Source organism: Cucurbita moschata, unplaced genomic scaffold (assembly GCF_002738365.1).
Source record: "Cucurbita moschata cultivar Rifu unplaced genomic scaffold, Cmos_1.0 Cmo_Scf00009, whole genome shotgun sequence".
Classification (NCBI taxonomy): domain Eukaryota; kingdom Viridiplantae; phylum Streptophyta; class Magnoliopsida; order Cucurbitales; family Cucurbitaceae; genus Cucurbita; species Cucurbita moschata.
In genome coordinates, this window is record NW_019268525.1 from 1,359,847 (window position 1) to 1,477,627 (window position 117,781).

The following is a 117,781-nucleotide window of genomic DNA, read 5'->3' on the forward strand; positions in this document are numbered from 1 at the left end:
TTTTTTTTTTTTTTTTTTTTTTTTTTTAATTCGTGGTTTCCAATCTGAGAATTTTTTATTTTATTTTATTTTTTCCTCAGGGATTGTGGGAAACAAGTTTATTTAGGTAAAGAAAAAAACCATAAAAAAAGTCCAATTTCTGTAAATAATTAATTTTTTTAAATTTCTTTGTTTGACAATCAGTTTGGGTTTGAATTTTCCCAGGTGGGTTCGACACTGCCCATGCTGCAGCAAGGTTTGTTTTGTTTTTGTTTTTGTTTTTTTTTGAAGTAAATATCATATATTTTATATTAAAATTTATGGGTTTTGTTACAAGCAGGGCATATGATCGAGCAGCGATCAAATTTAGGGGAGTAAATGCAGATATAAACTTCAATATAAGCGACTACGATGAAGATATGAAGCAAGTGAGTGATTTACGAGCCAATCCAAAATAACACGATATATATATATATATTTTTTTTTTGGAAATTGAAGAATGACAAAATTTTACTTTGCAGCTGAAAAATCTAAGCAAAGAAGAATTTGTGCACGTTCTTCGTCGACAAAGCACTGGATTTTCTCGTGGAGGATCGAAGCTGAGAGGATTATCTCTTCAGAAATATGGAAGATGGGAAACTCAAACGAGTCCACTTATGACGAAGAAGTAAGCCTAAAAAAATGCTCCAAAAAAGTAAAAATTCAAAAGAAAGAACTAAATAACCGTTTTTTTTTTACCACAGTGAAATCGAGGAAAGGTCGACAATGGTAGATGCAAACAATGGAGGTAAAAAAAAAATTAAGAAACTAAAAGATTTTCACCTTCCTTATTTATTTATTAAAATAAATTTACTTTTAATTCAGGCAATGGGCATAATCTTGATCTAAGCATTGGAGGAATTTTCAACTACCATTTAAGAAATTCTTCCCAAAACCTCAACATTCAAACACCAAAGGTACCTCTCTATATATATATGGTAATTTTTTTTTTATTTTTTTCTTTAATTTAATATAATTTCACGTCGTGGGTATCTATCTCTTCGGAGCAAAACAAAATATATGTTAAAAAAAATCTCGAACGGAGCTCGTTCAAGAATGTCGGTACGAACAGTGATTAATTGTACTATAAATTTCGACGAACGTATATATATTTATGGATAAGAAGGAACAAACTTCGAGGATATTATAGTAATATGGATTGATTGATGTCGTTTTCTTATCTTTTGTGTGTGTGGGCAGAAAGAAAACAATGGTGGTGGTGGGTATGGTGTGGGTGGACAACAGCCGCATATTCCTCCTATGTGGTCTGGTTTTTGCTCCGGTTTTTTAGCAGATAATCAGGTAATTTTTCTCCTCCCATTCTTTTGGAGCTCGTACTTAGTTTTTGTCTTTGTCTTTACAAATATACCCTTTTAGATTTTACGTTAGAACGTCGAGAAATGTATCTATCTATTTGTTTTGTTGGTTTACTCGTAGGTAGGTATCGACGTAAATAAGTGGTTGATACTACGCATAGTAAATTTGAGTTCGGTTTCGAAATGAGTTTGATTTAGATATAGAACCGAAGTCGAGATTCCAAAATGAAATTATTTGGTTGTGAAAATGTTAGACATTTAGGATTTTTGGTTAGAATTAATTTTGATTCTTTTGATATTTGTTCCAGACGAATAAAAATCAAACCAGATGACTTTGTTTGGTACGGGCGTCGTTGACGTTGTTTTACGTAAACAATACCCACTTGAACGACACGAAAAAGAGAGAGGTTAAAAAGATTGTTTCTTTCTTATTTTTCGTGGTAGGAAAGAAGAGAGAGGAGAAGCTACCCGTCAAAGACCCTTACGAGCTCGGGATGGCCAATGGCAATGCCGATATCGATGCCGATGTCGGTTCAAGAAAATGGGAGTAATGGAATAAGAGCAAGAGAAGAAGCTCATGTTTCCAAGAGTGCAGCATCATCAGGATTCTCTTCCTCTTCTAATTTTGGTTCACCTTATCCCCAAAATACCCCTCCCCTCCACAATACTCTCTGCCTTCCAACACCTTCCCCCAACATTTCTTGACAATTATTTTGTGTTTTTTTTTTTTTTTTTTTTTTTTTTTTTTTTTTTTTTTTTTTTTTTTTTTTTTTTTTNCCCCATTGAACCTTAATTAGAGTTAATTAATTAAGTATTTTCCTTTTTTTTTTTCTAAGGGAAAAATTTGGAGTATTCCTATGTATATATAAGAAGAACATGTGTATGGCCCTTCCATTATTGGAGGCTCTTTTTATTTATTTATTTTTATTATTTATGTAATGATATTATTCGGAGCGATGCGGTGTGCGGTTGACTCTTTTGGAACTGTAATAAGTTCAATAGAATTTAAGATTTGTGGATTCCACGTGATTATGATTAATTGTATTTGTCGTATTCTGTAATGGTAATCAATTGTGGCCCTGTAATTCGATTAAGCTCGAAAGGGTACTTCACCCAATTTTCACTGATTATTACATGAAATTAACAACACGTTTTTTTTTGGGAACTAGAAGGAAAAAAAGAGGAAAGATTTATACTTAGAATCTGAAGACAACCGCTTCTTTCCTTGACATTCGTGCCGCTCGGTCTTCTACTGTCTTGTACTTGAACGATTGGAGTTTGTTTATGCTTATCCTCCCCCATCTTCGTATTTCAGTGTTTATCCTCATTTTTTAGAAGCATTCACGGAATAATGTAAAATGATCTGCTCGGAAGCGAACCTTAGGGTTCCTTCGTTTTGAGTAACATGTTTGGTTTCGTTCTAGGAGGACTAGTGGGGGACTAGTTGATATAGCTTATAATTATTATTATTTATTTATTTATTTTTATTGTTATGCAAAGAAAAATAAGCAATTAAAAGGCCAGTAAATCTTTTTTATATACAATAATTAGTATTGTTCATGAAATGGTAAAAATAAATTGGGCCCTGAAGCCCAATAAATGTTGCCAAACGGCCCAATAAAATTTGTTTGGCCCAGCCCAGAATTTGGAGCGTAAACACTTTGTATGGAGGAGATTTTCTGACAAATGTTACTTCTTTCCCTCTCGTCTTCTCTGAAACACAAATCAAGGAGATGTGGCGCACCATTGACGCTCATCTGAGGTCCGTACGCCTCCTTCCAAGTCTCTCTGTTCAATCTTCTTCTTCTTCTTCTTCTTCTTCTTCTTCTTCTTCATCCACTTTTCTCTTCAACTCCGGCCGTTCCTTTTTCGCTCGCTCGAGTTCGAGCCTCCTCTCGCCGGTACCGAAGCCTCATTTGATTACTCTATCCAAGCCTCTAGCCTCTCGTGCAGATGCTAATTGTTTGTCGAGTGTTTTGTGTTTTGGCCTTGAAAGTCTACGCCTCGGAGGATCGAGTTGCGGTTCGGTGGTGTTGGCGAGGTGCATTACTACTTCGGTGAACACGTTGGAGTGGAATGAACCGGTATCGTGTTCGGAGGTTGGAGAGGGTGCTTTTCGGAGTGCTCGGGATGGAGCTAGCGACGGTGAAGCGGATGAAGTGGCGGAGGATTCTAGACCGTCTATTCCTGTCAGAGCTTTTTTCATCTCGACTAGGTTGCAATTTCTTTCACTCTTGTTCTTTTATTACCTGGAATGTTCTAATTATATTTTTGAGAGAGTGTGACTTGTTTAATTTGGCATCCAGGGATTTAACTTCGCGTTTGTTCTGACTTTATTGTCAAATTTTGCATGTACATTGCTCCTCGTGTAGTTTTTGAAATCTGTAAAGTGTAAACTGAGATAATAGATAACATCATGTATACTTAGAGTTTCCATGAAGTTTGAAGTTTCACATGATGGATTAGGGAGATTGTAAACTTGTGTGTTTCTTATTCGAATTCCACATATTTTCTATGATTCAGTGTGGACTTGAGACGCTTGGTGGATCAGAACAAACACAACTTTATCCCACCATCTTCTCGGATGACAAATTATGTAGTTCTTAAGTTCGGGGATCTTTGTGATGTGAACGTAAGTTTGCTTTCTAGTGCACTGTCGTTCATGATTTGTTGGAGGAATACACTTAGAAGAGAATTTTCTGTCTCAGAGTTATGGCGCCAGCATAAGTGGAAGTGACTGCTGTTTCATGGTAGTTTTTCAGTATGGCTCCATTGTGCTATTTAATGTTCGTGAACATGAGGTTGATGGGTATTTGAAAATTGTAGAGAAACATGCATCGGGATTGCTGCCTGAAATGAGAAAAGATGGTAAGAACTTCAAATGTATTTTTATACAAATTTGTTTGTTTTGTTTTGTTTGTTTGTTTGTTTTTTTTGTAACAGATTTCTTATACAAATTTGTTTCTACCGGAGTTATACCACTCTTATTGTTGGCACTTCTAGTGATATAAGACACTAAGTTTTCATTTATCAGAAAGGGAGTAAGAAAAAGAGGAGGAAATAAGCCATTATCCCTTTCCTAGAACCATCTATAAGAAATGGCCCCTATCTAAGTTGATTAGAATGGTATTTATAAAAAAAAAATGTTGGTTTGAATGGTAGAGTAGTTTAAAAATACGAGTCACTTTGTCTAGATGCATAAGATTGTCTTGGATTATATCTACTTTGAAAAACAATAACATGCCTTTCGATCTCCGTTGACAAAAAGTAGCCTTGACAACGTCCCTTCATGAATTCTAGCTTTGGGTTTTTAGTATGTTTTTCTGTTTTACTGCTTCCAGTTCCTACAAGTTTGTTGTCCTGCAATTTTGATAGCGTATTACTTAAAAATTGTGACATCTAGAGTTTTAAGAAAATAAATAAAACAATTTTTCGAAATTAAAAAAAAAAAAAAAAAGAGAGAGAAGGAAGGAAAGCTGGATGGCACGCAAGCAAGTTGGAGAAGATGACCGTATGGTCAACGGTTAGTTTCTCAACCTGTATCCCTTTTTTTTTTAATGAATTTGAAGCTTCTTCAAGTCCATTCTTCGAGCCATTCTCATGAGTTTTATTATTTTGACTTAAATTAGGTCATATCAAGGAATTGGAGAATTTGAAATTCTTGAAGACCCGAATCAAGCTCGGGAAGTCGACAAACAAGTAAGTAACCACATGGAGTAAGTTTTAAGAAGTACGTGTAGGAGTTGACTAGACCATGAAAAAATGATTAGAAATCATGTTTAGAAGCCTATTTAAGCTAATTTGCTAAGCCTAGAAAACTTAATAGTTTACGGTTTAGCACGGTACTTAGTTTTACAGCTTCTACCGTGCATAATTGTGAACTCTTATAGGGTTAATATGTTTATAAGTTTTCCAGCATGCCTGGGTTGATTTACTACCCCTTGTTTGAGCATGTTGAGCATGCTATATGTTTATAAATATATGATTTAGGGTTTGGGAATCCCAAGAATCATAAAGGGTATACTACTGAGGTAGCTGCAGTTGTTCTAGTGGGGAGCCATGACCTTATACTGTTCTAACTTGGGAGGTTGTGCAAATAGGCAGATAACTACTGACTCGATACCAAATTGTTACGAGCCAAAGTCTGCGATCGAGTTATGAGTCTCTCATAAGTGGAGGTAGACGGAGTTATGAGTCTCTCATAAGTGAAGAAGTATAAATTTTTTTTTGACTTATTTTGAACAATTGTAAGGCTCAAATAAAAGGAACCTTAATACCTCTGAGCTAAAGTACTCAAGACTAAATTGAAAATTTTTAGGTACATCTTCATTGATAAAGGAAAGTGAGTCCTTACCACTATCGCTACATCAATGGAGAGGATCATTCTCCTGAACCAAGGGAAATAACTGAAAATAGAGATGAAGGTCGAGGACTCCTCCTTACAATACGTAAACTGAAAAAGAAAAAAAATTGCGTAATGAAAATTTCAACCAACGGGTTTCATATGTGACGGCTTCTTTTTTCCACGAGTGTAATGCGTGTACATTTGTAGTAGAAGTTTATAGAGTTGTATGCATAAGCCTTATAGCGCATGAATAGACTAGAGCCAAGTCAATGGCTTGGGATTATAGTTGACCACATAGCCTAAGTATATGTTATAAAGTAAGTATGACGAGAGTCTACAAGTAGGTTGCTTATTGAGTATTTTTATACTCATTCTATGTTTTATTTTTTTTGTTTCCAGATGAAGTGTAGACCACTGTTGATGGCAGGAGCGTGCGGAGCCGTGCAAAGGGGGTGCCCTTTAGATCGAGTCATCTTCCTTCTTATCATTTTATTATTATTTTTAAATACTACTTCTCCAAACTTAGGTCTTTTTGTTTTTTAACTCTTTTGACTTGACTTCATGGATATTACCTATCTCTCACTTTACAAAAAGAAAATCTTACCACCCTTTTTACCTTTGAGTGTATGTGGTGACCTGTGATTTGGGGCATAAAAAATTGGGTCGTTACAAAAATAATACTATAGTAGAAGCGTATGGATTACTGAATTTGAAGTTTTATGAGTTTGTAGAGTATGAGGTCAGGGAGATGCCTGCCTTAGATACGTGGATGGAAGGGGGATTGGACTACATAATGCTGCAGTACTTGAATATTGATGGGATACGTACCATAGGTAGTGTTCTTGGCCAGAGCATTGCTCTTGATTACTATGGGCGTCAGGTAGTTACTATATCTAACTAGACATTTTAATACTATTTTACATTGATGATATTTAACCTGATCGATCGTGCTCTTGACATTTGCTTCAAAGGTTGATGGGATGGTTGCTGAATTCACTGACATAAACCGTGAAATGGAAGCAACTGGGAAGTTTAAAATGAAGAGGAAGAAACTTTTCCAATTGGTGGGAAAGGCAAATTCAAATCTTGCTGATGTCATTCTCAAGCTTGGACTTTTTGAAAGGTAAGTCATTTCCTGCAGTAAATTATTAGTTTACATGTAAAATTTTATTATTTATCTGCACAACAAGAGACAATGTACTTCCAATGATCAACGAAGAAGAAAATTAGCTCTTCAAATGGTTAATTGGATGTTGTTTGCTTTCTTGCTTGTTTTGGACTTGTAGTACTCTCCATTTATCTTATTGTAATAACTTTATTTTGGGCTTCCTCGTGGGTCATCGTCATTTTGCACTGGGAAAGTGATCTTTATTTATATTCGCTAATAGTTATTCCCTCGGGCTGTTTCTTGTGGATCCAATACTATCTTAACAGCAAATTTATGATCGGCGCACTTGTTATTTGGTTCACTGATTCCTGTATGGAACCTAATTTTTCATTTCTTTTATACCTTTTTCAGATCAGACATTGCGTGGAAGAATGCAAAATATGCCCAAATATGGGAATATCTGAGAGATGAGTTTGAGCTAACCCAGAGATTCGCAAGTTTGGATTTCAAATTGAAGTTTGTGGAGGTAGCCATCATCTTCTTTAGATGAGAATTTGTTCTTCAGACAACATCTATAACTCCACCCACTGACTTTTTCATTCCTCCTTTTTTGTTGTCAGCATAATATTCGCTTCCTACAGGAGATTCTCCAAAACAGGAAATCAGATTTTTTGGAATGGCTGATCATTGCATTGATCGGTGCAGAAATTTTACTTTCACTTTATGACATTATCCATAGATCAGCCGCTAATCTTTAGCACTGCTTGCTTGCTTGCATGCATGCATGCTGATCCTTGAAGTTGTCGGAGGTTGGTAGTTTTGGCTTTCAGCCTCTCGTATATTCGCCACTACTACAATTTGTACAATGTACATATAGCTATGTAAATTTGGAACATTCTGCTATATACCGGACCCTGCTTTGTAAATTTTAAAGAGTTTTACCAATGTCGTTTGACTGAAATGGACCTTACCCTGTCGTTTGACTGATTAGCAAAAGAAAGGCCCACTAATCAATTTTTGTTGTTTCATCAAATTATATAAATATTTTGAGCTAAAATGGAAAAGAAATGTACCCCAGAAAATCAGTACTTAATTTTATTATAATTTTTTTTATGGGTTTAAGTTTTTTCTTAATTATTTTTTTAAATATTTCATATAACTGATAAATATTTTAAAAAGTGATAAAGATGGTGATGTTTAGATAAATTAAGCATCATAAACTCAGTTTAGTATTTACTTTAATAGTATTAATTTTGTTAATAATTTTTTAATTTCAACATTTTCGTCCATATACTTAAATTGTAAGAATTTTGTCGTTATCATACAAATTATTATTTAAATTTAATTAGATTACATCAATAAACTAATTACGAATCTAATATATTTATGAGTCAAAATCTAAATTAAATAACAAAAATTCATATTTAGTTTTGAAATTTTTTTGGAAGGTAAGAATTAAACTGTTACCTGCTCCATAAACTCTTACCAATTAAAAAAAATATAAAATTAGTTTAAACTTAACGTGTTAATTTATCATTACTTACGTCGGACTTAAAAGAAACATAAATATTTATAATAATGAATAATATTTAAAAAATATTCAAGTTATTAACGACGGACGAAACCAAGAAATAACCCTCACTTAAGAATAATAAATAATATTAAAATTATTAATGACGGGATGAAACCAAGAAATAACCCATTGTACGAAATTATAGAAGATCTCCTGATCAAACAATTCCATCGAATTGTATGTGTGATAACATCTAATATACTATACCAGAAATATAAATGAAACGGATTATTGAAATTGACCAATATACCCTTTGTTCGTTTAGCTTATAAAATCTATTTCTTAGTTTAAAATCCCTCTCACCAACAGAAAGAAGTATCTTTTTTTAGTTCAGTAGAATCTATTTTTTAGTTGAAGATCTCTCTTACTAACTGACATGAAAGAATTAGTAAATCTGTTGTGCAGAAAATGAGGATGAACTAGGGTTACGAACTTATAACCTATAATAAGATGAACTAGTCAATTCCATGATTATAAGTTCGTATCGGAACATCTTTAAATATGTAAAATTATATTTTTTTAAGAAAAAAACTCAAATATTTATTTTATATGCGGAATTGAAATAATAAAATGAAGAGAATAAAGTCATTAATTCGGGTAGGTTTAGGAAAAAAATGAAATTTGTATTCCAAAATTAGTAAAAAAAAAAAAAAATGAAGGAATAGACAAAAGGTTGTGTTAATGAGTGTGTTCTTCTCCAACGTCCGATCTTCGTTTTCTTTTAAAAACATATATTCCGCCAATCTCCATTCTTCATTTTCCACTTTCAGATCTTCATTCGCCATTTTCTTCATTCTCTCTCTCTCCCTCTGCGCGCCAAATACAAATTCTCTCATCTTTCCCTCTTCCCTCTGGATTCCAGGTACTCTCTTTCCATTACACACTTAGGGTTCCACCAATTCATTGTTGTTACTGTTTTTTTTTACTCTTCTGCTTGATTCAAGATCTCCCTCACATGGCGGACCCTCCTACTAGTCCTGCCGGCGGTAGCCATGAGAGCGGCGGTGAGCAGAGCCCCCACACTGGCGGCGTTCGCGAGCAGGACCGTTACCTTCCGATCGCTAACATCAGTCGGATCATGAAGAAGGCCTTGCCTGCTAATGGCAAGATCGCCAAGGACGCTAAGGATACCGTCCAAGAATGCGTCTCCGAATTCATTAGCTTTATCACTAGCGAGTGCGTTTCTGATCTGTTTCGCTTTCTGGATCGTGGGTCTTTTTTTTTTTTTTTTGGGTGGGGGGAATTGGATTGGATTGGATGTAATTCGTTTGGTTTTTGTATGTAGGGCGAGTGATAAGTGCCAGAAGGAGAAGAGGAAGACTATTAATGGCGATGATTTGCTTTGGGCCATGGCAACGTTGGGTTTCGAGGATTATATTGATCCGCTTAAGTCGTACCTTACTAGGTACCGTGAGGTAAAATTGTTTCTTATTTCTGGCTTTTACATGGCTTGTATTTACGTGTGCCTCGCGTGGAGACTTAATTGTACATGAACTGATGCGGATTGTTATAGACGTCCAGAGTAAAGGAATTAGACCTCTTCTCGCACTTTATATTACTTATCGTGATTGAGATTTGGGTGTGGTTAGAACTTTCATCAGCTGATCAGGAGAGGCTTTATGCCCCGACATTTTGAATTAAATTTGTTCGGTTGCTTTTTTAATGAGGTTATTTAATTTATTTGATCTCATCACTATGATGTGCTCACATTTGTTTTCTTTTTTCTTCCCTTTTTTGGTTTTTTGGTGGGGCTATGGTGTTGCTTCAGTTGGAGGTAATTGAAACCAGCTCTTAAACCTAGTATTCTACTGGTTTATTGTACCCCCACCCCCCCTCTAACCTGAGCAGTCCTTGGGAGAAATGTATATACTGAGCTTTTCTTGTTAAATGTAAACTTGTCCAGTGTGATGCGAAAGGATCTTCGAGGGGTGGTGAAGAATCTGCTAAAAGAGATGCAGTTGGAGCCTTGCCTGGTCAAAATTCCCAGGTTTACTTACTTTCCACAGAATCTTGTTTTTTCACAGAGAATTTTTATTTATTTTCATGGCAACATGAATTGAAAATTTCTTTCTTTACCATGTAATCATTTCTTAACATGTGGTGTAAATATCTGCAGCAGTACTTGCAGCCAGGAGCATTGACCTACATTAACACTCAAGTAATAATCTCTTCTCTCTCAACTTGTCAACACGCTATTTAGGAATATCCTCCTTTTCATTGCTAATAATTGGACTGAAATTCATGGTTATTATTAGCTTTTTACCGTTGCCAGTATTGTCTCTAATTGTTGAGTGTTGCTTAGGAGATAGACCAGTTTCTTCACTTCCCTTCATATATGTATCCTACCTTTTCTTCTCATATATCATTTGCTTGTCCAGAAGCTCGTAGGATTTCATCCTAGGTAGTTTATATACTTTTTTTCATATGCCTAGTTTCACCAGGGCAGCCAATGGCAGTTTATATTTAAATGATATGCATTTAATTTTGTAAGAAGATACATAATTAAATAAAAATTTGATTATTCTACCATTCAAATAACCCATATTCTGGAGGAATTTCTGGACATATCTTAATGTGTCGTACAGTTTGATTACTCAGGAAAGAAGATTTCATGGTCTTGAAAAATTGTCTGCATAAAGATACTATTCGCCTGGAACAATATCCTACACCTAGCACCAAATTTTCTGAGATGTAAATATTTATATAGCCCCTTTTTGTCCCTAGTAATTTTCCATATCCATTTCCTGCCCATTTGATTTTAAATGTTCCTAATTCAGAAGGAAGCTATAAATGAAGAATGGAACAGTGTTCTCACATCACTTGAATGTGATAGTTATTGGTTTCGCTTTTGTAACGAATGCTTGAATATTAATTCTTATCTTTCTTTCATGGTTCCACCTTCTTGGTTTTCTAGGATGAAAAGAAAATGAATTGCACTACTTCTCTATCTACTTGTCATAATAGGGACAGATGGGGAGGATATGCATATTTCCCTGTTATATTCATTCATTGCAGTCTGTAGGAGAATAAAATAACTTTAATTGTACCATTATCCGTGCTATTTGTCCTAGTATAGGAGGATATATCTGTTTACCTATCTCATAGATTTGTATTTGACATAAAATAATGATGCTAGATATTTTCCTCTGTAGTGGGTCATATTATAATTTCTTCTGTATGCAAGGATATTAAATCTCTTAACAAGGCCAAGAAAATTTTCGTGTCAAATGTATAGGAGCGGCTGACTCAGTATGGTTGTTACTTGTCCTCACATGATCATCAAATGCATGGTGAAGAAACATTTTTATAATCTCTCAACCATGCATCTAATGATCATGGGAGTGACAGATTGAACTCCTGTATACCTAGAGTCCTCCCATTCCCTAAAAAGCAAGGGCTCCCTTTAAGTCTTCCAAATCTCCACTCTTACAGTCTATATTTGGGCACAAGACTACAAAGGATTGGAAAAAAAAAAATTATACGCCAACCTAACTAACATTATTAATTGAAGAGCACTTTCCTTTCTATCAATTAATTTGTGACAGGTCTCAGATATCCAAATTGAGCTCTGCCTCTGGAACAACCAGCCTTAGGGAACTTTTCTTTCCTTACCCACTTTAATTTACTTTTTACCATAGAGTCAAAGAACTTGCTTGGCTAATTTGATCTCTCATTGATGCAGTGATTATGAATTTATGATGACATAATCTGCCTTTGCTAATTTTGAGCTTGGTAGTTCGAAGAACCAGGGTATCCTAAAGGTTATGAGTACAAATCTTCTCCATGGCGGCATACATGAACAAATGTCTTATGAGTACCCTTTTTTTTGGTATGAAAAACTATGGGGTCAGCACTACAGTCTCTTGATAAAATAGGTGGAAGTCTGTAGATGTATCAAAATGGGCTAGAATGAAAAGAAGTGTTAAAATATGGAAATTTATTGTGCTTTGATTCTCAACTTTTTAATGCCCATCTAATCTTTGACAAGTTCTTTGAAATTGAGTAATCATGTAGCATATTGTCAATTTTGTCTTTTATTTGATCTAATGATCTATATCTTAATCTTTCCTGATTTGCCTTTACACTAGTAGTTTATGACCATGAAATGTGTTTTGCTGGTTTTAATTACTTAGGCGAATTCTATCTGCATTCTGAGATGTTCATGTGGGGGTAGATCAAATGTTTATTTTTACTTGGCTGTTCGAATTTTTGCATTATTGATCCAGTACATTATGAGAAATAAACAGTGAACCTTTATTATCGGGTTAATCTCAAATTCACTTTTTTACCCCCCTCCTCCTATGCATACTTTGTCAGCACGGTTTTTGCCTTTAAAAAAATGTATGTAAAAAATTGCTTTGCGTCCTGCTCCGTATTGGATGGTCCTTCAACAGTGATTTATTCTTGAAAAATACGTTTTGGTTTTGGGAGAATTGAAATCATTATGGGAATGAGCGCAATTTTCTTGATTTCTTTGTGGAATAACTCTCAGTGCTACTGAGATATGTATGAGATTTTGCATGGAAATATGTAGCATCTTTATGTATTTGTTTCTCAAAAAAAATTATAATATAAGGTCGAGGTCTAAAGTGTTGTCTGATGAATAATCTCAATTTAAACAATGCTAGCATGTATATACGGTCAACAACTGTATTGTAGATGTTAAAGTGCGATTTCTGATGATATTTTCACTGACTCCGTTATTTTTTCAACATTCTATGTTCTGCAGGGACAGCATTTTGATCGCTCCTTCAATGCAGAATAATGAGTAGGAATCTCCTGCATTTCCACGATTGTCGAAACTCTTCTACATATATCTTTACAATCGATTTGGTTCTGGATTTGATTTTGGTTTGGGCTTTGAGGTGGGCTTCGATTTTCTTGATGCTCTCGTCAGCTAAAGTTATTGTAAATTTGGGACCTTCAATTTAGTATAGTTGCTTTGGTAGGCAACTGGAAATATATTATTCTCTTTCCCACTTCTGTTTCTTTTGGTTTTGAATGATTCAGAAAGTGATACGTGTACCTCCTCTCTCTCTCTACTCAAACAAATCTTAAAGAACAGATTCCATAATGCCTATTTATTCTGTTGGTTGATTTTTCATCGAAGTGCTTTACTAGAATCTGACTGTAGGCCAACTGTAAGTTTCTTTTGACTTGGCGGGAGAGACGGCGTTGTGGGCACTGCAATCTTCTTAACAACCATCTTGCTCGGTTCCCCTACACCAACAATTATCAAAGAGAGGAAAACAAACCGATCAAAGCAGCTCAGCTATCCTCCATCTTTAAAAGAACTTTGGTAAGATCATATTATGCTTCAATTCCTCTAACTAGTTGATGAGCTGTGTGATTCGATGCTTAAGCCTTTTTATATATACTTGTTTGTTTATGATTTTGACCATTTCTATCCGTATTGATTATGTTCTGAATGAGAGATTTTGGTCCAAGAAACTGTCCATTTAAAATAGGTTCAAAAGAAAATTTGAAGAACTATAGTTACTGTTGCCATATAACTCGACTGTATAGTACATGTAATTTTGACCGAGATATCTGAAGTTCGTATCTCGATGCCGAACATGCAGTGTAATTATACTTTTATGAACAATGATATTGTTGTTTCGAACTTTAGAGTATATGTTAGTTTGAGAATCTTGTAGAGAACATTTGATAAATGAAGGTGAATGATGATGTATTTCTGTGAGTCAATTGTGTAAGCATGGTGGTCATTATTCGTCCAAGGAGTAGGAGCACGTGGTGGATATACGCCCCACCATTGGCAAACTAGTAGAGGTCACGTTAGTAGCACGTGATATGTGATTACAAACAGAGTGGGCTTTGGTGAGGAAACATTTACAATGGTACAACACAACACCCTTCTCTTTCTCTCTCATTCTGTTATGTATGTTCTGACTTAAATGTGTTTTCCATTGAAAGAAAGCAGTGGAGGGAGGCCTCTCCCATCTGTCAATCCACTCACCTCACCCAATTGGGACAACAACGCATTCCACGGACCCTATTTGTTACGGAAATTCATGAATCCCACAGCTCTGTTTTGGTAACTCTTTCTAACACTTCATGCCTCTTTGATTTGACTTCATTAAAGCGTTTTTGCCCCTTCCCTCTCCCTCTCCCTTTCCTTGCCCATTCTTGTTTATTATCACATCAGTATGTGGCCAAACCAACCCGTAATCTCAACGACCCAATTGCAAGAGCGGAACTCTACCAATTAAGCTATATCCTCCCGAGCTAAATGGGGCCTGTATGAAGGAGTTACATGCTTCTTCTATTCTTTTATTCTTTTCCTTGATCAAATTCTATTGAGTCTGACTCATAGGGATCATTTATCAAAGAATGACTCTAGTTATCAAATGAATTGAATTCTTTCTGGTTTCTAGTTGGTCGAGAACAATTAGAAGAATCTCGAGAAATATGGGGTTCTACTTCTAGTGGCAAATAATCCAGGGGTTCTTTTCTTTTACAATAATTATTTAGGAGAATGAGGCATTTGGTGACATTTTGTTTTAATGATGTGAGATTTTTAAAGTTATATAGGTCGAATTTAGTCTAATTTCAATGTGTTGCTGTTTATTTGTTGCTTATAAATTTAAAAATGTCCTTTTGGATGAGATTTATGTTACTCGAATATTGGTATATATATAATGAATTGAATTTTCTAAAGGTTTATTGATGCTTAGATTATCGTTCCAAAAGAGAGATTGAAGTAACCTAGTTTTGTGGTAGTACTTCATGCAACATACTATACTATTCCATCAAATCTCAAGCTACCTTTAGTGTTCTTTTACAGCAAAATAATAATAATAATAATAATAATAAATAAATAAATAAATAAATAAAAGAGTAAGCATGCCAAATAGGTATTGATTTAAAAACTTAAAGTGAGTAAAAAAGAAATAATAATGATAAAACAGAAGCAAGAAAGAAGACCAAGCCAGCTCAGACCTTAATTCATTCAAATAAAGCATTTAGCCTTTTGGAAGTTTGCAAATACCCGAGACTGAGAGAGAGAAAAATGGGAATATATATATTAAAAAATTAAGGAAATGGCCAGCTCAGAGGAACATGACCCCTTGCTCAGGGCTCTGCTCACACATTTTCTAATATTTCTTTTTTATATTTTAAAAATCAATTTTAACTTTTTAATCTCTTTTTAATCCTTGGAATTAAAAAAGTATTTAGTTTGCACCCTCAAAAAAGCCATTTTAATCTACAATTTTTTTAAAAAATATTTATTACCTACCATTGATATATTCTAATACATATGTCACACCAATACACATCCTAAAAAACTAATGTCTAATATATTATTTTTTTTTCACGTTTAAAAATTGAGATTAAACTATTAATTTAAACATAATTCAATTAATTAAGTCACTATAAGATCGAAATTTTTACGATGGTTTCATATAAATTCTTTAAAAAAGAAAAATTATATAGTTTTCAACATTAAAATTATTTTTAAAAACACATAAAAAAAAAAAAGTAGAGTGAATTAAAATAAATTAGGGGTAGAATTGGTAAATATCAAATGTTTATGGAATGAAATGAGAGTTAAAATATGAAATTTAAAAATTTGAAGGACTAAAATAGAATTAAAAAGAAAAAAAAAATTGAGAGATATTGAAATGGAAAGAGAACGTGTAAGGCACTGGGGGCAATGGCTGGGCTCTCATGCATGGGATGGGATGAACTGCCCTTCAACGCCTTTAATTTACGTAAATACCCCTCCTGCTCTCTTACAGCTGGCCACGTTGCTCCTCATTCTAGAGAGAGAAAGCTGACTGTGTTTGTCACGTGGCGTTTCTCACGTGCATTGCTATGATTGAGTTGTAGAGACTAGAGAGAGAAACCGATTGAATGAATGAATTTTGAGTACAAGATTTCCACGCCCCCCCCCCTGCCCGTATCTCTGCACGGGCTGCCCTTTTTTGTTTTCCCCTTCCCCATCTCTATAATTTTCTAAAATTTTGTTAAAATTCATTTTTCCAACTCTCTCCTATTTATAATTTTAATTTTTTTTAAAAATATATTCTCTATGTTTTAAAATTCTTAATATATTAAACTTGCTTCTAAACTCAATATTTAAATAAGTCGCGTCCACAAAATAGCTTAATAAGAATTATTTAAATGATTTAAAATAAATAAATTCTTTGTAAATGAATTACTATTTCACCGTATTTTGGAGCAATATCAGTTGAAAATGGTAACTTTTAAGCTCATTGATACCACAATGGTTACTAACTCAACTGCAACTTAAAATTTTAAAATAATATTCTCAAATTAAAGAGTACGGTGAAACTTCCGTAAATCCAAACAAGTACGTTATCGTGCACCGTAAAATCACGTGATATGATTAAGACACCTTATTTTATACAAATCTCGTAAAATATACCTATAAAAAATTTATTGCATATGATTGATTCATGAATTTCAACCGGGGAAAGTTTGAGTTTATATATTATATAGAAATAAAAAAAATTATATTGTATTTAATTTACGAACATGCAAGTCAATATGAAATATTTTAAAGGGGTTATGTTGTTTATAAAAACGTTAATTTACGGTTACGAAACACACACGCTATTCTATTAAAAGCTTGAACTTTTATACTTTATTGTTGTCTACTCCGGTTATATGTTATCAAACTCGTTATTGTTGCGTAATATTTCTTTTAGCTTATAACATTGCTTTCTTTCAAATTATTTTCAACGTACTTTCTCGTTCACGATTTATAAAATATTTCTCTCAAACGTGACTTGATACTCGAGTAGACGTCGACATTGTCCATGAAGCCTAAATTTTTTACGACCGACTTGTTCGTTGGGTTAAAATAAATGTCGTACCATCATCGTCCTAGTGCCACAAGAGTGCGATTGTAGTAGAAGACGGATAATTGATGGTGAATTAATTAGGGTTGTTCGCAAGAAAAATTATTTGGAGGCTTCCCGTTTGTACACTCAATATATGGAAATTAATTGAGATGTGTGGTTTTGATAAGTTAAGATTATTACTTTTTTAATAATTGTAATTTATAGGTAAATACATTAATTATTCTATTTCCTATAAAAAGAATTTCCCAGAAAATAAAAATAAAAATAAATAAAAAAAGAAAATAAATTGTGTGTGTGCTCACGTTGATGATAGCCTTCAGCAATTTGCCTATCTGTCCGCCTCTCTGTCTCTCTCTGTCTTCTTCCATTTCTTTATTTCCAGACCACTCTGTTCTTCTTCTTCTTCTTCTTCTTCTTCCTTTCCGCCTCCTTATATAATCCCTTCCTCCTCTTCCCCACCACCATTTTTGCTTTCTTTCCAAGCTTTTTTCGTTTCTACTGTTTTCATTTCGCCGGAATCGCGACTGGAGCGACGATGATGAGCAACAATAATGCAGGTCTGTTCGGCGACACTACGCTGACGAAGGTCTTCGTCGGAGGTTTGGCTTGGGAGACTCCCAAGGAAGCGATGAGAGATCACTTCGAGAAGTTCGGTGAGATCCTGGAGGCGGTTATCATCTCCGATAAACTCACGGGCAGATCCAAGGGCTATGGATTTGTAAGTCTGGAATTCATTCATTGAATCGCAATGTGAATCGATTGGATTTCATTTTTGTTGATTTCTGTTTTTTTATTTTAAAATTAGGTTACATTCAAGGACGCGGAATCGGCGAAGAAGGCTTGTGAGGATTCGGCTCCGATCATCAATGGCCGCCGAGCTAACTGTAATCTGGCTTCGCTTGGAGCTCGACGTGGCTCGAGGTCGGCTTCGGCTACTCCTCCACAAGCTCCTCAGCATCCTGGTAAACGATTCCTCTCTTCCTCTCTCTGTGCATGATGAAACTAGTCAATTCGTTACTCGACAATGGCGTTTTCGTAGTTTCTCTTAGAAATTTCGGACGGTGGAGATCTCACGTTGGTTTTGTGATGCCATTGAAGGATCGAACGGCGGTGGACCGAGGACGACGTCAGCACCATCGGGAAACCATGTGCAGTGGTACTACCCGGCGGGGACTTACCCGACGTCGTTTCGTCATCAGCCTCATCAAGCCGTCCCTTTCTACGGGTACACCTTAAAGATCCTACACCTCTTTCGTATTCTAACATTACCCATCTTTATACAGTTAATTTCCTTTTTTTTTCCCTTTTTAAATTAACGTAAATTTATAATTATATTTAGATATTCCCCAAGCCCCACTTATATCGCTACCGATATCAGTTACAACCACGTAAGCATTTTTATTCCATGTTAAATTATAATTTAAATTAATAAGAATTGCTGGAAATATATAAACGGCGACGTTTCATGGTGAATTACAGAAAGTGGGGTACATGAACGGGCATTACAGGCAGATATATCCGGGGCAGGCTATGGTAGGGGCGAACACATTGATGCCAATGTACCCGCTGTATCATTACCATCAATCACACGCGATGGGGATGCCGGCCCACATATACCCTCCCAGTCCCACGGCGGCGGTCCCACCTTCCTCCATTATGTCCAAACCGGCCTCCGTCGCTCCCACCCCAGGTCCCTTCTTACTTCTCTTCGCTTCCCCCATTTTTTGTTTAAATTCTTCAAATTAAACGCTGAATTAGAGAGAGATTTGATGAAAACAGAATTTAAATCCATAAATAAAGAGAGAGGAATCAGAGTCGTTCACGTGAAAGGGTGATTTTAGTGAAGGGTCTCCTCCCCCACTGCCAACTGGCGTCTCTGGGTCCCACGTGGCCAGCTTGATCTGCCGGTCGTGGGGTGGTCTCTTGCTGTCCCTTTCCAGATGTTAATATTCCCTAATGTTGAGGACTCTTGTGCAAAATCAACTTTCTTTTCTTTCTTTTTCTGGATTTGTAAATAAAGTGTTGGTGAAGATACCAAAAATATATAATAATTTGTTTAAAACTTCAGTGTGGGTATGATAATGAAACTGATATTAGAAAGAACAGTTTGCTTGGTTGTGGAATAATAGGTAAAGTCGGAGGAGAATGCATGCAATGGAAAGAAGAAGAAGAAGATGATGATGATAATGATGGTAAAAGAAGAGCACAGAAGAATTGAATAGACGAAGGTGGGGGGTGGGGGGCTGCTCAGAACTACATTATTTTAGCCTGATGATCTGTTGTAGCTCTTTATTTCTTTGTTTCCTTCTTTTAATTAAATTATAAACTAATTTCATTGTTATTAATTTCAATTTTTTTTGCCCCTTCTCTCTCTCTCTAATTCAGTCTTGTCAGTTCCTTTATCTCTCTCTCTCTCTCTCTCTCTAACATTGAAAAACAGAAGTTGCAGAACAGAACAGAGAGGCTGCTTTTTAATGAATGGGCAGCTTGCTTGCTTGCTTGCTTGCTTTACCCCAACTTTAATGTCTTTCTTCTTCTGTAATGCATAAACCCTTCCATTAATTGGGTGTATATAAAGGAACAGTCGAACGTGGCATAGTCATGGGCGGATGGATCTCTATTGATGTCTTTACCTTTGGAACTCCATTATTCTATAAACTTCTTGATGACTTTGGGGATTCTAATGCTTTTGATGATGTGAGATCCTACCTCTCCCGTTCTTGAAGAGGGGGACGACACATTTTTTTTATAAGAATGTAAAAAACATTTTATTAACATACATATTTTAAAACTTTAGTGGATTAAAATAAACATTATTTACTAACGGTGAGTTTGAATTGTTACAAATGATATTAAAGCTAAATACGGAGGCAGTGTGGCCCTACGAGATGGATTGTGAGATCTCGTTTCTTTATATTAAATAGATCCGTGTTCAAAATATATGAATTAAATTTGATAGTGTTTGTTAAATCTTATAACATTAATTACGAGAAAAATAGATTTGGGTTTATTTAATATTTTAATAAAAAAGTAATGTTATTAATTTATTTTCAAACATTCAAATAATATTCTGAATGAAACAATAGACATCTTAAGTTTAAAACGCAATTTAATTAAATTGGAAGTTTAGGACTAAATTTATCACTAAAATAAAAACAAATGTCATATTTATAAATAAATTTCAGTATTTAATTTATAATTTATCAGCTGGAAAATGAAATTTAATTAAACAAGGGAAAAGGCTAAAGCATATTTATATTTATATTTATATTTATATTTATATTTAGTATTTAATTATTATTTTTATTAATTTTTTTTCCCCGGCTGTTTCGAGTTTCCAAAGCTTCGTTCCGAAATAAAATTCGGGATCTCTCTTTGTCTCTCTCTAAACCCCCAAACCCTTTCTCTCTCCTTCCCAAACAAACTCAATTCTTTTGAGAAGATCCACTAAGGTACACTCATTTTCTTTCTCTGCTACTTGAATTTTCTGTTTATCTATAATTTCAACGTGTTTCTGTTTCTAAATTATGATTTTTCATTCTCATCGGTTCTTAGATCCCGATTGGTTTGCTTAATTAGGGCTTCTGCTGTTCTCCGAGCAATTTTGTTTTTTTGCACCCTTTGTTCGACAAATTACTCGTATTCTGTTTTTCATGGATGAACCGGATGAGAGAGATGGTTCTCTTGGTGTTTTAGAGTCAACTGTTACTGATGGGGAGCATGTAGTGGATGATTCTAGTGTTAGTATTAATAAGGAACGGGTTCAGAGTTCGTTGTCTGAGGAGATGGGGAGGGTGGAGGGGGGTGATGCGGCTTGTAATGGTGGTGGTGAGGATATTATGGTGGAAGTTTTGGGTTCTGATGTTTATTTTGATGGTGTATGTACTGATAGGGCTGCTGGGAATTTGGATGAGGTTGGTTCTGGTGGTTCAACGGGGGAGGAGTCTCCTCGTGGAGATACCGGGGCCTTCAACGAGTCTGGTGTAGGGGTCTCTGGTGGTGTGGAAAGTGAGGGAGTATCAGGGGTTGGGGAATCAGTTAAAGAATCATCTCAAGAAGGTGTGGAGGGTGATGAAAGTGTCGTTGAGGCTATGGATGTAGATACTCCGGTAGTTCATACTAGTCCAGATGATAAAGTTTTGAACAATGAAGAGCCTCGTAAAGTGGAGGCTCATTCTGAGGAATCGAAGAATTCTCCCACAGACAATGGGTTTGGAGATGACTCAGTGCATGCAGGTGGGGGAATCGAACTTGTAACAGAGGAAGCCCCAATAAGTGATGGGGGAGAAAGTCTGGAAAAAGGAGCAGGTCAAAAGAGTGTGGAAGGAAGTGAGCAAATTGTTGATACACCAGTTGACCAGCAGGGTGCAGAACTTGGAGTTTCCGATGTGGATGCACGGAATCCTGGAATCAAGACTTCGACTTCTTCTGCAGATGGTAGTGAAAATTCAACTTCACTGGGCCATGATGGTACTGAAAATGCTCCCGACACACGCATTGAAAAAGCTTTGAATCCTGAAGTTATTTCTCATAATGATGTTGCAGGGAAAGACCTTTCTAAATTGGACAGGGAGGAGAGTTGTATAGTTGAGACGGAGGATGAAGATGTCGGAAAAAGTGATCCTGTAGATGCTCAGAACCCAGTTGATGGAGGAGGGGAACTTCCTAATAGCATTTTGACTTATGGGAAGAAGTGTGCAGGGCTAAAGTCAGTTCAAGTCCCAGATATAGCTGCACGAGCACTTGAGAGTGAAAATTTGGATTCAAGTATAACAGTTCCTGAAAAGGTGGTGAATTCAGATCCAGCTGTAGCTGTGGATTCGATATCGTTGAGTCAACCGAACCAGGATGATGAGGTAACTGTTGCAGCTAAAAATGATGGGAAAATTTTGGCTCCAAGTATTGAGGTTTCTGCTGAAAATGAGCAAAATTTGAATGTGCAGATAGAATGCAGGAGTATGGAGTCAGATCCTCAATCCAATGGACAAGGCGGGGGCATTGGCATGAATGTCGAGGGAATTGCTGTTATTGATAGTAATCTGGCTGATTTTGAGAATGTGGAAGGAATGCAAGATGATCAAAGTTTCAATGTTGACCAGGTGGGATTACATGGCGAGGAAGAAATGGAAGACATGTCGGGTATTGATAACGATGGCGATCAAATTGATGAATGTGCAGAAGAGAATCCTGAAAGTTCAGTACAATTGCATCAATCTCATTACGAATTGCCATTGGAGAATGAAGGTGATTTTTCTGTTTCTGATTTAGTGTGGGGTAAAGTGAGGAGCCATCCTTGGTGGCCAGGCCAGATATTTGATCCATCTGATTCTTCTGATAAGGCAATGAAATATTATAAAAAGGACTTCTTTTTGGTTGCATATTTTGGGGACTGTTCATTTGCGTGGAATGAAGTGTCTCACTTAAAACCTTTTCGGACACATTTCTCCCAAGAAGAGATGCAAAGCCATTCAGAAGCTTTCCAGAATGCTGTTGAGTGCGCTCTAGAAGAAGTCTCTCGACGATATGAATTGGGGCTAGCGTGTTCGTGTATACCAAGAGAAGCATATGACATGATTAAATGTCAGGTTATTGAAAATGCTGGTATTAGAGAAGAATCATCTAGAAGGTACGGTGTAGACAAATCTGCTAGTGCTACATCATTTGAGCCAGCTAAATTCATTGAATACATCAGGGACTTGGCAAAGTTTCCAGCTGATGGCGGCGACCGTTTGGACCTAGTGATTGCTAAGGCCCAGCTGACCGCATTTTATCGTCTAAAGGGCCATTGTGGCTTGCCTCAATTCCAATCCGGCCTGGAGGACAGTGAGTTAGACAGTTTATGCATTGAAACGCAGTCAGGTGATTACGCTCAGCATGCAGATCCTTGCCAGGATGATGCACAGACATCCGCATATAAGGAGAGTTTGGAAGGACGGAGTAGTTCTTATCATAAACGCAAACATAACTTGAAGGATGGTATGTTTCCAAAGACGAAAGAAAAGAGTTTGTATGAACTTATGGAGGACGTAGATAATCTAGATGGAGAGAATTGGTCTGATGCAAGGACGACTACTGCATTGGTGTCACCTTCTACTAAGAGACGGAAGACAGAACATCCTATTGATGATTCTGGTACGTCGGATGGAAGGAAAACTATATCCTTGGCAAAGGTTTCTGGAACTGCACCTCTTAAACAGTCCTTCAAAATTGGTGATTGTATTCGTAGGGTTGCTAGTCAGTTGACTGGTACACCACCAATTGTCAAGTCTATTAGTGAGAGATTCCAAAGGCCAGATGGCAGCTTTGATGGGCATGCGGTCCCTGAATCTGACGTTTTCCTTCAGAACTTTGATGATGCCCAAAGAGGTAGGGTAAATTTTCCTACAGAGTACTCCTCTTTGGATGAATTGCTTGGCCAACTTCAACTAGTGGCAAGCGATCCAATGAAGGAATACAGCTTCTTGAACGTAATAGTCTGTTTTTTCACCGATTTTCGAGATTCTTTAATTTTGAGGCAGCAGCCTGGAAGTGAAGAGGCCATGGACAGAATCAGTAGTAAGAGGAGAGTACAACTTACTTCTACTTCTGCTTCACCACAAACTTTTGAATTCGAGGATATGAGTGACACTTATTGGACGGACAGGGTTATCCAAAATGGAACTGAAGTTCAGCCCCCTCGTAAAACCAGAAAACGTGATTACCAACTTGCAGTTGCAGAGTCGGAAAAGGCTCTTCAAGGGAGTCGGAGGCCGTACAAGAAGCGACATTCTGCTGGAAATCATGCTATGTCAGCTGAGAAGTTTACTGGCTCTGTAGATCAGCCATCTCCTGCTGAACTTGTAATGAACTTTTCTGAGGTGGATTCTGTGCCATCAGAAAAGACCCTGAATAACATGTTTAGGCGGTTCGGACCCTTAAGAGAATATGAGACTGAAGTCGACAGGGAGGGTGGTCGTGCAAGAGTCGTTTTCAAAAAGTCTTCTGATGCAGAAATTGCTTATGGCGCTGCTGGAAGGTTTAGCATCTTTGGACCAAGACTTGTAAATTACCAGCTCAGCTATGTTCTTTCTACCCTTTTCAAAACTTCTCAAATTCCCAGACTTCAGGATCAGGAAATGCATCTCGATCTTAGCACGTCTCAATTCCAGGAAATGCAACTTGATCTATCCTCTTTCCACGACCATGAAATGCAGCTTGATTTATCTTCAATTCATGACCAGGACATGCAACTTGATCTTTCCTCGATTGGCTACCAGGAAATGGAATCTGTCCTTGGTCCGAACCATGACCAGGAGAGTAAACCTAATTACACTGCTCATCTTGGGGAGATGCAGGCTGGTTTTTCAACAATCCAATATGAGAGGCAATCTGATCTTTCCTCAATGCACGATCAAGAATTGCAAACTGTTTTCGCTTCAAACCAGGAGACACAATCAGATATTGTCACTGCTCAAGACCACGAGTTGTGTCATAACTACACCTCAACTCAGCTTGGGGAGATGCAAGGTGATCATACTCTGACTCCTCATCATGATGAGCTACCCGTTTCTGCCTCAGCCCAGGAGCAGAATATGCAACCAGTTTTTGCTACAATCAAGGAGGAGAAGACACAGCCAGCTATCACTACACTCCAAGAGGAGTCACAGTCAGTTCTTGGCACCATCCAGGAGCAAGAGACGCATGCTATTCTTGACACTGCCCAACTTGGTAGGATGCAAGCTGTTCCTTCCACACCCCAGGAGCACGCTATGCAACCGGTCCTGGCCGCCACAGTTCAGGAGAATTCGATGTTGCCAGTTCTTACCTCTGCTCAGGATCATGAGAGGGAACCTCTGGCCACATCAGAGGAGGCGTTGGGGGAACCTGTTCCTGCCATGACAGAAGGGCAAGAAACACAACATTCTCTTGGCACAAAAGAGCAGGCAATTCAATCTGTTACCATTGCAACTCTTGAACAAGGAGACAGACAGCCAGTTGTTTTAATGGTGGAGGCTCAAGGAGAAGCTCCGATGACTCCTGCCTTTACAGAGGGGCAGAAAACACAAGTTATTGACTCTGCGAAGGAACACGAGTCTGAACTTGATCTTGGCGCAAAAGAGCAGGCCAGTCAATCTGTTACTGTAACAGATGGACAAGACGACACACATCTACTTGTTTTAACTGGTGAGCAGTCTCAAGAGGAGACTCAGCCTATTTCTGCCTCAATGCAGGAGCTGAGGACTGTACCAGATGTTCCCTCAGTCCAGGAGTTGGATCATGATGAGGATGCTGTGCAAGGACAGGAGTTGCAACCTGATCCCGTGACAACTGAGGAGCATGAGGCTGTGCCAGACTCTTCTACATCCCAGGTGCAGGATGTGCAGTCTAATCATGCTACAGAACTTGAGCAGGATCTGCTTCCTGATAATGCTACAAATGAAGTGCCAGAGGTGGATTGTGATGATGGCACACATCAGGTGCTGGAGGCACAGCATAGTACTAACAGAAATCAGGAGCTGGAGATGGATATTGCGACAGATCAGGAGCAGGGGAAACAATGTCATGATGCAACAAGTCAGGAGCAGGAGATGAAATGTGACAATGCCACGAGTCACGAGCAGGAACTGCAATGTGCCAATGCCACTAGTCAGGAGCAGGAGTTACGATGTGACAATGCCACAAATCAACGGGAGATGGAATGTGATAATGATGCCGATAAGAAGAAGCCTGTAGCGAAATCTGGTGAGTCTGCATCCAATAAGCAGGATGCACAATCTGATAGTGAGCAACAATTGCAAGCTGATCATGCCACTAACCAGGAGGCAGAATCCAATCTTGCCGCACAAGAGCAGGACATAAAATCTGATGGTGTGGAAAAACATCCTACTCAGGATCAGGCGACGGAATCTGATCTTGCTGCAATCCCAGACTCTGAGACACATCCTGATCCTGTCCCCACGAAGGATCAGGAGATGCAACATAGCCCTTCATCTTTGGAAAAGAACACAGATTAATTTTCAGGTATGCATATTTTATTTGGCCACCAGTTTCTGATGCTCTATAAAAGCTTGTTTTTGCGTTCTAGGATAGAAAGTTCATATCGAATGTCCAAATCTCTTTTTGTTCCCCACCCGAAAACACATAAGGATGCTGTTTCCTTTGACCTTGGTAATATTTAATTTTTTCCAGGGTTGTTGAAAGAACACTAATGGCTTTTTCCATCGCTATGCAGCCTCGCACATTAATTTGATGGTCAAATTATTTACATATGTGTTATATATATTTTTGGGAATGGGATGAAGTGCTTTCAACGTCAAAGAGAACCAACATCATGTAAAACACCGTTCCACTTAATATACACTTATTTATGGACTTGTATTTCTTGTCTACGCAATCCTACCAACATCCTATTTGGGTATGATATGATTATTTCACAATTTCAGGTCATACGGAAATGCAATAGCCAACTGAAGACCACAGTGCCACTAACGAGAGAACGACACGACGTGTGCCAAAAGGTGATCAGACCATCGTTCAAAGTTGCATCTGGTAATCAGTTTCATTCGGGGTTACTTGAGGCTCTCCCCCTTCGTTTCATTCTCAAATATTGACAGGTTTTAATGTTTTAAGCTTAGTTCCTCCCCGACAGTACTAGTTGAATGTAAATTAATGTTAGCCCAAGCTTTTCCTCCCACTTTCTGTTGATTTGTTGGCGGAGGCTGGCTTTTGAATCTGATACATCTTGCACTCTACACTACGTTTTCCAATCACAGCCATCGAAGTGAAGCATGGAGGAGCTTATTTGGAAGCCAAATGGTTTTGAAACTTCATGCTTTCTTTTTTTGGATAGCTGTTGCTCCAATGTATAGCAATCTTGGGGATTGGACCCAACCCCATCTCAGCCGTTCATTTTCATTTGATAAAAATTTTGCTCCGTCGGCGTTTTTTGTTGGAATGACAAAATTTGGCTCTGAAAATAACGTAATAGGATTGAAATGCTTCAGGTCAAATTGCACGATTCAGATTATTTTGGATTGGACATCTCTGTACTGTTAAAATCGGAAGCAAAATAAGATTCAAATATTCAATTTTTAATGTGAAACTTCACAACTTGCTCAGTTTTTGCTAAAAACAAAAATTCCGGCCCATTGCCAACAAGTTTTATTGTTAGCATACAAGGAAAGTGTCTCCGACTCTCCATAGATTTTATCGTAGATTCTATTTATCATATCTATGATAATATCGCAGCTCTGCCAAAAAAAAAAAAAAAAACCGAAGAAGTATATTGGCTCTACCAAAGAAGACAGTATGTTGGGATCCTGGTTGACTTACAAAGAAGAAGAAAGGTGCAAACTTCGGTTCGGTGTTGATCGTGTTGGACCGTCTTACAAAGGAGAAGAGAGGTGCAAGTTTCTTGCAACGAGACTATTCCAGAGACTACTCTTATACTTAAGATCTCTAACGACTAATAATCGTATCTAGACAATAAACTACTGTGGATTCCTGTTATCCCGATATCGGGTTGGGTTCAGGGCCAAAGCGCCAAGTAGAGATCCCGTCTTGTGCAGAATCAACTACGATCAAGGAAGAGAAAGCGGGAGTTGCAAGCAGATGCAGGAGGGACAAACCTCATTTTTCTTTCATCATTGCTACCAATGGAGCACATACAAATGAAGGTTCAATGAAAGGTTAGATGAAGGAACCACGAAAAGAAGGGCACCACAATCGATAATATCCACAAATCATACCTCATCAAAGTTTAAAAAAAAGATCTCTTTACCCCCAAAAATTATCTTTCTGTGGCCTTCCAGAAAGGACAAGACTCTTTGATAGTACAGAAACACTAGAATCAGTGGATAACTGTTCTGTCAAATTTAGTTTTAGAAACTAAACTGAAAACATGTTCATATTATATCCAAAATTTAAATTAATTTTAAGAACTAACCAAGCACATCTTCCTGAATCATCCAAGGGAACTAACAATTTTCATACCAATTTTAAGATATTTTGAACGTTACTTCCATTTAGAACAGAGAGCGATGCCTAACACCAAAACCCAGATGAAGCAACAACCCTTGATTAGATCAGTACTTGCCAATAAATGATAATATATCTATTCAGTGTTCTACAACAACATAGATCCAAGAGCCATAAACACACAAACTTTCTACAAACCAAAATAAAAAAGAGGCATTCATTAAAACTAGGCTTTCAAATTTCTTCCTTTTCTAACCAACCAGCACATATATTGCATATATAATTCCAGGGATATATCCCAATATGGTCAGCAACAAACAAATCCAAAACTCTACCTGCACTTGCAAATCAAAAACAAGAACACAATCAGAAAAACAACTTGAAAGAAAAGACAGAGAAATGTTGTAAAATGAAAACAGAATTTGGAGAGAAGAATTGAGACATCACCCCACAGCCATAGCGAAGGAAAACTCCAAGTGGTGGAAGAAGAATTGCTAATATGATTTCTACAAAAGTTTCAGAACCCATAATTCTTTCTCTGTTTCTGTCTCAATGACAAAAAAATGAGGTTTTAAAGCTGAAGAAAGCTGCACCTTGAAGAAGAAAGAGAACCCAAAACTAGTTGTGGGGAGGTGGCAATAGTCTAAGGTTTTGGGAATGACACGTGGGAGAAGAGACTAACACGTGTGGCACTTTTGCTATTTGGTGTTTTGTGAATAAAATTTGAAGTTCTTACAAGTTTTTCTCTAACATTACTCTACACAAAGTTCAAGGATACAAAATTTATTTTACATACCAACTAAATTCATTAATTTTTAATTTATTTTTAACAGAGATTTGTTAGCATAAAACTACAAGATTTAGGAAATTGTAACCGAAACAAATTTGATAATGTTTTGAATTAGATAGAGGGTGGTTTCAAGCAAGAATCATGGCCGTCCATGGCAGCAGCACAATCAAATTATAGAGAGCATTCAGTTAAGAAACTTGATGAACTATAACAAGGAAATGATGCAAAAACAAAATGAAGATAGTCTGAAAGTTCACCAAATTTGCAGCTGACTTGCCATTACTCATTCTATCTCAAATGGGTAAACAAATAGCATAGAGCAGGACGAGAGAAGAAAGACTTGCCTTCAGCTCAACAAATAGTGTGAAGAAAAACCCACTGAGGATTTTCATCGAACACCTTGTGGGTATGCCCACAGATTCGAAATCTCAGTCCCATAATTCCATATACAGTTCAAAATTTTCAGTCTGTTTCATAAGGAGAAGGAGGAAGAAGAAGGCGCTGATTCGTGAGAGCTTTTGGAAATGATAGAACGAGTTTTGATTTTGATGAATTTGGAAATGGTCAATATGCTGGAAGAGAGGAGCGAAGAACTTTAACCTTTCCGGGTATAATTCCTTGCCCACTATTTGTATATATTCGGTAACAAATTTAAAAATATTAAATTAATAAAAATAATTATTACTTATTTTAATAATATCCTTAAACTAAAAAAATACTTTTTTTAATTTTAAAATTTTTAAAAAATTATAAAAATACCTTTATTATCAACGTTATATTAAAAAAATATTATAAAACTAAAATATTTATCATTTTAAAAAAATTCTTATCGTTAATATATAAAAAAATAAAAAATGAACCTTCACGTTATCTTTAGAAGTTCATGAATATTTTTGAAATATGAGAAGGCTTAAAAATATTTTTAAAATTTTAATTTTCTTTTAAAAGTATTAATAAATTATTTTCGAAATTTATAGTTATTTTTTAAATAAAAAAAAAGTAACCCTTCTTCTCTTTCTTCTTCTCCTTAGGGGCTGGATTTCGAGATTCTTAATGCTAAAACCCTAGGCGCCATTGTTGGGGAGGCCATGGAAACTCCTTCAATCTCAAACCAGCGACCATCGGAACTGATTCAAACCATCACAACGATTCTCACTTCCACCAAAGCGCCTCTCACAGCACTCGCTCCTTACGCCGCTCACCTTTCCCCTTCCCTCGTCTCCTCCATTTTATCCTCTAAAGCTCTGAGTTCTCATCCCACTATTCTCCTCTCTCTCTTCAAGTGGGCTCAGAAGCATGTTCCTTCCTTCTCTTCTCCGCCAAATAATTCTCTTTCTTCTCTCTTCACCATCTTGCCATCTCTGTTCAGTCACAACAAGTTCTCTGATGCCAAATCCCTTCTTGTCTCCTTCATTGCCAATGATCGCCAGCATGAACTTCATAAGTTGATTCTTCATCCAACTCGTGATCTTCCCAGGCCGTCCAAGGCTCTTATGGATACCTCCATTGGCGCCTATGTGCAAATGGGCAAGCCCCATCTGGCTGCTCAGATTTTCAAGAAGATGAAGCGGCTTAATTACCGGCCGAATTTGCTCACGTGCAACACATTGCTGAATTCTTTGGTACGATATCCTTCTTTGAATTCGATTCTGTTGTCTAGAGAGGTATTCAAGGATTCTGTTAAACTGGGTGTGGTGCTGAATACTAATAGCTTCAATATTTTGATATATGGGTATTGCTTGGAGAGTAAATTTAAGGATGCTTTGGATTTGGTGAATAAAATGGGTGAGTTTGGCTGTGTACCGGATAATGTGAGTTATAATACGATATTGGATGCATTGTGCAAGAAGGGGCAGTTACATGAGGCGCGAGACTTGCTGTTGGACATGAAGAATAAAGGACTGTTGCCTAATAAGAATACGTATAATATTTTGGTTTCTGGGTACTGCAAATTGGGGTGGTTGAAGGAGGCAACAAAGGTGATCGAACTAATGACGCAGAATAATTTGTTGCCTGATGTTTGGACTTATAATATGTTGATTAGTGGGTTTTGTAATGATGGTAAGATTGATGAAGCTTTTAGGTTGAGAGATGAGATGGAGAAGATGAAAATGTTGCCTGATGTGGTTACCTATAACACGTTGATTGATGGGTGTTTTGAGTGGCGGGGTAGTTCGGAGGCATACTGTTTGATTGAAGAAATGGATAAGAAAGGACTAAAGTGTAATGCAATTACTTACAATATAATGTTGAAATGGATGTGCAAGGAAGGTAATATGAATGAAGCAACTAACACTGTCCAGAAAATGGAAGAAAATGGATTCTCCCCTGATTGTGTTACGTACAATACTCTTATAAATGCTTATTGTAAATCTGGAAAAATGGGAGAAGCGTTTAAAATGATGGACGAAATGACCAGGAAAGGTTTGAAAATTGATACTTGTACCCTGAATACTATTCTCCATTCTCTCAGTGGGGAGAAAAAGCTTGATGAGGCATATAAGTTACTGTGCAGTGCTAGTAAGCGGGGCTATATTATCGATGAGGTTAGCTATGGTACTCTGATCATGGGTTACTTCAAAGATGAAAAGGCAAACAGAGCCTTAAGTCTTTGGGATGAAATGAAGGAGAGACAGATTCTTCCAAGTATTGTCACCTATAATTCTGTGATTGGAGGACTATGTCAGTCGGGGAAAACGGATCAAGCTATAGATAAGCTGAATGAGCTTCTTGAGAGTGGATTAGTCCCTGATGAAACTACTTACAACATAATTATTAATGGCTATTGTTCGGAAGGGAATGTGCAAAAAGCATTCCAATTCCATAACAAAATGGTTGAGAATTTTTTCAAGCCAGATGTCTTTACCTGTAATATTCTTCTTTGTGGGTTATGTAGAGAGGGTATGCTAGAGAAGGCTCTTAAGCTGTTCAATACTTGGGTTTCGAAAGCCAAAGACATTGATGTAGTTACATATAATACCTTAATATCTAGCCTGTGCAAAGAAGGGAAATTTGAGAATGCTTATGATCTTCTCACAGACATGGAAGAGAAAAAATTAGAACCTGATAATTATACATACAATGCAATTCTTGGTGCACTAACAGATGCTGGGAGGATTAATGAGGCTGAGAAGTTTATGTTGAAAATGGTTGAATCAGGAAAATTGCATGACCAGAATTTAAAATTTGACAAAGGGCGGAGTGTGGCAACCTCTGAACTTCCAGAACACATCGATTCCAAGTCTATGGCGTACTCGGATCAGATAAATGAACTGTGTAATCAGCATAAGTATAAGGATGCAATGCATCTTTTTGATGAAGTTACAAAGAAAGGTGTTGTTTTAAACAGATATACTTATCTAAGTTTGATGGAAGGGCTGATTAAGAGGCGAAAAAGCACATCAAAGGCCAGCCGATCATAATGTAATCTTCATGACGTTATGAATGTCAAATGGGCTCAACCTTTCTGCAGGTTCTAATTGAATCTTGAGGGGTTTCTACTCAAGGATGTAGGTATGTTCTTTTCAACTTAGAGTTGAGACATGGGTTACTTTACTAGACATTGGTGTACAGTGTACTTTGGTGATTTCATTTATTTATCGTTTTCTTTTGTTTGATTGACCTCATTGGCTCTTGCTTTGTCTTTCTTCTGTTTCCTGTTTTCATATAGCTGTCTATGATATGGTCTGATGTTAAATTGAGCTGTACTTAACTCATAAGGTTATAGGAAGAATGATCTATTCAGATGTACAAACCTTTGCAATTGATAAAATACAATCCATTCATGTGGTTTCAAAAAGTTGATAAATCATCATACTAAGAAATTTCATGGGAATGACTTTAGTTTGTAATTCAAGCTGTTTCCTAATTTTTATGAGTTTAACCCCACATGAAAATGGGTTGCAGGTCTCTCTATTTTTTACGCACAAAAAGATCTCTACAGTTAGTCATTGTTGCCTGGCTTAGTGGGTGATGAAATTTCGTTTCTGTGATGAAGATCAGGTGTTTATTCTTTTGCATATGGAGTGAAATTTGCCCAGCTGTTACAATGGTGAGTGCATTTAATGAAAGAAAATCTTCTAAGAAGACATCATGTGTACAAATTCTTTGCTAATTAAATGGTCTCTCTTGCCACAGATTCATTCCATACAATGGTGCCGCGTAGATGTGATGGATCGTTTTGATTCATTCCATACTTTGATTGACGTTTATTGCCTAGTGAAATGAAAGTAGTTTCAGGAGAGAAGAATCAGATAGGTGATTTAGTTTTAAGAACTTTCTGGTTTTGAAAACATTCTAACCCACCCTTCACCAATAGACTAGCGGGAGTAATGATTGAAGCTTCCGAACAAAAAGATGTGATTCTGAATGCAGAAATGTCCTGCAAATTATCATAGGAAACAGTTGGGATGGCTGGATGTGGTTGGTTTCCCGGGATCATTAGAACGGTACTCAACTTATAATCAGTATAAATCTCAAAGTACAAGGTGATCTAAACCTTGATATTATATTGTCTCCTTCAAATCTTATGCCAATAGGTTATCATTTACTAAACCATCATTCCGAAGAAACTTTGTATTAGGAATGTAATATTACTCAACTTTCTATTACAGAGACTCCTCTTCTCTTCTTTCTTTACTACCGAATGATAGTAAAACCATGCAGGTATTTGCTTTTTTAAGCATAGGGAAGAAAGCTCGGCGGAGACCAGTCCAGCTGCATATCTCATTCTCAATATATGAATGCCTGCTGTCTCGACATGTGGCAGCCGCCTCATGCAGAAGGGTTCATGGGAGAAAGTTCCAACATCGCAGCGGTTTCAAGTTTGTTCTTTTCCCTTCTGATTCTCTCTTCCCTGCAAACCCCATCTCCCATGTGCTCTACTTCTGAATTCATTCCTAGCTTCCTATTATATTACATTATGTGCTTAGAGGTTAGTTTCGCATGATGTTGATAGGATTTTTTTTGTATACATCACTATATCAATAAAATGGTCTCTGTTTCCTATTTAAGAAAAAAAAAAAAAACAAGTCGGATGGAGTAGCATCTTAGATATTTCTGTATGCAATAAAAGAAAATATCTCTAGTTTATCTATTGAACTTCTTGTAGCTTTTTTCTTTGATTTTGGAAATAGTTTTCAGAACGTGATTGATTAACTTATCTAGAAATCTATGATTTAGGAAGCCTTTTTAGTTCTAAAGCAGTTCTGAGCAACTTGGATCGAGTTTTTGTTCTTAAAATATATATATATATATATATTTATTGTTGATGCATCTTTAGGACTGCTTGCGACTTTTGGTATTTGACAGTATATATCAACTGTTGAAAGAAAATTTCATAGTTCATGAGGGAGGAGGATTAGAAACATTAAGTTCAACATTTTGAAGTACTATGGGTTTATTTGTTTTAAACTTCAAAAGATCTTATTTTAATTTTGAATTATTGAAAACCGAACTTCCATTGAGGCAAATTAAAGCATGCAAATGGACAATATAGGAGAGCCTGCAACAAAAGAAGCATGAATAAAGCATAAAAACTATCTAAAACTGAACCTTCTAATCACCAGTGGGAAGTGAATTCAGTTTCTACCCTTGGCATAAACTTGAGTAATCAAAGCTCTAACAAATTCCAAGTAAGCTCCCCTTGTTCTTGTTGTTAATAATTAAAAACAAGAGATTATTACAAAATTTTAAGATCATAGCTCCTTGAAAGCCTCCTGATTCTTATCCTACTTCTGAATCTAAGATCGTAGCTAAAAAGGTACAGTACACCAAAGAACCTCTCCCTTATCTTGAAACAAAGAGTAGAAAAGGACCTCCTCTATCATCAAATTGTACTATTTGTTTGAAGCCAACTCCACATTAAAAGTGTACAAAATGATGTCCACATAAAATGCGCATACGAACATTTTAATTTCACAAAAATTTGGTCCGAAGTCTCAGACAAAATGTGGTACATACCCTACTGTAGCCCCAAAGAATGCCTTTGAGTATGATATTAGGTTGACACTTTCCATAATAAGCAAAAGAAGCTCAACTTTTGTAAGGGGATCTTAGTGTTTATCTCTTATCTTTTCATTCCGTACTATCGTATGTGACTGTATCTATGCTTATTATTCTTGGTTCATATATTTTTCTACTCTGGGAATAAGGTCTAAAACCTTTTTTACTTTTCATATGAATTAATAATAAAAAGCTTCAAGTTCTAAATTCTATTTTAGTCTTTATACTTTCATTTTTATTTTCTTTTGGTTTCTAAACTATGAAATGCTATTTTGATAGTGAATTTCACAATCCTGCCATTGACTTTCCATTGATAATTTAACAGAAACTTGGATTCTTTTAAGAAATGGACACTTGATTTAACCAATATAGCTTCAAACCCTCGTCTGAGTAGAAATTCATGTATTTTACTTTATAAAGAACCAATGTCAATGATTCAATAGTTGTTTATACAAAACACTTGGAAAGCTTATGGACAAAAGAGAAATAAACGTTGAAGTTTGGGACTTTAAACTTGTTTAAACTCCTCCTTGGTTTTGAACTTCATGTTTTGTTTCATTCTGCATTGTTTTGTTTAGTTCCTCAATTTTTTTAAATATTCTTATGTAGTTGCTAAAGTTTGCATAAAAAGCACTATTGTGAACTTAAATTCATTTAGAAACTCTGACTCAACTAATTAGATGTGATTTCACACACTTATCTATAAAGATACATGTTAGGTTTAATGGTGTTTGGAATGTCTGAAATCTTAGAAATCTAAATACAATAAAGCAAGAAATCTATGGGATTAAATCAGTAAATCTTGAATTCTCTCCATTGTTGAACTAAAAAGAATCTTGAATCCTCTCAAATTTTAGTTGGTAAAAAGAAATGGAAACCTCATAAAATGCAGAGATTTTTGCATTATTTTGATTCTGTTTGTAATATGATCAAGAAGTCAAAAAGGATAGGAGACATCTACTGACTGAAAGGATAGGGAGACATCTACTGACTGACCTACTCCCACTCTCCATCAACCAACATGATATCTGCCTCCCCCTCCTCTCTCCCTTACTTCACTTCAAAATCTTAGTTTTCCATTATCTTCCCCCACTTAGCATCCTTATCCTTTCTCATTGTTTTAATATATAGTTTTAGTCTTTAAGCTAAAGAAGTCACTGATTCTTCCTGTTGTTTCCATTTGCTCATATCAGACATGAAGTCACTGATTCATTCATCATGTTGAAAATAACTGTATTGATTATTTTGATGAGAATGTTAGATTATGGTAGCTTAAATATATTCTCAACACTCTTCTTCACTTGCAAGTTTATATGAAATGGATAGATTTGAACAAAAAATCGTGGACGGGCGGGCAAATAGTTTAGAGTGAAATACTTGATTCCCCCCGCCCTCGTCCTCGTCCTCGCCCTCGCTCTACTTTTCCTTTCAATTTAGTCTTTATATATTAGACTAATCCTTAATCTGCTGTCTCTTATGCTTAACTTTTGAAAGATATGTTATATTGTAGCAAGAAATGGAAGATTGTTATGGAAGTAGAGGTAGGGGAGGAGTCATTAACCCCATTAAGGGGGAGAAAGAATAGAATAATGTGATTTGAAGTGAGTGAATGAAGTCCTAACTAACAGGTAGACTTATTATTATGGTGGGCGTTCTTTGGTGGGTTTTCTTGTTGCAAAACCAGAACGCACTCTGTAACCTTTCTTCTAGTTTGAAAGCCGCTTTTGATTGGTTAGAAAAATGAGATAAGATGGTGTAGCCTTAGAAGAAGATGGGTTTTGACCCAACTTTTTGAGAATTGTACACACAGAAGAAAGCCTTCTTCTTCTTCTGGTGCCTTCCAACTCTTATAGAATAATATAATCAAATACATCATTCTACAGTGTCTTGCACTCACACCTCTGACTCACCAAACAGCACACACAGCCTCACAATCTTCATTCAACTTGCACCAAAAGTTGGGTGCCTTTCATTCTAATCTCTTATCAGTGGGATTCAGATTGATTGGATTGTTTTAAACTAACCAAGCTTAGAACATCTTTTTCTTTGATTCTTTTCTTTGTAGTTGTTTGGCAGGAATCATGATTTCAATACCTTATCTTATACCGTCTTTGTTTGCTTTTAGCTGACATGATTTCGTATGGTAATGTAATCTTTTGTGGTTGTCGTTTGTTATGCTTTTGTAGCGTCGAAGAAAGTACTTGTTGTACCTTGAGATGAGTTGGAACGACTCCTCGTAGGCACGGAAAATGCAGGGCTAAAGATAAAAGCTTGGAAATATTGAGGTATATTTTAAGCAAAATTGTGATTAGCAACATAGTTTTAGGGACAAAACATAGCATAGGATACTGAATCGAAATGAAATAAAATGAATTAGAATTTTTTTTATTTTTTAATGAAGTATAATATTTGAAAACTAAGTCCAAATAAGCAATGACGCGTGGACTTTTTTCCACTTATCTTTATCCCACAATTATTTATTGGAATCCAGTTTAGAAATTACTAAAATAACCAAAATTCCATTTCGACCAAACCCTATTTCCCTCTTTTCCACGTGTCACTATAATATTTGGGCCAAAATTACCTGAATTACCCTTTATATATAGAGGTAAATTACATTTTTAGTCCTCTGAGTATGAATTTTTTATTTGGTCAATAAGTTCAATTCTCAAATAAGTAATGTAATGCTAACGTACAAATTTGAGACGTTTTCAAGAATCGTAGAAACCATTTGAGGACTAAATTATCAGTTTTCTAAATTTTAGGACCAAATAGAACATTTACTCTTCCTCGAACTCGGGTTCGGGTTGAAAAATATGTGTATATATGTTTGGGGGTTGGAATTTTTGTTTATCTGCCTTGAATTTTTCAAGTGTTCAGTGAGGTTGACACTAATTTGACAAATGGTATGTCTAAATAAAAACTTTACATTTGTCTTATTTTCATGGGTTTTCCATTCAATTTATTTATATTATAACTTCCATTGCCTAACACCATAAAGTTTAAATTATATTTTTTTATACAAAAAAAAAAATATTGATTATTGGTTACTTGTACTGTCCAAAGAGGAAGTTTGGTAGTTATGAAACAAAAGAGATCGATATTTACTCATTTATTTATCAAAATATTTCGTAATAAAAAAGTAAAGTAGAGTGTGAGAAGGCAGTCTTCTCAAATAATTTTTAAATGGGTCGGGTTAGATTCTAATGTCTCCTCTCTCTCAATTTTAATCTAACTTCGAGTAGAGTCTGAAAATTCAAAAAAATTTACTTCTCAACTTTAATCTAAAATAAAAGGGAGTTATTTGAATGCAAAATTATTTGATTTAATTATAATTATGAGAAGTCTTGTAAAGATCGAAGACAAAAAGGTGTTTGAAAGGAAAGATTCGAAAGGTTGGAAGTATAGGGACCCCTAAATAAAAGCTCCTCTTTAATTTGATGACATTTTACTTCAAAATCATTTCATAATTTCCCTTTTTTTTTTTTTTTTTTTTTTTTTTTAATAATTTGATTTGAACTATTCAAAACTTTTAGTCAATATTATCGTATAAACCCTAATAATTTTCACATTCAATTGTCTTTTCCTTTGATTAGAATAGACAAATCCACAACCAAATTTAAATAGAAAGTTGACCGAAGGTAATTTAGATGTACTAATGGATTACTTAAACCACATTTTTTACTATAAGTGCATCTACTATTAAAGTCTTGTCATGACCAATGAGTCCCACATTCTTTTCTAGACAAAATTAGATGTGAATTTACTTCATTATACACGACCAAGGTACATGCATATGAACCCACTAGATGAGTATCAATCCAATCTAGGCCTGACTACGGGCATGTGCACGCTCATACATATTGAAACTAATGAAAAAAAAGGGGATGCAAAATAAAGTAGCGCAATTGTATATCGTACACAATGCATGATTGAAGGAGTAGTCCATGAAATGAATATATAACATGCATGAGGTTCCATGATATAAGAGAAAATAATTGTTCAATGATATGGTGCAACGTAACACGTGCTCATACATAAACATGACTCGTAACTCACAACTCAGGTGACTGATATACACTCATCTTTCATTTATTCGCATATGCCTATCATTCTCTAAAGTTCATGAATAATCACTGTATATCAATAATTCATGATTATCATTGTAATAACACATGCTAAACGTACGAGATACAATTTTTTTTAATGTTAAATTATTAATAGGAGAAATAATTTGTTAGCTTAAAAATGATTACTTTTGCTTACTACTTTAATAGAATAAAGCAAGTAATCAAGTAAAATGGAAGCAATGGTTTTTCTTTTATTTTTTATTAATAATTTAATTTTTAACCCTTTTTTCTTTTTAAAGAAAGGTAATAAATTATGAACTCTTTATTAAAGGAAAAGGGTTCACAAAAAAAAAAAAAAAAAAAGTGATTTAATTAATGGCTAATCAAATAATTAAGGAATCAATTAGAAATAAATAAAAGTATATATTATTTCATATAGTTTGAATTAAAATTGTTTTATTAATATTTACTTATGCTCTTTAATATCTTGAATTTTCTATTTTAATTTATAATTAAATTTTATATTAAATACTATTTAAATATTTTTCATAAACATCTTATATTTATTGGAGATGTTAATTAATAATTTAAAATTGATGAGGTAAGAAATAGGGTTGATGACGTAAGCGGAGAAAGTGATCCCCTCCCATTCTCTATATATATCAGCTCCTCAGGCTCTTCCATTTCCAAACACACATTTCTCTCTCCTCTCCCATTTTCTCTCTCTAGCAGAAAATTAAAAAAAAAACATAAACAAATGGCTTACGTGGCCAAATGTACGAGCTCTCCACCAACGCCGACCACTCTTCCTAACCCCCCCTTATCTTCCTCCGCCGCCGCCGCCACCACCAACTTCGTGTCGCCTCCCACTTCTCAACAGTCGTCGACGCCGGTCGCGGTGGTTCTCAGCCCCTGCGCCGCCTGCAAGATCCTCCGGCGCCGCTGCATCGAGAAGTGCGTTTTGGCTCCTTATTTTCCTCCGACGGAGCCCCTCAAATTCACCATTGCTCATAGAGTGTTTGGAGCTAGCAATATCATCAAGTTCTTGCAAGTACGCCCAGCCCACAAAATTTAATTCTTAAATTCATTCTCTCCCCCTCTTGCTCGAACCCATGCCCTTCACTTCAAACCACAATTAAATTTAGCTCATTCCATCGTGCCACAATGCCACATCCTTCATTACGTTGATACCAATTTGAGTCATTAAATTGTTAGATGAACACGAGAGAGCGCGTGCGACTTTTATCATCCAACAACAATTAGATATCAGAGTATTTTTTATTAACAAGTGGTATCAGAGCATTAAATTACGACTCATTTAAGGTTGTAAATTATGCAGGAGCTGCCGGAATGCCAAAGAACAGATGCAGTGAGCAGCATGGTGTATGAAGCAAATGCAAGGGTGCGAGATCCGGTGTACGGCAGCGCGGGCGCAATTTGCCAGCTGCAAACGCAAGTGAGCGAGTTGCAGGCACAGCTAGCCAAGGCCAGGGCAGAGGTAGCCAATATGCAGCAACAGCAAGCCAACTTATTAGCGTTGATTTGCATGGAAATGAAGCAATCAGCGGAGCCCCTTTGGGCATCGCACCTTGCGGATACCACTTGCTTCCTTGACGATGCTACTCTTAGCGCACCGTGGGAGCCGCTCTGGACATGACCGCAGCCGTTGCATTCATATATTTAATTTCATTGTAAACCACATATCCGATTATTAAAAATAATTTCAATGATTTAACTCTAAATGTGAAAGGGCTTCCACTTTTTGAATTCTATTTATTTTTTATTTTTTGTAAAAAAAATGCATTTTATTTTATTATAATTTTTGGAGTTAAAAATAATAATTATGGATGAACAATTAATAATAAAAAAAAAATTTAAACACATTATTATATACTCGTTTTATTCTTAAAATATTTTAAAAAATAAATCTACCAATTTTTTTTTTTTTTTTTTTGAAGATGAAAAATTAAAATCCACCGACCTAATTTACCTTTTTAAAAAAAATCAAACTAATTTACCAGCTAAGTGACGGTAATTGACCAACAAATTAACGCGTTATTTAAAAAAGAAATTACTAATAATGTTAATATCATAAGATGACTTTTTAAAAAATAAAAATAAAAATAAAAAACAAATCTGTAATTAAGCAAAGCAACAAAATTACCGATGTGTCGGCATGTAAAATATTTGTCTGAAAAATAAAGAAAATTTTATTTCTTTTTTTAGTTATTTTTTTCACAAACATGTCGGCTCATCCAAACGACAACCTTTTTTTCTGTTTTTTTTTTAATGATATATAATAATTAAGGAAAAGAAAGATATTGTTGTAGATTTTGTAAATATCAATTTTTAATTAAAAAAAAACAAAGACATTTATTTATACTTCCTTGCTAATATTTTCTTTTTTATAAATGTAATTTATATTTATGATATTGTAGTCGATGACGTAATTAATAGTTATTGTCTATATCAACAAAATACACATATTTTTTCGGCTGTTCGATCATAGAAATTCTAAAATTTTCTAGAAACAATTATATTTTGTCTGACCTTTTAAAAAAAAATTTTAGAAAACATGTGAGTGAAAACAAAATATGTTAAAAGTAACATGATTTTCGGACTGTCAAATGCTAAATTTAAATTTCAACTCTCGATATGAATCCCGACATTAATTTATGTATAAAAATTTTGAAATTAGTTAATTTAGACAAAAATTGAGAAGATATTGAGGTTGAATAGTCTTAAGTTTGGCGAATGAAGACAAATTGATAGTCTACTTATTAGGTAAAACGTCCAAATATAAATATTATAATCACATTATTCATTTTTTTAAACTATAAATATTATAATTATATAATATAATTTTAATAACTTAATTTCATTAAATAATTGTACATACACATTTTATAAAAGTGACAAAATATTAAAATGTAATTGCATATATAACATTTTCTTTACCAAAAAAAAAAAACATTAATCAATGATTGAGATAATAGTATTTTTAAAATACTCGTAATTGTCGATTCATTTAAATATTATTAAATATAATCATATAAATAACTGTAATAAAAAAATGTTCGTTTGGGCTATCTAACCTCGGTATTTTATTCACTAAATTACGTTCTAATGGAGCTTTAACAATTATCAATTAGCCTAATTGTGTATTAATTGAATAAATATCATACAGTTTGATAGTTTACCGACTTTTTGACTAATTAAAGTTTAAATATCATTTTGGTCTGTGTATTTCATTTTAGTTCATGTTTAATAATACTTAAAATTGGTTTCTATTATTAGTTTATCATTAACTTTTCTGGAGAGAAAATTAGTCTCGTATTATTATTTAACTATTTTGATTATAAAAAAGTTGACGACTAAAATTGAATATTATATTATATAATAAATAAATAAATACATTAATTTTCATGAATATATTGACTTCGTTTGAGTCTTGTCGTTGGAAGTCAAAATTATGAATCTCCCCTTTCTCATTGTAATGTGAAAGCTTTGAAATATTGAAATTAATAAATTAAAGTCTTTTTTTTTTTTTTTTTTTTTTTCAANCAAAATTATGAATCTCCCCTTTCTCATTGTAATGTGAAAGCTTTGAAATATTGAAATTAATAAATTAAAGTCTTTTTTTTTTTTTTTTTTTTTTCAACATTTTTCCAAACTCAGATTTACAATTAATGTAATAATGTCAAAGAAAATGACTATTCTTTTTCGTTTTCATTATATTTTGAGATTTTGTTGCAGTTGTAGCAAACACATTAATAATGGTAACAAACGAATTTATTAAAATAATGTAATATTTTTTTTATGAGAATATTCATTGATATTAATGCTTAATCAACATATTCTTAAATTCCACGGCACTTTTTTATTATCATCTATTGTCCTTTTTTTCTTCCCGGCTATTCACGCATGAGGATTGCCATATGTAGGCTCGACTTCGGTTGCTGGTGCTATAGGTAGGAGCATATTATGGCAAGATCAGTCACTAAGACAAACCAACTCTCCTCCAAGAAGAATTGTGCTATGCCCTCTCCGATCCTTATAAATGGAAGGAGCTACCTGGTGATTCCTAGGTTGCAGCACGCTTGATTGTTTAACTTCTTGCGCTACTACCACCATTTCTAAAACACCGACGCCTCACGCGCACAGATACCTACGTAGTGTAGTATCGGTGGCATGACACATTCAACATAGCGTTCAAACTCATGTACCTTCTAGAACGAAGGGTCTTCAAGCCTACTGCAATTAGCCAACCTTTCAACGACAAGAGGATTAGATGTCCCCATTGAATCTAGAACATTGTTATTATAACATAGTTTGTTAGTATGAAAAGACTTGTTGAAGTGTTCCAATATGAAATGTTTGCAACTTTGCAACTAGGCTTGACCTCTATTTTCCCTTTACAGCATATCCAACTCTTATCTTATTTTAAAAAAGGGTCTAAAAGGGATGTGACAATTTAATGTTCATACATAGGATTATAAATAAAAATAATTCAAAATAAATAACGAAAAGAAGGAAAGGTACTATTTCAACCCTTTATTCGCAAAATATAATATTCTTAAAAATTATATAATGCCAGGAAATACCATAATGCCTCAGAACAAAACTAATACTATAACGCTTTAAAATTCTTGTATAATTGAACCAGATCGTCATTCTCACTGCAGCAGATCATCCACACATTATCAACAACTCAAAGCCTCACAAGCAGCAGAAGGGTTTTTCTATGTTGATATCAGATCCAGAAAGGACTCCGCGTCCACATCGATACCTTAAACTCGTTTATAGAAGAGAACATAAGCCCTGTCATGCAACACATGATTCTTCCCGATTGTCGTGACAGATGCATCGTCGTATCGCAGCCATTGATCGTTATGGTATCGAACATCTGCTGTGTAATGTCCCTTTGAGGACTCTCTTCCATGATGGGTTATGGTGGCAATAAGTTCATACTTCCTGCCCTGAAAAGAATGCAACCAAGAGAAACAATAAGCAAACACTCTGCGCACACGTTGTATAGCGTGATCTTGCCTGTTCTACTTTCGGTATCGAAAGACTGGAAAGTAAGAGACAATACCTCTGTGGATGAGGAGATGAGAAGATTGTGGTTTAAAACCAACTCAAGGGGGAAATGCACAGGCTTATTCAACTTGGTACTTCCATGGCTTCCATAGCCAAAACGCTTCAAATGTAATATCATTATTTTCGACTGTTTCTGTATCTTCATAGATTTGCGAGCAGTCACAACACCAGCCTGGAGAACATATATCTCATTTTTAAAATCACTTCCGCCAAACATGTCTTTATCATTTAAAATCAACTTAATCTTAGATTTAAAAGCTTTTAAAGGCAATATTAATACTATTAAAAATAGGTTTTGAACAATTAAAAGCATGATCAAACATACCCTTGGTTAAGGGTGTCTGCCCACAATACACACCCATCAAAACTTGGATAGAATGCGAACATTTGCTTACTTTTACAACATAACACGAACATTTCAAGGGGCAGAAAAAGTAAAAGAAAGAATGCAATTGCATTGAGAATCATGCATGCGGGAGAACAAATCAAGAGGATTTTATAGATACGTGCAATACAAGAGTATACCTTCCCAGCAGCTGATGGCCGGTACCCTTCAAGAGTTTCTGGTGCAGAAAATAAACGCAACGCATCCTCAATCGTGCGAACAGCTTCAGGGTAAATATCAAGATGCAGCGATAGAAATGGCTGACCAGTACCAGAAGGCTTATTTCCTGCTCAATCCCAAGCAAAAATTGGATCAGAGGTAACGAAATCAAGAAAAAGCAAGTGAACATATAAACAGCAATAAATCATTCGGGTTCTAAAAACGATAAGCAAAAAAGATATCAACTCATTGAATTATAGAGGGGTATCACGAGTAAAAAACATAAGATCAAAACAATAAATACGTTGGTATGGATTTGTATCGGAGAATTGCATATCCATGCAGTTTAGTTATGCTAAACAATTGTGTCAATTAAAGACGTACAGTACGAGATATTACACAAATTGATGTTGATTCATGACCACAGAGGAAGATACAAAATGAATCCAACTTTGACCAGTCATAATTGTGCAGACTAAAAATCAGTCAAATATAAGTAACAGACTAGAAATTGAATTTTTTAAAATGAAAATGTGCTGTCCAGCAAATCAACGAACCAAGTGAAAGGAAAATAATCAATGCAACCAATAGAGAGAAACTAGTTGCAAAAATTCAAAGGATAACAAATCAATTGCTAAGAAGCACAATAATTCCAGAAGACATTAGCTAAATTCTAAATGGAAATTACCTTCAATATTCCATTCACATTAAAAGAACAAAACAAAACCAGACCAAAAAACCATGACCGTATGACATGTGTTCATATATACTACCTCTTGCCGTCACCATGCTCGTCAGTTGCCCCCCAAAGATTTCACTAAACTCTGAAGGAACAAAACTCTGTGTTCTCATCACTGCAGATTTGTTCTTCCGCCCAACTGTCTCCCATTCATCATCTTCTGCAGAAGCAACTACAAGATATTTATCCCCATTGGTAGTTGAAGACATTCCATCAAGCTTCAGCAATTCAGCATGCATCCGATCCATGACAAAACTTAAAAATTCTTGTGCATCTTCCTGTCTGGATGAGCAAAATAACAGGAATTTAAGAATCATGAATCAAGCATAGAGAATATTTTAGAGGCGATCATTGCTTCTAAAAATTATGATAGACATCACGTTGGGTGGTGTAAGTCTTCTTTTTTATTGAACTTCTAATAAATATTCCCTTAAGTCTTCCTCTAAATCATTGTAAAATCGTCGATAAGGCCGAACAAAAAAAGTAAACAACTTTGATCAAAATACCTATCTTATGAAAAAGTATAAATAAGTTCGATAGAATGCTAGAACTAATTTACAATTTTTTTAATCTTTTTCCCCCTTTCCATCTCCAATCTCTATTCACCAAATAAAATAATTACTAACCCCTTAGCAGTATAGAAAATAAACCACTTAGTACTAATGTGGGTAAAACATTTCAAAACAAATGATAATGAAAAAATTAGTTATCCATAGAAAACCTAACAAAAACATATCAAATACAAACCGCCGTATATCAATAAACGTTTAGAAACTTAATATGGACCTCATGTGGAAAGAAGTCGACAAAGTAATACAAAGATAATCATAACTCATAATCATGCTTCTCGAAAAAGATAAAGATCACCAAAATTAAGTACATGTGCAAGGTGCAGAGAATTAAGGTCATATGAAAGATATCTGTGTAATTCCCAGTGCTTGATATTCATCCTACTCTCTAATATTTTCAATTTACCACTGTATCAATGGCTACGTTAAAGCAAACCACAACCAAAGGTAAGAGATGAGCATTGAAATGAAAATATATTGGCAGAACATCCACAAACCTTGGACGTCCCAAGATACCACTGGGCAGATCTGGACTAAAATTTTTAAGAACACCATCAAACATGAGAGGGCTAAAAGGCTTCCCAACATCAAGAGCAGCCATATCCCTGTTCGGTACACTTGAACTGGGTACTTCAAAGGCAGATATGAACTCTACAAACGCAGTTAGTGTAGGATAACCCGCCTGAAAAAATACATCTCAAGTCAGAAATTCACCAAAATTAGTAGAAACATCAGTCATCAATCATATTACTCCAAATCTATTTGTTTTGTATTTTTCTTCATGCCACAGAAACAAAGACCAGAATATACTAGGAAGGACAAGGACCTTGGGGATTTCACGATTCTTCAAATTTCTCAAGAGATCAACAAAAGGAGAACAGGATAAAAGAGCCTGCAGAGTTGAGTTCAGAAAGCATAAATTCCCTGGGTTAATTAAACCTCGAGGTAGTAGCTTAGTGGAAGAAGTGACAGAAACAACGGATGCCCTTCTGAAATTTTCTTTGGGAACAATTTCTTGCAAGCCATCAATGCTACCATTTTTCTGGCTGTCTTCTATTAACAGTCTTGAAAATTGATTTATAGAATTATTCTGCCCATTTGATTCACATACTGAAGAAGAGACAATGTCGTCTATCTTCGTTTCTGTCACCCCATTAGTACAACAGGAGCTTGGATTTAGGTGGTGAGTACTTCCATTCTCTTTTGGCACTCCCGATGCCGGGGGAGTGCGATTTTTTCTTCTTTGGACAGTTTTCAGATCTGTAGCGTCCTTAGCAGCTAAATCAAGGGGCCCCAAACTTACGGATGCTGTTGTGGAACCAGAAGGTCCTTTCAGTTCACTGTCAAGGGAACTACCCGACGATTTTCCATCTGTAAGATTCAGAGAACCAAATTGCATATTTACATTGTTGACCAGGTTTCCAGGATTCACATTCGATTGAGGTTGCATCGATGCAATGGTTTCATCTTCAGTGAAAGACCCAAACAATAGAACCTAATAAAAAAGAGACCATAAGTCCAAAGATCACTAACACACAAATGCATAAACCCTAAACAAATACAATGAAATTATTTAAACCTATTCATCAAAAAAGTATAACCCCACTCATAAAATTTTGTCCTAGGCTATTCAGTGTCATGCAATCGAACCAAAAACGAAACTGATACGTAATAATAAATTGAGAAAGTATGAACATACGAAAAACTCATCTGCACTTTATTTCATTAACAAGATGGCATTTAGCCAAATGAATAAACTTGTCGAAACATTTGCACGCCCTTCTTATCAAAGAAAACCATCAACTTACTCTACAAAATTTCAACTCAAAAACCAACAAGGACTTAAAAACCCAATAAAATTAAATAAACAAACAAATCATACCTTAAAATCGCCCATATCTGAAACTGGATTCAAATTGCAAGGCAAAAAGCCTGAGATCAAAACAGGGGTTTTTACTATAGAGAAGGAGAAAGGGAAGCAGGCATATAGGGGAGGAACCGGAGTGGAAGGCTAGGGTTTTAGAAGACCCTGAAGGATGAGGAGCAGATAAAAGCAAACCACCGACTGAAGACATGAAAAGAGAAGAAACTGATAAGTGGGTGAAGAGAGAGAGCGTTTGATAATGGAACCCTCTCTATGGCCCTCCTCGCCGACCAAAACCACAGCACAGGGCATCGACTGCGCGCCTTCAAGACGATGAAGAAGAAGATGATGAACGGAATTTCGTCCCCCAATCCGTTTTTAGGGCTTTGAAAGTAAATTTGGCAATCTGGAACCCTAGAGATATTTATAGTAATTGTAAATCTGTAATTTGTATATTTGTTTTTTTTTTTTTTATTTATCTAGAATTAAATGTTTAAAAAAACATTTAAATATAATTATTTATTAAATTATACAATTGAATGGGAAGACAAAAAAAAAAAAACCATATTACATAAATCATTAAAAAAAAAGTAAGATCTATTTGAATCCTAATTAATATTTAATTACTTTGAATTAATTTTTATGTTAATGGATTAGAATTATGATTTACATCAAACAGTCTCTATATTTGTTGCCATACTAGACGAGGCTTGAACCAATGCCAAGGAGAGAAATTCTATTCTAAAAAACGCTAACATGCATTTACACTAAGGGTCGATCTCCATTTGATTCGAGAAAACCTCTACACACCTCCATTACCCTTTTGGGAGATTGCGCCCCATAGAAACTATTTATTCGAAATGTCTCTTGACTCAGAAATTCTGATACAATGATAGAATTTTTTCTCGTTTCATAATGGTATCTCACGATTGTGTAAACCTATGTAGGAATAAAATTAAATGTCGGAGAGTTTCTTTGTTTTTCTCATACGAAATACTTCATTCCTCTCTTCAACCGACGTGGGATCCCATGAGTAGATTCGTCGAGTTGCAAACCTAGGTGAGATGAACGCGGATAGATATGAAAGCGTCCAAACTTGTGCAAGGAATTAGACGGTGATATACACAATTAATCAAACATTTCTACCAACAAACAGGTCACTCGATTGAATGCAGAAACACCCATAGAACAGCCACAATAACAGCAAAACGATTCATGGAGTATTGAAGTTCATCCTAACAGTACAGAATTTACCCCAAAACAGAACCCAGTAGACAGAGACGGTACAGTGAAGAATTGAACTTGGATCTGATTACTAATCAAACATGGGCTGAATTATCAGGTTTGAAAAGCGGCTCCGGCGGTGGCGGAGGATGGGCGAGACCGCTACCGGGAGGCGGCGCCGGCACCCCAAAGACCTGGGCATTAGTCCGAATGTCCTGTCTCCCTTTAGCTCTGCCTATAAAGTAACAGCCAAAACCAAGCAAGAAGCAGAAGAGAATCAACGGCAGAGAGATGACCAGCACCATACCCATCTCTGAATCACGAGCAAACAAGAAGGATCTGGGTGTCAAAATATATACAGAGAAAAGGGGAAGAAGAAGACGAAGAAGAAGGATCTGAGCTTGTTCAGAGTTTGATGTGTTTATATCCTTGAAATTTGATCCAACGGTCGGCTTGTCTTTGAAGCTTCAACGGTCACTTTTTTCAGACAGAGACAGCCATTCAAATGACAGCTAAATAAATGCTTTCTTTCTTTCTTTCTTATCTTAAGCTTCTTATTCCTTCCCTTTGTTCAATCATTTCATCCTCACTTCCAGAATCTTCCTCTGCACCTTTATTTAAGCTAAGTTTTAAAAAAATTATTAATACTCTTAAACGTTAAAAATTACGTGTAAGTAGAAATCTACGTAAATTAAGCTAAGTCTCAAGATGGGTCTCGTGCTAAAGACAAAAAAGTTCTAATTTGTATGCGTTATGAGGTAGAATGCTTGCAACACTCGTTTGAGACGCTATAGTACAACGTATAGATGTTTGTGTATGTATGTGAATTAGCTTGATTAACTATAGTTTGAGCGTGTAGATGCTATTGAAGTGTCTCAATGTTGAAACTTCGAGAAATTTTGACTTGGACGCCGTCTTCTCTTTCACTTGGTGATGATATTTTGGTGATAAGGATGAAGCCCCTACTAATTATAGACCCTCGTTCGAGGTCGTGGAACTAAGTTCTTCCGTTTTAGTGAGCCAGACAGAAATGTAAGATGAACCCAATATTATTGACAATACGGCTAAAGTTACGAGCTAGTAGACCAATTTGAACACTGTACTGAAAATATAAAAGGAAAAAGATAAGTCCACGAACTTGATTTATAATTTTGTCGTGTTAAGAAGGCTGGATTTACAAACTAGAGCTCAGTTAGAATGATCAGACTCCTACATCAAATTTAAAATTATTATTGATATTTTGAAAGTTTAAAAATATTTTCGGCCTTAAATTATTTAAGAATATTTTCATTAATCAATTATTATATATATATATATATATATTATATATATATATATATATAGTTTAACCTAATTGATTCATGGAGGAAGGGGGTGAAAGATGAATTTGATCCCATATAAATTATTTGAAATTATAATTACCAAACCAAAATGAATTGGGATTGAATTATTTTTCAGTGGGTTACAAGAAACAGAACAGTTTTCCTTCGAATCGCAAGCACGATGGCGATTCTCCTCAGTTTCAACAATTATGGGGTCCATCTTCGACGGCCGCCGCCATATCCCCTCCGTCTCTCAAGCTGCTGCAATCGTACAGCTTCGTCGGTACTTGCTTCTCCGGAGAACTTCATCAGCGGGAAGACAGGGATTTGACGGAGCTGGCCTTTGCAGCTCCTCGGACTTTCAGCCATGTCTTTGCATTCATTTTCGCTCTCTCTCTCCTTGTCGTCGCTATCTACAGCTCTCTCAAAGGCGGCGGCAACCTCGCAGGAGGCTTTATTGAGGAGGTATTTCACTTTCAGTTTCTATTTTCAAGGCCATTTTCTGTGATTGGAAGTATCAGTGTTTGTGGTTTGAATTCGCTCGCCTAGCTTTGGCTCGTGTTTAGGTTATAGAGAAAGCGTATTATATATTGAATATTAGTTATCTTATTAGCTTGGTTGGATTGAGATTTTCAGCTAACTTTATACCATTTGAGGTTAGAAATTAGCTGTATATCTAGTATTTTTAGTAGATGACCATCTTGTGATTTCATATGTGACTTCAAAACACTGTTTCGGTGAGATTCCACATTGATTGAGGAGGAGAACGAAACATTTCTTTTATAAAGATGTGGAAACCTCTCCATGCGTTTTAAAAACTTTGAGGGTAAGCCCAAAGTGGACAATATCTACTAGCGGTGAGTTTGAGCCGTTACAAATTATATCAGAGCCAAATACCAGACGATGTGTCAGCAAGGAGGCTGAACCCTAAAGGGGGTGGACACGAGGTAGTGTGTCAGCAAGGACGTTGGGTCTGGTCTCACATCGATTGGAGAAGGGAATGATGGCCAGTGAGGACGTTGGGCCCTGAAGGGAGTGGATTGTGAGATCCCACATCGATTGGGGAGGAAAACAAAACATTCTTTATAAGGGTGTTGAAACCTCTCCCTAGCAGACGCGTTTTAAAAACCTTGAGGGAAAATCCGAAAGGAAAAGTCCAAAGAGGACAATATCTGCTAGCGGTGGGTTTGGGCCGTTACAGTTTGTCTGGAGGCCTTGTCATGAGATGTTTATGAAATGGCTTGGAGTTACTTTTTCTTTCAATGTTTATTTCTTAATGAATGTTTGTCCTACTTTCTATGTCATTTTCCTCCATTTTCTCTGTATTTCCCGAGAAAGTTGGAACTTTCTAAGTTGTAACTCATCCTGTAGGAAGCATTTGGATCAATTATACGTCCAGTTAATCGTGTCTGGGCTATACAAGTGTGGTTTCTTGGTTATCAAATTTGTCAATGCATGTTTGCATCTCAGAGATGTTAACTACGCGCATAAGGTTTTTCGTGAAGTCTTAGAACCAGATATCTTGTTGTGGAATGGCATCATAAAGGGCTACACTCAGAACAATATTTTTGCTGGTGCTATCAGAATGTACAAGGATATGCAAGTGTCAGGGGTGAACCCAGATTGCTTCACATTTTTGTATGTGCTTAAAGCGTGCGGTGGAATGTCGGTCGAAGGAATAGGTAAACAGATGCATAGCCAGACGTTTAAATATGGCCTTGGATCAAATGTGTTTGTGCAGAACAGTCTTGTGTCAATGTATGCTAGATTTGGCCAAACCTCATCTGCTAGGCTCGTCTTCGATAAGTTACATAATCGAACTGTTGTTTCGTGGACATCCATCATTTCTGGGTACGTTCAGAATGGCGATCCCGTGGACGCGTTGAGAGTTTTCAAAGATATGAGGCGAAGTACTGTGAAACTTGATTGGATTGTCCTTGTTAGTGTTGTGACAGCCTACACAGACATGGAGGATTTGGGGCAAGGGAAAGCCATTCATAGCTTAGTGACTAAATTGGGTCTAGAATTCGAACCCGACATAGTGGTCTCGCTCACTAACATGTATGCTAAATGTGGACGGGTGGAAGTTGCTAGATTTTTCTTTAATCAGATGGAAAAACCAAATTTACTTTTGTGGAATGCTATGATTTCTGGTTATGCAAAAAATGGATATGGTGAAGAAGCAATCGAGCTATTCCGTAAGATGATTTCAAAGAATATCGGGGTCGATTCTGTTACTGTGAGGTCTGCTATTCTAGCCGTTGCCCAAGCGGGGTCTCTTGAACTAGCAAGATGGTTGGATGGTTATATCTCTAAGAGTGAGTACCGAGACGATGTTTTCGTGAACACGGCCCTTATAGATATGCATGCAAAATGTGGAAGCATATGTTTTGCTCGTGGTGTTTTCGATAGAATGGTCGATAAAGACGTTGTCTTATGGAGTGCTATGATTATGGGGTATGGATTACACGGTCATGGACAAGAAGCCATCGACCTTTACAACAGAATGAAGCAATCTGGAGTTTGTCCGAACAATGTTACTTTTGTTGGCCTTCTCACAGCATGTAAAAACTCGGGTCTTGTAAAAGAGGGATGGGAGCTTTTCCACCAGATGCGAGACCACGGGATTGAACCGCATCACCAGCATTACTCTTGCGTGGTCGATCTTCTGGGACGTGCAGGCTATTTGAATCGAGCTTATGATTTTATTATGAGCATGCCCATTAAACCTGGAGTTAGTGTTTGGGGGGCACTTTTAAGTGGATGTAAGATCCATCGTCAAGTGAGGTTGGGAGAGATAGCTGCAGAACAGCTTTTCTTATTAGATCCATATAATACAGGTCATTATGTACAACTCTCAAACTTATATGCTTCTGCCCATTTATGGAACCACGTGGGGAACGTTCGATTAATGATGACGCAGAAAGGACTGAACAAGGACCTCGGACATAGTTCGATTGAGATCAATGGAAATCTCGAAACGTTCCATGTTGGAGATAGATCACATCCGAGATCGAAGGAAATCTTTGAAGAACTTGATAGATTGGAGAGGAGATTAAAGGCAGCTGGTTATGTTGCTCATATGGAATCTGTTCTACATGACTTGAATCATGAGGAGATTGAGGAAACTCTTTGTAACCATAGTGAGAGGTTAGCAGTTGCTTATGGCATCATCAGTACTGCTCCTGGAACTACACTTAGAATAACGAAAAATCTCCGTGCATGCGTTAATTGTCATTCGGCGATAAAGCTAATATCGAAGCTTGTCGATAGGGAAATAATTGTTCGAGATGCGAAACGCTTTCATTATTTCAAAGATGGAGTTTGTTCGTGCGGAGATTTTTGGTGAAGCTTGGTTAGTATTCTTTACTTCAACCTTGCACGTAATGAATTTGCTGATTTTCTCTTGGCCTATACTAACCATCATTGATTCTGATGTGAAATTGAAGAAAGTCCAATTTTTCTGTGAAATGGTAACCAATCAATTGCCCCTTCATGTGCCTTTTTTTCAATGTTCAAGTTTGATCTATTATAATTTTCTGTTTGAGATGCTTCCGAACATTCTACTTCAGTTATATTGGAGAAAAAACATGTCAAATTTTTGTTATGCATTTTAGTTTTTTTTTTTTAGTTTAACATGTAGAGTGGAAAGATTCAAATCTCGACCTCTTAGTTAAGAATATATATCTTGTTTTTCTGACGGGCGGAGTTGGGTTGTGGTGCCTAACGACGCTCTAACCTAGATCCCACAAAGGGTTTTGGTCAATTAAGACAGCAAAGTGGTGGTCATGGATGTTGAAATTTGCTAAGGAGTGTGTAACAACTCACCTACCGAATCAACTAACTCCAAAAATGGATGGGCTCGCAATCTATACCCGACTGTTTGAACAAATTAGTTTATCAATCTATCGAGCCATCTATCCAACCATCTATCTTTTGATTGTAACCATCTATCTTTTGATTTTACAATAACATAAGTAGTCTCTCTAACATTTTCTTAAATTTTAGGTTTAACTAAATTCATTATTCCTTTAAATTTAATCACAAGTTTTACCATTTACGACCTCTTAGTATTAAAAATCATCCAACGAAATAAGTTGCAAACAACTTTTCAAGTTCTTAAAATCTTAAAAGTGGAAGGTGGTGGGATTGTCAACATTTAGCAATGGCTAATGGATACTCATTGACCAATTGAGATTGAATGGCTCACAACATGAAAGCTGGTGTTGGGTAATATGATTGAACTCTTCCAAAGATTCAAAGGGAAAATAATGGGTTTAGTTAATGATGAAGAAGATTGTGGTTTTGTGGTTAAAGGAGCTGCAACTCAAACACTGTTCACTGAAATTTCTAAGTGTTCAAAACCACTATGTCCTAATCAAAGCGTAGACTAAGTCAATATCAACCACTCACCACTCTATATTCATCACATGCTTTCCATTAGGGTTTAAACTTTTATTATGTTTGTCTCTGCTCCTAACTTTCTTTTTCTTTTGTTATTATTGTTTTCTGTACACTTTTCTAGAGTCCACATTATTTATTAACTCTAGAGAGCTAGACTTTTGAAATTTAAACCATTTACTTTAGTGGTTAAATTATAGGGAACAAAAAAAAGAAAACAAAACATGATCGAATTTACAGATCAGAAGTTTGAATCACTACCCTCAAATGTTGAACTCTAAAAACATGTTTTTAAGCTTCGATTTCTAAGCAACCATATTTACCTATATTGACTGTTAAGAACGTGAAACTCACTTATTTTTCCCCATAGTTAATCTAATCTTCACTTATTTTTCCCCATAGTTAATCTAATCCAAAAGGCACGAAGAAGATCTTCAAACACGAGATCCTATAGACTCCCATTAGAGCAAGCAACATTGAATAAGTCTGTGTCAAACTCACAACTCTACAATTGGATCCACACCTACCTAATTCATTAAATAAGCAGCACATGGCGTTACCTGAAGAAGCAAGTTTAATGTGGTTGAATACACCACTTAGATGCAGGCAGAGGGGAACTGACTTTTTGACCTGAAAGAAGAGTTCAAATGATTCAGATCACACCATTAGATTAAGATATTCAAAACAAAGCACATTCTCCATGAAGAAGCCTTTGGATTGGACTCATGCATAAGTGACATTTTTCCCAATCACTTTTCTTTCTGTTTGGACAACTTATTGGCTTTCAAACTTAGTAGTTACCCATTCAAACTTGCAAGACCCATTAGACAAGACATAAGAGGTGAGCAGATGAAGACGACATCTCACCAATCAACAATTTAATTTTATGGTCCATATAAAATACATCTAAAAGAAATTTGAAGAAACTTGTAAAAAATACATCTAAAAGAAATTTGAAGAAACTTGTAAAAATTGTTAATTTATTTAAATAAATGATCATTCGGAGCTCTTCATTTATGTGGTAGATATCATATCAATGTAGAGATATTAAGGGCTACATTTTATTTTCACGGATATAATAAAATAGTTCTTAAATATTAACTTTAACATTTCTCTGATGAACAGGCATCTACGATATCTATACATCATATCAAGTTATAATGTCCCACGTGACAATTGACTTTAGAAGAGCCTGGGGTAACTTGTTCACTTGAATGAACTTTTCACATCAAACCCCACAAAAACACTTCTAAAAAACAACTACAAGCACAAAATCCATTCCAAATTCTAAACTACAATTTGAAGAGTTGATGAAAAGAGTACATACAACTCCTTTCTTGTCATAAAGAAACACTGTGATTAGAACAGCCATTAATTTGGCCTACTTCAGCTTGTTTACGCAAAGGACCACACTGGTGAAAGCTAAGTTCCATCCCATTTTAAATTTTCTACCACTTCGTTTTAAAATCGAACACAGACATAAAAAAGCAAAAAGTAAAGGCAAACTCTCTCATAATTAGATGCATGCATTTATTAGTTGACAGTTCAGCAAACTTAGCTATCAGAAAGATTGAATCAAGATCCAAAATGGATGTTTCAAAAACAAAACAAGTACTGGTCTTGACTAGAAATGGTAGGGATTTTAGTGCACAAAAAGATGGGGGAAAAAAAGGACGGATCAACAACGCATGCATTTAGCTAAGCTAATCTTAGTTCACATTTCTTTTCTGCATTCTGTTTCATTGTTTGAAGGGTCAGTTTCAAATAATTATGCTTCTAAATGTTGAATGAACGGTAAGTGTTGAAAGGCAAAAAATGTGCATGATTATGATCAAAGAACCTAGTTTTGTTTAAAATGGATTCATATTCCTGGGTGCGGTGGGGCAACTAAAAAAATCCAAACTTCTTGAGTGCTATCCTAGCTAGGCACACCAAAGTGAGATCTTGCAGATCAGAAAAACAACAGTCGGTCGTGAACTTGGACAAAAAACATGATAACAATTTGCCACAACTTTGTCCACATGATCCAGAGAGGGAGAAGAACAAATGTTTAAAGCTGGAAACAAAACATAATCATAATTTGTCAACTAACAAAGGAATATATAAATATATTAGTCAGATAATGGGAGACAGTTCATTTCCCAGCCTCCCCTAAAATGCATATTTCACCAACTTTCGGGAAGTAATTATAATTATTCAGTAGAATAAATAAACAAAACGACAAAGATAATGGGAATGATTGTAACAAAAATGAACAGAGTACTGTAATTGCATATTTGGCAAGTGACATGAAATAAAGTCATTGTAACTATGCTCAACAATCATTTTTGTAGAATGCCTACGTGTGGTTTCTTGGCTTTGACGATAATGCTAAATTTTACATTGCTTTTGTTGGCATTGCCCTCCAGATTTCCTCCAATATTTTACAATCAAAAGAAGGTTTAGACAAAAATGATTAGGAAGAGATTCTTTAGTCCTTAGATTTTTCGGCTATAAAGAAGATAAAAAAACAAACGATCACTGAAGAGGAATATTATCAAAAGTGGGGATAGGGAACATGATAAGGATTCACATTTCATAAAGTTTGTCCAACCAATCCTTCTTCTAATCCCATTACAACAAAGGTGGCAACCCTTGTCCCAAGTTGTGATGTCCCACGTCGGTTGGGGAGGAGAACAAAACACCCTTTATAAGGGTGTGGAAACCTTTTCCTAACAGACGCGTTTTAAAGCCTTGAGGGGACGCCTGAAAGGGAAAGTCCGAAGAGGACAATATTTGCTAGCGGTAGACCTGAGCCGTTACACAAGCTAATCTACTCGTCGTCATTGAAAAGCAAGCGATAATTTCTCGACTTCTTTCCTTACCCTTCTTCATTTCCTTCTTTAACCATACAATTCTGGGTTCTATTCCTATAAGGTCCACCTAAGATTTTATGTTAAGGCAATGTTGAAGTGATTGGATTTAAGAACTTTACACAGCTGAAAGAGAATCCTGCAGTCCCCAAGAGCAGGCAATTGATGGACAGGAGATGCCCCATGATGTAACTTAATTCGTCGGTGTTAAAGTGGGGATGGAGGATAGGGGTAGAGCTCCAACACAATGAAGAGTCCACTAAGCTAAAGAGCCAAAAATGGATTAATTTATTGGTGGTCGGTCTCCTTCTAGAAAACATGCAATCATCATTTCGGTTTTTCACCACAAATGGGCGGATGAAGTCTGGAATTCACACTACAAACTTCATATTTTGATAAAAAAGCAAGAGATTGCAATATCCATACCCAATTATCACAATCTTAATTTTATAATCACAAAGGGGATGGCTTTGCCTCTGAAGAGAAGAGCAGATCTCAAACGCAGTTTTCAAAATGATTTTGCATATAAAACTTACAGGTCATTTTCATCCCAACAAACCCAAACCTCTGACAACCTTAAATAGCTTCACTTTTGTAACGCCACAAGTCAAATATAAGTTGAGGGCATGATAGATGTTGTCAGCACAATGAAAAATCTAGGAGGTACTCACTCAGGAGGACGAACCATTAGGCAAATTTTGATTGGATCCCAAAACTTTGCCTATTTCCATTGAAGAATGCTGCAGGACACAGTTATAGGAAAGAAAGAAAAAAAAAACGGCATCAGAGTACAATATTTAGTGTGCCACATGATGTAGATATTGACTAATTTTCCTGTATTTCATTTTCTTGAGAGAGCCAGAGTTGAATTGGTATGTAGCATAAAGGAAAGAGGGGAAAGATGTAAACTTCTGATTGGTTGTCACAAACAAATTGCAACAAAAAGGAAGGAATGCAATAATTGCCACTGAGATTGTATTTTAATGGTAAATAACAATGTAAACAGGATCGAATCTTTCAAACCTGTGGAAGTGGATAGGTGTAAGAGTGGTGTTGAGTTCCACCAAGAAGGTGTCAGCCCCATGTTCGCTCTCCTTTCCCCTTGCTTAACCCGTAAGAGTGGCCCCGACACAATCCCCATCATATCTCTTCTCCCTAAAAAGCATGCAGGCAGTTAAATATCACGTGTATGATGGACCCTCTGGTGACCCTCTGATCCTTCTGTCTTCGTCTCCAATGAATCAACATGGGTCACTCTCCTCTGACTGAATCTGAAACTAGATACGCAATGTTAAATTCCGACAATAATAGGATTCAAGGATTAGAGTAGCCTCATCATTAATGTCAGTGAGACACAAGCATATGCATTACCAGTCAGAGAAAAGGCAGAGGAATACGTTTTCCGGCCAAGGCCTTGCCTTGCCTTTTTTTCCTTTTCTAAAAATGGGAAACAATCCTTAACAAGGTTAATGAGAACCTGTTTGTCTTTCGTGGGAAAAGCTTAACTGTTTAAAAAAGTGCAACGATTTCTCCCAACTCTTCCCTAAGTAGGCAGTCTTCATACGTATTCTCCTAACTGAAGTCTAGTTGACTCGGCCACTATGATCTTAACCTCCCTTTAAAACCACCTCCAATTCAGCCTTTTCTAGGCCCTCCTACACCTCCTCTGCCTTTTTCTCCTCTTTAGAAATAACAAAAACATGTTACCAATCCTTTCATCTTTAACTTCGGAGACTTGTAGCCAGAGAAAATTACGATACCCACCAGTTAGTTTCCTCAAACAAACCAACATGCTTTTGATTCGAAGCTTCATGATTTTGTTCCTGAGCTGTATTGCTGTTAGGATGAATCTATGCTTCACAGGCATCCCTTTTTCGCTAAGAATGCTTTACATCAACGGCCATTTTGAATTTGACAAAGTGGAATTTGCTGCAAGAGATTTTGGTAATAGATATCAATACTACCCTGCAGCAATACTGCATCCATCATCGGTTTCTGATATCGCCATGACAATAAAGCATATTTGGAAGATGGGACCTGGTTCAGAGCTCACAGTTGCAGCTAGAGGCCATGGCCACTCACTTCATGGCCAAGCACAGGCCCACCAAGGAGTCGTGATTAACATGGAATCACTCCAGGGCCCTCAAATGCAGGTTGTTCATAACAGAAGCTTCACATACATCGATGTTTCTGGAGGGGAGTTATGGATAAATATCCTGCAGGAGAGCTTGAAATATGGACTAACACCAAAATCATGGACAGACTACCTACATCTAACGGTTGGGGGTACTTTATCCAATGCAGGGATCAGTGGACAGGCATTTCGACATGGCCCTCAGATCAGCAACGTTCATCAGCTGGAGGTTGTAACAGGTTCGTTGCCATATACATTATGCTATACATATACAAAAGTAATGTGATAGGAAATCCATGCAAGGTAAATGGCGAACGCCATTTCCTGGATGCTATATTGTTATGGTAACTGACAAATGGAGTGAAACTGACTTCAGGAAAAGGGGACGTGGTAAACTGCTCAGAGGAACAGAACAGTGACCTCTTTTACAGTGTTCTTGGAGGGTTAGGCCAATTTGGAATTATCACACGGGCAAAAATTCTACTTGAACCAGCGCCAACTATGGTAAGATTAGTGTTCTAAAGGAACTTTGAATCTAGTCTAAAGTAACTATGAAGGGCTGTTCTAACCCAATTCTTCTATCCTTGACAGGTAAAATGGATAAGAGTATTGTACTTTGACTTCACAACATTTACCAGAGAGCAGGAGCTGTTAATATCTGGAGAAAATACATTCGATTATATTGAAGGATTCGTGATAATAAACAGAACTGGTCTTCTAAATAATTGGAGATCATCATTCGATCCACAAGACCCTGTTCAAGCAAGCCAGTTCAAGTCTGAAGGAAAAATTCTTTACTGCCTAGAATTGGCAAAGTACTTTCACCACAACAAGGACAACAACAATGTCGATCAGGTGAAGTATCCCTACTAAATAAATCTAAGTGAAAAATGTGAAAAATGTGAAAAATGTGAAAATAAATGGCAGCTACATGAACATGCTTTTACCATGCAGGAAGTCAAGCGGTTGTTGTCTCGGTTGAGTTATATCCCATCAACGCTTTTCATATCAGAAGTTACATATGTGGAATTCCTGGACAGAGTTCAAGTATCAGCCGTGAAATTACAGTCAAAAGGGTTGTGGGAAGTCCCACACCCATGGCTGAATCTCCTAATCCCAAAAAGCAAAATAAAAGAATTTGCAGAAGGGGTTTTTGGCAATATCCTGAAGGAAACAAGCAACGGCCCTGTCCTAATCTATCCGGTTAACAAATCAAAGTAATTAATGATCTAACAAGTTAAATGTTCTTGCAATATGTATTATATTATATTATATTATATTATACTGATTCTATTAATTATTACTGAGTTTCAGGTGGGACAATAGAACATCCGTAGTTATTCCAGAGGAGGATATTTTCTACCTGGTTGCATTTCTAACCTCTGCAGTTCCATGTTCTAGAGGAAACGACAGCTTAGAATACATCTTAACACAAAACACGAGAATTCTGGAATTCTGTAAAACAGCCAATCTAGGAGCGAAACAATATTTGCCACATTACACTACAAGGAAAGAATGGCAGGCCCATTTTGGGCCAATGTGGGAAACATATGTAGAGAGAAAAATGGCTTATGACCCGTTGGCAATACTTGCTCCAGGTCAAAGAATATTCAAAAAGGCTAAACCCTTGTCATGATGCCTCCCACACTTGAACTGTAGGTGTACAAGTATATTCTGCGCCTTTTCTCCTTAGAGTATAGGTTATAACAAGGTAACTGCAGAATGATTCAAATTTGATTAAAGAAGGTGTCAAATAAAATACGGATTTATCAAGTAAATTTGGGAAGGGGTGAGAAACAATGAAGGACAGTAGATGTAGATATCAATTGTGTAGTGTAATACAGCATTACATATATGATAAATCCAGGAAAAGACTGTGTCCTTATCATTTTTTATAAGATATTGATAGTTCAGAGGCAGTAATCTTTGTTTACCCAAGGTATCTCTGCATCTACATATTCATAGCTTCAACTGAACTCAATTTTCCATACTTGTACCAACTGGTTGTCATGAGTAATGAACTTAAGAGGTTTCACTATAAATCTAAAATTTATAAGCATTTTTAGTCTTATTCAATTAATTCTCTGCATTTCCGACGGCGGCGACTTAAACCGAAGCACTAAACCCAACATGACACAGACTCACACTATATGCTTAACCAATTATCTGCTGCTGCATTGAGGGTTAATTTCTCTATATACTTAACCAAAATGAACTTGACGAGCCACTAATTAAATTAATGGAGGGTCAGTCTTTCGAAGGAATTGGTGGAGTGCCCTTTCCATACATCTTTAATTTCTCTAGTTTTATCCTCGAAGATCTTTTTAAAATATTCTTTTTCCATTTTAATCTCTCAAAGAATGGCCTTAACAGTCACCAATTTCCTTCGAAATTGAGAAACCTGGTTGCATAGAAAATATCAGATTCTCTTGAAGAATTGAGAAACAAAATGTTCACAAACAAGCAACTGAAAACTAAGTAGAGAAGCATATCATCCTCATTCACCCAAGTTTGATAAAACAAGAGTTCTAACAGCGATTGGAGAAAAAAGAAATTAACAGTCATATGATCCGATATCATCATCCTTCAAAGTTTTAAAAAATAATGCACTAGCTAAGGGAAGAACTAATCTATCTTTTGTTATTTATATATTTTCACTTCTTGGGCCTTCTACAACCTTTTAAGCCCACAAGAAAATGAAATAATGATAAAGTAGAAGGACCTGAAGGCTTAATGCTTCGCTTTGGCTGGAATGACATTCAAAATCTTAGATGAAAATATTAAGGAGCTTTGGTAGGTAGCATTAATGCTTCGCTTTTCCATCTTTTGATATCTTTTGGTACATTGGTAGAGAATCACATAGGTTCGTGGTGGGGTCCTACAACATTTCCCCCCCATTTCATGTGCAATCCTTTGCATACTTTTCAATGTAATCCTACAACAAATAATAACCCCATGGTTGCCCAAGCTTTGGATTCAATTAGGTTGTTGGATTTCAATTTTATAAAAATATTATTTTTTTTAAGTACAATAAATGTAAGGATATAGATTTCAACTTCTAACCTTAAAAAAGAGTACATCTCAAAATTTCTCTAATTTGCTCTTCATTCTCATCGTGTCTAGAAACCTCATGACGTAGAAAGTAAAAAGAACTCACCAATAGCAATTCCAGTACAAAAAGCTATTAACTTTACGTCAATTGGTATTAGAGCCTCAGAATATACTTGGGTTTAGTGACTACTAATTCCAGAAAAAAGGACGAAAAAAAAGCAGGCCTAAGTAAGCCACCATAGCTGTTCCCTCCAGCGTACTTGTTTCCATCTTTCTCTAGGTTGGGTAAGCCTTTCTCGAGGAGACAGCTACTCAATTTAAAAATTTTGAGGGAAAGCCTGAAAAGCTCGGAAGGAAAAGTACAAAGAGTATATTCCCTCAAAAGTTCGGAAGGAAAAGTACAAAGAGGATATTCCCTCAAAAGTTCGGAAGGAAAAGTACAAAGAGGACAATATCTGATAGTGATAAACTTGAAATGTTGCCAATGATATCAGAGTGTGTCTGCGAAGAGGCTAAGTTCCAAAGGGGGTGCCGGGGTGGACATGAGGTGGTGTACCAGCAAGAACATCCCACGTCGATTAGAGAATGGAACAAGTGCCAACAAGGACGCTGGCCCCGAAGGGAGTGGATTGTGAGACCCCACCTCAATTGAGAAGTAGAACTGAAAACCTCACCACAGTTCATACTAGATGCCATATAGAACACAGGCAAGCACTTCCATTCAAGTCTGTTTTAAACTGTAAAGAAGTAATTACAGAGAAACACGCTCTGTTTACACATAATAAACTTACATCTCTTTTTCACTCATCTTTGTTTTACAGGAAACTCAGATGCTCCAAGTAGGTCAGAATTGCGTTAATCGGGTAGTGAATGCGGGCTCAATTTCAATTTCAATAACTCAAAGACAAGTTATATAATTGAATAGAATAGCAAAAAACATCACCAACAAATTCAATCAATTATACGTCGTTTCAGTTTCAACAGTTTCTGTAATCAAGCATCATCAACTCAACATAAAACTCTTAAAACTTTGATCGTTGAAATTCAACGATCATAAAAGGAGCGATGACTGAATCTTATTCAGAATTAATGGAAAAGAGGCAAATGTAAAATTTCTTTCAACGATTGGCAAAAGAGAAAGAAAGAAAAGAAAGAGAAGACCTGCCGTCGCGTCGCCAATGAAGGCTTCCGAAGAACTCTGCGCTCCGATTCGGAGACCCTCGCACGAAATAGGAATTCGCGGGAGAGAGGCCTCTTCACAGTCTATTAATAGGTTACACGTGTCAAAATACCCCTTTTTTAAGCTTTTAAATTTGAATTTTAGTTTTAAACTTTTTCGATCTAATTCTAAATATAATAAAAATATTATCTTATACGTTGAATAAATTATATAACGAAATTAATTATATAAAAAAAAAATAGGAATAGACCTTTTTTAATTTTAAAATATATCTTTAGATTTTTTTTTAATTTTAAAATATTTTTTAATCAAAAGTATTGGCAGAAGTCCAAGGGCAAAAAATTAGATTATTTATGTGAAATTGACTGGAGAGGAAAATTAAACATTCTTTACGTGGAAACCTCTCCTTATCAGACACATTTTAAAATTGTGAGACTGACAGCGACGTAACGGACCAAAACAAACAATATCTACTACCAATGGACTTAAACTATTATAGATGATATTAAAACGGTGTGTCAGTAAGGACGTTGAGGCTTGAAGGAGAGTGAATTATGAGATCCCATATTGATTGTTTGGAAAGAGAAATGAGACTAATTACAGGAATCTCTTCCTATGTTAGCCGGAGGGAGTGGGCTTTCCTATAGTAGTCCTGCTGCTGCGGCCTATAACTTTTTTTTTTTTAATTGTAAGAGCAGTACGTAATAGGCCAAAACAAACAATATCTTACTAGCGGTGGGTTTAGAATGTTACAATTTCTCGTTCATAATCTTATTCTCATCGTAATCATTGAAAGTATAATAATTATTATCATTTTTATTATGGAAGCTATAAAAATTTGATTTTTCCATCAAATGATTAACTTTAGTGATAAAGTTTGCACCAAAATTCAAACTCCTAATTCAACTTTGCTTAAAATTTATATTTCTACTTTATCATTATTTCATTTTCTTTTCATACATCAAAGTCTTATTTCACCTCTTTTGCGCCGATATACACACAACTTGTCTCCTTTAGAATGTCTCGGTGGATGAGTTCGTTGAATAATTTTTGTTCAATTCTTAAGTTGGTTTCTGACATTCTCTTATCTATTTCATACCGTCGAATGAAGATCAATGTCTTAAATTTGATACGACCGTTGAGATTTAAATTTTCTCTCTTACTAAAGTTTTTTTTTTTTTTGGTATATATTTTAAAATTTGAAAAATATATAAATAAAATAATAGAAAAGAAATGAATTTATAATTAAAAATAATAAAAGGAATCTTAGAAACCGTGCATTTTTGTCGTACATGTGTGAAATTAAATTTTATTTTAAAAAATAAAATAAAATAATAATAATTAAAAAATGATAAAAAAAAAAGAAAAAGGGAAATTGATTTTACATAATGGACGTATGTAGACAGAGGCAGTTGGAATGGCATGTGACATGAGGGGTGGGAGTGGGTCCCACCCTGACAGCCTGGCATTTCCCCACTCCAATCCAATCACCCCCGCCCACCCCCATGTGACCCTAAACCCCTATTTCAATCTTCTTTGTCCCACTCTCCTCTCAAACCGAACCGAACCGGAGTCTGTTTCAATTTTGTTTTTAAAATATTATTAAATTTAATATCCTTAAATTCTGCTAAACGGCATAAGGAAGAGAGAAAAGTATGAGAGAAAATGAAATTAAAAATGGAATATTACAGTCTCTCCACCATCATCATCATCTTCTTCTTCAACCTCTGCCATTTTGAAGTACTCTGTGAAAAAACCCTTAAAAAAAAAAATAAAAACATGCTTTCTTTCTTTCTGTGTGTTCTTTTTCTTCTTACTTTTAACCTATAAAATTCAAATTTATAACACTAAAAAGGAAGAGAGAAGAAGAAGATGATGGAATTCTACTGCTCTGCTACCATCAAGAACAGTAAACATGGAAGAAATGCATATGGGTCTGCCCCCACCTTCCCTCTTTTACTGCTTTTCTTTTGTACTCTTCATATGATGGTGTGCCCTTGTGGAGGACCTGCCTCTGCTTCCCCTCATTCTCTATAGATACTGTGTTCATACTGTGTACTCCTCTGCTGTTTTGGTTAATCTCTTTATTTTTCCTTTTTTTTCTTTTTCTTTTTTTGTTTCCTGGAATTCACCAGACATGATCGTTAAAACCAAGCAATTTCCTTTCTTTTTCTGTTTTTCAATGGAGTAATCGTTGAAGTATTCATTTGGTTTTGTGGGTTTTCTTTTTTACCTGCTGTGGCTGCTGCTTTTGATGCTAAATCCCCACCGGACATGTCGGCCCGCCTGTCCCTACGTACATTCCGATCGACCCGTGGCTCGATGGGAACCTGTAGAGTGATTGTTGTTTAGTTTAATGGATTGTGAGAGTACTCTAAGGTGTTGATTGTTTGGTTGTTTGGTTGGTTGGTTGGTTTAGTGCTGACCTTGGCATTTGGCAATTGTAGGATTTGAAGGATGCTGCTACTTCCAGAGAGGAAGTTGATGTGAGATTCGACTCGGGGTTGGCGTCGGCGTCGTCGGAGTCGTTTGCTGCATGGTCGCCGGTGGCTTTTGCTGGTGATGCAAAGGGACTATCCGGGAGGTTGTGTTCGAAACTGTAATGGTCGTTTTATAACACATAATCTGAGTAATGAATTGGGATGTCTAAATTGGAGTAATGTAAATGGTTTATTGTTATTACCATTCAAGTAAATCAATGTCATCATTTTGGGATGTCTCCTTGTCATGGACAGAGAATTCGTTTGCCGGTGGCGATAGCTGCCGAGGCATATCGGTTGAAGATACGATCGTAACGGGCGGTGGCGTAGGGCCATTCTCTGCAAACAAAGTTCAGTTACATAAGCTGATAAGAGATTGATTCATCAATGGTGATTGATTATGAACCTCACCTCTTAAGATATCAGAATTGCTGCAGCTGCTAGCACTACGAATGGTGGGGAAGATGAGATTTTGAGCAAACGGGTTCGGAGAATGCGTCGGGGAAGGAATCGGGCTGCCGGGGGAGAAAGCACGGTGGTGGTTATAAGGGTGGGGGAGCTGGTTTTTCTTCACGTCAAGAAGCTGTAGATTCAGAAGGCGTCGACTTTGAAGATCAATATCAGCTTGCTGCTTTTCCAGTTTCCTCCGCAGAAGCAGATCCTGCTGAGAATTGTAGAACATTCTTGAGCCGAGTTGAAGATGATCGTAGAGCTCTCTTGAATCCAACCCAGTTGGTGTTCCACAAGGGGAGAAATCTCTATCGATTTGCTGCTGTTTCCTGTAGAACAAATCAAAATTCTTACGAAAATTCCCAAAGAAACAGAGTAAAAACAGAGTAAAAAAACAGAGCAAAAACAGAGTAAAGAACAGAGAGTGCCTGTACTTGTCTGGGACTTTGCCTTTTTCCTTGTATGGTTTAACAAGAACACGAGCATCACAAACAAAATGGGGATTCCCTTTAGCCAAAATGAGCTTCACAGTTTCAGGATAAACAAAAGTGACAAATCCAAACATTCTCTTCTGTTGATATGGGATTCTCACATCTTGAACTGGACCGTACATGCTTCATCAAAAAACAAGAACTTTCAGACATGGAAGAATAAGAAGAACAAAATGGATAATTTGGTTAGTGAAGAAACCTGAAATAATTCGATACATCTTCTTCCTTAAAGGTGCTGTCGGCTGGGAATGTTAAGTAGATCTGTCTTGAAGCTGGATTGACGATACCGGCGCTGCCATTCAATGAGAACTCGTTGCGCTCCAAGCGGCCGGACCGGCTGAATTTGTGAAGATCTTCGCCCATTATCAGGGCCGCAGCGGCGGCTCTGCAAACAGAGGAGTTTAGAAATGAGATTTTTCAGTAGTAATTACATGGCATTCTTCACGAAAAGAAGAAATTATACCTCTGGGAATCGCTTTGATGTTGTTGGAGAAGGAAATTGATGGATTTGGGAGAGTAAGGGAAGGCATTAGCAGAGGCCATGAGCTGAGAAGCGGCGGCGAGGCGCTGCTGAGCAGAGGATTTGGATCTGAGAAGCTCATGGCACTGGTCCATCATTTCGATCTTACTCGGCGAGCCGACGGCGGCGCCGCCGCCGTCGGCGTCTCCAAGACCGCTGTGGAGAAACCGGCAGCTGGTTCCATTCTTACAAAACCCTCTAGCGTAGTAAAGACAAGGCTTCCAACCCAACCCACTATTCAAATCCTCTGTTCCCAAACTGGCATCGTTAACAGAGTAGCTCCGGCGGTGGACTACCCCTCCACTCCAGGTGCCATCTCCGCCATAGGAACCAAACCCACCGCCGGTGGGACTCGAAGATAAGTCCACCGGAGGGAAAAACAAGTCGGAATTCTTAACGCCGATGGTCGGAGAGCCCTCGTTGAGAAACGAAAGCTGGTCCTGAAGTTGAAACTCATCAATCATATCAGTCACCGGAGCTTCTCCAGCACTAAAACACGACGACCCAAGTGGTAAATTCCCCGGACTAATCAAATGATCATCAGAATTTTGAAGCTCAGGCGAAAAACCAGTAGCCCACGAAACAGAACTGGAAGAAGGACTCGGAATCGTAAGTGAAGGAGGAAGATTAATTCCAAACCTCGAAGAAGAAGTAGAAGAACTCTGCCTCGAAAGACTAAACGGAGACGGCGAAGAACTCGTCGTGGACGGCGAGTTCGTGGACGGAAGACCCAAATCCTTCCTAGTCTTAAGAATAACAGAGTGAAGCAGAGCTTCAGGGCCAAAGGCCAATCTAATCATCTCCTTCTCTCCATGGTCTTGAATCAAAAGAAAACCCATGATTTTGGAAGCATTTTCAGGGTCCAAATTCTGGATCCTAGAGAACACAATCCTTGTTGCTTCATAAGAATCCATGATGCGAGAGGGAAAAAAACAGAGATACAAAAAAACAGGATCACACCCACAAACAAATATCGCGTAGCTTCAGTTCAGTCTCTGTTTTTTCTGAAAAGCTTCTCCCTGAAAGAACATGCCCAAAAAAGAGGTAAAGAAAAGGGAACGTTGAGAGAAAAAAGAAGAGCAAAAAGAGAAAGTTTGGTGCCCCAAGAAGTATTCCCGTGTGCGTTAGATGAAAAGAAAAGAAAAGAAAAGAACAGAACAGAGCTTGCCTTCGTTAAAGGGAAAACACCCAAAACAAAGAAAAATACAAACAGAGCAAGAACAAGAACAACAAGAACAAGATGAAATCTTTCAGTAGTTCATGAAGATTTCTAAAGAGATAAGGTCAAAGTTTTACCATAAAAGCCAAACCACCGCCTTTAGATGAACTGGGTTTTCAACGTCGGAAGAAGAAGATAGCCATGATTTGGGTTTGTTTCAAAAAAAAACCTGCAACTTTGCTGCTGCTGCTGCTACTAGTCTGCCATTTTTTTCAATCAGAGCTTTCTCTCTCTAACTTTCTCTCTCCTTTGAATCAAAAAACAATCCCCCGAGAGAGATAGAGAGAGAGAGAGAGAGGGAGGCGTTGTTTGATTGAAGGTATGGAGTGGATCCAGATCTGTGGTTCAAATAGCGCACGTTCACTTGCCCCAAACCTCTGACACTTTTTTTTTCTAAAAAAAAAAAATGTAGCTCATGTCAAGAACCAGATGACTGAGTTCAGCGCGTGTGAAAAACGCGCCGCCGGGCCCCGCGGCACATATTCAATCAGGCAGCGATGAGAGTGACAACCACGATGGTGTGGACCCCACTGTTTTTTATACTTTTTATTTTTAAAGATTACGTATCTTCTTTTATTTATTTATAAAATTTTGATTTTCAATTATATATTTTAAAATCCGGTCCCACCACACTCACCTTCAAATTATAATATTAATAACTAATATATGATTTTTATTTATTTATTTTTTATTTTTATTTTAGCTTTGTCTCCCCAATGATGTTGTTTGTATTTTTTAAAGTATTTGTCTTTTCCATTTTCTTTTTATTATATTATTTTTTAATTAATTTATCCATTTTTTATATCTTAGTTTTCTTATTCTTATTATTTCTTTTTTGAATTATTTAATAATATTTATTTATTTAAAAGCACAATATTTTACATAAATAACATAAAACTAATAAGAATAATGTATAATCAATATTATTTGGGGGATACAATTTTTATTAAATAAATGCTATTTAACTAATTTTAAAAAACATTTTACAATTAAAAACAATACTAAAAATAAAATAATAGTAATAATAATAATAAATTAATTTAACATGTCATTGACCCGAATATTTTTGTAAATAAAATAAAAATAATAGTAATAAGAAATATTATATTAGTTGACCCGAACATTTTCACAAAAAATAATAATAATAATAAATAAAATATTAAACTTAGTAAATCCACTCCCATTATACTCAATAAAACAAAATCACAAAAATTCTCTTATTATTTAGTTTCTTAAGAGACAAAAACAAAAACTTAAAAATTTAGAGATAGGAGAGAGAATAAATGGAAAATTCATAATTAAAAATATATTTTAATTTAGCGATTATTCTCTTATTATTATTATTTTCTATTATCCCTATTAAAAGATGCCCCCACCACTATTTTTTAATTTATTTTTTTAATTTTCAACCACTCATTCCAAAAAAATAATAAATAAATAATCTAGTATAAAATGAATACTCGATCATTTATTAAAAACATAATCGTACCTCGACTAATCTTGTAACTTCCACAACGATCGCTTGACTATATGACTTTTTTTTTAAATTATAGATTGATTTAAGGAAATGATATTAAATCCAGCTGTCGATATATAAATAAATTATTTTATTTAAAATTTTCTCTTTCTCTCACTACCTTTTAGGTTGATTGGTGATAAAGTTGTATTTTTATTTTTATTTTATTTTTTATTTATTTTTGGTGAAAAAAGAAATTCACTTTTGCTTCAAAGTAAGAGGAGTTTTGGCTTTTTCACATGCCTTTCAGCCACTCTCATTATTCTGTCTTTTATTAAATTCATATTATTCTTTTTTAAAAATAAACAATTATTAAATTAAAATTCATATTATATATTTTATTTATTTCCCATATGAAAATTATTCGTCTTAATTCATGAATAATCTATTTTTTAATATTTTTTTTAAATGTAAATGTCACACGTGTGAACACACACTCTCTTTCTCTCTTCGTTTTATCTCAATTTTATTTAATTTTTTTTAAATAATAATAATAATAATAAAATCGAAGAGACAAAAAGTTGCTCTCTCTGTTTGAAATAGAAACCCACAAAATCAACGAAAAGATTTCGAATAGCGATTGAAAGCAAATTGAGACAATTAGATAAATTTAAAATAAAATTTCTCCTGTAAATTCAAATAATAATTAATATTTTTAAGAGACAAAAAAAAAAACATTTATTTAAAACCTCTTTTACTTTAAAATCACACAATTCATTTATTTTGAAATCTTAATGTCGTTTAGCTGAAAAGTGGTCTCGATGTTACTTAAAATATTCTAAAAGTTTCGTGTAAAATTTAAGATAATAGGTTAAAAATAAAGATAATATAACTATAAATATTATATTTTTTAAAAAATGAGAAATAAAATAGAAAAAAAAACATAATATACAACCAATAGAATATACCATATTTATGACAAGACAATTATTCTAATTTCATACCATAATTATTTACTTTGAATTAAATAAGTTTTTTTTTAGTGTAAATTTTTGTAATTTAACCAAATAAAAAATGGGTTAAATTTTTATATTATTTGATAAACTTTTAGCTTTGTTAGTGGTAAGAGGTTAGTAGAATTAAAATTTTAAAACATATTTAAAATAATTTTTATAATGTTTCAGTCAAATGTAGATTAATAATTAGTCAACTAAAGGGAATTTAATAATTATAAAGTAAGTTAAAGTGGAAATAAACAAATAAATAAATAGTTAGGGTCACATCATATAATATGATTAATATGTCTAATTACTATTAGAGCATTAATTATTATCAAATTAAAGACAATTTTTAAAGATAATTATTAATTAGTGTTTAGCTAATTAATTAAACAATATTTATTTTCTATTCTTTTATTTTTCTCCCTCCTAAAATTTGGTAACTTTTAGAAAAAGACGAAAAAAAAAGGGAAATTCACTTTTTTTTTTTTTAAATATTAAAAAAAGAAGAAATTTTGAGTTTTTAAAATATGAGAATGATAGATAAGATCGAAATATATTAATATTGTCACGTAATTAACTACTAGTAGCCTAAATATAATTTAATTAATAAAAGTATTATATCTTCGTATATATCCTCATTTTTAGATAGTATAGCTCATAGACTTTCTGTCCACTCTTTTATGAACCCGGTTAAAAGATAATTAGATTGGATAAGACTTGGATCATATGAGTCGAGAGCTACAAAACTAATCCTAAAAGAACTTGGCGTTGGCCCAATTGTTCCTTCTTTTTCCTGTTTGGTGGTTCGGTTTATTTCGTGTTTCAGTCTGTTTATTTGCCTTATTTAATCGCTAACCTTATCCTTATGGTTCAATTTTTTTAATGATATAGTTTAATTTATTAATATTTATATATTTGTGTGTATATATATATATATATATTAATTTTAAATTTAGTTAAAATTAATTTGGATAAGAGAGTATAAAAAAAAAGGAAAAAGAAAAAGGAAATGGGAGAGTGTGAGAGTGATGCATCGGACAAAGATACTGTCCGTGGTCGGCCGGTCATTTTGTTGAGAATGGCAACTTCGTAATTCTCGCTTTAAATAGGTTTATTTTTATTGCTTCCTTCTCGCTCTACAAAACCTTTTTTTTTTTTTTAAATTAAACTTTTCATTTTCTCTCTCTTTCGCGCGTGTTCTTCACCTTCCGTTTTGGGGCGCGTGAGGTCTTTTTTGAATTCCTGTCATCTTTTGGATTTTTTCGTTCATTTGCAGTTCCTGTTTTCTCTCAACACCTCAATTTCCCCACTTTTTATTGTAAAATATTATTTTTAAAAAATAAAAATTGATTTTTTTTTAAATTACTGCGTGGTTCTTGAACAGTTAAATGGTAAATATTTGAGTAAAAAGTAGTTGGGGGTGTTTTTGGATTTAGAAAAAGTTTTAAAAAATCTAATTTTTAAATTATTAAATTAGTTTTAAATCATGTTTTTTTTTTTAAATTTAAAATGTTTTTTTTTTCTTAACAATTATTAAATTGACCATGGATATTATTAAATAATGTTTTAAAATTTGATGACGGGACTGAAAATATTTGACCATAGATTGAAATGCAAAACACCCGTCTCAAAAATGTTTTACGAAGCTCGATGCATCAACAGGTTAAGCTGGCTTGAAAGCTCTAACTGTTTTTTGTCTGAATTAAACTCGACCCTAAACATCGGTTATGCATATCATATCATATAGGAAATGTGACCGTTATCCCGACACCTATTATCATAGATTGCAAGGTATAGAGAAAATATGTGATATATAATTGACGATTCTTTTACGGGCAACGAGTAGGGACATGGGTAAGGAAAATTAGATCGACAAAAGTTTTGATAGATGCTTTTCAACATGTTTCCCCCTATTTGACCCTACAAAACAAAGGCTAAGCCTAAAGTGTCCTTAATTTTACTTCCAAATGTTAACTCACAATGTCTCCCACCACCATTATTAACACACCTACCCTAAACCCTCATTAACCTTATGGGGGACTTCGTCGACACGTTTCCCTCTTTCAAGTAACAGCTCTATATTTGTCTCTATTTCGATTTCTATTACCTATTTAAGAAGCTAATTTTTGAAACTAAACAAAGAATGAAAGAGTCGGGGACAAAGTATAACAGTCTAAGCCAACTTCCACTTAGCCCACTATCTATCGTCGTCAGCCTCACAAACGGTTATGAACGTAACGGGCTCGATCCTGGTGAATGGTATGGTCTGGTATAGACACGTTTTAAAAATTGTGAGACTAACGACGATATATAACGAGCTAAAGTAGAAAATATATACTAACCGTGGACTTAAACGATTACAAAAATTATATTCTTAATTATAATATTTAAATTTTGTAGTAGAAAATTATTTTATATTTTCATTTGTAATATATTATTAGGTTTATTAAGATGTTCTAAATGTTTAAATCATCCCCTAATTTCTTTTATAATGAAAACTATTTCTACAAAAATAATAATAATAATAATATATATATATATATATATATATATATATATATATATATATATATATTATTTTATATAAACGTGTCGTCAAATTAAAAGCTGACTTATCATTCGGTACACGTGTTTAAAATTCTTATTATGGTATGAGCTTTCATTTAACGGTAGTTGTTTGAGAGCGTCCACCTGACACACCGCTATAAAGTTTGAAATGATTGAAGGTCGTTAGATACTCTCTTTACTCGTTTTGTTGGATATCGTAATGATTGGTAACGGAATACGTTTTACAGTTATATGAGGACAAGAGACGCTTTTAGGTAATCAAAGAATAAACCTTATCTATGATAGATTTGGTCCGTAATTTTTTTTTATTAATTTATATTTTTAGAAATTAAGTTCTATTTACTATCAAATTTTAAAAATCCTACTAGTTTTTAATATTTTCTTAGAATACTTAAATATTTATTTTTTAATTTCAATTTTCAAAATAATTATCTCTATTTAGATGATTAAAAAAAAACAAATATCAAATTTAAAGAAGTTAAAAAGTTAAAATAGTAAATAAGTTCAAAAATAAAATAAAATTTATACGTTACACAAAATTGCCAAAAGTGAATTTCATATTTTAAAAATTCATTACAAAAATAAAATATTTTAAAAATAGATACATTGTATACTAAAATCAAGTAAATAAATAAATAATAATAAATTAGCCATTGGTGAGCAAAAAAACATGGATAAAGTAAAAGAAACCTAAAATTGCATGGACGGTTAAAACAACCATAATTATGATATTAACTGCGTGCTTTTCACCCGGAGACCGTTCCCATCAATAAAATAAATATAAAATATAAAGAAAAAAGAAAAAAAATTCAACCTTTTCCCGTATTTTAGATCTATATTAGGTAATTAAGTAACTGACTCGGATAACTCCAAATTTTTCTCTTATTTTTTTAATTTTAAACCGGTTTAATTTGCACGTGTCTACGAACCCACGGTGTTGGGGTTCGAACCCCTCCCCGCCCACAATCGACCAAAAAGACTTTTCCTCTGAAGGTAGGAAAATCATGCTCGGGATAGTGGACCCAAAACCATGAAACTTGCGTGAGTCTTTTGTTGAAATGGAATCGTATTATCTTTTTATTTTTGATTTTTTGTTAATGGGTTAAGGACGGTCCCGTTATAAATTAAATATAGTATACCCGAATCACTTTTTTTTTTGGTCGGTGGCAAACTTGTAAATATTTGGTATTTGAACGGTGGATAAATATTAATTTATTTAAATAATTAAAAGTAATAATCTGACAATCTAATCCAACCGTTTATTTCCGAGTTGGGTTGTGAATTCTGTTAGAGTTGCTCGGGACACCAATCTAATCAACACGTAAATATATTAGAACGTAGGCAATTTAGACACGTGTCGATATTCTAATATCTTCGTTAATATTACTTATGTTTGTTGTTTAGTAATAAATGTTTTTAACGTTAAACAATCAATTCGATCATAAATAAGCTCATCGTCACACTACTTAGAACGGAAACTACCATATATGGAAAAAAATAATCTTTACACAATCTAGTCGATGTAGCGTAAAAATAAAACTCGTTTAGATCGAAGTTAGTTATAAAAATAAATTCGATTCTCAAAGTCGAGAAGCCTCATAAAAATAAGGAAGCAAACGAGATGATCGATCGAACAAAAACTTAGAGTTGAAAGAGAAGACACCCACCAACACAGACGTACAAATGATGCGGAAACGATAATCACAACTACAGTTACAAAGGTGATACTCGATGTGATAACACATAGGTGTCAGACTCATTGAATACAATTAGAGTGTGTAAACTGAGATGTCGAATGCAGACGATTTTGGTTACGTGACAAGGTCGAAAATGACAAAGTGAAAGGGTAAATTAAAGGACAGTAAAAAAGGTGATATTTTACCGATTTCACCGAAGGGTAAATTTCCTTTTGAAAACTTTGTCTTATTTTCGTTTTATAATGGAATGATGGCTCATTTATATACATATTCTAATTTTGTAATAAGAATTATATAATAATTGACATGTCACATTAATCAAACGTTAAAAAAAAAAAAGACATCTTTATGGCTGGCCCCACATTACCAACTAACCCCTTTTATAAATTCTTTTTCTTTTTCTTTTTATTTTTCCATTAATTTTGTTGGATTATTAAATTGAGAAGTAATGATATTAAAAAAAAAAAAAAAAAAAAACAGGTAATGAAGCAACACAACAAGGTCAATTTTGTAATATTGGGAAATATAAAACAGCCAACATTCTAGAGTACTGTATAATCGAGTTTATTTGTACACGATTTTCCCCATTTTGCCCTTTACTATTTTAAATTTCTTTAAATAATTTTGGTATTTAAATAAATAAATCTTTATTTTTGTTAATATTTTATTATTAATTATCTTTAAATATCTGTATTAACGTTGTAATTTTAGTGTTTTTTAAAAGGTTTTAATATTTTAAAAAGTATGTATCAATGCGATGACTTAAAGCTTCCAATATAAAGTGGGCCCAAGACCACTTGCATTTAAGAGGTGGGCTTTTCTTGTGTAAAAATGGCAGGCCCATCTTGATTTTGATATGATTTTAGGTGTTTTTTTGAATGATTAATGTTTGTGATATGAACCACCAACAACATGAAATCATTATCTTATAATTTTGATGTAATTTTAGTTTTTTAATTTATTTTTTTATGACGTATTAAGTAGGGGTATTTATGTCATTTGGCTATGATCGATTGTATGGCATTTAGAGTTTGAAAAGCTATATAAAGTTGGACGATTAGATTGAACAAGATAGTTTGAACAATGAATTTAATTTTAATAATTGATTTTTTCTTTCCAACTTAGAGTATGTTGAATTTTGCATTTCGTATAAGGTGCACTATAACTAACAGATCAATTAGATAAAAAACGCTTAGGCTAGCATGCAATGATTTTTTTTGTGTTCGTGTTACGTAAAATTATTCAATGCAATATTACAACAGCACAAGTTAAGTTTTTAATGTAAACGTAAAATTATTCAATGCAATATTACAACAGCACAAGTTAAGTTTTTAATGTAATGTCGTGTTCTAGTTTACTTGATTATCCCAAATACAATCATCTAATTTTATTTCGAGAAATAAGTAGAAAAATAAATAAGATTAAAAAAAAACTAAAAACATAGAATAAAAGATGAAAGATGAACAATTAGGAGAGATATGTCTTAGGGAGTTCAATCCCTTGCTAGAAAGATTAATATCGAAAATCCCATATAAAAAAAGATGAATTGTAACAACTCAAGTCCATTGTTGGTAGATATTGTTCGCTTTAGCCCGTTACGTATCGCCGTTAGCCTTACGGTTTTAAAACGCGTATACTACGGAGAGGTCCACACTCTTATAAGGGATGCTTTGTCAGTGGGATCTCACAATCCACTCTTGAGCTCTAAGGGGAGTGAACGGTGAGATCTCACATCGATTGAAGAGTGGAACGAAGCACTCCTTATAAAGGCGTGAAAAACCTCTCCCCAATAAACACGTTTTAAAACCATGAGACTGACGACGATATGTAACTGGTCAAAGTAAACGGTATTTATTAGCAAATGCAACGTCAAAAATTTAAACTAACAGATCCAATAATTCACTATATCACAGACATAAACTTATCTTTCAAGCCATTCTAAGGAACAAAAGCTTAAAACTCTCTGTATTTTAAATCTAAGAAAATGGTACCCAATGCTTCTTTACCTTCTTGCATCAGCATTCCATTGAAGCATAGCAGAAAGTTTGTCTCCATTGTCGGGGAGATGTTCTGGTATCTGCATTTGAAAGACCTATATCACTGCTTTATTGGGTTTAGAATGGAGAATTACCGATGCAGAAACCTGCTGTGGGCTGTAGGAGCTGACTTCAATTTGCACGTCTTGCTGGGACAACAACAGCCAAGCTCCACCCTTGTAGCCATCAGGCTTTCTACAATATGAACCGTCAAAAGCGAGCTCACGAACGACATGATCTGCATCAGCACCACTGATCTTGGTGCCAAAGATCAGCACAATCGATGGCTTGTGTAATTGAATCAGATCTTTCAATGCTCGCATTAGCTTCGCGTTGTCTGTTGCACGAAAATTCCAGCACAACATTTTCTTAGAACAACATGATGCAGACATTGATACAGCCTCTGAAGTTGGCACAATGTGGATAGCATGCTCGTTTTGGTTTGATCTTGTGGTTGTTGCTGACAGTTCTAACAATTCAATTGCAAGGCTTGTGATTGTTGGATCGATCGTGTAAATAGTCGGCAAACTATCGACACTGATTCGTTCGGATGGCGTGTTGTTTATCGCTTTCTGTATTGTTGATTGTTGGATTGCAGTGGAATAGAACTTGAGGCCAGCCTCTAAAGCAGAAGATGGTTGCAGGGGAGCTATGCTTTTAATAGCCAATGATGATGGTTGTGGTTCATTGTTCTGGACTGCAAGCGTTGTGGGGCTGCTGGTTTTTTCGGTCCTGAACTGATGATCTTCAAGAACACAAGGAGCTAAAGGCACAGATTGAATCAAATTGGTCTGTTTTAACAAAGGATTCATGGTTATCGATGGAGATTCTTTTACTTCCTTATCAGATTCACTAACTGGAAGGCTTGGCTCTTCATTCAAATTCAACTCAAGAACTTGGAATCTAGATCCACGAGCTGATGCTGGTGCGGGTTTAGAAGGAATCAACTGCATCTTCAAATTCGAATTCGAATTCGAACTCGAACTCAGATTCGGATTCGGATTCGACCTCAAACTCGAACTCGGATTCTGATTCAGATTTGAACTCGAACATGGATTCACATTCGAACTCAAACTCGAACCAGTGGCCTGCAATGGACGAGCACTATGGTGATGGGGATCAAAGCCAGAAGAACTAGAACGGTTGCTCAAACAATCATGTTTCAGATCATCAACACATCCACAGACAATGCACAACAAATCCAGACCCTCATACACAATTTTTTGCGGATTTTTCCCAAATTGGAAGCTCAAATTAAGGGGATAACCTAAATTCATCCTAATACAGATACGAGCATACATACATTTCTCTCGTGTTACAGTTACCGGATCGATTTTCACTAGACGGCCGCCGATGGTTTCCGCAATTTTCTCCAAAACCTCCTTGTCATAATACTCGATACTGAGCTCCGGGAGCCGAATCCAGACATCAACGAAAGGAATCGAGGCCTCGGAGGGCTTGAAATTGGGAATCCATGGGAATACATAGATGCAAAGGTGAGGAATCGACCATGGACGCTCTTCAAGGGCTTCGTAGTAGTCTAAAGCGTTGGAGAATTTGAGCACGAAAAATCCAAGCCCTAGCTCGAAGACGTCCAAATCTCCAGCGAGATGAAGATTACGGCGAAGACGAACGGCGAGCTGCCGTGGATGAATCTTCTTACCGACGACCCAAACAATGAGAGACTGATCGAACTGTTGGTTGATCCGAGCTGTTTGAGAGGGAGTGAGGTTACAGACGGTGGCGCCGATGGTACTGGCGGCCGCTCCGTCGTTGCCGGCGCCGGTATGGCGGCTGAAGTGGAAATGTTTGGATTGAACCGCCATGAACAGGGGATTGGATTTCGCAGTTGAAAATGATTGACATGTCGAGGAACTGGATCGAAACTTGTAAACGAAGGGAGACAGAAATCTTGTTCCATTTTGACTTTGTGAAACCTATCGAAGTTTCTATGGAAAGCTTCTCCACCCGAATGTTCTTCTGCACTTCAGCAGAAATTTAAGGCACGTACGGACGCTCTCTTTTTCATTCTTGAATATACGTGTATTTTTCTTTTTAAAAAAATTATAATACCCAGAATATTCCTTATTTATGTAATAAAATTAATATTAAATTTTAAAAAAAGACACTATAATTATTTTTGTTTTATTAACTTTTTTTTTAATAATTATAAAAACATTACATTTAAATGTTTGTTTCGATCTAATGAAATTAAAAAAATAAAAAAAACACAAATTAATTAATGTTAGTCAATTTAGGAAAGTGTTGAGATTAGGAAGATAATAAAATTTATTATATAAATATAAGGCTAAGAATTTAATTGGTCGTAAAGTAGTTTAGTTAATGAGCAGCTGAGCTGTTTGCTGTCATGTTTTGTAATTATCTTTTTACTTAAGATAATTAAAATTTGTCAATAATTAACTAATTAAATCATGACTGATTTTCATCATTAATACTAAAATATAATTATAGTATTATTATGCCAATTAATGTCACATAAAATAATTCAAACAATTTTAGTTAATTTACAGGAGGATTAAGAGTGGTTGCCCAATTCAGCTGCTATGAAAGTTCATCGACTAACTCAAACAATAGGTATTAATTTCTAAGATTTTACAGTAGATTCTTTCAGAATTTTCATCGATTCTAATTGTTTTAAGATATCTCGAACAGGGTAGCTCTGTTTTACGATGACAACATACAATAGCCTACCTAAAAGAGCAACCATGTCGTGTATGACCAAGCTATGTAAGATTCCCATCATGTCGTGGTGTATGACCAAGCTCCGTAAGATCCAATAAAAATAGGTGATATATAAGACATAATTAAGATCTTTTATCTATTTCACTTAGTACTTGTCCGTAGGTAAGGAGGTAGGATAGTCTAGTCTAGTCTCGTCTTATTCTCGCTTTCACCCTCGATTGCAAAGATGCATGCGATATGAGGGAAAAAAAGCAAGTTGGAAGGAATCATGACAAGTCAGGGTAGAGCCTCGGAGTCGACCCAAGCGAAGATCGACACTCGAAGGCTTCTTATGACTTGTAAGAAATCTCACACGAACAGCAAAGTTTTCTTGAAGATCGTTAAGCAAATGCCTATGAATATCAAAATCTAAGTCAGCTGCACAATGCAATGTAAAGAGACAATAGCACTTGCTAGAAGAAATGAACAAAGGAGAAAGAAGAAATGGGCACGAGATTTACGGTGGTTCAGCAGTTCATGCCTAGATCCACTTCCAATAATCCACTATTTCATCAACAAATTAACAGCATCTCAAACATAAAAGCTATGTCTTTCAAGGCAATCTCAGAAAATCAAGAACACATAAGCAATAAGTAAGCAAGCAATACCATTGTTGGGTTTATAGATACCTAAGGAAATGACTTCCCTCATCAGTATGCCACTGAACTCATCCAGTTCGTCGAAGTATAGAAGAAAGTCGATCCCCATGGTCCCGACGATGTTTCGGTATCGACGTTCGGAGGACAAAACGCAGGTCTATTGGTATTGGAACCAAAATATACTGATGCAGAAACCTGTTGTGGGCTGTATGAATCGACTTCAATATGAACATCTTGCCGGGACAATAACAGCCAAACACCACCATTGTAACCATCAGGCTTTCTGCAGTACGAACCGCAGAACGAGAGCTCCCGCACGACGAGTTCAGCTTCAGCACCACTGATTTTGGTGCCAAAGATCAGCACAATGGACGGCTCGTGTAGCTGAATCAGATCTTTCAATGCTTGCATTAGATTAGCATTGTCCGTCCCATGAAACTTCCAGCACAACATCTTCTTAGAACATGATTCTGATCCCGATACCGTCTTCGAACCATCTCCATCTTCGTCTACACATCTTGCAGTTGGAAGAGTGTCCATTGTATAATGATTTCGGTTCGATATGGAGTTGGTTTGCAATGCTGACAAATTCATTTTAAAGCTTCTGATCTTCTTTGTGTTGATTGTGTGAACAATGGGGCAGCCATCGACTATGATCTCCTTAGATGGTATGTCGGGCATCTCTTTCTCTTTCGTCGAGCGTCGAATCACAGCCGAAATGAAGTCAAGGGTCGCCTTTGGAACAAGACATGGTTGATTATTATGGTCTGCAATCGAGGTGGGGTTGCTGGTTTTTGCAGGCTTGAACTGATGTTCAACAACAGCAGGGGCTACAAGTTCTAACTCAGGAGCTTTGTTGGTTTTTGTAGAAGGTTTTTTCGGCAATTTGGGCAATGATCGAACAGGATCTCCACATAACTCCTTGGGCTTTGCAGCTGCTTTATCCTTCACATGAACATGAGGAGAACTAATTCTTATACTTGGACTTGCCTTTTCACATTCATCAAGCAACAGGTCATTTTCAAGAACTTGGAATCTTGATCCACAAGCCGATGCTGGTGAAGATACAGAAGGAATCAATGGCTGCTTCGAGCTAGAACTCGACCCTAATTCCAGTAGAGGACGAGTTCTGTGGTGGTGGGTGGGTCTATCTCCTAGGGTATCTAATCCAGAAGAACCAGGAGGATTACCCGAATTCAAACAATTTTGTTTCAAATCATGAACAAGTCTACAGTTAGGGCACAACAAATCCAAACCCTCATACTCAATTTTCTGTTGAATTCTACCAAGTTTGATCATAGATGGAAGGGGATCGCACAAATTTACCCTAATACAGATACGAGCGAACTTACATTTCCTGCGATTTTTCGTTACTGGATCGAACTTAACAAGAACACCGCCGATGGTCGCCGCTATTTGTCGAAGAATCTCTTCATCGTAGTATTCGATGGAGAGCTCACGGAGGCGAATCCAGACATCAACAGAGGAATTGATGGCTTCGGAGGGTTTGAAATCGGGAGTCCATCGAAAGGCGTAGATGCAGAGATTAGGGATTGACCAGGGTAAGTCTTCTAGGGCAAGATAGTCGGTCTCAGAGAATTTGAGCACGAAGTAGCCGAGACCAAGCTCGAAAACCTCCACGTCTTGGGTGAGATGAAGATGACGGCGAAGGCGACCGGCGAGTTGCCGTGGGCGGATGTCTTGTCCAAAAACCCAAGCTATGAGGGAGTGATCGAACTGTCGAGTGATCCGAGCTGTTTGTGAGGGTGAGAGATTGCAGACAGTTGCGCCGGTGGTTGAGCGATGAGATTCTAAGTCCGATGAGGAGGCCATCAGTGGTCTCTTAGCCTTCTTTCTGCTCAGGTAGGTTCTTGCGGCTGCTTCGTCGTCGCCGGCGCCGGTGGGTTGGAGGTCGGATTGCGAACAGTTTGATGGAACTGTCATCGTTACTTGCTAGGTTCTGATGGTTGTCGGAATTGAAGCTTGTTGAAGAAGCAATATACAGTTCTCCATTTCTTCCCTTTTCAAATTTCTTTCAAATTTCTTAGAATTTTCTTGGATAACATGGGCCAATAGAATCGTAACACGTGTTTGTTGTTCAATATTTATTATTTTATTTTCCTTTTGCTGACTCGTCCGTCTATAATTGAAGCTTCTAGGTAAAAATTACTTTTTTAATTAAATTTTTTTATTTAAAAATTAGTTTTTGATTATTTTTTAGTCCATAAAAATATGCCCTTTCCTAATATTTGAAATTGAATTTTGTTCAATTTTATTTTAATTAAAAAAAAAAACAATCAAAATCTTTATCTACCCCTTGGTTTTTTTAATTATTTTTTTATGATTATTATTATTATTATTATAGAAACTAAATTTATAATTAATCAATCAAATAATAATTAAAAATTAAAATAGGAATGCCAATTTAATTAATTAACGGAGACACAATATGGAAAAAAGATTCTTTATTTAATGGGAGAGAGAGTAATATTTTTTCAGTTACATAAAGGAGGCTAAGAACCAGATTATATTGAAAGACTTGTTGTTCGTTCTGGTTTAGACTATGACTTCTGAACTTCTTCCACTCCTCTTCTTGTTTGGCTGCTTCGCACCTTTCCTCTTCGTTCTCGCTCGCATATTCAATTCTCCCTTTTATTAAAAGAAAATAAATTAGTTAATTTTGAGACTCTAACAATAATATTTGAACGGTATTGTAATTTTCTTTTAATTGGTAAAGGTTATGTTGTAATATTAAATTTTAATTTTTTTAAAATGAGGTAGAAGAATGTTATATATATATATTCTTTTGAAATACATTAATTCATTAAAGTTTTTTTTTTTATTTTATAATTTTTGTAATAAAGTTTATATGACAAATAAAGATCCCTAAAAATTCTTGCAAAAATAATTACCTCGAACGGGGAAAATTTTTCGTTCAAATATATATTTTTTCAATAAAACAATTATCTTGAACATATTTTTCAGATTTTTGTTGAAAATGCTTCAAAAATAATCTCCAAGAAACCCATTCTCTCTCGATATTCGACGACCCAGTTCGTCTAATGGTTCCCTCTTTCAGAATGAAGCCTCCCTTTCTGCCATTTTAGGGGGGAAAAGATCCACACTTCAATCCATCTTCCATGGCGTTCTTCTGTAACTTCAATCGGGCTATAATGTCGTTGCCCCAATTCACTTGGCTCATTTAACATGGTGCTTGTGGATCATTCATCTGGGATTTTCGTGATTCGCTCAACCCACGATTTAATCGTACGTTTTCAACCCTAAACACTCCCATCTTCTCTTTCATTCCTTCCCCAATCTGATACGCTTGATTTTGTCTAGCTTCATAGAAACCAAGAAAATGGCTAATGCTATGTGCTTGATCCGGCAAATGGCTGCGATCTCGCACCCTCGTAGAAATCTATGTAGTTTTCCTGTCCAAAATACCAATTTTCCCCTTATCGCGAATGATGTTTGTACCCAATTTATTTTCTTCTCTACCGCTCACCCATATGATCACAACGACGACACCGTTCGCGAAATCTCCACGATTCTGAAGCTTAGCGATTGGCAGGTCGTCTTGGACAATCAGAATAGTTTGAAGAAGCTAAACCCAGAAATCGTCCGCTCTGTTTTGCAGAAGAATGAAATCAACGACCCTGTACGGCTTCAAAGTTTCTTCTATTGGTCGAGTTCGAGAATGGGCACCCCACAAAACTTGCATTCTTATTCAATTCTTGCGATTCGTCTTTGTAACTCTGGGCTTTTTCCCCGTGCCGATAACATGTTTGAGAAAATGCTTGAGACCCGTAAGCCGCCATTGGAGATTTTGGATTCCTTGGTTAAGTGCTATAGAGAATGCGGTGGATCTAACTTGATTGTTTTTGATATTTTGGTTGATAACTTTAGGAAGTTTGGTTTTCTGAATGAGGCCTGTAGTGTTTTTCTAGCTTCCATTAGTGGTGGGTTCTTTCCCAGCTTGATATGCTGTAATAGTTTGATGAGGGATTTGTTGAAGGGTAAAATGATGGGATTGTTTTGGAAGGTGTATGGTGGTATGGTGGAGGCCAAGATAGTCCCTGATGTTTATACATACACCAATGTGATCAATGCACATTGTAAAGTTGGTGATGTTATGAAGGGTAGGATGGTTCTCTCTGAGATGGAGGAGAAGGGATGTAAACCTAATTTGGTCACCTACAATGTAGTTATTGGGGGTCTATGTCGGACCGGAGATGTCAATGAAGCTTTAGAGGTAAAGAAGTTGATGATGGAGAAGGGGTTGGTTCCGGATGGCTTTACTTATTCTATACTCATTGATGGGTTTTGCAAACAGAAGAGATCAGAAGAAGCAAAATTGATATTGGAAAGTATGCTTGGTTCAGGTTTAAATCCTAACCATATTACCTACACTGCTTTGATTGATGGGTTCATGAAACAAGGGAATATTGAAGAGGCATTAAGGATCAAAGACGAGATGGTCACTCGGGGACTTAAGTTGAACATTGTAACTTATAACACATTGATCAGGGGCATTGCTAAGGCTGGTGAGATGGAGAAAGCAATGGCTCTTGTTAATGAGATGTTTATAACTGGCATAGAATTGGATACTCAGACCTACGACTTGTTAATTGATGGATATTTGAAATCTCACAATAAGGACAAAGCTTATGAGCTACTAGCTGAGATGAAAGCAAGGAATTTGATGCCATCGTTGTACACTTATAGCGTGCTTATTAATGGTCTATGTCGTTCCCGTGAGCTGCCAAAGGCTAATGAAGTTTTGGAGCACATGATCAGCCACGGAGTGAAACCGAATGCTGTTATATATGCTACCCTGATCAATGCTAATGTCCAAGAAAGTAGATATGAAGGTGCAAAAGAAGTACTAAAAGGGATGGTAAAAAATGGGGTCGTACCGGATTTATTTTGCTATAATTCTCTTATAATTGGTCTTTGCAGGGCAAAAAGGGTGGAAGAAGCTAAAATGATGTTTGTTGAAATGGGTGAGAAAGGAATAAAGCCCAATGCATATACTTACGGAGCATTTATTCATTTATATTGTAAAACAGGTGAAATCCAAGTAGCAGAGAGGTATTTCCAAGACATGTTATCTTCACGTATAGTTCCTAACAATATAATCTATACTGCACTGATTGATGGGCATTGCAATGTCGGAAACACAGTAGAAGCTTTGTCAACTTTCAAGTGCATGCTCGAGAAAGGATTGATTCCTGATGTTCAAACATACGGTGCACTGATTCACGGTCTCTCCAAGAATGGGAAAACCGAAGAAGCAATGGTGGTTTTCTCTGAATACCTCGACAAGGGCTTGGTGCCGGACGTTTTTATATACAACTCTCTTATATCTGGTTTCTGCAAGAAAGGTGAAATTGAGAAGGCATCCCAACTTTATGAAGAGATGCTTCTCAAGGGACCTAATCCCAACATTGTCATATACAATACCCTGATTAACGGACTGTGCAAGCTTGGTGAGATAAAGGATGCAAGGGAACTTTTTGACAAAATTGAAGGAAAAGGTTTGGTCCCTAATGTTGTGACTTATTCAATAATCATAGATGGATATTGCAAATCTGGAAACTTAACTGAGGCGTTTAACCTGTTCGATGAGATGATATCAAAAGGAGTTCCTCTTGACCGTCACATCTACTGTATCCTCATTGATGGTTGCTGCAAGCAAGGAAATTTGGAGAAGGCACTTTCGTTATTTCACGAAGCACTGCAGAAAAGTGTTGCTTCCCCTTCTGCTTTCAACTCTTTGATCGATGGTTTCTGCAAACTGGGAAAGTTGATTGAAGCTAGGGAGTTGTTCGATGATACGGTTGATAAACATGTGACACCGAATAGTGTGACGTACACAATTCTGGTCGATGCATACAGCAAAGCAGAAATGATGGAGGAGGCAGAGCAGCTTTTTCTAGATATGGGAACTAAAAATATCATGCCAAATACTCTTACGTATACTTCTCTTTTACTCGGTTATAATCGGATAGGACACAGAATTAAGATGATTTCTTTGTTCAAGGATATGGAAGCTAGGGGAATTGCTTGTGATGCAATTACCTACGGTGTGATGGCTGATGTCTACTGCAAGGAAGGAAATTCTCTTGAAGCCTTAAAGCTGCTCGACAAAAGCTTGGTTGAGGGTATAAAGTTGGATGGTGATGTGTTTGATGCATTAATATTTCACTTATGCAATGAAGGAAAAAATTCTACTATGCTGAAGCTACTCGGTGAAATGGCCGAAAAGAAACTCGCTCTTACCTCTACTACATGTACTGCTCTGTTGATTGGTTTTTACAAGGCAGGTAATGAAGACAAAGCTTTAGAGGTTCTTGACATTATGCAAAGGTTGGGGTGGGTTCCAGATTCTTTAAACGTAGTTGATTTAGTAAATGCTAGGAAAAACGATATGAATTCTGAAAGCTTCCCAAGTGATGCAATGCAAGTAGGGTCGGTGTAGTCCGATTCGCACTGTCGTTTGGCTACTATCTGGCCTGGCATAATCTGCATATGATGATGTGAAATGTCTGGTCGTAAAAAGGATGAGCCTCTGTTTTGCAATGTACGATCTCTCGCCTTCTGTTTGGTCACCGAATCGAGAAACTCAATGCTGAAATGGAAGGAGAAAAATCTGCAGGCAACTCGAACTGAACTCGAGTTTTGTTTTCATTCCTCCTGTAGTTACACCTCAACACTCGTTGCAGGTCCATTTTTCTTTTCCATGCCCTCTCATCCTTCACAGCTAGAAATGTTTGCTGAATCAATATGGTTGCTTTCATATCATGTTTTCTTGCATACTTATCGAAGTTTTCATCATCAATTTTGTTTTTAAGGCGTGCAACAAACGACTTCTTCTACTCGATCTTGGGCAGTCCATCGAAAATGGTGGTACGTGACTGATATTATTACGCTGTTACTTCGGATTAGAGCAATGGTTCATAAAATATTAGCGGTATGCTTTGCTTTCATCAATATCTTGATATAATCTCTCGTGTTTTCAACGTTTTCTTGTTCTTAGATTTGAGCTGTCTTAAGCATAGATTTGAAGTGTGGGTTATTTTCTTGACTGCAGACATGAGAATTTTGAGCATTCTATCTCAAGTAGCAGTTAAAATGGTCATCAGAGGGATTCCAAGTTAGACACTTAAAATATAGTACAGAAAGAAGAAAGAACCTAACATGAAAAGGAAGAATCTGACAAGATGAGCCAAAATTGACCGCCTGCTTCCATGGAAACCAAATAAGAAGGCCATGGAAGATTTGCAGGCAGGTCATTTTTGGCTTACCCAATAAGACCCGACCATCCATGGTAGATCTTCTTCTTCTTCTTCTTCTCTTCCAAACTCAATTAGTTGCAGAACATACAGATTTGCTACTCACACACATATATATATGTAGTTGCATTGCTGACATTTTGATAGAATATATTCAATTTTTTGGGTTGCATGGTTGACTCAACCAGCTAGCTAGAAATCTTGTTCTTACTGTTATTCCTTTTTGTAAAGTCAACTGTAGTGGACGATTTTGGTCCCTCAATCAATTCTGTTTTCTGACAGCTCGTTGAGATTTGCTTTGTACGTTGTTCGGGAAATTACATTCTACTGTCAATGACAGCTTCAGGACTAATTAATAACATTTGTGTTTGGGATTTATGCATTTAGCTTTATAGAAAATGAAATTCTTTACTCTTTCTAACCATCCACGTCCAAGCTCACCGCTAGTACATACTGTCTGTTTTTGCCAGTTACATATCACTATCAGTCTCACAGTTTTAAAATGCATCCATTAAGGAGAGGTTTCTACATCCTTATGAAGAATGCTTCGCTCCACTCTCCAACCGACGAGAGATCTCACAATCTAACCTCTTTTGGGACCCAGGTTCTCGCTGGCACACTGCCTGGTGTCCATCTCCCTTCGGGGCTCAATGTCTTCTTTGACACATTGCTCGGTGTTTGGCTCTTATACTATTTGTAACCGTCTAAGTTTATTGCTAGCAAGTATTGTTTTTTTTAGGCTTTCCCTTTTGGGCTTTCCGTCAAGGGTTTTAAAACATGTCTATTAGAGAGTTTTTAAAATGTCTCTACTAGAGAGAGGTTTCAATATCAATTTTATCCATCCAATCAGCAAGACGGATTAGATCTCATCTATGATCCTTAAGACATAATTTATGTCGATGATTTATAGCAAACACAAAACTCAGAGTTCAAGAATTTATTATAAAATTGCGGGATTTAAACCAGACACTCGTTCGAGTAACTTTATAACTTAAATTATACATATGAAGAAGAAAAAAAGTACTAAACTTTGAAACAACATGCCTACTGAGAAACTTAAGTGTTGTTGGCAGAAGACAGTAGCTAGAATATTTGGTCGATTAGAGTTGACTTACAAAAAGGAATAATTTTAAGAAGCAAAATTCTAGCCATTTGAGTCAACCATGCATCCAACCAGAACATATTCCTTAATAATGTCAAAAAAACCAAGCAAAAGCTCAGGCATGGGCAATGCAGCAGTGTGTATATAAAGACTACAATCCTCTCTGTTTTACACAAGTAATCGAGTGCAAGAGAAGAAGAAGATGGACCTAATATGGAGGATTGAGTAGGAACCCATCTTTTGCCTTACCTTCTTACACTCTTTTCCTTTCATCTTACCTTCTTTCTTCCTTCTTATAAACCCCAATTTTCGTTTCGAGCGTTGCAAACGTTCAATGAAAAGAAAGAGTGGTTTCGTGTGACGGGAAGAGTGACTGTTTGATAGCCAAAAATGACTTGCCTTCTATATTAAATCAATCTATGATGCTTTAAAGCATGATATGGATTTGATTGTACGGGGCAGTCATTTTGGCTAAACTAACGAACTCTTCTCCATCATACTAAATCACCTCTTTCATAAGTTTGAAGAAAATTCACGTGAGATCTCACAGAATAATCCATAGAGAACAATATCTATTAATTGTGGACTTGAGCCATTATACTATTACAAATGGTAATAGAGAGGCAGACACTTGAGGAGTGTGCCAGCACAAATGGTAAACCTAGTCCTAATCAAAGGCGGTTATACATACATATATATGTGTATATATATATACAATAATAAAATAAAAAAATAAAAAAAAAAACTCTAATTTTGCCATTTTGGTTTTTTAATTACATTATTTCTAAAATTAATCTGAAAATTTATGGGAAAGTATTTTATATAATTTAAGCTCAATTTTTTGGTGCGCCTTTCCTTTTGTTATTCTTGTAGAGTTGGCAAAACCTTCGCCGCCGCGCCACTTTCTGCGTCTTCCTTCTCTTCAGTCCTAAAACCCTTCCCAACCTTGCCGCCGCCGCCGCCATCCCTTGTTCCTTACCGCCGAAACCTCGCCCATCGACCTGCCTCCTGCTCCTGGAAAAACCTACGAACTTATTCGAATTGAACCGACTTGCACCGATAATCTAAACTAGCATTCTAAGACTGCAATATCCTTTCGCTCAGCTGTCTAGATGGAGTTTGTGAGCCCTGAAGGACTTCGCTTGGACGGTCGTCGTCCCATGGAGGTAGTTCCCCTTCTCATTCTCTTGTTTAATGCCTCTTCTTCCTTATTTGAATTCTTCACTCCTGTTCCGCTCAATTTTTTACTTTATTGTTTAATTTTAGATGAGGCAAATCCGAGCAGAAATTGGCGCCGTTTCTAAAGCAGATGGGTACTTACTTTCACTTCTATGAACTGAATGATTCTTGAAAATGGCTGTCTCTTCCTTTCTTTTTATCGAAGACTAAGTAACGGAATGTCATCACTTTTCTCCTGATTTAGTTCTGCTTTATTTGAGATGGGTAACACCAAAGTTCTTGCTGCTGTATATGGTCCAAGAGAGGTATAATAGTTCAGCAATTATTGTATGTACCTCGTTGAAAAAATCTATGAACATAAGAACTTATAGAGCTGTGTATTTTTCTTGTATTAATCCATTTGGGTATTTATGTTGAAGGCTTCTACTGTATTGTTGGAATTAATTCCTTTGTTGCTTATGTAGGTTCAGAATAGGAGTCAACAAATGAGCAACCAAGCACTGGTTGAACTTTCTACTGGATGCTCTTGTTTTGAAGTTTGAATTCTTAATGTGCATTAGTAACCCATTGTTGAATCCTTGATCTCTTTCAGGTGCGTTGCGAGTACACCATGGCTAATTTCAGTACTGGAGATCGCATGAGAAAGCCCAAGGGTGACAGGTTATTTATTTTTAATCTGTGTTTGTGTGTGTGCACTGCCATAATTGTGAATGATTATAGTTGATTGAATTCCATTAAATAGAAGTATGGTCAATATTCATATCTTGAAACATAAGAAATTTGTAACCATGAAAGATAGCAGTTAGGTTATTTCTTGTTCAATTTTGATTTGGTGTCACCAGATGGAACAAATTAAAAACATCAGTAAAAGAACTATGATAAAGATGTTTTTATATCTATTTGGTTTAATGCTGTAATTTGTATTAAATTATGGCATTTTTCACAATCAGGCGATCGACAGAGATATCTTTAGTCATTCGCCAGACAATGGAGGAATGCATTCTAACACATTTAATGCCTCGATCTCAGGTTTTCGACAATAATCTTACGAGCTGCTCCTCTATGATTTTAACCTTCATCTTTTCTCATTTTTTTTTTGTTACGTGCAGATAGATATTTTTGTCCAAGTTCTTCAAGCAGATGGAGGTATAGTTAAAGTTAATGATCAAGTCTATCAGATGTAGCTCTTCATATTATTAGTTCTAGTTCAGATATTTTTAGGCCATATTATCTTTTCTTGCCATCTTTCTTTATATTTGTTATTTTCTTCAAGCATTCCTTTTACAAAATAGATGATTAAAGTTTTTCTGTACTCTCTCCCTGCTATCTTCTTCTATGTGCTTCCTTTATGCCAAAAGTTCGAAGCCTGCAAGTATATTTTTTCTCACTACCCAACCTCTCAGAAGGCAGCTCTTTTTAGGCAATTCCCTTAAAAAACAAGGCTGATGCTCTATGGGAATATGTAGTCAAAGGCATTTCATAGGAAACTTGACTTGAGAGAGAAACAACTACATATCAAAGTATTCAAAGACTCGAGTAGAGACATAAATGAAATTTGAGATATGAGCAATTTTAAAGCTTCTTCGTGGTCTTTCACCTCCATTTTTGTTGTAATTAAAATGTTTCTATTTCCTAAAAAAGTCAACGTTGACAGAGGAACTATTTATAATCCCATTGGCCTAAGCAGGCCGATGCCTGACTTCATATTAATTGTTTCTTCATTTCCTTTTTGATGGAAGAAAATTATGGCTTCTATTGTTTTTGCTTTCAAAGAATACACTTAATTTCTATCATTTTATTCATAAGCTGCAACTAGAGTGTCTATGCATTGTATAATGTTCTGTCTTCAGTGGTTATGATTTGAAGCATCTTGTGAAACATCATTAGTTTATGTACTTCCCTTTCTTTACATGCTGATCTGAAAGATTTCTTGTTTATAGGTACCAGATCAGCATGTATTAACGCTGCAACTTTGGCACTTGCTGATGCTGGAATTCCCATGCGAGATATTGTTACTTCCTGCAGTGCTGGATACCTTAATAGCACTCCTCTGCTAGGTAATTTAATGTAACTTGTCTGCTGCACCAACATTTGGTTTTCCTTCTTTTTTGTTTTTTTTTCTCTCTCTCTCAAAATGTTGTTTGGTTTAACTAGAACTATTATGGATTGAAATTATGATATGGGCAGATTTGAATTATGTAGAAGATAGTGCTGGTGGCCCTGATGTCACTGTTGGCTTTCTACCTAAATTGGATAAAGTTACTCTTCTTCAGGTTCATTAACTTCTACCTTTCCTTCTTCTCCTCTCTCTAGTGTAATCTGTCATTTTGGTGATTTTGTGAGACTCAGTATTTAAAACCAAATTGATTAGTTTTGTTTGTCCTCTCCCTATCCTTTTGCTCTGCTTCCAATTTTATATATATTATATTCTGTAATATTAAACTAGTCTTCTCTAGTTACCACAATCCATACATTTTGACATGAACATTTGGTGCAGATGGATTCTAAATTACCTGTTGATATATTTGAGAATGTCATGCAACTTGCAATCGAGGGCTGCAAAGCCGTAGCTAATTACATTCGAGAGGTAAGGTCTCCATGATTCTTCTTCTCATTTTCTTTTTTCCTTAAATCCTTACAAATGGACATTGTTATTGAATCAAATTCCCCATAGTGTGATTGGTGAGGGTTGGATTATTCAAAGTTTCTGCTGTTTTTGTTGACAGGTAATGTTAGAGAGTACCAAAAAGCTCGAATATTGCCGTGGAGCATAGCCAAAACGGTTTTCAGGCATTCTTACACAAAGGAAGGAATCTTCAGGTGTGTTCTAACTTCAGTAATGGACTGGAGAACTTTTCAGAAAAGATGTCATGTTAAGTTGGTGATATGAAGTAGTAACTGGTGCCCTTTTTTTCCCATCTTCCAGTTTGTTGAATTAATGTCTTGCCCTGATGTACAGAATATGTTTAGCTTGGGTTGGCTAATTTGAATTTGCCCACAAAATTTATATGAAGGGGCCTTCAACAAGAAGTTAAAACAATTGATGCTGTAATGATCTTATTATCATAAACTGCATTATTAGAACCGAATCAACATGTGCCGACTTAAGTTTGTTCCTTTTTCTAGTGACTAAACCAAAATAGATTTACACAATTTATCAACTTCAACTCTTTTTAACTGGATATACTGTTAAATATACTGTTTCTGTTGTTGATCATAAGTATGCAAATTCAAATTAGCTCACTGCAATATTGACTTCTAAACTGAGGATATGTCAATTTCGTGTTTAGACTGAGAATTATGACGATATAGGAGACAGATTGTGAAGATAGAGAATCGAGAAGGGCTTGAACGTAGAGCTTCGGTCTTAGCTAGTTTATAGAGTTATTTAATGAGTTTTTTCAAAAACCGCTTACATATAATCGAATCGAGTGAGATATATACGCTCTAAAATACAAATGTTGAGAAGTTTGTGCACTGAAATATAATAACAAGTACTATGTATTTATATAAATATATATATATATATATATATATATATAATTTTGGGTTATGAAATTTTAGATTATTTTGTAGATTTATTAATTTTGAGATATTATTATATTAAAAAGTATATAGGTTTTATCATTTAGATAGAATTAGGCATATTTTATTTTAAGATTTGAGATTCCTAAGAGTTTATTGATTTTAAGTACGAGAGAATTTAATTAATTAATTCGTTTAAAATTCGGATTTTACCATTTATCATTTGGGCCTAAAACCCTTCGGCCCATTTCACTTCCTCTTCTGCTTTTCCGGCTTATAAAGTTGAGACACCTTTACCTTTTGACTCTTCTGCGCGTGGTTGCGTTACTGTGTTAGAGAGAGAGCGAGAGAGAAGAGAGACAGAGAGAGGAGAGAGATGTCGTACTTGCTGCCGCATCTTCACTCTGGATGGGCCGTTGATCAGGCAATCCTCACCGAAGAAGAACGCCTTGTGGTTATTCGTTTCGGTCATGACTGGGACGAGACCTGTATGCAGGTCTTTCTCTTTCCCTACTTCACAATTATTGTTGTTCATCATCAGATTTAATCATAATCCTTTTGTGTATATCTCTCCCTACCCCCTGTTTCTTCTTGTTGCTTCTACTGAACTGATATTTGTTCTGTTTCGGCTTTTAATTTCATAATATAAGACTCATTTTTTTCAGTTCTTGGAGTCTATCAAGTCTCGGTCGGTCAAGGATTTTTCTTTTTCTATTTTTGGGTTTTCTTTAATCTGGGCTTGATTTTTGTATGTATGCTTGCCTCAATTGACCAATTTTCTGAGTTTTATGTGCAATTTTTAGAATTGGTTGCTCGATCTTCTCTGTTATCATCATCTGTTCTGTTGCAATTGTGCTCCTCGCTTTCTATAATCATGCTTTCCTATGTATTTGAGCACATCATTCCTATTATGTACCTGAAATGAAGTTATTAAACGACTTTCCTATTGATCTTTAATAATCCAGTCTTTGATTGTTGTTGCTGTATGCACGAGGTTTTCCGTGCTAGCGGGATGATCAAAGTTTGAGTTCATGGGCCATCTAGACTCTTTTTTGGTGTATGATTTGTTTAGAGTCTTTTCCCCCTTGTTTTTGTTGCACGGAGCCACAATCCTTCCATCGTGAATGTTTAAAGTCATGAAGATTTTTTCACATAATTTGTTTGGTTTACTCTACGTGATCATCTTTATAGTATTTTGAGATGTTATTATCTGATTGGTATGTTTTTAATATAGATGGATGAGGTGTTGGCCTCAGTTGCTGAGACGATAAAGAACTTTGCAGTAATATACCTTGTGGATATCACTGAGGTTCCTGATTTCAACACAATGTACGAGCTGTATGATCCTTCCACTGTCATGTTCTTCTTTAGGAACAAGCACATAATGATTGATCTTGGTACTGGTAACAACAATAAGATAAACTGGGCCCTCAAGGATAAGCAAGAGTTCATCAATATCATTGAAACAGTCTATCGTGGAGCAAGGAAAGGACGTGGTTTAGTCATTGCACCTAAGGACTATTCAACCAAATATCGCTACTAAGACGTTCTGCTGCTTCTGCAAGTTCTTATTGATCTTAAATTTTAGAGATCGCGTCTCGAAAATGTGTACTCTATGACATTATTCGCTCGTGAAAAGGATATGGTTTATTTTGGATGTCATTGTGTGCCATGACTTCTCAAAACATTTGATCACTGTTGGACCTCTGATGAGGGAATATAACTGTTTATGGTAAACAAGTCTTTTGATCAGGTATGTTTTGGTTGAATAAGTTGTTTTCCGATCTATTGATGATGTTATTTGATTACAATAGTTGGTATGAAAATGAACACTGAACTGCCTGGTTTATGAACTAAAAGGGTATGAACACTGAACTTCTAATACACTTTGTTTCATAATTCTGTCATTTGTGATCACATATCCATTTTTTTTCTGGTATAACTAATAGCCATACATGCAGCTTCTATTTTCTGGAAAATTTTGCTCTGTAATTCTTCAATGCCTAATCTTTCTTCCAATCATTTCGACCATTCCTATCACTGCTATTCCAATGACATACCAAGTGACTCCTCTTTGTATAAGCTGCATCCAATGACTATTAACAAACTCCAGTGCCACAGAACCTCCGATGTGCTCCTTCAAGCCGCTGGCACCATCATCTGTCACCATTTGCTGGATTACTGTGGTTGCAACTATCGATATCAAGACTGGTAATGCCAATCTCATGGGGCTAGTATGATCACCACCACCCACTTCAAAATCAAGGTCTTTTGATTCTTTGCTACGTTTGGTCTCCACCCTTGGATTTGAGATTGTGCTTATTGGAGTTTGAGTTGAGACTGGAAGTGCAAGGGTGGTCGGAACCCAGTAATCGTCCGTTATGTATTTTGTTGTAGTTCCATTTCTGTCTTCGGTTTTTGCCTTGAGTTGTTTCCTTGCAGTAATAGCAGCTTGAAGTTTGTTGATTTGTGGTGTGGATTTGTTGACGACGAGCGTCAGGTTTTGACTGTGTTTTGATCCGGTGGCTGTCTGCCAAAATAAGCAATTTGAGATTGATCTGATAGCTTGAATTGCAGACAACTGTGCTTTGTTCTCGAAGGTTGTCCCCTGATAAACAATCATACAACTCGATCACGGTTTGAACGATTTTAAGTTAATGGTGATGTTGAACCATTCACGTTAGAATATTTTGTGTCTAACCTTGACATGCTGTTTTGAAGTCTTCTCCATAGCTTCCTTGAATCTGGTTTGGAACTTCTTCACGTCTGTGAAAATGTTTGACACTCTTTCACCAGCTGCGTTGCCCATACCGACTCTTACGTTTCCACGTGGTTGCTTTGACATTAAGAACTCTAGGGCTGCCAAATCTGACCTTTCCACCATCCTGGATTTAATTTGCCAAGAACAAGGAAAAAACTTATTAGAAAATCAGAAGAATATTGGACAAGTTATAAATGGTTGATTAAGCACTCACGAAATGCAGTCAACTGGGCAAGCTTCAATGGCCTCCATCACTTTATATTCGGGATCAGCCCACTGCGCCACAACTCTAGCTCTCCCATACACAGATTCGACAGCAAAAGTTTTCCCAGCAAATAAAGCACATTTCAAGCAGCCAATGCACTTCACTTCATCTACAAAAACCGCCCTTTGTTCGCTTTCCGATCCTAACCATACCGAATAAACCGACTTCCCTGTGTAACCTCGAAGTTCTGCCATTTTTGCTTGCTCCTGCGAACATCATTTTTGTCACAAACAATCTTATTTCCAAATTCTATAGAGACCGGCACAAATTAGAATTGAGTTTTAAGTTCTGACCTTATCGTAAGCCAACCTAGAATTAGGATCCGAAAGAACTGAATACACTTCATTGAGAATGATAGCCATGTCATGGCCAGCAGGACCGGCGATGTCGGGATGGCACTGCTTTTGGAGTGCACGGTAGGCTGCCTTAATCCGCGACGAATCGGAGGTGTTGTCTATGCCAAGAAGATCATAAAGATCAAAATCTGTTATTGAAGAACCTGCCCTGCATGCCAAAGTATTGCCATAAAGCATCTTGGAAGTTGAAGAGTAGTACGATCCCAACTTTCTTTGAGTTGGATACTGTATTTTTGTTGCAACAATGGGCGTGTACAGAGGAAGCCATGCGGCATTCATCTTCCTAGTTTTCAGAAGGATAAGAGAGAAGAGAAGAGAGAAATAGGTGCTACTTGCTAGGAAGATATTTTAATGACAAGATAAGAGGAGGAGGTGAGATATTTTGATGCATAATCCGTGTGAAGGAAGACTATTGATTGGGGATTTTGACGTTGGAAAAGTCAGCAAAGCAATTGAAATCTACGGTGCTGAGCGGAAATCATAGAAAGCTTTTCTAAGTTTCATGAAAATGCCTCAATGATAAACTTAAATACCTTTGTCTTTTGCACACACGTCCCATCTTTGAAGCGATAAATCCGCCATGGTTCACGTGGGAAACTCATAGGCATAACACAAGTAAGGAGGAACCCATTTCTCAGGTAAATTTGGATAATTGTGGTGTTAAAGGAATCAAGAGACACCAATCAGGTCATACAAACAGCACTCCTGATTTTCTGAATCTTCGATCGGTCTCATTTGATCGATAATTAAGTTCAGCATTACGTAAATCCGCTCGGAATCACCATGTGTCTTATCATGAGCTATGAATCTATGAAGGATTCCAAATACTTCAACAAAACTAAAACCAGGAGATTTCTTCACTCCCCTCCTTTCCATGGCTTCTCTGATATTTCTGGCATCATTCCAACGCTTGTCTACTGCATATATATTTGATAAGCCAACATATCTACCATCATGATCTGGATCTAACTCAACAAGCCTCCTTCCTACCACTTCTGCAAGGTCTAGTTTACCATGTTTCATGCACCCACTCAGGAGAGCACCTAACATCGACGACGTTGGTTGGACGGTCATTTGACATAAGAATTGATACGCTTCCGATACTTGGCCGGCCCGGGATAAGGCATCTACCATACAAGCATAATGCTCAACCTTTGGAGTCATACCATGTTTATGAAGGCAATCAAAGAAATACCAAGCCTCATTTACTAATCCTCCATGAGCACAACAGCTTAACAAGCACAAGTATGTGATCTCATCAGGCGCAATCCCTACCATTTGCATCTCACTAAACAAGTCCATTGACTCTTTTATCAGCCCATGTGTTGCCAAACCTCCAATTATAGCATTCCAGATTAGAACATCAGTCCGTTGCAGTGGACATGCACGAAACGCAGCCAAAGCTTCATGTATGGCGCCACATTTGGCATACATGTCCACCAAAGATGTCAGTAGCACAATAGTGAATGGCAACTCATTCTCAACTATATAACCGTGCATCATTCTCCCCTGTTCAAGTGCACCCAAATGGGCACAGGCACACAGAACACTCACCAAAGTCACCTCATTCGCCATGGGCCCAGCAGAGCGCATGCGCTCAAACAGAGACATCGCCTCACCATATTCCCCGCACTTAACATACCCATCGATCAAAGAGCTCCACGACACAACATCCCTCTCATGCATTAAATCAAACACCTCCCTAGCAGTATTCACGTCCCCACATTTGGCATACCCATCCAACATAGCGTTCCAAGACACCAAATTCTTCGTAGGCATTTCGTCGAACACCTTACGCGCCAACGCAATATCTCCGCAAGAAGCATACATATGAATCAATGAATTCATTACGAACCTGTCAACCTCATGCCCAGTTTTGGCAACATGAACATGCACCGCCATTCCAAGCTTCCGATTCAACAACTTCGCTGTCGCCTTCCCCAGAAAAGGATACGTCATATAATCAGGGGAGACCCCATTCCGCAGCATCCTAACGAAAACCGTAATTGAACGATTTGGGTTTCTGGAATTTGAAAAACCCCTTATGAGAGTGTTCCACTTGAATGTGGTGGGATTGGGAAGATTCAATAACAGTTTATATGAGTAGTCGAGATCGCCGGCGGGGGAGAGTGCAGAGAACGAGAGAAGTTTCGATACGACGGCGTCATCTTGAGAGGCACCGAAAGTGAAAAGCAGAGCATGGATTCTTCTTAATTCGGACATTGATTTGCATTTGTCGAGAAGAGAGATTAGAGAAGATGCATTCATCATCGTTTGAATGCATTCGACACTGCAGCCAACGGATTAAAGTTGAGTTTTTTTAAAATAAAATAATATTAAATATTAAATTTAAATAAATTTTTTAAAGATCAAAATTTCAAAATATGAAACTAAAAATTATTATTTTTAAAAAAATTAAAATTGAGAATTGCCTTTTGTAACAACTTTTAAAATAATTAGTATGTTTGGTAAATTAATACTAAATTATTGTGATTTATATATAATTATTTTTATATTAATATTTAATTTATAATTTATTTTAAGATAGTTGTTTGAAAAAATTATATTATTTAGATGTAGTTTTGTTTGGTCTAAACTATTTATCGAAAAAAGAAAAAGGGAAAACAAATTCTTATTTTCTATATTTGTTTATTTTGAAATAATAATAAAAATAGAAAAAAGAAAAAGGAAAAAGGTGCGTCTGTTTGTTTGTTCTTGCTCGGCTCTAAAAAATTATATAATCTTCGTCGTGTTCTTAGATTCTTCTGTTACTATTAATTTTTTTCTCCTCTGAAATCTTTGATTCTCCTTCTCCTAATTCTTCATATCATCTCTTTTCCATCTTCCATTTGTCAAATCCAAATCTCCCTTTTCTCTCAAACCTCAAATCTCCTTCTTTTATGGAGAACGAAGCCACCACTAACGCCACCAAACTTGGTTTTGATGGAGTCAAGCCACCGCCCACCACCGCCTCCTCCGACCTTGAACACAACCCTAATTCCAATTCATCGCCATCGTCTGCAGACCCCCACAATGAGACTACTGGATCCGACTCCACTTCTCGCCAATCCGCTAGAACTCCCTTTACTAACCTCAACCAGGTCGATGCTGACCTTGCCCTCGCACGTACCCTTCAAGAACAGGTTCTCTCTATCCCTCTTTTGATGTCACTGTTCCTACTTTGTTGTTGTTCCTGTTCAATTTGTGGTTTCTTTTTTGTTTCTTGTTGTTCTGTGTTCAATTCGGTCTGTTGTGAGCTGCTTTGGGAACTGTGTGATGGGAAATCCTATCTTTTTTGTTTCCGTTCGATTTTTTAAGGAACTTGGTTGCGTGTGGACTCGATGTTCTGCTTTGTGGATTTGAACTATCGTGCGAGTCTATTTATTGTTTAGATTCTGGATTTTGTTTTCCTTTCTTGATTATCTGATTGTATTTTATTGTTCTTGATTGCTGTGATTTCTAGCATCGGCTTCATTTGAGTTCATTAGGATTCTGCTAGTTTGTGTAGGGAACACTTGGGGGAGTTGTTAACAAACACCAATCATACAATGAGCACGCTTTTGTTACTTTCTTTTATCTCTCAATATTGATTTACTAGTTCATTGGGAGCAAACATGCGTTAGTGAATGCAAATTGTGTTCATCTTGATCTGGTAATGATGATTTTCCAGCTTATGGGGGTAAGAGGATATAAGAAAAAAGGGTTTTAGTGATGTTTTCAATTGACAATGATTAATTATGAGCAGGAAAGGGCATACCTGAGGCTTAGAATGGTGAGTATGGGGATTGATTTTGGTAGTTGGGAAGATGGAAGTTATGCATTAGATGACGAGGACGGTTTTGGTGATCTGCACGATCATACAGAATCTGATGGAGATGATGATGAGGAGGAGTTTGATGGAACAGATGTCAATGATGACGACGATGTGTTTGATGTGCATGCTCGTGAAGATGGTGGAGAGCATATCAACCCCAGCTTTGAACTTGATCCTGGTAATTTTTCGAGTGACGAGGCTTATGCTAGAGCCTTACAAGATTCTGAAGACAGGGAAATGGCTGCCAGATTGATGGCCCTTGCAGGATTACATGATGGTGAGTTTGCTTGGCCATGTGTCTCTCTATGTAATGCATTATTACTTCTGTGGAGGTCTCTAAACCATGGAGGACTAAAATCTTTTTTATATCTTGTTGCAGAGGAAGCAGATGACACGGATGATCAAGGCGAAAATTCTCAGGTACATTTATATATATATATAGCTACCCTCTTTAAACTCTCAAGTGCTTCATCCTTCTACCTTGGTCATAAGATCCAACCCTTCCTTTATTTGATTATCATTCATATTCCCACAAGCTCTACCATACGATTCGACATTATCATGACACTTTATTTTTCTGGAGAATCTGGTCTTGGATGAATAAAAGGATTTTTAAAAAATCACTCTTCCTTGGATGTTTTTCAGGATCTTATCAGACTACATATATTATATATATAGCTACTCCTGTTTAATCTCTCAAGTGTTTCATCTTTCTTCTATGATATGCACAAATTGGGATGTTCTTTTATAGCTCACTTGGTCTATGAGGCATTTCTTATCTCTTGTATTTTCTGATTAATGATACTGTTCTTTTCCTAAAAAACTGAAAACTGTACTGTTTGTGTCTATCTCGACCTCTGTTACTCCTTCAGAAAGTGTCTACAAGTCTATGTTTCGTAGGCTGGTTTCCGACATCCAAAAGCCCTTCCAAGAAGGTGTATTTCTAAGTTGTCGGTACTATTAGCAACATGAACTAGAGCTTCAAAAGCAAAGAGAAGTTAAGTTGGTGGGATGTTAGGCAAAATGGCTTGTGCCAAAACTCTCATGGAGATAGCCACCATTTTTCACATTTGCAGCTTTATGAGAATCTTTTCTAAGAAGCCAAAAAAATCTTGAAGGATGATTAAGGTACTTTGTGGCTTTTATTTAAGCCATGAGAAAAACACTCAGCCATAGCAGTTACTTCCTTCCTTGACTTGCAATCCTTCCTTGACTTGCTACTACCATTTAATCATATCTTTCTAAATTTTTATGAAATTGTCTTTGAAAATGTTTTGACCCTTAATAAAGAACTCGTTCAAATAGCCAGCCAATCCAAGAAGAAATAGCTGTATTTTGGATTTATTACAGCCATTAAAATATCCTTTTTGTAAGGGCCTATGACAGCCCCAGAAACAGGATTCCTTTGAGATCTCTTGACTAAAGCCTTCTTCATTTGTCGAGGAAAAGAAAATTTCGAAGTTCTTGAATTACTTCCATTTGTTGCCCCATTGGATAAACATAGACAATTAACAGAGAGCACCCTTAATGATAAGGTGTCATCTATGTGTTTTAGAGCTTTCTTCTGTTTAATCAGCTATCATTCAAGCTTCTCTTCTCTGTATTATCCAACAACGATGTCTTCTCCCTTGGATCTTCCTTTTAATGGATGTTATAAGTCCATCATTCTGACTTTTAAGGATCTTCTTTATAGTTTTCAACTTCAGCATGAGGGAATGGCCTGTTGAGGGTGGTTTTGGTAGGCCAGTGATTGAAGGTGACTGTTGCCTTGTAGCCCCAGAATTCTGAAATTATATCTTTCCATTATATCCACAAAAATGTCTTTTCAATATCTTCGGAACAACTGAATAATTATTCTGTCTCTCTTATTAGACTAGGTGAATTTTTTATTCCGAAAGGCATGTCTACGAGTAGACGATTTGTATAAGTTAATTGAAGTGAGAATAAAGGGATGATTCAATTCAATAGTAGCCCGGCTTTAATATCCTATGAGTTTCTTTGGCAACAAAATGTTATAGGGTCCTTTTGGTGCATTGTCCCGGGAGAATAATCGAAGTGTGCACAAGATCATTGTTTGGTAATGTGGAAGTTACCAACCCCATAACCCAAAGTAGCATATAGCAAAGGCATTTGATTCTTATAAAGTATATCTATCCATGAAAGAGATTGCGATCTCTACTTCTTTCACTTCTGCTCGTCCTGCTTCTCTGCCTTATCTTCCAACTACAACTCTACCTGCCGTGGAAGGTCCATCTGTTTCCTCATAGTTTGTCACAGCCCTCCCTGCAGTGTGGATGAGGCCACTTTTATAACCTTTTCCTTTGTTGTCCAACCATCAAATAGAAAGATCTTCTAATGCAGAAGAAAAAGTCCCAAGAAGGGTCAGTCCAGATGCAAAATTTTTCCAGAACAATCACAAACGCAACAATGATGGTCAGGATGAGCGACTTGATGAGAGTTCGTAAGGACCTCACCAGCTTCCTATCTATTAAATGTGATTTGTGGTTTGATTTGTGATTTGTGATTTGATTTTGTGATTTGTCTGGGGGGATTGGTGCCTTTGAGAGAAGTCATTTTGTTAGTCACACCAAAGGCATGTTCCAAGCTAGTATCTGTGTTGATCACAATCTCCTGTCCCTTTTGAAGGAAACCTTTTAAACTCTTAATATTAGATGACATATCTGATTTATTGTTCTATCAAAATACTCATCAAGGCTTGGTTTGCAGGATACATGGGAGGATGTTGACCCAGATGAACTGTCGTACGAGGTGAGTTTGGTGATGGAGTGATGCCCATGCGTTATAATAGTTTATTCTTGAGAGGATAATTAATATTTCAGGAGTTGCTCGCATTGGGTGAAGTGGTAGGAACTGAGAGCAGAGGGCTATCTGCTGATACAATTGCTTCCTTACCCTCCATAAACTTCAAGGCAGGGAGCGGTCAGACTGGAAGCAATGATTCGTGAGTGATTTCAAGCAGTTTTGGTTTTCTTTATCATTCATGTCTTGTTTACTTAGCTTTTGGCTCTCATTTCTCAGATGTGTCATTTGTCGGTTGGATTTCGAGGACGATGAAACCCTGACTGTTCTTTCCTGCAAACACTCCTACCATTCGGAGTGCATAAATAATTGGTTAAAAATAAACAAGGTATGCCATTTTTACATGTGCCTTCCCATTAGCAAGGATTATTGTTTTCTTTCTCCTGCAACTTCTGCTCTCCGCCCCCTAACCTGCGGTGACGACGTTACTTTTGTGCTTTGCATCGATGCCAACAATAACGTTCATATGGTTACCGAACCAGGGATATATCTAAAGCTTGCTTGCTGCTGCTTTTGTGCAGGTCTGCCCTGTTTGCAGTGCTGAAGTGTGTTCTACAGCTGGTGGGAGCAGTTAAGTTAGTTGTAGCATGTGCTATGGAATGTACCAAAATCAACATCTCAAGAAGTTAAACGACGAAGGATTTTAATTTTTGTTTTTTTTTTTTATAATCATTTTGCATACCCATTTCCGTTCTGAGTATGTGTGGAAAATGTGTCTGGTGGGTCGTACAATCTCCGGTTTGATTCTGTAAACCAAGCCAAGGTATCATCATCATCATGTGAATCTCTAATTTTTTTTTCTCTTGCCTTGGCTTGGCTTCGGTGTTTAAACATAAATTTGGCCGCCGCCGGGGATGGCCAGGTTTTGTTTTCGAGGCCATTAGAAAGAAACTCGCACTTCCAAATTTGATGCTCTTCGGATGTGAATCCTATGATTCTTCTGTACTTCCACTCCTCCATGTATATGATATCATATACAACTCACTCCACTTAATACTATTGTTGAAAACTATTTCTAACCCATGTTTTTTTTTTCTTTTTAATTTTAATCAAATTTTGGACAATAAATCGTTACGATCAAATTTAAATGATTTGCAATAACTCTTGATTTAACCATTATAATTTTTTTATGGTTAGTTATGTAATTACATTTGTTTTCAAGTTTCACATAATGAATGAGAATAAGGCATCATCATTATAGAGTTCATAATTCAATCAGATAATACATGAAAGCGAATGGAGATCTGACAAATATTTACCTTCACTATAAATCATTTAAACTAATCCTGTTAAATTGGTAAAACAAGTGAAGCTCAAGCTCGATAATCCTAAAAAAAAAGATATTTGTAAATTGTAATGACAGAAATTTCCCAAGAGAAAACGAGAAATGTATGGAGTAAAATATATTATAAAAGAAAGACGAAAATATAATATATTATAAAAGAAAGACGAAAATATAAGAGGATAGAACAAATGTATCTATTTTTTAGTTGATTCACTTGCATGCTCTTAAGACTCTATTGTATAACCGATATTTATAAATAAGAATATGTGTAGAGCATGATTATGAGATTCATATACAATATATTTTATAACAATTAGAGTGAATGGAATCTATAGGCATTTCCTAATAAACTCACATCATGAAGACTGTGATCCGCCAAGTTTTACCAGTTGAATCTGCATAATGTGATCATCGGGAAACATCCTCCAACTTGAAACATCTCCTCCCACCCTTCCTAACAACTTGGGGATTTCCCTGTAAAAATATTCTTTTCAGGTTTAATTTTATTGAAGCTGAAAGTGAAATGAAAAGAGTAACTCATGTATCTTATTGTCTCAAGAACACTATAAATATTCAAAACAATTTAATCTAAAAACTGTCTCAAGTAATTTTACATTAACTTGAGGTCGTCGAAGGTCATGTAGTCATTTCCTATCATTTGAATCTAAAATGCGTTACATATTATTATGAGGAAGTTAAAAAGAGGAAGACAGAAAAAACTTCCATGGGGTTCCAGGATATCTTGTTTAATTATCTGATTATCCCAATAACAGAAAATAAGCGAAAACTAGGGTTCATGATCCAAAAGAATTGACACAAGTAGTGGCTAAGAGGGAGTTTTCTAAGGGAAAAAGTGGCAATCCCATAATTTTTGGATCATGGTTAACACAAAGAAGATTCAAAATCTAATTATGCTAAAAATAGAGTCCAATTTTGAAGGCCAGAAGCCATTAGAAACCTCTATATAAACACCCAGCTGAGGATTGGGAAAGACACAGCTCCGGGAAGAAGCTGCATAGGCCAGTTCTTTTCGGGGAATGACATAAGACAGGGGTTTACATTTTTTGTATTAGTTCTTTCTATTTTGTCTCAGTGGATTTGAGGATCTATCAGTTTCTCTTATATATATAAACTATTAAGGTATATATATACACATTTCTCTGAAAGATCCCCAAAAAATCCACTGGTGAAATCTTTTATCCTTTGAAAGAACTAATATAAAACTTATTTTATACAAAGATTATATCATTTATCTGTACTCTCAATCCCTTATATTTTATAGAAAAGAAAAAAATAAAAATAAATGGCTGGAGGAGGAGTTGTTGTTCAGGGAGGAAGGAACTATGAGGGTGGAGTCACTCTTTTTGTCATCGTCACCTGTTTGGTGGCTGCCATGGGGGGTCTTCTCTTTGGTTATGATCTTGGAATTTCAGGTTTGTTTGCTTAATCTTTCTATTTCATTTATGGGTTTATGGAAGGATTTTGTTTGAACTTTTTGGTTTTGGGTTCTCGTTGGCTGGCAGGTGGGGTGACTTCAATGCCAAGTTTTTTGGCTCATTTTTTCCCATCAGTTGTGCTCAAGATGAAAAGTGCCCATGAAAGCGAGTATTGTAAATTTGACAGTGAACTCCTAACATTATTTACCTCTTCTCTTTACCTGGCTGCTCTGGTGGCATCCTTTGGTGCCTCGATCATCACCCGGAAATTTGGCCGAAAACCATCCATGTTTTTTGGAGGTCTTTCATTCTTGATTGGCTCCATCCTTAATGGTGTTGCCAATAGCATTGTGCTGCTCATCATTGGCCGTTTGCTGCTTGGTGTGGGTGTTGGATTTGCGAATCAGGTACTATCATAAACAGCCAAATCATCTATATGAAAATGAATCAATTCAATGCAGTATTTGCTCAGTTTGATTGATTGATTGATTGTTGAATGGCTTTTTCTTACTGTTTTTTGGCGTGCAGTCTGTGCCAGTTTACCTTTCTGAAATGGCTCCAACCAAAATCAGAGGTGCTTTGAACATGGGCTTTCAAATGGCCATCACAATTGGCATTTTAGTGGCGAATCTTGTCAATGTCGGTACAGCCAAAATCGAAGGCGGATGGGGATGGAGAGTCTCACTGGCTCTCGCCGCAGTCCCCGCCGTGATGATGACCGTCGGAGCCATGTTCCTTCCCGATACTCCTAACTCCATTCTCGAAAGAGGATACAAAGAGGAGGCTAAGATTATGCTCCAGAAAGTTCGCGGTACTGAAAAAGTCGAAGAAGAGTTCAAAGACCTACTCCAGGCAAGTGAAGCGGCAAAGAAAGTAGATCATCCGTGGAGCAACATAATGAAGCCACAATACAGACCTCAACTCGTGATGTGCGCTTTAATCCCCTTCTTCCAGCAACTCACCGGTATCAATGTTATCATGTTCTACGCTCCCGTTCTGTTCAAGACTCTCGGATTCGGCGACGACGCATCTCTAATCTCCGCCGTCATCAGTGGCGGCGTCAACGTCCTCGCAACCCTAGTTTCAATCTTCACAGTCGACAAATTCGGCCGAAGAATCCTCTTCCTCGAAGGCGGAGCACAGATGTTTGTCTGCCAAATCCTAGTCGGAAGTCTAATCGGCGTCAAATTCGGACTCAATGGAGAAGGAACCCTAACAAAACTCGACGCAAACCTGATTCTACTACTCGTGTGCGTATACGTCTCGGCATTCGCCTGGTCTTGGGGACCATTAGGTTGGTTGGTACCTAGCGAAATCTGCCCGCTCGAAATCCGATCAGCAGGACAATCAATCAACGTAGCAGTGAACATGTTCTTCACCTTCATCATCGCTCAGGTTTTCTTGTCGATGCTTTGCCACATGAAATTCGGACTGTTCTACTTCTTCGCAGGGTTTGTAGCGATAATGACGGTGTTCATCTACTTCTTCTTGCCGGAGACGAAGAATGTGCCGATTGAAGAGATGAACAGAGTGTGGAAGGCGCACTGGTTCTGGAGCAAGTACATCCCCGATGAGGCGGTGATCGGCGGCCATATCCAAGACGAAAAGCACCGCGGTGGTGTATGAAGCAATGGATAAAACAAATGCGACAATGCGAACTGGAGAAACCCAAGCCTTGTAAAAATTTCTTTATAATCTTCAAGCCTCACGTACTTTATTCATGTTTCTATTTCTTGAGGCGCTTGTTTTTCTCCATGTACATTTCCACTTTATTACATAATAAATATTTATTTATTCCCTTTTTCTTTTCCATAATATGTATTTAATTTCTCCACCTACCACCTTTTTTATTATCACTAAATTCCTTTACAAATTTTAAAAAATTTTAAATCCGATCCACCCATCCACGTGACTGGCTGTGAGATCGACCCAACCCAAGTAGCTTGCATAAGTACCTCATTTAAAATCGTTTCTAAAGAATTGTGAGCCTCGAAGGTGTAGTCGAACAAATGGTGTACTTTGTTCAAGAGCTCCATAAGTCTCTGAGGAAAACGAAATAAAGTGATTAATTTAGTGGAAGATCATGGGTTTATAAGGAAAGACTATTTCCACATTTGTTTATAAGGAAACAAAAACGAAATAAAGTTTATATCAATTAATAAATAAATAAATAAATAAGGGGTTATTATCAATATTGGTTGAAATAAAACAGCTTCCGTAAAGGAAATAAAGTTTATAATATCTTGATTGTGACTTTTTATTTTTTTTCTATAAATTCGATTTTTTTTTTTTTATAAAAAAATCAATTTGCGAGGCATGTGGGTAACTAATTATTAATGAAAATGGGACATCGCATCCAATGGTGACATCAACTTTGGTTTGGTAAGCTGAAATCGTTAATTAATAAAATATCAAATTTACTTTTACAATTTCAAAACGCCATTTTCTTAATCAATTTAATTAATTTACCCTACCCTCCATGAATTTACTTTTTCTCATATAACAAATTTACTACTTTAAGGTAAAATATAACCCACTAATTCCATTACTAATAAATATAGTTCGTTTTATAGTCTCAGTTGGAGAAGGGAACAAATCATTTCTTATAACTGTGTGAAAACTTGTCTCTAACATATGTATTTTAAAATTTAAAATATCTATTAAATATGAGTTTGGCATGTTACGTGAAATATCTAGTAGAGAAAACATTATTCTAATATCACATATTATATTTTTTTTAGGTCAAACCGAAATTAAATTGATACGAGACTTTGCTTTAAAACACATAATATTACATCATTTTGAAAGTATAATAAGTTATTTAAAATATCTCATTGGTTGTTGCATTTTAGAGAAAAAAACGATGAATAACTAATTAAAGGTGTTTGGAGACTGCAGCTACCTAATTTTAAGTTTTTTTTTTTTTTTTAATATATAGATTAAATGTGATCCTTGAGAGTTTAATTATGGTTAAGCTGCCAATTTGCACCAATTAAAATATAATATTATAATAAAAAAATTTATAAATAAGTATGGATTCAATAATTTTAGGGTATGTTATTCACTAAACTATGGTCGTGTGGGTTGACATGTTTTTTTTATTTTAACGAATAATTTTTTAAAATATTAATAACATTAATATGAATAGGCATGATAGATGACACCTAATGCTAACTCAATTTAAGTCTAAAAGTATATAAGGTTTGTTTGGTAGGCCAAATTCTCAGAATTTGTTGAATGTGTGTCATATATTATGTGACCTAAAATTGTAAAAAATGTGAAAAAAATATTTTTTTTTATTAATTTTGAAATGCAATAAATTTTAATAAATATAGTATTTTCTGTGAGATCTCGGAAACAAAAAATATATATATTTTTTTTTGTAAGGACATGGAAACCTCTCCCTAACAAACATACCATTGACAACATCTTAGCTGTCATTGAGCTTTTAAGAGGTGGATTGTGAGATTATACATCGGTTGGATAAATGGTATTAGAGTCAGACAACGAGCGGTATGCTAGCGAGGATGCCCTTATAGAGTGAGCTGTGAGATCATAAAACGGTTGGACAAGAGAAAGAAACAATTTTTATAATAACTTGGAAACCTAAACCAGATTAATGGGAGAGTTTTAGATTATAAACTCAATTTATTTGCCTAATTTAATTTTGTAATTATAATTAACTTCTTTTTTTTTTCTTTTTGAATTCTTGGATTTCAAATTTTTGTTTTCAGATTTCCTGCCAAATTAGCAAATTTGTATGTTTTTTTTTTTTTTCTCTCAAATTAATTTTGATCATTAAAAAAAGAAAATCAAAGGGGATGGATTTCTTCCCCAAAAAATGAGGTTTCATAGCAAAAATCCAAAACTGAATGGGTTTTTTGCTTGAAAGGGATTCCATAAAACATGGATGCATCCATATTTCGCTTTGTTCTTTCATATAAATTCAACCAAATTTCCCCAACTCGAGCAAAACTCAAGAACTGATCACATTTTCTTACAATTCTTCTCCAGAACATATTCAAGTCATGAATCTGCTCTGTTTGTAACCCTTCAGTCAAAATTTTAAATCTATTTTCATTGAAATCTGAACTGTTCTTACCGTGGAGAGGATGAATATCCACGCAGTCTCAATCGGTGGTTGGGAATTTGGCTTGGTCGTGTGCAGCGTTTTCATGTCAGTTGCGTCATGATCACGATGAGTCAACTATCCCCAAATTCACTGAGTTTAATTTCTCTGGTCAACAAGCGGGACTTATTGCAAATTTTGAATGGCATCTGTTCTCCAAAATCAGACAAAATGGAATGTACTCCTAATTCTTCATCTTCTTCTTCGCAAATTCTGCAGAGCAGCGTTGAAGAATAGAGGTTTCTTCTTCCATTTTCAGCCATTTTTGCCTCTTTGAACTCTTTAGCTCTGAAAATCTCAAGTGGGTGTTGTTGCTTTACACTGCAAATTTCATTTTCTTACATAAAGTGAAGTTTAGGATTAACCCCAGAAGCTTCTTCTCTTGATTTCCTCATTTCTCGGTCCCTTTCTGAATGATTATGAAAAATATTCTCTCTGATTTTCAAAGGGTTTTTTTATTTCTCCTTCTTGGTGTGGCTTTTGGTGTTCGTTCTTTCCATACATCCCTTTCCTTCTCTGATCACACACTAACAGGGAGACACGTATATTTAAAATATTTGTGTTTGTGTATTTCTCGTTTTGTTTGCAAAGACTTTTGGGTTGTTACTTGTTAGCATATTCACGTATTTGCTCCAAACTACCAAAGGGTGTTTTGCATTTTCGTTTTGATTGAGTTTTGTTGAATTTGTTTAATTAAAAAATGGGTTTCTTGAGTAACTGGCATTCTTAAGCAACTCATCGTGGATCTGCGAAGTCGTCGTATTTGAATAATAAAACTCCCTTTTCTCTTGATATGGGATTTTAATATACTTTTATTTCTCAATCCGTCTTCTTCGTTGCCTCTAAAAGCGGTCTGTGGGCGGTGTCTTGAAGAGATTTGAGTTTGGAGTAGAAAATGGTTCTGTTCATCTTTTGAATACTTGACCCTTTTGATTATGGATCTGGAAAGTGGGGTTCGTAGTGAAAAGAATGCCAAGGTAAGTCCAATACATTCTGTAGCATGCATTTAACTTCGGGCCCTTAATTTCCATTTCTCTTTTGAGCGATTTCGCTTAAAACCCATGTCGATTTCACTGTTTTCGTTTCTAGAAAGAGTCATGGAAGGCGGTTTTGATGATGGCTTATCAGAGTCTTGGGGTTGTCTATGGCGAGTTGGGTACTTCGCCTCTGTATGTCTATAAGAACACTTTTGCAGAAGAAGATATCGGTCATTCGAAGAGCAACGATGAGATTTATGGCGTTTTGTCCTTTGTTTTTTGGACCCTCACCATTGTTCCTTTGCTCAAGTACATATTTATCGTTCTTAAAGCCGATGATAATGGCGAGGGAGGGACATTTGCTCTGTATTCGTTACTATGTCGACATGCCAGAGTTAACGCATTACCCAATACCCAGTTGGCTGATTCTGAACTCACTGATTTCAAGATGGATGTTCTTGGTCCACAATCTCAAGAAAGTTTTGGATTCAAACTCAAATCTGCCTTAGAAAAGCGTCAGGTTCTGCAAAAATTCTTGCTCGTTCTTGCTTTAATTGGGGCTTGCATGGTGATAGGAGATGGCATCTTAACACCAGCTATTTCTGGTAATCCTTGCTAATTTTTATATCATTGTTTCAATTTCTGTTTTGATTTGGATGTTGTTCATCATTCATTTCTTGATTCAACTTCCCCTGTCAGTTCTTTCTGCGGTTTCTGGCCTCGAGCATACCATGAAGATAGAGCATCACCAATGTAAGAATCTACACTTGTTCATTTTTCATTGGAATTTGGCTTGTTTGTGTTCTGAGGACTGGAAGTAGAAAATTTCCAGTGTTTCCCGGTGGCGGAGGAGGAGGAGGAGATTAAAGTAAGAAGTGAATTGCCATGAACTTAAATCTACCCATTGTTGTCCAAACTGTTAGTTGTTGTTTAGAAATGTTCTTTTGAGCTTTCAACTTCACTTGTCTTCATATGAATGAGAGGTCACTATCGATTGCTATCAATCATCATGAACAGTTGTCAACAATACTGATTGCTATGCTGTACTTGGAAGACCCTCATCAAGTCTCATCCCAAGTTGCTATCTATTGCATTGAATTGTAAATTGTTTAGATAGGACATAGCATGCCACTACTTATATGACTGTGGGAGGGTAGTGTTTGAGAAGGGGGAGACTGTGGAGGAGGAAGAAGTGAGGAAAATGACTTAAATGATGAATAATTTTGAACAGCTGTGTAGGAATAAGGTTGAAAATTAAGTGCGGGTCAGCGGGACGGTAGCTATTTGACCTCTCCCATTTGCTTGGAGGAGTTCTTGGCTTTTTTGATGTGGTTGTGGAAGACTTTCATGGTAGATTTGTGCTTGGTAGAAAATAAGATAGGCTGTTGAACTTTGCTTACTATATTTTGTTAGTTCTTGTTCAACCAGTACCCCGACCCATCGGTTTGTTCTTCCAGTTTTGCATTCTGCTGTAAACTTTTGGAATCTGTAGGAGTAGTCTCTCATGAAAATTGATGTTCCTGCAGATATAATAATCCCGATTTCATGCGCCGTACTGATATGCTTGTTTGCTCTTCAACACTACGGCACGCACAGGATTGGCTTCTTGTTTGCGCCAATAGTGACAGTGTGGCTATTCTGTATCAGTGCCATTGGCTTGTACAATATTATTCACTGGAATCCCAGTGTTTATAGAGCAATTTCTCCTACTTACATGTTTCGATTTCTTAAGAAAACACAAAAGGGAGGCTGGATGTCACTTGGTGGAATTATGCTGTGCATTACTGGTAAATGACATGCATTTGGTTTGGTTTGGTTTATCATCTCATGAAATTTCAAGCAAAGTCGGTCACTTATTAATCAGGATATATGTTAAACACTTCCAGGTTCAGAGGCAATGTTCGCTGACCTTGGCCATTTTTCACAGTTGTCAATTAAGGTACAATCTAAATTTTCAAAGACAATTCTTTCGGATAGTATGTCTTTCGATTAGAGGGTCTATAGGAGGATGTCTTGCCACCATTCATGTTTAAGACTTCGATGGGATATTGTTGTAGCTCATGTTTATCTCTGCTATGCCTCCTTGTTTCACCGCTGCATATCCAAAGACTTTTATAGGTCATCTCGGTTAGCCTGTCTGTTTACAAGGCAAATATGATTAACTTTCTCCAAATTCCTTCGTCTTCAAATGTATTTGTTATGAATCCCATGAGACCCCACGTTGGTTGGAGAGGGGAACGAAGCATTCATTATAGGAGTGTGGAAACCTCTCCCTAGCAGACGCGTTTTAAAAACTTGAGGGGAAGCCCGTAAGGGAAAGTCCAAAGAGGACAATATTTGCTAGCGATGGGCTTGGACTGTTACAAATGGTATCAAAGCCAGACATCGAGTGGTGTGCCAGCGAGGGTGTTCGGCCCTTAAGGAAGGTGGATTGTGGGATCCCACGTCGTTTGGAGAGAGGAATGAAACATTCGTTATAAGGATGTAGAAACCTCTTCCTAGCAGACACGTTTTAAAAACCTTGAGGGGAAGCCCAAAGAGGACAATATCTGCAAGCGGTGGGCTTAGGCTGTGGTTTTGCGTGGGTATATGTATCATCTACTAACAGCCTCTATAGTACCTTGCATATTTGAAAATTGATGTTTGACACGGATTTTGCGAGAATTTATGCTTATTGAAGTCGGTATAATGTCACTAATCTTAATGTTTGTTTTCTGGTTTTCTGAAGTGTTCCTTGTTCCTTGTTCCTTGTTCCTTGTTCTGTTTTGTCCAAAAACTTTTGCAGATTGCTTTCTCTTTTATGGTTTATCCGTCTCTCCTGCTAGCATACATGGGGCAAGCTGCCTATCTTTCTCAAAATTATACCTCTCCATCCGACCATCGAATCGGGTTTTATGTATCTGTACCTGGTAGGCCTTAAGATCGATTTCCACATAAAGTGTGTCGGATATACTTGAGATTTAGAAATGATTGGTGATTGAATGTCGTTTTCTATTCTCAGAGAAATTGAGGTGGCCTGTCCTTATAATTGCTGTGCTTGCTGCTGTAGTAGGAAGCCAAGCTATAATCACCGGAACTTTCTCGATTATAAAGCAGTGCTCTGCTTTGGGTTGCTTTCCTCGAGTCAAAATCGTCCATACGTCCTCTAAAGTTCACGGTCAAATCTATATCCCGGAGATTAATTGGATTTTGATGCTGTTGTGCTTGGCTGTTACCATAAGTTTCAGAGACACAAAGCGCTTGGGTCATGCCTCAGGTATGCTTCTGTTCATTGCACATAATTTTTGGTTTCTCTCTGAACTAAAACTCTTCTTTCTAAACGTCGTCGACAGGTTTGGCAGTGATCACTGTCATGCTCGTTACTACGTGCTTAATGTCTCTTGTTATCGTCCTGTGTTGGCATCGAAGTGTATTTCTTGCCATAGGCTTCATCTTCTTCTTTGGGACCATTGAATCTCTCTACTTCTCAGCTTCTCTGATCAAATTTCTTGAAGGAGCGTGGGTTCCCATTGCAATTTCTCTTGTATTAATGATTGTTATGTATGTCTGGCACTATGGTACTCTAAAGAAGTTTGAATCTGACATTCAAAACAAGGTTTCTATTAACTGGCTACTTGGTTTGGGCCCGAGCCTCGGCATTGTAAGAGTCCGTGGGATTGGTGTCATTCAGACAGAGCTTGTGTCGGGAATCCCGGGTATCTTCACCCACTTCGTCACCAACATTCCTGCCTTCCATCAAGTTCTTGTTTTCCTTTGCATCAAATATGTCCCAGTGCCACATGTTAGAGCAGAGGAACGGTTCCTAATTGGTCGTATTGGTACGAGTGAATATAGACTGTATAGGTGCATTGTGCGATATGGGTATCGAGACGTTCATAAAGACGACGTAGAGTTTGAGAATGATCTTATATGCAGCATAGCAGAGTTCATAAGATCAGGGAGTGCAGAGTGTAGTGATTCAAGACAGTGCTTTGATAACCATAGTGAAAAGATGACAGTCGTCGGGACATCGTCTACCTCCGAAGATAGAGTTCAGATGGCCGAGACAATCATGGATGAAAGCTCTGAAGATCTGTACAGAGCTTCAGACACAAGGGAAATAAGATCACCAGCTCCAGTTCAGTTGAGAAAACGAGTGCGCTTCATTGTACCAGAGAGCCCGAAAATCGACACGGATACAAGGGAAGAACTACAAGAACTAATGGAAGCAAGAGAAGTAGGAGTGGCTTACATATTAGGACGGTCACACATGAAAGCGAAGCAAGGATCGAGCACGGTGAAAAGAGTAATGATCGATTTCATTTACGAGTTCTTGAGGAAGAACAGCAGAGAAGCTGACTACCCTGTAGGTTTATCACACTCTTCATCAGCCCTTGAAGTGGGTATGATGTATTTGGTTTAGTTTTTACCATAATACATGATTTCTATGTAGATAGATATGGGTATAGAAAGCTGTAATATCTGTAAAATAATGAAATAATCACAAAATAAATAAATAAAATTTGAAAAAAAAAAAAAAACACTAGAAATTTCTAGTGTGAATTTGAGAGAAAAATGTTCAACTTTTTGCGTGTTTTTGGGTGGGACGACGGTTCTTGTTTTGGTCTCTGACACCTATTTCAATTTTCATCTTTGCAGTGAATTTACGAGATTGATTTTTTTTTCTTTTTTTAAATGGAAATTAAGCTCGATTTAAAAATTGTGAACGTGTTCAAGGGATATGGATGAATCTCGAGTGGGTAGGTTGGGAAGAAACAAAACACGTGGTTTATTATTATTATTATTATTATTATTCTTGTGATGGTTGATAGTAATGGAATAATTAATTTGACTTGATAAATTAATTTCCTCGTGGTTTTCACTAATAGATTATTTATTTGACTTTGTTGCTTAGTCACCATTAGGAATGTCAATTAGACATCCTAACAGCTAAGTTAGGTGTGATTTTAGGACTTTATAAGGCAAATTTAGCACCAACAAATTATTCTCACTTTTATTTTATTTTTTAAATTTCTATATCATTATATAATTATAAAGGGATATTAATTAATAGGGCTACAAATCGGTGGTTCTAATGTCTCTGTACAAATAATCAATAGTGGTTTTTATAAATAAAAATTTATGCTTTGTTTTTCTTTTTTTTTTTTAATATCAATTATTATCGAACTAAACTCACATTTAATTTTATTTAGTTTCATTTTAGTGAAAGCACTGCCAACATGGACTGTGTAGTCCATGACATGAATGTAAATATTATTTAAATTATTAATCAATGTGACAAATGTACATACTTTCACTTGACCACCTCCACATCCTAATCATATTCGTATACAAAATTCGTTATATATTAGTCAACATTATAATATAACAAAAAATTAAAAATAATAGTCAAATTATAAGTTTAATCTAAAAAAAATACATAACCTTTCAATTTGGTATTGAAATGTAACAGGAACTACGGAAATAAAATAGTAATTTTTTTAAATTTGACTAGGTTTATAAAATAATAAAAAAATTATTGCAAGAAAATAAACTAAATGTTCAAACCCCCCCCCCCCCCCCCCCCC

At 36.2% G+C, this 117,781-nt stretch overlaps 22 protein-coding genes and 2 long non-coding RNA genes across 57 annotated transcripts in view; 15 read left to right on the forward strand and 9 right to left on the reverse strand.

Annotated features, from left to right (window-relative positions):
- Positions 1-2,366, forward strand: part of LOC111447286 (ethylene-responsive transcription factor RAP2-7-like) — a 3,547-nt gene extending 1,181 nt beyond the window's left edge. The window contains exons 2-10 of one of the 3 annotated variants that reach the window (XM_023086348.1): positions 81-106; positions 205-235; positions 320-407; positions 501-646; positions 723-766; positions 844-935; positions 1,219-1,320; positions 1,643-1,675; positions 1,779-1,887. In XM_023086348.1, the coding sequence (XP_022942116.1) occupies positions 81-106; positions 205-235; positions 320-407; positions 501-646; positions 723-766; positions 844-935; positions 1,219-1,320; positions 1,643-1,666 (553 nt within the window). In that variant the 3' untranslated portion in view covers positions 1,667-1,675; positions 1,779-1,887. Of the gene's footprint in view, positions 1-80; positions 107-204; positions 236-319; positions 408-500; positions 647-722; positions 767-843; positions 936-1,218; positions 1,321-1,642; positions 1,676-1,778 lie in introns of all 3 variants that reach the window. The other 2 variants (XM_023086347.1, XM_023086346.1) reach the window with 2 other exon arrangements.
- A 666-nt stretch (positions 2,367-3,032) lies between these two features.
- On the forward strand, positions 3,033-7,733 carry LOC111447285. Its single transcript, XM_023086345.1, has 7 exons — positions 3,033-3,549; positions 3,858-3,966; positions 4,043-4,202; positions 6,411-6,559; positions 6,651-6,802; positions 7,199-7,313; positions 7,408-7,733. The coding sequence occupies exons 1-7, from the start codon at positions 3,068-3,070 to the stop codon at positions 7,543-7,545; spliced, it is 1,305 nt and encodes a 434-aa protein (XP_022942113.1). The 5' UTR covers positions 3,033-3,067; the 3' UTR covers positions 7,546-7,733.
- A 1,297-nt stretch (positions 7,734-9,030) lies between these two features.
- On the forward strand, positions 9,031-13,387 carry LOC111447288 (nuclear transcription factor Y subunit B-1-like). 14 transcript variants are annotated; one of them, XM_023086349.1, is made up of 8 exons: positions 9,031-9,222; positions 9,305-9,536; positions 9,646-9,775; positions 10,129-10,134; positions 10,264-10,347; positions 10,477-10,518; positions 12,089-12,189; positions 13,090-13,387. In XM_023086349.1, the coding sequence occupies exons 1-8, from the start codon at positions 9,042-9,044 to the stop codon at positions 13,130-13,132; spliced, it is 819 nt and encodes a 272-aa protein (XP_022942117.1). In that variant the 5' UTR covers positions 9,031-9,041; the 3' UTR covers positions 13,133-13,387. The 14 variants fall into 14 exon arrangements, with proteins under 14 accessions (XP_022942117.1, XP_022942120.1, XP_022942118.1 ...); XM_023086352.1 differs by having other exon boundaries at positions 12,097-12,189; XM_023086350.1 differs by having other exon boundaries at positions 10,480-10,518.
- Positions 13,388-17,519: 4,132 nt separating this feature from the next.
- LOC111446973 (probable RNA-binding protein ARP1) lies at positions 17,520-19,576 on the forward strand. 2 transcript variants are annotated; one of them, XM_023085917.1, is made up of 6 exons: positions 17,520-17,927; positions 18,015-18,171; positions 18,308-18,434; positions 18,549-18,597; positions 18,689-18,899; positions 19,339-19,576. In XM_023085917.1, exons 1-6 carry the CDS (start codon positions 17,745-17,747, stop codon positions 19,425-19,427), a joined length of 816 nt encoding a protein of 271 aa, XP_022941685.1. In that variant the 5' UTR covers positions 17,520-17,744; the 3' UTR covers positions 19,428-19,576. The 2 variants fall into 2 exon arrangements, with proteins under 2 accessions (XP_022941685.1, XP_022941687.1); XM_023085919.1 differs by having other exon boundaries at positions 17,522-17,927; positions 19,316-19,402.
- Positions 19,577-20,525: 949 nt separating this feature from the next.
- On the forward strand, positions 20,526-27,194 carry LOC111446954. 6 transcript variants are annotated; one of them, XM_023085894.1, is made up of 5 exons: positions 20,526-20,661; positions 20,765-22,065; positions 22,153-26,209; positions 26,421-26,521; positions 26,632-27,194. In XM_023085894.1, the coding sequence occupies exons 2-3, from the start codon at positions 20,863-20,865 to the stop codon at positions 26,200-26,202; spliced, it is 5,253 nt and encodes a 1,750-aa protein (XP_022941662.1). In that variant the 5' UTR covers positions 20,526-20,661; positions 20,765-20,862; the 3' UTR covers positions 26,203-26,209; positions 26,421-26,521; positions 26,632-27,194. The 6 variants fall into 6 exon arrangements, with proteins under 6 accessions (XP_022941662.1, XP_022941660.1, XP_022941658.1 ...); XM_023085892.1 differs by having other exon boundaries at positions 20,765-26,209; positions 26,378-26,521; XM_023085890.1 differs by having other exon boundaries at positions 20,765-26,209.
- A 997-nt stretch (positions 27,195-28,191) lies between these two features.
- Positions 28,192-29,565, reverse strand: LOC111446956 (low temperature-induced protein lt101.2). Of its 2 annotated transcripts, XM_023085897.1 has the most exons (3): positions 29,300-29,565; positions 28,613-28,709; positions 28,192-28,500 (listed from the first exon to the last, which is right to left on the reverse strand). In XM_023085897.1, the coding sequence occupies exons 2-3, from the start codon at positions 28,691-28,693 to the stop codon at positions 28,417-28,419; spliced, it is 165 nt and encodes a 54-aa protein (XP_022941665.1). In that variant the 5' UTR covers positions 28,694-28,709; positions 29,300-29,565; the 3' UTR covers positions 28,192-28,416. The 2 variants fall into 2 exon arrangements, with proteins under 2 accessions (XP_022941665.1, XP_022941664.1); XM_023085896.1 differs by lacking the exon at positions 29,300-29,565 and having other exon boundaries at positions 28,613-29,186.
- Positions 29,566-29,953: 388 nt separating this feature from the next.
- LOC111447545 (pentatricopeptide repeat-containing protein At2g16880) lies at positions 29,954-34,050 on the forward strand. 4 transcript variants are annotated; one of them, XM_023086770.1, is made up of 4 exons: positions 29,954-32,470; positions 32,862-33,006; positions 33,093-33,442; positions 33,621-33,982. In XM_023086770.1, the coding sequence occupies exon 1, from the start codon at positions 30,044-30,046 to the stop codon at positions 32,375-32,377; it is 2,334 nt and encodes a 777-aa protein (XP_022942538.1). In that variant the 5' UTR covers positions 29,954-30,043; the 3' UTR covers positions 32,378-32,470; positions 32,862-33,006; positions 33,093-33,442; positions 33,621-33,982. The 4 variants fall into 4 exon arrangements, with proteins under 4 accessions (XP_022942538.1, XP_022942539.1, XP_022942540.1 ...); XM_023086771.1 differs by having other exon boundaries at positions 33,093-33,403; XM_023086772.1 differs by lacking the exon at positions 33,093-33,442 and having other exon boundaries at positions 33,621-34,050.
- A 5,684-nt stretch (positions 34,051-39,734) lies between these two features.
- Positions 39,735-40,795, forward strand: LOC111447681 (LOB domain-containing protein 1-like). Its single transcript, XM_023086965.1, has 2 exons — positions 39,735-40,079; positions 40,368-40,795. The coding sequence occupies exons 1-2, from the start codon at positions 39,786-39,788 to the stop codon at positions 40,683-40,685; spliced, it is 612 nt and encodes a 203-aa protein (XP_022942733.1). The 5' UTR covers positions 39,735-39,785; the 3' UTR covers positions 40,686-40,795.
- A 2,756-nt stretch (positions 40,796-43,551) lies between these two features.
- Positions 43,552-48,239, reverse strand: LOC111447526 (ubiquitin carboxyl-terminal hydrolase 24-like). Its single transcript, XM_023086746.1, has 7 exons — positions 47,863-48,239; positions 46,807-47,475; positions 46,478-46,662; positions 45,446-45,693; positions 44,654-44,799; positions 44,124-44,300; positions 43,552-44,007 (listed from the first exon to the last, which is right to left on the reverse strand). Exons 1-7 carry the CDS (start codon positions 47,875-47,877, stop codon positions 43,819-43,821), a joined length of 1,629 nt encoding a protein of 542 aa, XP_022942514.1. The 5' UTR covers positions 47,878-48,239; the 3' UTR covers positions 43,552-43,818.
- Positions 48,240-48,923: 684 nt separating this feature from the next.
- LOC111447607 lies at positions 48,924-49,480 on the reverse strand. Its single transcript, XM_023086857.1, has one exon. The coding sequence runs from the start codon at positions 49,377-49,379 to the stop codon at positions 49,164-49,166; it is 216 nt and encodes a 71-aa protein (XP_022942625.1). The 5' UTR covers positions 49,380-49,480; the 3' UTR covers positions 48,924-49,163.
- Positions 49,481-50,484: 1,004 nt separating this feature from the next.
- Positions 50,485-60,169, forward strand: LOC111446929 (pentatricopeptide repeat-containing protein At3g12770). 3 transcript variants are annotated; one of them, XM_023085858.1, is made up of 3 exons: positions 50,485-50,855; positions 51,744-53,745; positions 59,948-60,169. In XM_023085858.1, the coding sequence occupies exons 1-2, from the start codon at positions 50,758-50,760 to the stop codon at positions 53,737-53,739; spliced, it is 2,094 nt and encodes a 697-aa protein (XP_022941626.1). In that variant the 5' UTR covers positions 50,485-50,757; the 3' UTR covers positions 53,740-53,745; positions 59,948-60,169. The 3 variants fall into 3 exon arrangements, with proteins under 3 accessions (XP_022941626.1, XP_022941625.1, XP_022941627.1); XM_023085857.1 differs by lacking the exon at positions 59,948-60,169 and having other exon boundaries at positions 51,744-53,997; XM_023085859.1 differs by lacking the exon at positions 59,948-60,169 and having other exon boundaries at positions 51,762-53,997.
- On the reverse strand, positions 55,253-58,801 carry LOC111446934. 2 transcript variants are annotated; one of them, XR_002711178.1, is made up of 3 exons: positions 58,667-58,801; positions 58,315-58,383; positions 55,253-55,421 (listed from the first exon to the last, which is right to left on the reverse strand). It is a non-coding gene; the product is annotated as an uncharacterized LOC111446934 (long non-coding RNA). The 2 variants fall into 2 exon arrangements; XR_002711177.1 differs by having other exon boundaries at positions 58,180-58,383; positions 58,667-58,758.
- Positions 59,320-61,547, forward strand: LOC111446933 (cytokinin dehydrogenase 6-like). The gene is made up of 5 exons (XM_023085865.1): positions 59,320-60,016; positions 60,154-60,281; positions 60,369-60,632; positions 60,732-60,994; positions 61,092-61,547. Exons 1-5 carry the CDS (start codon positions 59,344-59,346, stop codon positions 61,411-61,413), a joined length of 1,650 nt encoding a protein of 549 aa, XP_022941633.1. The 5' UTR covers positions 59,320-59,343; the 3' UTR covers positions 61,414-61,547.
- A 4,115-nt stretch (positions 61,548-65,662) lies between these two features.
- On the reverse strand, positions 65,663-69,506 carry LOC111446931 (zinc finger CCCH domain-containing protein 53-like). Of its 2 annotated transcripts, none has more exons than XM_023085861.1 (9): positions 69,246-69,506; positions 67,893-68,968; positions 67,629-67,814; positions 67,373-67,552; positions 66,900-67,267; positions 66,692-66,827; positions 66,435-66,605; positions 66,242-66,338; positions 65,663-66,129 (listed from the first exon to the last, which is right to left on the reverse strand). In XM_023085861.1, exons 2-8 carry the CDS (start codon positions 68,861-68,863, stop codon positions 66,266-66,268), a joined length of 2,085 nt encoding a protein of 694 aa, XP_022941629.1. In that variant the 5' UTR covers positions 68,864-68,968; positions 69,246-69,506; the 3' UTR covers positions 65,663-66,129; positions 66,242-66,265. The 2 variants fall into 2 exon arrangements, with proteins under 2 accessions (XP_022941629.1, XP_022941628.1); XM_023085860.1 differs by having other exon boundaries at positions 67,367-67,552; positions 69,246-69,505.
- Positions 69,507-77,793: 8,287 nt separating this feature from the next.
- LOC111446932 lies at positions 77,794-79,931 on the reverse strand. Of its 2 annotated transcripts, none has more exons than XM_023085862.1 (2): positions 78,962-79,931; positions 77,794-78,925 (listed from the first exon to the last, which is right to left on the reverse strand). In XM_023085862.1, exons 1-2 carry the CDS (start codon positions 79,750-79,752, stop codon positions 77,983-77,985), a joined length of 1,734 nt encoding a protein of 577 aa, XP_022941630.1. In that variant the 5' UTR covers positions 79,753-79,931; the 3' UTR covers positions 77,794-77,982. The 2 variants fall into 2 exon arrangements, with proteins under 2 accessions (XP_022941630.1, XP_022941632.1); XM_023085864.1 differs by having other exon boundaries at positions 77,794-78,897; positions 78,940-79,931.
- Positions 79,932-84,259: 4,328 nt separating this feature from the next.
- On the forward strand, positions 84,260-88,850 carry LOC111447652 (pentatricopeptide repeat-containing protein At5g61990, mitochondrial). Of its 2 annotated transcripts, XM_023086926.1 has the most exons (4): positions 84,260-84,534; positions 84,610-87,995; positions 88,125-88,243; positions 88,364-88,850. In XM_023086926.1, exon 2 carries the CDS (start codon positions 84,629-84,631, stop codon positions 87,749-87,751), a length of 3,123 nt encoding a protein of 1,040 aa, XP_022942694.1. In that variant the 5' UTR covers positions 84,260-84,534; positions 84,610-84,628; the 3' UTR covers positions 87,752-87,995; positions 88,125-88,243; positions 88,364-88,850. The 2 variants fall into 2 exon arrangements, with proteins under 2 accessions (XP_022942694.1, XP_022942695.1); XM_023086927.1 differs by having other exon boundaries at positions 84,260-87,995; positions 88,125-88,179.
- Positions 88,851-90,510: 1,660 nt separating this feature from the next.
- LOC111446911 (exosome complex component RRP41 homolog) lies at positions 90,511-93,956 on the forward strand. The gene is made up of 12 exons (XM_023085836.1): positions 90,511-90,833; positions 90,934-90,980; positions 91,091-91,151; positions 91,311-91,349; positions 91,439-91,506; positions 91,797-91,875; positions 91,956-91,992; positions 92,787-92,903; positions 93,034-93,119; positions 93,344-93,433; positions 93,573-93,728; positions 93,760-93,956. Exons 1-11 carry the CDS (start codon positions 90,780-90,782, stop codon positions 93,618-93,620), a joined length of 726 nt encoding a protein of 241 aa, XP_022941604.1. The 5' UTR covers positions 90,511-90,779; the 3' UTR covers positions 93,621-93,728; positions 93,760-93,956.
- A 698-nt stretch (positions 93,957-94,654) lies between these two features.
- On the forward strand, positions 94,655-96,143 carry LOC111447596 (thioredoxin-like protein YLS8). 2 transcript variants are annotated; one of them, XM_023086845.1, is made up of 3 exons: positions 94,655-94,867; positions 95,606-95,916; positions 95,966-96,140. In XM_023086845.1, exons 1-2 carry the CDS (start codon positions 94,748-94,750, stop codon positions 95,912-95,914), a joined length of 429 nt encoding a protein of 142 aa, XP_022942613.1. In that variant the 5' UTR covers positions 94,655-94,747; the 3' UTR covers positions 95,915-95,916; positions 95,966-96,140. The 2 variants fall into 2 exon arrangements, with proteins under 2 accessions (XP_022942613.1, XP_022942612.1); XM_023086844.1 differs by having other exon boundaries at positions 95,606-96,143.
- Positions 96,130-98,122, reverse strand: LOC111447595 (chaperone protein dnaJ C76, chloroplastic-like). The gene is made up of 4 exons (XM_023086843.1): positions 97,691-98,122; positions 97,347-97,603; positions 97,073-97,256; positions 96,130-96,979 (listed from the first exon to the last, which is right to left on the reverse strand). Exons 1-4 carry the CDS (start codon positions 98,030-98,032, stop codon positions 96,368-96,370), a joined length of 1,395 nt encoding a protein of 464 aa, XP_022942611.1. The 5' UTR covers positions 98,033-98,122; the 3' UTR covers positions 96,130-96,367.
- A 288-nt stretch (positions 98,123-98,410) lies between these two features.
- LOC111447594 (pentatricopeptide repeat-containing protein At5g08305) lies at positions 98,411-100,069 on the reverse strand. The gene has a single exon (XM_023086842.1). It carries the CDS (start codon positions 100,022-100,024, stop codon positions 98,423-98,425), a length of 1,602 nt encoding a protein of 533 aa, XP_022942610.1. The 5' UTR covers positions 100,025-100,069; the 3' UTR covers positions 98,411-98,422.
- Positions 100,070-100,477: 408 nt separating this feature from the next.
- Positions 100,478-105,334, forward strand: LOC111447874 (E3 ubiquitin ligase BIG BROTHER-related-like). Its single transcript, XM_023087242.1, has 7 exons — positions 100,478-100,896; positions 101,499-101,844; positions 101,947-101,987; positions 104,295-104,336; positions 104,408-104,529; positions 104,607-104,715; positions 104,909-105,334. Exons 1-7 carry the CDS (start codon positions 100,654-100,656, stop codon positions 104,960-104,962), a joined length of 957 nt encoding a protein of 318 aa, XP_022943010.1. The 5' UTR covers positions 100,478-100,653; the 3' UTR covers positions 104,963-105,334.
- Positions 105,335-105,921: 587 nt separating this feature from the next.
- LOC111448057 lies at positions 105,922-107,449 on the reverse strand. The gene is made up of 2 exons (XR_002711356.1): positions 107,317-107,449; positions 105,922-106,146 (listed from the first exon to the last, which is right to left on the reverse strand). It is a non-coding gene; the product is annotated as an uncharacterized LOC111448057 (long non-coding RNA).
- Positions 106,319-108,748, forward strand: LOC111448056 (sugar transport protein 10-like). Its single transcript, XM_023087509.1, has 3 exons — positions 106,319-107,105; positions 107,196-107,515; positions 107,637-108,748. Exons 1-3 carry the CDS (start codon positions 106,976-106,978, stop codon positions 108,732-108,734), a joined length of 1,548 nt encoding a protein of 515 aa, XP_022943277.1. The 5' UTR covers positions 106,319-106,975; the 3' UTR covers positions 108,735-108,748.
- A 2,294-nt stretch (positions 108,749-111,042) lies between these two features.
- LOC111448005 (potassium transporter 6-like) lies at positions 111,043-116,734 on the forward strand. 2 transcript variants are annotated; one of them, XM_023087436.1, is made up of 9 exons: positions 111,043-111,476; positions 112,087-112,214; positions 112,327-112,819; positions 112,914-112,967; positions 113,741-114,001; positions 114,101-114,153; positions 115,000-115,123; positions 115,216-115,470; positions 115,547-116,616. In XM_023087436.1, exons 2-9 carry the CDS (start codon positions 112,173-112,175, stop codon positions 116,614-116,616), a joined length of 2,352 nt encoding a protein of 783 aa, XP_022943204.1. In that variant the 5' UTR covers positions 111,043-111,476; positions 112,087-112,172. The 2 variants fall into 2 exon arrangements, with proteins under 2 accessions (XP_022943204.1, XP_022943205.1); XM_023087437.1 differs by having other exon boundaries at positions 111,043-112,214; positions 115,547-116,734.
- The last annotated feature ends 1,047 nt before the right edge of the window (positions 116,735-117,781 follow it).

What these genes read in the sequence shown, in the direction of transcription:
- LOC111447285 (XM_023086345.1), top strand. Translation starts at nt 3,068, where the DNA reads ATGTGGCGCACCATTGACGCTCATCTGAGGTCCGTACGCCTCCTTCCA. An exon ending in GGGATCTTTGTGATGTGAAC is followed by an intron (nt 3,967 to 4,042) that starts GTAAGTTTGCTT and finishes TTTCTGTCTCAG; the next exon opens with AGTTATGGCGCCAGCATAAG. An exon ending in TTGATTACTATGGGCGTCAG is followed by an intron (nt 6,560 to 6,650) that starts GTAGTTACTATA and finishes TTTGCTTCAAAG; the next exon opens with GTTGATGGGATGGTTGCTGA.
- LOC111447288 (XM_023086349.1), top strand. Translation starts at nt 9,042, where the DNA reads ATGAGTGTGTTCTTCTCCAACGTCCGATCTTCGTTTTCTTTTAAAAAC. An exon ending in CTCTTCCCTCTGGATTCCAG is followed by an intron (nt 9,223 to 9,304) that starts GTACTCTCTTTC and finishes GCTTGATTCAAG; the next exon opens with ATCTCCCTCACATGGCGGAC. An exon ending in ATTAGCTTTATCACTAGCGA is followed by an intron (nt 9,537 to 9,645) that starts GTGCGTTTCTGA and finishes TTTTGTATGTAG; the next exon opens with GGCGAGTGATAAGTGCCAGA.
- LOC111446973 (XM_023085917.1), top strand. Translation starts at nt 17,745, where the DNA reads ATGATGAGCAACAATAATGCAGGTCTGTTCGGCGACACTACGCTGACG. An exon ending in GATCCAAGGGCTATGGATTT is followed by an intron (nt 17,928 to 18,014) that starts GTAAGTCTGGAA and finishes TTTTAAAATTAG; the next exon opens with GTTACATTCAAGGACGCGGA. An exon ending in CCGATATCAGTTACAACCAC is followed by an intron (nt 18,598 to 18,688) that starts GTAAGCATTTTT and finishes GGTGAATTACAG; the next exon opens with AAAGTGGGGTACATGAACGG.
- LOC111446954 (XM_023085892.1), top strand. Translation starts at nt 20,863, where the DNA reads ATGGATGAACCGGATGAGAGAGATGGTTCTCTTGGTGTTTTAGAGTCA.
- LOC111446956 (XM_023085897.1), bottom strand. Translation starts at nt 28,693, where the DNA reads ATGGGTTCTGAAACTTTTGTAGAAATCATATTAGCAATTCTTCTTCCA. An exon ending in TCCTTCGCTATGGCTGTGGG is followed by an intron (nt 28,501 to 28,612) that starts GTGATGTCTCAA and finishes TTGCAAGTGCAG; the next exon opens with GTAGAGTTTTGGATTTGTTT.
- LOC111447545 (XM_023086772.1), top strand. Translation starts at nt 30,044, where the DNA reads ATGGAAACTCCTTCAATCTCAAACCAGCGACCATCGGAACTGATTCAA.
- LOC111447681 (XM_023086965.1), top strand. Translation starts at nt 39,786, where the DNA reads ATGGCTTACGTGGCCAAATGTACGAGCTCTCCACCAACGCCGACCACT. An exon ending in ATATCATCAAGTTCTTGCAA is followed by an intron (nt 40,080 to 40,367) that starts GTACGCCCAGCC and finishes TAAATTATGCAG; the next exon opens with GAGCTGCCGGAATGCCAAAG.
- LOC111447526 (XM_023086746.1), bottom strand. An exon ending in AGAATCGTGAAATCCCCAAG is followed by an intron (nt 46,663 to 46,806) that starts GTCCTTGTCCTT and finishes GTATTTTTTCAG; the next exon opens with GCGGGTTATCCTACACTAAC. An exon ending in TCATCTCCTCATCCACAGAG is followed by an intron (nt 44,008 to 44,123) that starts GTATTGTCTCTT and finishes CATTCTTTTCAG; the next exon opens with GGCAGGAAGTATGAACTTAT.
- LOC111447607 (XM_023086857.1), bottom strand. Translation starts at nt 49,379, where the DNA reads ATGGGTATGGTGCTGGTCATCTCTCTGCCGTTGATTCTCTTCTGCTTC.
- LOC111446929 (XM_023085858.1), top strand. Translation starts at nt 50,758, where the DNA reads ATGTCTTTGCATTCATTTTCGCTCTCTCTCTCCTTGTCGTCGCTATCT. An exon ending in CAGGAGGCTTTATTGAGGAG is followed by an intron (nt 50,856 to 51,743) that starts GTATTTCACTTT and finishes GAACTTTCTAAG; the next exon opens with TTGTAACTCATCCTGTAGGA.
- LOC111446933 (XM_023085865.1), top strand. Translation starts at nt 59,344, where the DNA reads ATGTTACCAATCCTTTCATCTTTAACTTCGGAGACTTGTAGCCAGAGA. An exon ending in TTGAACCAGCGCCAACTATG is followed by an intron (nt 60,282 to 60,368) that starts GTAAGATTAGTG and finishes TATCCTTGACAG; the next exon opens with GTAAAATGGATAAGAGTATT. An exon ending in ACAACAACAATGTCGATCAG is followed by an intron (nt 60,633 to 60,731) that starts GTGAAGTATCCC and finishes TTTACCATGCAG; the next exon opens with GAAGTCAAGCGGTTGTTGTC.
- LOC111446931 (XM_023085860.1), bottom strand. Translation starts at nt 68,863, where the DNA reads ATGGATTCTTATGAAGCAACAAGGATTGTGTTCTCTAGGATCCAGAAT. An exon ending in CATCAAAGCGATTCCCAGAG is followed by an intron (nt 67,815 to 67,892) that starts GTATAATTTCTT and finishes CTCTGTTTGCAG; the next exon opens with AGCCGCCGCTGCGGCCCTGA. An exon ending in AAAGTCCCAGACAAGTACAG is followed by an intron (nt 67,268 to 67,366) that starts GCACTCTCTGTT and finishes TTTGTTCTACAG; the next exon opens with GAAACAGCAGCAAATCGATA.
- LOC111446932 (XM_023085862.1), bottom strand. Translation starts at nt 79,752, where the DNA reads ATGGCGGTTCAATCCAAACATTTCCACTTCAGCCGCCATACCGGCGCC. An exon ending in CCATGTTCGAGTTCAAATCT is followed by an intron (nt 78,926 to 78,961) that starts GAATCAGAATCC and finishes GAGGTCGAATCC; the next exon opens with GAATCCGAATCTGAGTTCGA.
- LOC111447652 (XM_023086927.1), top strand. Translation starts at nt 84,629, where the DNA reads ATGGCTAATGCTATGTGCTTGATCCGGCAAATGGCTGCGATCTCGCAC.
- LOC111446911 (XM_023085836.1), top strand. Translation starts at nt 90,780, where the DNA reads ATGGAGTTTGTGAGCCCTGAAGGACTTCGCTTGGACGGTCGTCGTCCC. An exon ending in GCCGTTTCTAAAGCAGATGG is followed by an intron (nt 90,981 to 91,090) that starts GTACTTACTTTC and finishes CTCCTGATTTAG; the next exon opens with TTCTGCTTTATTTGAGATGG. An exon ending in AAATGAGCAACCAAGCACTG is followed by an intron (nt 91,350 to 91,438) that starts GTTGAACTTTCT and finishes GATCTCTTTCAG; the next exon opens with GTGCGTTGCGAGTACACCAT.
- LOC111447596 (XM_023086844.1), top strand. Translation starts at nt 94,748, where the DNA reads ATGTCGTACTTGCTGCCGCATCTTCACTCTGGATGGGCCGTTGATCAG. An exon ending in GGGACGAGACCTGTATGCAG is followed by an intron (nt 94,868 to 95,605) that starts GTCTTTCTCTTT and finishes TTTTTAATATAG; the next exon opens with ATGGATGAGGTGTTGGCCTC.
- LOC111447595 (XM_023086843.1), bottom strand. Translation starts at nt 98,032, where the DNA reads ATGAATGCCGCATGGCTTCCTCTGTACACGCCCATTGTTGCAACAAAA. An exon ending in CTAGGTTGGCTTACGATAAG is followed by an intron (nt 97,604 to 97,690) that starts GTCAGAACTTAA and finishes TGATGTTCGCAG; the next exon opens with GAGCAAGCAAAAATGGCAGA. An exon ending in TGCCCAGTTGACTGCATTTC is followed by an intron (nt 97,257 to 97,346) that starts GTGAGTGCTTAA and finishes AATTAAATCCAG; the next exon opens with GATGGTGGAAAGGTCAGATT.
- LOC111447594 (XM_023086842.1), bottom strand. Translation starts at nt 100,024, where the DNA reads ATGATGAATGCATCTTCTCTAATCTCTCTTCTCGACAAATGCAAATCA.
- LOC111447874 (XM_023087242.1), top strand. Translation starts at nt 100,654, where the DNA reads ATGGAGAACGAAGCCACCACTAACGCCACCAAACTTGGTTTTGATGGA. An exon ending in CCTTGCAGGATTACATGATG is followed by an intron (nt 101,845 to 101,946) that starts GTGAGTTTGCTT and finishes ATCTTGTTGCAG; the next exon opens with AGGAAGCAGATGACACGGAT. An exon ending in ATTGGTTAAAAATAAACAAG is followed by an intron (nt 104,716 to 104,908) that starts GTATGCCATTTT and finishes GCTTTTGTGCAG; the next exon opens with GTCTGCCCTGTTTGCAGTGC.
- LOC111448056 (XM_023087509.1), top strand. Translation starts at nt 106,976, where the DNA reads ATGGCTGGAGGAGGAGTTGTTGTTCAGGGAGGAAGGAACTATGAGGGT. An exon ending in TTATGATCTTGGAATTTCAG is followed by an intron (nt 107,106 to 107,195) that starts GTTTGTTTGCTT and finishes GTTGGCTGGCAG; the next exon opens with GTGGGGTGACTTCAATGCCA. An exon ending in GTGTTGGATTTGCGAATCAG is followed by an intron (nt 107,516 to 107,636) that starts GTACTATCATAA and finishes TTTGGCGTGCAG; the next exon opens with TCTGTGCCAGTTTACCTTTC.
- LOC111448005 (XM_023087437.1), top strand. Translation starts at nt 112,173, where the DNA reads ATGGATCTGGAAAGTGGGGTTCGTAGTGAAAAGAATGCCAAG. An exon ending in GAAGATAGAGCATCACCAAT is followed by an intron (nt 112,968 to 113,740) that starts GTAAGAATCTAC and finishes ATGTTCCTGCAG; the next exon opens with ATATAATAATCCCGATTTCA. An exon ending in GTTTTATGTATCTGTACCTG is followed by an intron (nt 115,124 to 115,215) that starts GTAGGCCTTAAG and finishes TTCTATTCTCAG; the next exon opens with AGAAATTGAGGTGGCCTGTC.